Source organism: Enhydra lutris, unplaced genomic scaffold (genome assembly GCF_002288905.1).
Source record: "Enhydra lutris kenyoni isolate GAN:26980312 unplaced genomic scaffold, ASM228890v2 scaffoldscaffold86, whole genome shotgun sequence".
Classification (NCBI taxonomy): Eukaryota; Metazoa; Chordata; class Mammalia; order Carnivora; family Mustelidae; genus Enhydra; species Enhydra lutris.
In genome coordinates, this window is record NW_019154170.1 from 2,042,171 (window position 1) to 2,183,866 (window position 141,696).

The 141,696-nt window shown below is 51.4% G+C and overlaps 2 protein-coding genes across 10 annotated transcripts in view; both read left to right on the top strand.

Annotated features, from left to right (window-relative positions):
• The first annotated feature begins 17,401 nt into the window (after nucleotides 1–17,401).
• On the top strand, nucleotides 17,402–109,035 carry LOC111161680 (regulatory factor X2). Of its 2 annotated transcripts, none has more exons than XM_022525486.1 (17): nucleotides 17,402–17,525; nucleotides 67,601–67,713; nucleotides 69,243–69,332; nucleotides 71,337–71,416; nucleotides 73,372–73,633; nucleotides 91,161–91,342; nucleotides 93,575–93,694; nucleotides 97,017–97,132; nucleotides 98,014–98,132; nucleotides 98,456–98,568; nucleotides 98,976–99,130; nucleotides 100,308–100,405; nucleotides 101,170–101,319; nucleotides 101,937–102,145; nucleotides 103,837–103,990; nucleotides 105,034–105,076; nucleotides 105,580–109,035. In XM_022525486.1, exons 2-17 carry the CDS (start codon nucleotides 67,609–67,611, stop codon nucleotides 105,690–105,692), a joined length of 2,109 nt encoding a protein of 702 aa, XP_022381194.1. In that variant the 5' UTR covers nucleotides 17,402–17,525; nucleotides 67,601–67,608; the 3' UTR covers nucleotides 105,693–109,035. The 2 variants fall into 2 exon arrangements, with proteins under 2 accessions (XP_022381194.1, XP_022381193.1); XM_022525485.1 differs by lacking the exon at nucleotides 17,402–17,525 and adding an exon at nucleotides 84,998–85,072 and having other exon boundaries at nucleotides 67,609–67,713.
• A 10,183-nt stretch (nucleotides 109,036–119,218) lies between these two features.
• Nucleotides 119,219–141,696, top strand: part of LOC111161669 (RAN binding protein 3) — a 53,180-nt gene continuing 30,702 nt past the window's right edge. For 6 of the 8 annotated variants that reach the window (XM_022525452.1, XM_022525453.1, XM_022525457.1 and 3 more), the window contains exons 1-2: nucleotides 119,219–119,309; nucleotides 138,059–138,114. In XM_022525452.1, coding sequence (XP_022381160.1) covers nucleotides 119,288–119,309; nucleotides 138,059–138,114 — 78 coding nt within the window. In that variant the 5' untranslated portion in view covers nucleotides 119,219–119,287. The remainder of the gene's footprint in view (nucleotides 119,310–138,058; nucleotides 138,115–141,696) is intronic. The other 2 variants (XM_022525460.1, XM_022525461.1) reach the window with 1 other exon arrangement.

Genomic DNA, 141,696 nt, shown 5'->3' on the forward strand with positions numbered 1-141,696 from the left:
CTGATAGGCAAATTCACAGAGACAGAAAGTAGAATAGGGGTTGCAAGGTGCTGGGGAAGGGGGGTTGGGGAATGACTGCTAGCAGGTATAGAGTCTATCTTTGGGGGTGATGGAAATATCTCGGAACTCGATAGATGCGATGGGTGCACAACATCCTGAATGTACTAAATGTCACTGAGTTGTCTGCTTTAAACTGATTCATGGTTAATCTAATGTGAATTTATGTGAAATTTTCCTCAAAATTTTTAAAATAATTAGAGTATTCTGACCCTGTGACATGATTTAGTACTCAGAATGCACTGCATTAGAGCAACTAAAGATCAGAGAGGCCAAGCCACTTGGTTGAGGTCACACAGGAAGCCAGTGGCAAAGGGACGGAAGTCTTTCTTGGTTCTGTAACTGTGCTGTGTCGCAGCTCTTCACAGAACCTGGCTGTGTGACCATTCCAACCAACACAACATAAGGGCAAGTCAGCTTCTGGAAACATCTGGTTTGAAGGGCAAGCAGGAAAGGAACGATCGCCTAAGTTTCCCCTTCCCCCGTCTTCCTGCCTGGAATGGGGATGTCCTATGTGGAGCCATGGCAGCTGTTTTGCAATCATGAAGCAACAGTAAGGGACTCAAGAAGCCAGCAGCTTAGGACATTAAGATCCTGGGCCCTTGAGGGCAGCAGTGAGTAGCTGAATCAAAGCCAGCCTCTGTTCACATAGATTTCCCATCTGCTAAAATATAAACGCTTATTTTTTTAAAAAAAATATTTATTTTGGAGAGAGAGTGAGCATGTGCGTGAGTGTTGGGGGAGGGGCAGAGGGAAAGGGAGAGAGAATTCTCAAGCAGACTTCCTCCTGCATGTGGAGTTCAATGCACAGCCCAGTCCCAAGACCGTGAGATCATGACCCCAGCCGAAATGAAGAGTCTAGGCACTCAACTGACTGAGCCACCCAGGCACCCCCAGGCCCCAGTTTTTAAAAAATATTTTATTTTTAAGTAATCCCTATGCCTGATGCGGGGCTTGAACTCCTAACCCCGAGATCAAGTGGCATGCTCTGCCATCTGAGCCAGCCAGGTGCCCCAAGACCCTATTTCAAAACCCTGCTTTGGTTAGATTTTCTTTTAGATGTAGTCAAATGTTAACTGCTATAACCTTCAAGTGATATTTCCGGGCTGACCAGGAGTTAACAGTTTTTGGAGGACATAAGTTATCTAGCTAAGTAATCAGCCCCACATTTCTCAAGACAAAAGTCTTAAACTCACTCATTTGCTCCCATATTTTCGGCAGCAGTGCGTCAGTATAGCTCTGTTGAAGAACACCTTGGCTGTATTTGTCAGAAATTTAAAACCTATACCCTTTTCCTCCTGTCCCTGTATTGTGTTAATTCAATATTCTATGGGGCTGACCCATTACTTGTTTATGTTTAAATTAATTTCTAAAAATATTATGAACGTAATACACATATATAATTTTTTTAATCTCAAAATCCGACTAAAAAGTGGGCAGAGGATATGAAGAGACATTTTCCTAAGGGAGACATGCAAATGACCAGCAGGTACATGAAAGGCGCTCGACATCACTCATCATCAGGGAAATGCAAATGAAACTTACAATGACCTATCGCCTCACATCTGTTAGAATGGTCGTTGTCAAAAATATGAGAGAACAAGCACTGGCGAGGACGTGGAGAAAAGGGAACCCTTGCGCACTGTTGGTAAGAATGCAAATTGATTGGTGCAGCCACTGTGGGAAAGAGTATGGAGGATCCTCAAATTAAACCATTAAACCGTCTAATCCAGTGGTTTTTACTTTGGGGTATATACCCAAAGGAAGTGAGAATAGGACCTCAAATCATGTTCATCACAGTGTTTTGTTTTATTTTGTTTTTTAACAATAGTCGAGATACGGAAATGACCTACCGTTGGTCTGTAATTGGATGGATAAAGAAAATGTGAGATGCACGTACACACATACACACGGACGTGGGAATCCTGAATAGCCATAAAAAAAGAAGGAACTCCTGCCATCAGCAGCAACATAGATGGACTTTGAGGGCATTATGCTGAGTGAAATAAATTAGAGACTAATGCCGTATGGTCTCACTTATCTGTGGAACCTAAAAACAAGACGAAAGGAAAAAAACCGAACTCACAGATACAGAGAAGACTGCCAGTGGCCAGAGAGGGGGCAGTGGGCGTGGGCAAAATAAGTGAAGGGGGCCGAGGGCTACAAACTCGTTATAAAATGAGTTAGTCCTGGGGATACAATGTGTGTACAGCATCGTGGCTGCAGTTAAGGATACCGTAGTATTGTGTATTTGAAAGTTGCTAAGAGAGTCGATCTTAGAAGTTCTCATCACAAGAAGAACATTTTAAGTACATATGCTAACAATAACAAGATTTATTGCTATCATTTTGCAGTATACCCAAGTAGAATTATGGGGTGACCTCAAACTCCTATGTCGGTTATAGGTCAATAAAAAATAGTAATAAAATAAAATAAAATAAAATAACAAGGCCTCCCCACACCCCCACAGGTAGTGGCCCACAGAATGGTGGTTTGGCATTACCCGTGTAGACCAGCCCCAGTGATGTTCATTCAGTTTTTCTTTTCTAGAGAAAATCTGTACGTTTTCTCAGAGCTCCCCCTGCTGGGAGCTTCCATCTCTTACCCCTCCCCACCCCCAAACTCCCCCCCGCATCTGGGGTCTCTACCTCCACGCAGCAGAGATGGACAGCCAGGAAAGTAGGCTGCAGTGGGGTTTTTTTTTTTTTTTTCTTTTTAAAAATTTTTTTAAAGATTTTATTTATTTATTTATTTACTTGAGATAGAGTGAGAAAGCACAAGCAGGAGGTGGGGGTGGAGTGCAGAGGGAGAGGGAGAGGCAGACTCCGAGCAGGAAGCCAGATGCAGGGGCTCGATCCCAGGACCCTAGGATCATGACCTGAGCTGAAGGCAGATGCTTAAACGACTGAGCCGCGCGCCCCCCGCCCCCACCCTGCCACCAGGCGCCTTGACTGTTGTGTTTTCTAAGTTTGAATTTTTTATAGATACATTGTTTCACCCTTGTTTGGGTATCTAAAGGCTCAGAACGATTTGTAACAAAGTGACAGTTCCCTGTTCCACTTCTGCCTGCTCAAATCCCTTTCATTAGTCACCAACCATTTTCAACACCTGCTCTTTCCTCTTATATGAAACTCACTTTCAGGCATTCTCTTTTTTGACTTCCTGTTATGACCTTGCTCTCCGATGATGTCCTATGTGCTTTAATACCTTTTCCCATTACGTTTGCCTTAGGCTTACCAGTAGCTTTCTGTCTTTTTTTAAAAACTATTTTATGTATTTATTTGACAGAGACACAGGGAGAGAGGGAACACAAGCAGGGGCAGTGGGAGAGGGAGAAGCAGGCTTCCCGCTGAGCAGGGAGCCCAACGTGGGGCTCGATCCCACGACCCTGGGACTCTGACCTGAGCCAAAGGCAGACACTTCACGACTGAACCACCCAGGCATCCCAGCTGTCTTGTTTCGTCTTTTTTGTTTTGCCATGGGCCTAAACATTTAGGACAAAGATTGACAAACTACAACCCTTATACCAATACGGCCTTCTGCCTGTTCATATAAAGTTTTATTGGCACACAGCCATGCCCATTCATGTATTTCTTGTCTCTGGCTACTTTTGTGGTGTAACAGCAGAGCGGCGAAGTTGCGACAGAGACCATATGACCCACCAAGCCAAAAATGTTATCTGGCCCGGACAGAAAAAGGTTGCCAACCCCTGATATAGAATAATCCATCAGTCCTTTCTTTCCCCTCCTGGGAATCTTGGCCTCTGAGCCCACTCTCCCGTCTGTTCCAGCCTTCCAGTCTGGTTGTTTGTATGTGCGGTGAGGTCATGCAGGATTTGGGTGAGTCCTAAATTCAATGGCTAGTGTTTTTATAGGAAACACACACAGGGAGCCAGAAGGGGGCTCCCGGAGGAGACAGCTCCCAGCAGAGGTCCCAGTTCCCACATTCACGTGTATCACATTCTCCTTCAAATATAATTTCACTTATGGGGCGCCTGGGTGGCTCAGTGGGTTAAAGCCTCTGCCTTCGGCTCAGGTCATGATCCCAGGGTCCTGGAATTGAGCCCCGCATCGGGCTCTCTGCTCGGCGGGGAGCCTGCTTCCTCCTCTCTCTCTCTCTGCCTGCCTCTCTGCCTACTTGTGATCTCTGTCTGTCAAATAAATAAATAAAATCTTTAAAAAAAAAAAGATTTGCAAATATAATTTCACTTTTTGTAATTTGTGAATGGCTTGTAAAAAGTGGCTTGTAATTTCCTATCACCTGTTAACTCTAATTTCACCTGTTACACGATTTGCAGAAGTTTCTGATTTCTTATCAACTGTGCACCCCAAGTTTCTTGCCAGCTGTGCCTATCAAGAATTGGAGGAAACTGGAAACCAACCAAATGTCCGTCAAACTCCTCAACAATGTTTTCAAAAAGGTGAATGAATGATGGGCTCCATGATAACGATGAATCTCATAGACATAATTTTACACAAAGAGATCAGACCCAAGAGAGTACATTCCCAAAAGACTGAGATACCTAACGGATATCAGAAGGGAGTCCTTCTACAATTTAGAGTTTTTCAAGAGTTGCACATTTTCGTCTATATCTTCACATTTCTTAATATCGTTTTGGCCTGTGCTCACCACAAGCTAAGAAGAATATATCCTGATATGAATTGACAGAACAGCTTCTTTCCCCCGCTACCCAACATTCCATAAACCGAAAATGTTACAATGAAACCAGAATCCACCATAACTTCGACAACGTAAGGAGCTTTGTTCCATCGGTGTTTAAACCCCATTGCAGGAGGAATGGCAGGTAGGAGAAGCAGACTCCCCACTGAGCAAGGAGCCCGATGCAGGACTCTATCCCAGGACCCTGGGATCATGACCTGTGCTGAAGGCAGTGGCTTAATCAACTGAGCCACCCAGGCCTCCCCCTTATGTCATTTCTTAAAAGTCACTGATTTCTGTGCGTGGAAGCTAGACATGTCACCCATTGTCAGGATCACAACTGGTGAGGTCACAAGTAAGCCACGAGGCGGACATTCTTCTTTCCATATTTCCAAAGCAGGCGGTAAGAATTCTCAGCAGCTTTGGTCATTGAATTGTTTAAACTGCACCCTTTTTAAAAACCGCTCCCACGTCTTTTTCCCCCTCTCCCTGCCTTGCCCCTCTGATTGGCGGGCGACGTGGAACCTTGGCCAGGCATCCTATCCCCCTTCCTCCCCTGGTTGCCTAGAAGTGATTAAGACAGTTTGCTGAAAACAAATGGGATTGAAGAAAAAAAAAATGTGGTTGACGCGTATTCAGCCTGTCCTTTTCGAAGGCTGTTCCAGGTCACAGCAGTTTGCTATGGAAATGATTCAGTATCGCCGAGAAATGTGATGGCCGATGGCCAAAAAGTCATGAGAAAAAGATCTTGGTGGCGCACAGGTGCTTGCCACACAAAATCCCCTCTTCTGAGTCTGCATCGCTATGGAAATGGTCCCTTTAGGCCACCCTTGAAAGGATCCGATGCTCAGGCTCAGGTCTGTGTCAAAAAAAGTGGCTCTTAAAACCACCTCCCCCAATGCATAAATGGCCTTTAAAGTTCTAATGGCACTGGTTAATTAACAGTCATTAGTTAAATAAAAACAGTCAATTAGGAAGAAGCCCGTCTGGGAGGAAAAAAAAAAGTTTTAACAACCACCGAAGGGAAATCCTTTCAAGAAGATTTGGAGAGCTCCCAGAGGGATGTGTTTCGTACCATTCTTGCACTCAAGCTCATTTTTGTGGTCCTGTGGTTTTAGTGGCCGATTCTTTACTTGCAAACGTGAGTAAACCTTTTGTGTTGTTTGGTTTTTATTTTATATTTTAGCAGAAAATATCTTTTCATTTTATTACACCTTTGAGGGATTTTTACACGCCCTTCCCCCAAAAATCTGGCGGGACAAGTCATGTTTGGGCTTAGTAAATACGCATGCAGACATGCAGACAGAGAGACAGACAGACAGCCTCGATAGTATGACAGGATCTACAGAGAGAAGCTCAGCCTTTCTCCTGGTGTTTCTATTCCCAGTTTATGTTTACTCTGTTCCAAGAAAACTCTCTCAGTATGCAAGCGTGCTGCAGGGGAGCAGTGGGGAGGGGCGGTCATGGGTAGAGGTCAAGTGCGTGCTTGGTTCACACCGCAGCTCGGCAGCTCAGGAGCTCGCTCTGTGAGCCTCCTGCAAGGACCTTCTGGCTGGAGTCAGCAAGACTGTCGGTCTGCAAAGGCAGCAGGGACTCAATATCCATATGGGTCTGCAGCCCAACCCACGAGTTGCAGCCACTGGAGTGTTCGCTGGGACATGGAACTTTCAGGGTTAAAAAAAGGTTTTTTTAAAGATTATTTTTCAGATATAATTTCTGTAACATAAACTTCATCATATCAACGTGTATAATTTGGTGGTTTTAGTAGGTTTAAAGTGTTGTGGGCGGGGCGCCTGGGTGGCTCGGTTGGTTGAGTGTCTGCCTTAGCTCAGGTCATGATCCTGGGGTTTTGGGATCGAGTCCCGCATCAGGCTCCCTGCCAGGGAGCCTGCTTCCCCCCTCTCTGCCTGCTGCTTTGCCTGCCTGTGCTCCCTCTCTCTCCCTCTCTCAAATAGATAGATAGATGGGTGATAGGTAGGTAGGTAGGTAGGATCTTTTAAAAAAAATAAAGTGCGACCATCCCCATTATTTAATTCCAGAACATCTTCACTACCCCCAGAAGGAAACCTCAGCCTCTGTCCCCATTAAACAGGTCGCCCCTCCATTCTCCCTGCCCCAGCCCCCTGACAGCCAGCAATCCACTTCCCGTCTGTGGATTTCACTGTTCCAGACGTTCACAGACATGGAATCCCACACTGTGTGGCCTCTTGGGTCCGATTCCTCTCACTGAGCCTCATGCGTGCCAGGTTCTTCTGTGCAATGGCTGGTGCCCATGCTTCACTTTTTATGGCTGTGTAATAGTCCATTCTGTAACCATACCACGTTTCACTTACCCATTGGTCTGTTGATAGACAGCTGGGTCCTTGTCACATTTTGGTTATTGTGAGGAATGCTTCCCCAGACATTGATAGACAAGTTTTTTTTTTTAAAGATTTTATTCATTTGACAGAGAGAGATCACAAGTAGGCAGAGAGGCAGGCAGAGAGAGAGGAGGAAGCAGGCTCCCCGCTGAGGAGAGAGCCTGATGCAGGACTCAATCCCAGGACCCTGAGATCATGACCCGAGCGGAAGGCAGAGGCCTAACCCACTGAGCCACCCAGGCGCCCCCATGGACAAGTTTTTGTTACCTAGTTGGATTGCTGGGTCACAGGATAACTCTGTTTCACTTTCTGAGGAACTGGGGGTTTTCGGTTTACCCAAAGAAGTCCCAGGGAAGCCTGGATGCGTTGGCCACACCCTGTGAATGATCTTCCCGGAGCTTTAGTTAAGAGGACGAAACGAGCAGGATGTTGCCTTCCATATACCCCCTTCCCTCCATCACCGCCAACGTTTCTGCTTCTACGGCTTTGTGCACCACACTCTGGCCCTACCATTTTCCCTCTAAACTGTTGCCTGTGTGATATCCTTGAGAGCAGTGTGTGGTTCGAGTAGCTTCCTTAAGCAGGCAAAACGCTCTTTTGGGAACGGACTGTAAGCAGACGCACTAAGGGAAATGTCAGCCTCTCCACGGCCCACGGAGGAGCAGAGGTTCCTTCTTCTCCTCCCCGGCTCTCCCCCATGCCCAAGGTCAACAGGGACCTGGCGCTTCTTTGATGAGGGTTTACTTGGACCTGGACCTGCATTGGGATCCTGGGAAACAAAGAGTGATGGACAGAAGGTAAGTCCTGAGCTGAATTTTCCTGCAGGAAATTCGCCCCCATCCCCTGCCCTAACGTGATCTATAGCCACTCCTTGAGCTGGAGATGGCGGGATGGAGATGGAACGTTACGGACGATCCTGGAGCAATCTTGTCTGTCTCTTGTGGATTCTAGTCAGAGGCTTACAACCCTTCTGATAAGCACAGAATCACACTCTTTCCCTCCTCGTTCCCCTCGTGCAAAAGCTTTCTCAAAGCTTCTGCCCATCTAACCTTGAGGGATTTGAGCAACAAAAGAATTGAAGGCAGAGTCTCCGAGAGATGTTTGCACGTGCACTTTCCTAGCAGCATTATTCACAAGGGCGAAGAAGTGGGGCAACCCAAGGGTCCATCGATGGATGAATGGATAAAGGCAGGGCTGTCCATCCACGCGCTGGAACATGATCCAGCCTCAGGAAGGAAGGGACCCTGACACCTGCCACGACACGGAGCCCGAGGACACGGGGCTCAGCGAGAGCAGCCAGCCACAGAAGGACACATCCCACAGGACCCCGCTCCCAGGAGATCCCTAGAGGAATCCCGTCCACACAGACAGGAGAGGAGAGGGTGGGAGCTGGAGCTGGGTGGGGCAGGGGGTGGGGAGTCCATGCTTTGTGGGGACAGAGTCTCCATGTGGGGAGATGGAAAGTTCTGGAGACAGAGGGTGGGGGTGAGTGTGCTTCATGCTGCTGAACTTTATACAAAAATGGTGAAACCAGCAAATTTTACGTATATTTTATCTCAAATCTTAAAAATGTTTTAAAAAGATAGATTTGGGCAAGTTTGCACCTGCGTGGTTGGTGATCTAACATAATCATTCAACAGTGATTTACTGAGGAACACCTGTGCTCCAAGCTTGGTTCCGGCCAGGCCAAGGTTTCTTCGCCTTGGCTCTTGACTTTAGGGCTGGATTATTCTCTGGAGCGGAACCATCCTGTGCATGATAGCGTGTTGAGCAACATCTCTGGTCTCTTCCCACTCCGTGCCAGGAGCCCCTCTTAGTTGTGACAACCACAAATGTCCCCAGACATTGCCGGGTGTCCCCTGTGGGGCAGAATTGCTCTTGGTTAAGAACTTCTGCTGTGGGTGATGACGATCCTGGAGAGAAGGCAGCAAATGTCCCTGCCCTCATGGAACCTGCTAAGCCTGGACGGGGTTGGGGAGAGGCAGTCCTCGGAAAAGCAAATGGAAACAGGGTGCGGAACTGGAATTTCCACCAGTGACAAGACACGAAGATTATGAACTCCGGATTGCAGGTTTTCAGATGAAATCGCAGCAAAAGAAGGTCCCAGCCCTTGTCTGCGCACCTATGCTGAGAGTGCCGAAGGGTGACGGCAGGAGGGAACGTGTTCAAAGGATGTCTGGGCAGGGAGCTTCCGGGGTGCTGAGTGCTGGGTACAGGGAGAGCCTGGTGAGGGCATCCCAACGGCACACCTGGGCTCTGGGACCCTATAGGGTGGGGTCTGTGTGCTGTAGCCACTGCATGGAGGTGTGCCAGAAACGGAAGGGCCAGAGATGTCTGGGCAGCCGAGGGAGGCAGTTTGTGGCTAAATCAGGATGGGTCTGTTGGGGAAGAGGCCCTCGTGAACACAAAAAAGCTGGTGTGGAGACATCTTTGATGTTCTCCTTAAGCCTGTGCTGGCTTCCCTCCACAGAGGAGCCCACGGTGGTTCCCGAATTCCTAGGGACCAGGAAGAGAGTGAGATGGGCCAGGTAAAAGCAGTTGCCGGTGACAGTCCACCAAGGTAGTGGTTGGGGGTAGGGGGTTGTGTATCCAGGGCCAGCCCCACGAGAGCCCCTGCATTTCATTTCATGCTCTGCTGTCCCTGTCTTGAAGCCCCTAATAATTGTCAAACAAGGAGCCTTTCTCTCCACAGGCTGACACAGGCAGGTGCAGCTCAGTATTCCGTCTCCAGGGACTTTAGTTTTCTCCTTCTTTCGGGGGTGGGGGGTGAGGACGCAAGAAGGGGAATGTGTGGTAGCATTAGACACCAGCGAAGTGCAGACCTTTGCGTGGGAGAGCCATGACATTGCGGGTTGGCGCTCAACTTTCACTTGATCTTAGCCAAAAGGCCGAGAAGTGATTGCCGCTCAACTTCCAAGGATGTTTCCCTTCACTGAAGGGTCAAGGGCAATTAATTGGATTTTCTCGAAATGTGATGGGGCGGGGTCTCCACTTTGTCCCGTCTCTATGGATGACAATGGTTATTTGACAAGCCTAAAGCTCCTGCTTCCTCACATCAGACTGAAGTAACTTACTACCCGCAGACAGTTCTGCTATAAGGTGATATAGGCGTTCCTAAAAATCATTGCCCTGGGCAGAGCTGCACAATAAAAACCACAGATCTGTGGTAAAGTTGGATAAGGACAGCAATACCCAAAAATGTCACCATTGAGTTACAAGCTTAAAAAAAAAAAAGAACTAATTAATATGGTAGCCGAATTTTAAAATAACTTTATTGAGCTACAATTCATATACCATAAAATTCATCTTTTTAGGGCATAATTTGGTGGTTTGAGACTATGCACAGGGTTGTGCAGTGATCACCACAATCAATTTTAGAACGTTTTTGTCAATCAAAAAAAAGCATGTCCCCATTAGCATTTCCTCCCCATCCTCCTCCCCCAGCCCCTGACAACCTCTAATCCTGGTTTCTGTCTCTGTAGATTTGCTTATTCTGGAAATTTCATATAAATAGAAGCACACACTGTGTGGCCTTTAGTGTCTGACTTTTCTCACTGAGCATCACGTGTTCAAGGTTCATCCACGTGGTAGCGTGAGCCCGTGCTTCACTCCTTTTTATAGCAGATCAACGTTCCATTGGACGGATTTGCCATGTTTCATTTATTCGCCCGTTCATTGGGGGTTATTTGGATAATTTCTGCTTTTGCCTGTTTTGGATAATGGCACTACAAAAATCTGTCTACAAGTTTTTGTGTGGACATATGTTTTCATTTCTGTTGGGTATATATACTTAGGAGCGAAATTGCTGGCTCGTTCGGCAATTCTATGTTTAACTTTTTGAGGAATCAACATTCTGTTTTCCAGAGTGGCTGTACCATTTTACATTTCTGCTAGTGTTCCGTGAGTGTTGTGATTTCTCCACATACTTGCCAATACTTGTTATTATCTGTCTTTTTTATTATCGCCAAACCAAGGTCATGAAGATTTACTCCTATATTTTTTTTCCCAAGAGTTTTATAGTTTTACACTTAAGTCTATGATCTATTTTTTTTTTGAGCAATAGTACAAAGTTTATTGAGTAAAAGAATACAAAGTTCCTGAAGAGGGAGGGGACCCAAGAGGGCTGCCGAAGTCTATGATCTATTTTTTTTTTTAAGATTTTATTTATTTGACAGACAGAGAGATCACAAGTAGGCAGAGAGGCAGGCAGAGAGAGAGGAGGGGAAGCAGGCTCCCTGTTGAGAGCCTGATGCAGGGCTCGATCCCAGGACCCTGGGATCATGACCTGAGCTGAAGGCAGAGACTTTAACCCACTGAGCCACCCAGGTGCCCCGTCTCTGATCTATTTTAAGTTAATTTTGTATATGGTGTGAGGTAGGGGTCAAACTTTATCTTTTTGCATGTGGCTATCCAGTTGTCCCAGCACCGTTTGTTCAAGAGACTGTTTTTTCCTCATTGAGTGGTCTTGACACCCTTGGCAAAAATTGAGTGACTGTAAATGTGTGGGTTTATTTCTGGGTTCTTAATGCTATTCCATTTATCTGTCTAGCCTTATGCCAGTACCACAATATAGTTTTGCAGTATGTTTTAAAATCAGAAGTATGGGTCTTCCAATTTTGTTCTTCTTTTTCAGTATTATTTGGGCTATTCTGATTCATTGAGTTTCTGGTGAAGTTTACAGTCAACTTCTGTGAAATTATCAATTTCCATGGGAAAAAAAAAAACCCAGCTGGATTTTGATAGAGATAATCTGCAGATCAGTTTGAGGAGTATTACCATCTTAATAATGTTTTAAATCTGATCCATGAATATGGGATATCTTTTGATTTACTTGAGTCTTCTCTAATTTTTTTCTATGACGTTTTAAAGTTTTCATTCTACATATCTTGGCTTCTCTTATTAAATTCATTTTTCTGTCTTTTATTCTTTTTGGTGTTATTATAAATGGGATTCTTTTTTAAATTTCATTTTCAGATAGTTCGTGGTTAATATATAGAAAACCAGCTGAGTTTTATATATTGATCTTGTACTCTGCAACCTTGCTGAACTGATTTATTAGTTCTAGTAGCTTTTTAATGGGCTTCTTAGGATTTTCGACATAGAAGATCATGTCATCTGCAAACATAGTTTTCCTGCTTCCTTTCCAATCTGGGTGCTTTTTATTTATTTTGTATGCCTAATTGCCCTGGCTAGAACATCTAGTACAATGTTAAATAGAAGTGGCGAGAGCAGACATGTCTGCCTTGTCTATCTATACATCACATCTTCTTCATCCATTCATCTGTCTGTGGACAGCTGGGCTCTTTCCACAGTTTGGCTATTGTGGACATTGGGGTGCAGATGCCCCTTTGGATCACCACATTTGTATTTTGGGAGTAAACACCCAGTAGTGCAATTTCTGGGTCATGGAGTAGCTCTATTTTCAACTTCTTAGAAACTTCCATACTGGGGAAGCCGTATTCCCCCCTATGGAGATGGGGGAAAGCAGTCAGTTTTTCACCATTAAGTATCATTGTTTTTGGTGCATTTATAGATGTCCTTAATCAGGCTGGGGAAGTCCTCTATACCCAGTTTGTTGAGTGTTGTTGTTGTTGTTGTTTAAATCATGAAAGAGTGTTGGATTTTGTCAATTTTTTTAAAGATTTTATTTATTTATTTGACAGACAGAGATCACAAGTAGGCAGAGAGGCAGGCAGAGGGAGAGAGAGGGGGAAGCAGGCCCCGTACTGAGCAGAGAGCCTGATGCAGGGCTCAATCCCAGGACTCTGGGATCATGACCTGAGCCGAAGGCAGAGGCTTTAACTCACTGAGCCACCCAAATGCCCCTCAAATGTTTCTGTTTTTTCTGTTAAAATTATCATACAGTTTTTGTCCTCTATTCTATTAAAATGATTGAAATTTTTATGTCAAAACAACTAACTTTGCATTCCTAGGTAAATTTCACATGGTGGGTCAATCTTTTTATATATTGCTAGATTTGGTTTGCTACCATTTTGTTGGGAATTTTTGCATGTATGTTCATAAGGGGTAATGGTCTGTAGTTTTCTTTTTTTTGTGATGTCTTTGTCTGGCTTTGGCATCAGGATAGGATAATATTGGTCTCACAGAATGTTAGAATGGCCTTACAGAGTATTCCCTACTCTTCTGTCTCTAAGAACAGTCTGAAGGATTGGTGTTAATTCTTCTTTAAACATTTGGTAGAATTCACCAGTGATGCCATGTGGTCTTAGAATTTTCTTTGTGGGGGGAGCGCCTGGGTGTCTCAGTGGGTTAAAGCCTCTGCCTTCGGCTCAGGTCATGGTCCCAGGGTCCTGGGATCGAGCCCCGCATCGGGCTCTCTGCTCCTCAGGGAGCCTGCTTCCCCCTCTCTCCTTGCCTGCTTCTCTGCCTACTTGTGATCTCGCTGTCAAATAAATAAATAAATAAATAAAATATTTAAAAAAAAAAAAAAGAATTTTCTTTGTGGGAAGTTTTTGGATTACTAATGCAGTTTTTCTCCTTTCATAGGTTCACCCAGATTTTCTATTTCCTCTTCAGTCATTTTCTAGGAATTTGCCCATTTCATCGAGGATATCTGATTTATTGGCATACAATTATTCATAACACTGCCTTACCATCTTTTCTATTTATGTAAAGTTGGTTGTGATGTCCCCTCTTTGATTCTCAATTTGAGTAATTTGAGCCTTTTCTCTTTTTATCCTCATCAGTCTAGTTAACGATTTGTCAGCTTTGCTGACCTTTCAAGAAACTAACTTGTGATCTTCTTAAGTTCTCTTTGTTGATTTTCTTATCCCTATTTCATTTATTCCCACTCTGATCTTTATTATTTCCTTCCTTCTGCTAGCTCTGGGTTTGGTTTACTTTTACTTTCCAGATCTTAAGGTGGAAGAATTAAATTATTGAACTGCAGTCTACCTTTCCTTTTTAACACAGGTGATTACAGCTATAAATATTCCTCTACTTTAGCTGAATCCCACAAATTCTGGTATGTTGTGTTTCATTTTTATTCATCTCCAAATACTTTTTGATTTCTCTAATTTCTAATTTTCTTAGTTCCTTTAAAAAATATTTTATTTATGTATTTATTTATTTGAGGTGGGGGTAGGAGTGGAGGGAGAGGGATAAGCAGATTCTGCGCTGAGTGCAGAGCCCAACTCAGGGCTTGATCCCACGACCCTGAGATCATGACCTGAGCCGAAATCAAGAGTCAGATGCTTAGCTGACTGAGCCATGCAGGTGTCCCTCTAATTTTCTAATTTAAAATTTTCTTTTTAAAAAAATATTTAATTTATTTATTTGTCAGAGAGAGAGAGAGAGAGAGAGAGAGAGAGAGCACACAAGCAGGGAGAGCAGCAGGCAGAGGGAGAAGCAGGCTTCTTGCTGAGGAAAGATCCTGATGCAGGACTTGATCCCAGGATCCTGGGATCATGACCTAAGCCGAAGGCATATGCTTAACCGACTGAGCCAACCAGGTATACCTGATATTTCGAATATTCGAATATTTCTAATTCCAAAGTATTTTCTATTTTCTCACCATCTCTTCTTTGAGATAGCAGAGTTGTACATGTGTTCAGTGGTTAAGAAATACATAAATAGTATTGTAAATATGGATCAAGTTGGGACAAAGTTGCATTTTTGAAACAAAAGTTACAGCAGAATGGGCTGTACAACATGGTCACAAGGCACCTGCCATCACGCCCCAAAATGTTATCAGTCAGCTCCCCACATCCAGTGCATAGAATGTTCTCCAAAATGTACCTCCAGGCCACCTACTCATCCCCACCCCCAGGTCCTTAATCCAAGCCACCATACTTGTCAGTCTGGGAAAACTGTAACAGTCTCCTGAGTTCTCACTCTGTCTTTCTTGCCTCCTACAGTCTGTTCCCCATGCAGTGAGCTTTTTTAAAATGAGAAATCACCAATCTGATTATGTCTCCCTCCTGTTTAAAACCCTCCAATGGCTTCCCAATCTGATGAGAACCCTTTCCCATGGCCTATCAGATTTGAAATGAATTGATCCCCTCCATCTCCTGACTCACTACCCCTCACTGACTTATGACCTCCCCATTCTTTATGCTCCAGCCATATCCAGTGACCCTGCTATTTCTTTAAAATGAGTTTCCATCCCAGGGATTTTGAATTCTTGATATTTTCTTCCCTTTTCCCTCATTATTCCAACCTTGGCCCAAATGTCACCCTCTCAGAGAGACCTAGAGTGACCAGAGCTTCCTGCATGGTCCAGACACTTCCCGTATATAGTACTGAAAGCATCACGTCCTGGAAAACCTCATAATCTCAAGCCATCCAGGATTGTTGGTCACCCCTGAGTACTCCATCCGAAAACCCCCTACCCAGTCATTGCCTGAGATGCTATTATATCACTTTTCCTATAAGCATGAGAATTGTGTCCCTAGCACCTAGAATGGTGTCTGACAAATAGTAGGCACTCAATATTTTTGGCTAAATTAATAACTGAAGGAAAAAAAATAACTGAAGGAAAGGAACTGATTCCTGGAGTCCTAAGCTTAAGACTCCATCACATAAAAATCTGAAAGAAGCAACCTGTTAGAAAGCAGCTAAATCAATTCTTCAGGCAACCATCGGCATTTTCATTAAAATGAATAGACTAGGAAATATCAAGCATTCCCTAAAGTATCATGTTATGGAAATTTTTAGTTATTACGTGTTTGTTTGGACTGAGCATTTGGGTCAAATGCCTTTCTTGCTGTGGCCTTGTGGTCAAAAATGTTTGAAAACCACCCAACTACCAGCCAAATGCATGGGCTTTGGTACCAGACTGAGGGTCTGAAGCCCTTGCAAGCTGTTTGGCACTGTGCAAACTCACTCATTCCTTCCAGACCTCAGTTTCCTGATCTGTACTGTGGGGATAGTGCATGCACATTTCTTGGGATATGAGTGTGACATTAAACTGAGTTAGCATACCAAAAAAATGCTTAGATCAGTTTCTGGCACCTAAGAACAATTTAATCAGTGCTCACTAATATGATTACTCGTTGAGTGAATGAATGAATGGATGACTGAATGAATGAATAGGTCCGAGGTCTAATCTTCCTTGAAATTGCCCTGCCTGTTTCTTTCCAGAACGAGTTTTCTCTCCAGCCCCTTCTCCTGAATAACTATATATGTTTGTTTACTCTGTTTATTGTCAATGTCCCGGGATGAGAATAAAATCTCCAGGAGAGTGTGGGTTGTTTATCCTATGCAGGGCTGAACCTACCATCTGGGGCGGGGGGGAGGGAAGAGGGTTGGCAAACATTTTCTGTGAAAGGCTGGATAGTAAATATTCTAGGCTCCGCTTATGTCATTCCATCTTTGAGCAACGAATTAACTCTTCAGTGCTCAGCTCTGTCCGTGGATTGTGAAAACAGCCTCTCAAATTCTCTTAAAAGATGGGCCTGGCTGCGTTCCAATAAAACTTTATTCACAAACACAGGCAGACATAATTTGGCCCAAGGGTGTGGTCCGCCAACCCTTAAAGATACTAAAAATACTGGATTCAGTAATGCCCAGAATTTCACACATTTTTCACCTGCCACTGAAGATTCTTCTTTTGGTTGTTTAAAACCTCTTAAATCTTTTTTTTTTTAAGGTTTTATTTATTCATTTGACAGAGATCACAGGTAGGCAGAGGCAGGCGGGGGGTGGGTGGGCAGGCTCCCCGCTGAGCAGAGAGCCTGATGCGGGGCTCGATCCCAGAACCCTGAGACCCCTGACCTGAGCCGGTCAGAGGCTTTAACCCACTGAGCCACCCAGACGCCCCTGTTTAAAACCTCTTAAAACATATTTTAAAACTCCCAGCTTGTGGTCCATGAAAAACAGGCAGCGGGCAGAACTTGGCCCGCAGGTCGGAGTTTGCGGACCCCAGACTGAGACTATGCCGGGAAGTCCTGAATAATCGAAGGCCCCATTGGTGTCGCCGAAGTTTAGCCTTCCGGGAGCAGCGCCACCCACCGGGAGCCGCGCGCGCTTCCCGCTAGCCAACTCTCCGAGCCCCGCGCGCCTCCCGCCAAGCCACGCCCTCCCTCGCGGCTATTGGTCAAGCCTCGCCCTCATCCTCGCCAGGGGCACCCCCTCTGACGGACACTGCGGGCAACCAATGGGGTACCGCAGGGCCTCCTCGAGCCCGAGGGAGGCGGGCGTAGGCGGGCCGTTGAGGGGTGGGGCGTGGAGCCTGGTAACCGTTGCCGGTAACAACGCCCCGCCCCATCGCGGCGGGCGGGCTGGCGGGCGGACTGGCGGGCGGGCGCGCGGGCGCGCGAGGCAGGCCGGCGGGCGGCGGGAGCGGGAGGAGGAGCGGTCGCCGCCGCCACCGCCGCCGCCATAGAGACTGTAGCCGTGGAGACTGTTACTTACCAACGGGGACCAACACGCAGCCGCCGCTGCTACCGCCGCGGGAGCCGCTGCCCGAACTCCCGGCCCGAACTCCAGGTGACCGATGCGACCGCCCGGGGCCCGGCCCGACCGGGGAGTGCGGGGGGCGGCGGGGATCCGGATCGGGGGTCGGGACGTTCACCCCAAACGTCCGGGGTGGCGCGCCCGTGGGACCCGTCTCTTCAGCCCAGTTCCGCAGGCGCGGCGGAGTTTGGGAGAGTCTGGGAACCACCCCCCGACCTTTTACCCAAACTTGGGGGCAAGTGGGAACCGTCGCCTCACTTTTCAGAAAACTTCCTGAGTTGGGGGCCCCCGAGATCCCTCTCTCACTCTTACCCTCTCACTCTTACCAAATCCCCGACTTGGGTGTGCCCCTGGACCCCTCAAACTTTTATCTTCAAACTCCCTGAACTGGGGCTCCCGGGAACCTCTTCTTACTTTACCCTCAAATCCTTAAGTGGGGGCGCCCAGGGACCACTCTCTCACTTCCTCTCAACTTCTTGAAACATCTCAACTCCCTACCTTAAACTCCTGGAATTGGGGCTCCTGCAGCCCCTCTTATCTTTTACTCCCCAAATCTCTGAAATTGGGGTCCCCGGGGCCCCTCTTTCACTCCTAACCTCAGACTCCTGAATCGCGAGGGCCCGGAAGACTCGTTTTCACTTTTGCCCCCAATTTCCTGGATTTGGGGTGTCTTGGGGACCGTCTTCTCATTCTGACGCCTCCCTCCAGAATTGTGAGCTTGAGGGCTCCCGTGGAACCGGGTTCTCACTGTTTACCCAAAAGTCGATGAGCTTGTCTTGGGGAAAACGCCCCCCTCCCTTACTCGCCCCAGACTCACCGAGAATCAGACTCCCCTGGGACCCGTTTCTCACCTCTTTACCAAAAATCCTCGTGGTTAGGCTCTTCGGACCCTCCTCCCCTCTCTCCCTTTGAGCCCCACATTCCAGAGTTTGGGGGATCCTGTGTCCGCCAGGGCTTGCACCCCGCTCGGGAAGCCCCTTCGCGCGGCCGCCGCTCCCTATTTGGACTGATCTCCAAGCGAGGAGAGTTTCCCCAGAAGTTGTGTGTGCGTGTGCGCGTGTGCGTGTGTGCGTGTGTGTGTGTTTTAAAGTATTGACTTATTTTGTTTAAAGAGCCCAACCTGTGGCCCAAAACTGCTCGGTGACATTTTCTCCTGGGATTGTGTGAGTGCGTGTCTGTTTGTGAATTTGAACCCCACCCCTAACTCCCCCTTCCCCCCAAGCGCGCTGGGCACACAGAGACACACAGACACCCCCCCTCGGCCCCCAAATACGCTATTCCTTTCCCCTCCTGAGAGAAGCCAGGGGCTCCCTCCCCACCGGTCCCTGTGGGCTGTTTTCGTGGCTGCACTAGGAAAGTTCGGTTTCCCCGATCCTAGTGGCTATTTCAAGGGCCCCTGGGGCCGAGGTGCCCCTGCCATTCCAGCGGAGGCGGGGGTGGTTCACCGTCCTAATTTTAACCTCCTGGTTGCCCTGCAGGAATGAGGGAGAGAGTCCAGGTCGGCGTTCTCCATAGACCTCCTGCGGGCTTCTGGCTGTTTTCAGGGTGCAGCCCCCAGCACACAGGCACGCGCATAGCACAACTATTTCTTGCCCGGTGCGATTAACCGGCGGTGCAGACTTTCCTGAGTTTTTTTCCCCTCCCAGCCAGCTTTATCTCACAAATCCAAAATATCAAACCTTATGTAAGACTCTCGGTTTCAACTAAGACTCCCCCAACTAAATAATTATGCTAATAATAATGACCCAAAAAGCAACACCAAAACCTTTCTTTTTTTTCCTGCGCATGTTGTCAATACGTTTTTATCCCTTGTCTTCATGCTCTGAAACACTGTGTGCTTCTGTAAAGACCCTTACCCTCCATCCTGGGAGTATCAGGGCTGGCTACCGGTTCTTTCTCCCACTCGAGTTTAAAAATGTGAACCTGCTCCAGAATAATGTTAGAGACAGCTTATCACCTACCCTTGCCAGAGAGGTGAGAGTGTGGTGAGAGCCTCCCCTCCCTCTGCCTTCCCCTCCCACCCCCTTCTCCCTGCTCCGCCCCCCCCCAAACCAAGAATCCAGTCTCTTTAGTCACTGATCACTGCTATCTTGGCCAGCCAGTGAGCTTGGTAAATACCAGAGGGGACCGGGTAGTTTTCAAAAAAAGATTTCCGATACATGATGGACAAGCCGACTGCTTCTGTGGTCCTGTGCTATTCGGCTGGTTTAGGCTGGGAGTAAGTTCAGATACAGTTTGCTTCTGCAATAAAAGCAAAACTGAATTATTTAGCCTTTAGTACATTCCTCTTTTGTGCCAGATAAACTCCAAAGGAGCATCTGGGAGCAGGGGGACAGTTATTAATTACACTAAGCAACAGAATGAGTTCTTTGAAATTCCACTGATATTTGCACTCTGCGCTAAGGACATACATTACCTCTTTTTTCAAAGATTTTATTTATTTGAGAAGGAGTGCACGAGCAAGGCAGGGGCAGAGGGAGAGGGAGAAGCAGACTTTCTGCTGTTGGGCTCGATCCCAGGACCTTGAGATCATGACCTGAGCCATGGCTCCATCCCAAGACCCTGAGAGCATGACCTGAGCTGAAGGTGGCTGCTTAATCGACTGAGCACCCCCAGGCGCCCCAGGACATACATTATTACCTTAATATTCAGCTTTTAGCATGTTTCTCACTGAAGCATGGCCGGGTTGGGGCCAGTCACCAGAAATGCAGATGCTGGGAAATATCTCATTCCTTTGAGCTAATTTGTACTTTCAGAGTGAAGTTAAAATTAATTCTTATTCATCAATATTTAATTAATTGAACTTTGGTTAATGTTATAGCTGAGTCAAAATTTGGAATGTACCGCTGGGATTTTTATAGACATTTGCAGTTGTTTTCCTCGTAAAATTCCAGGGCCAGTAGGAACCGTATCTTATCACTTTGACTCTTTTTAATTAACTGCAAGGTGACCACTTATTTAAATAATGTGCCCCCCTCCCCTGACACCTGCTTATTTGTAAAATGTGAACTATTTGAAAGACAAGGAAAGCCTTGCCAGACTTGGGAGCCGAAGGTGTAAGCCCCGAGGCACCCCGCAAACACATCCGCATTTCTGCTCAAGGCATTTCCGCTCAAGGCTGTATGGACATTCCACCCAGTGGGCCCGTAAGGGCCAGAACCTGGATCCAGTTCGGGTCCGATTTTATCTGTGCCAAATTGACAAAAAATTTTCCAGTTTTCAGAGCCTTTTGGAGATCGGCATTGTTATAAGGGATTGTAGACTGATGTATTTAAAAAGCCTTTGGGCTCCCTCTCTGTTATTTGAAGGATGAGTCTCTACATCCCAGCCCAAGTTCTCTAGACACGTGCCTGGCACCGGGAGTGTCCTTCCTTTGCTGAATGAGTGAATGAATGGAGTATGCGCAGGGAATGACAGAGGATACTGACAACCACTGACATGCTTCTTGGAGACCTCAAGAGCAGCAAGGGAATTCTTACAGGGGGTGAGGGGGCGAGGGGAGAAGGGAAGGAAGACCCAGGCTCTTCCTTGAAGAGAATCAGGGGTGCGTGGGGTAAGAAGTAGGTGACAGAGGATGGGGAGAAGAGCCAGGGAGAGAGCCCGACAGGTCTGGGGATCATCTGGGCCTGGGAGACATGGTCTGCCTAGGAGAACGAGGAAGATCTTTCTGGTAGATGGATTTCTGACTGCCCACCTAAGCGCAAGATGGCCAAACCGAGCTCCCCATGGGCCCCTCAATCTGCTCGTCTGCCCTGCACCCCGTTAGTGAAGACCCGCAGGCTTCTCCTGGCGGATGAAGCCAGCTTGGGCGTCCGCCTCTTTTCTCGCGAACCATCAGCAAATGGTCCAACCGCACCCGATCAGTGGCGATCTGCAACCTGACCGTGCCTCACCACCTCCACTCTCAGTCCCCGCTCCAGGCCACCAGCCCCTCCTGGCCGGATGGATGAATGGATGGCCCCGGCCTGTTTGTTAGCCAGGTGGGGGTGGAGGAGGGGGTCATATTACCTTCCTTGTGTTTCCCTCAGCTCAGAACCCTCCCATGGCTCCCGTCTCACAGTCTCACCGAGCAAAGGCCAAAGTCTCTTCCCACCCCGGGCCTCTCCACCCCAGTCCTCTGTGGCCTGCCTCATCCCTGACACTGAACTTGCTCCTTGCTCAGCTTCAACCCCGCAGGCCTCTTGGGAGTTCCTCAAGCTTTCTGCCTAGAAAGCTCTTCACCCAAGTAAAGGTGGGGGGGTTGCTGCTCCCACCCTGTCTTCAGGCCTTTTCTCCAGTGTCACCTCCCCAGGCCACCCACTCAAAAGCGACACCCACTTAGTCTCCTCCCCCGCTGTCTTTTTCCTTAGCCTTTATCACTCACGAGCGGGACGTGATGACATAACGCACATTTATTTTTATTATCGCCATCTGGCCCCCATTAGAAGGGCAGCCCCTTAAGGGGAGGAAGCTGTGCGCGATTTATTAACTTCTCTTTCCTCCGGGCAGAGCACGATTCTGACGCCGAGTAGGTTCTCAGTCAGTATTGGTTAAATGAATAAATAAACGGTCTCCTGCCCACCCGTGGGGGAGGCTCACCTAGAAATGGACAGTCGCTCCTTACCTTCCATATGTCGCTGCCCCTGCATCTCGGAACAGCCTGGATAGGACCGAGAAGGGCTCGAGTGCGGTGTCTCTGCTGCTTAGCCCAGGGGGCTGGGGTGCCGGGCGCTCCAGGAAACACGCGGCGCCTGTGAACGAGGTAATCACACCAGCAGGGCTGCTGGATGAGAAGTACTGTCTGTCACCCGGTATCACCGGGCCTGGTCGCAAGTCAGTGGTCCGCAAAGACTGGCCGTTTGCTCTTTTCTCACCGTTGTTACTATTCCGGAGCAAACGAGCTGTTGCGGCCTGGGGATGGTGTTCTCGGGTTTTCTGACCCATGCGAGTGCCCACGGGGCATTAGGAAACTGTGTTTTGCCTGATGGAGCTGATGAGCCTCCCCTTTCATTCCCGGGGGCAGGGAAGGGGGTTCAGTGTCCTTCTGTGAGTGTAGAAGTTCCCTGGGACAAAGATATCGTTCCGCAAGCATTAGCGCTCAGCAGAACCACCACCAACAAAGGCCAGTGGCTGGGAGTCCCCCGGGCTTGGTTGTGGCCAAGGCCCCTTGGCACCCTGTCCCCCCACGTCACCCCCTCGGGGGGGGCCCTGGCAAGTGGCCAACTCTGCCAGCAGAACTGACACCCGAGGACGCCTAGAAACTGGTCTCCCTTCTCTGTTACCGCTGGCTCGTGGGTGCATCCTGGTCGGAGCCTGGAAACCCGCCACTCAGAGGTGAGACCCAGCCCACTGTTCGTGCCAGGACTCGAGTCAGGCCCTCAGGAGCCGCCCGGCTCCTGGCTGAGCTCCCCTTCGCGCTCCCCAAAACGCATTCCTGCCTTATGATTCGAGAACCCTGCTGTGCGCCGTGGCGGCTCCTGTTTCTTATTTTCAATTTTCTTGATTCCCTTGACTTTATGAGAAATAGAGCTGACTCCCCAAACCTGTAGGTGGTACATTAGAGCAAGGGGTTATCAGACACTGTGAGTCAGACCACACCTGCCGTAGTCCGTGTTTGTAAAAATGGGGAAAAATTCATACAGCCATTAAAAATGCATCGTACTTCATGGAAGCCCTGGTACAGTGGTTGTTCTCACTTCCGGTGTCCGGCAGCCCAGGCATGCTATGGGCAGTAAGCCTGTAAGACCGAGGCCTCTGCAGTTACTTTGAGCGTGTGCATGTGTGTGTAAGAACTAGGCCACTGGGCCCAGGGTTGCTATTCTGGAGGTGACAGTTGAGTTGAGACTGAAATGAGGAGGAGGAACAGCCATGTGGAGGTCAGAGGGAAGAGCCTTCCAGGCCTGGGGTGGGGGTCGGGTGCAAAGGCCCTGTGGCTGGAGGACACAGCGGGACCCTGTCGCGGCAGACAAAGGCAGCCATGAGGTTGATGCCTGGTGAGCAAAAGGAGGAAGGCAGAGGTCCCCAAAGGCCATGGGGGAAGAGTCTGGATGCTATTCTGAGTACAAATTAGATGGTCTAAGTCCAGGGCTGCCAGGCGGTGGCCAGCTGTTTACTGGAAGAGCTGCTTTCTGGACCTCTGACATCTGTTCGTTCATTCATTCTTCAGGGTCAGGCACCAGCCTCAGAAGCTACAAAGACCAAGAGCAACTAGGAGAGGGAGGCGGTCTCAGAAGTGGTGGTGCTGGACTTCGCCGTGGGGCAGGCCGTTGGGTGGGGACAGTGGGTGGGGACAGTGGGGCGATTGGGCTGGGTTCAGGGTACAAGGGAGATGAGCGGGGAGAGAAGAGTAGGTGTCAGAAAACTATGGCCCCCAGGTCCATTCCAGCCTGCAGCTGGTGCCCGTGGGTAAAGCTTTCTTGGGACTCAGCCCCGACTGTTCATTTACACACCACCTCCGGCTGCTTCTGCAAGGGAACTGCAGAGTATTTGTGACAGAAGCACAAGGTGACCAGCAAAACCCAAAGTATTTACTGTCTGGGCCTTTATAGAAAAAGTGTGCTGAGCCCAGGCTGGATGAGTGGGGCTTGTCTCTGGCACTGGGCCGAGACAGTGGCGACGTGGCTTTGTGACTGGGTACGGTTTTGGAGGGTGCACCCAAAGGCTTAGAGTCTGGAATCTGGAGTCATAGTCCAGGTGACGGCGACAGGGGCCTGCCTGACAGCACGGGCCGGGGGCACCGGGGGAGACCGCAGCCAGGTTCTCAGGGGCTCTGGGACTTAGGGACTCACTGGGCCAAGGGTCCGGGAGGGTGATTCCCAGGCGCCCAGCGTTGGGGATCCAGCACATTGTGTCACTGTGATGAGTCAGGGACCACGGGAGAAGCTGGTGTCCGGCAGGGAAAGTAATGAGTTCCCGCCAGGGCTTGGCCGGCTTGAGGCGTCTCAAGGGGACATCCGGGTGGGGACAGCTTTCCAGTAGGCAGCTGGGTTGCAGGGTCTGGAGCTGCCTAGGCCAGTGTGGGCTTGGGGTTAGCTCCTAGGAGCCGTCAGAATACAGGTGGTCCTCTCAGCCATCCAAGGAGCGGGTGCGCAGTGAGAACAGAAGCAGGAACCAACGAAGAGTCAGCAGAGGAAAGTGGTTTGTTTTTTTTTTTTTTAATTGTGGCAAAATACACGGGAGGGCCAATTTGCCGTTTTACCCATAGTCAGGTGTGCAGTTTGGCGGTACTGAGTGCATTCGCGACGGCCTGTGGTCACTCGTTCCAAAATGTCTTCGTCACCCAACTAGAAGTTCAGGTCCCAGGAGCAGAAACTCCCAGTTCCGTCACCACCCTCCCTGGTAATCTTTAATCTACTTTCCCGTCCCGCTGAATTTACCTTTTCTAAATGTTCCTAGAACATTTCTAGAACGTGTGCAATCATAGAACGTGTGTCCTTTGGTGTCTGGCTTTTCTCGCTGCGCACAAAGGCCTCCAGGTTCATCCACCTTGCCGCGTGTGCCAGAATGGCTTTCCTCTTTGTGGCTGAATGAAAGCCCAGGGTGTGGATGGGCCACACCGTGTCCGCCCACTCATCCGCTAGTGGACACGTGGGTTGTTGCCACCATTTGGCTACTATGACAAATGCCGGACGGAGGAGATCTTGAAGGGATTTTGAGGCGGAAAGGGGAGCAAGGCAAGGACCAAGCCCCGGGGGGAGAGAGGTCTGTAGAGACCAGGAGGATTAGACGAGGCCTGCCCGTGGGAAGAAAGGAGAGGGCCAGACCCCAGCCACAGACAGAAGGCCCGGCTCACGAGCGCCTGTCTCCACCGCACACTGTTGAGATTGTACTAGTGATAGACAGTCCGCTGCTAGAGTTGCAGTCACACCTAATTATGTTTTTATTTTTACAATGCAAGCTGTTTATCTTCTAGAAACAGTGCCGTGTTTCTAGGCTACGTTTCTGTCTGAAAGGTGACCCGCGGAGGAAGGCCTGGGAAGCAGCAACCCCTGACATTACCAGCCCCCAGATAGGTGCTCCTGCTCCTGCCTAGCCGGTGAGAACCCAAGGGAAGGGCCAGGCAGTGCTCCCCACCACCCCCATCCTCAGAACATGGGCGGATGTAGCCTGTTTCCAGGACAAAATAGATTTAGAACCCCAGACCCACGGAAGATCGCCTCAAGTATGTGCTTCTGATTTTTATTATTTATTTATTTATTTATTTTAAAGATTTTATTTATTTATTTGACAGACAGAGATCACAAGGAGGCAGAGAGGCAGGCAGAGAAGGGGGGGGGAAGCAGGCTCCCTGCTGAGCAGAGAGCCCGATGAGGGGCTCGATCCCAGAACCCCAGGATCATGAGCTGAGCTGAAGACAGAGGCTTAACCCACTGAGCCACCCAGGCACCCATGCTTCTGATTTTTAAAAGAATTTTTCATTTTCTAGAAGAATTCACCTTCGTGGGGACTTCTGTGTGTGAGTTGCTCTCTGGGAGTCTCTGTCCTATGTGAGCCGCCGCCCCACCCCCTCGCCCCCAGCAAGCTTCTGAGGAGCTCATGCCCCGTCGAGTACTTAGTGTGTCATGTAGCCTCATGGGCCGAGTGAGGACAGTGGAAGATGCCGCAGAAATCGGAAATGGTCGGCGGCCAGTGGCAGCTGAGCTGTGGCAGAAGCACGAACGGGAGCTCTTTCAGCAGCTTCTCTGTTGTGCGAATTATGACCTGGTTGTCCCAGCAGCTCTTGAAATGGCCCACAGGAGGACATAGAAAGTATTTCTGGAAGCCCCGTGTGACTAGGCTGCTTGCTCATCCCACTTTGTACCTGGGCATGCATCTTTCGGCCAGACAGTGCCCTCTGGGGACACTGCGGGGTGGCGGGGGGGCCAGAAGCAAAGGTTCCTGGATTGGGGGTGATTTAATGTCACAGACTGCAGGGTGGGGGCGGGGGTCAGAGGTGCCGCAGGGCAGCGACAGGGCAGCGACATGGTGTCCCCACTTCCCCCCTAGGGTGGCGGGCTCCCACCTTCCTCCCGCCTGGGTGGTCTGTCCAAGCCTGGTGTCTGTCCTCATTCTAGCCACAGGGGTGACCGGAGTCTTCATCCCTCCCCATGCTGTGGGCAGGCCCCCCGGCCACTCCCAGCTCTGGTAGCAGTACTTAATGCTTGGGTGCCAAAGAGCAAGGAGCGTGCCCTGCTGACCCCCTGTCCATGCACAGAGCCCGGCTGCCTGGCCTCCGATGATGCTTCCTGCCCGGTCTCTCCTCCCTCCCGCCTTCTGGGCTGCGGCGGAGGGTCACACGGGCACATTCTGCTCCCAGAGGCCAAACCCCAGGCCTTTGCTGTAACCTTAGCGTGGTGCTCAGCTCAGCGTTCAAGGCCGTTTTGGGCCTCAGATCCTTTTCCTCGTCAGTCAGTCCTCCAGATGGATTCACCACGCCTTACACGGGTCTCCCGCTTTTGTCTGCCCTCTCTCTGAACTGTCACATCTACTCAGCAAAATCTTTTCTCTCAGGACCCTTGTCTGGGGCTCTCTTCCCAGGGAAGCCTGAGACCCAATGTAGCGAGCCGGGCAGACAAATGTTAGGACTAGGGCCGCGTTTCTCCAGCGCCTTCAGGATGCTGACCTTCCACTGGCCTCCGTCGGCCAGGGGCGCCCACCCCTTCCCCTCAGGTTGTGACAGCACCTGTGTCTTCAGGCATGTCCGAATGTCCCCTGTGGGGGGAGAGTTAACCCTAGTTGGGGACCTTAGGATTCTTCAGTCAGAAGGGGTGTGACTGCCGCGTTGCTGCCGCCCGAGGCTCCTTGTATATGTGGTAGTGATTCATGGAATGTTCTTGGTCGTAAGTTCCTGGAGGACAGGGGCAGCGGGGCCTGCCACACTTTCCACAGGGCTTCGTGTTTGTCTCAGACACCGGAGCCCAGAGCATTCTTCTGAGAGTGAGGCGCGCGTCGGGTGGCGGCAGCCTTTGGTTTTAGCAAAAATCAGACATCGTGAAACCCTTGCCTGAGCTCCAGTAGCCCTAAAAATGCCATGTTTTTGATTCAGTTGAGATTAACATTCCAGTCCTTTCGACATGTAGTGTTCCTTTACCAAATCCCCAAAGAAATCTTCATCGAAGGCCCTTACCATTCATTGACTCCCCTTTTTGCTCTGCTAAAATCGCAAGTCACATTCTTTTCCAGAAAGTGCAGGGAACTTAGCTGGTGGGGGGGGGCGGTGATGGAGCCTTAGAACCCAACCACAGCTGGGTTCTCCGAAGGAGCCGTGTATACAGTGGAGAATAATAAATGTCTCATTCTGTGTCTAAGCCAATTGCAGCTTCTCAATTCGTGCTTGTTCTGCTTTGGAACTTTTCAAAGATTTCACTTGGTCAGAAAGTTGATGTGAAATAAATCCCGGTCATCAACAGGTGGCCCTCGCATTTGGGGCAGGTTTGAAAGGCTGCCCTGCTGGGCTGGAGGAAGTAGTTACTGAGGACCCCTCAAGGTTGTGGGTAAATATTTCTAACCCTGGCTCGCTTCCTGAAAGATCCATTTCCCCAGCGCTGTTCCCCAGCTCGGGAGCTGTTCCCATTGGCAGGTGCTGGTTCGAGGTCATGGGCCCCAGTGGTGACGGTGGATGTGTGTGGGGTGAGTGTGGACGGAAGCTCATCTGATTAAAGGCACTCCCCCTCCCGTGGCCCCTTTTTCTTTTTATCTTTGAAAGCGCGAATAAGAGCCAAGTACCCACCCAGGCTGGGGCGAGCCCCCACTTCTGAACTTTCTGCCACGGAGTTCCAGATTCTAGTTAGACCATCACGTTTCTCTCTGGGAAGAGAAGTAACTGTTAACGCCGGTCAAAGTAGAAACCAGTTAACAGGCTGGGATGCCCTTCACAGAGAGCAAGGCCCCCCCTTGTCGTTTGCCGGTAGAGACCCTCAGATAACTGTACATTCATTTGTCCGTTTCTGAAGTTCTTAGCTAAAATGACACATCCATCCTTCAGCGTGCCATAGACCTTCTCTGAGACCTTCCAGTGCCGTAGGGATTGTCGTCCAAGGGAGCTAGAGACATCTGGATGCAGGAACATATTTTCAAGCAGCCGTGGTTCGTGTTTCCCCGTGAAACCTGCTTCCCTGGATCCCGGGCGTTTCCAGCGGAGACTGCCTTCTGCAGCGGGGTGGGGGTGGGGGAGGGAAGCTGCCTGGCAGCCCAGCACTTCTGACAAATCCTTGTGCTTAGACCCAGGAAGGAGGGTTTTTCAAGAAAGGCAGAGAGTGGCCTGAAGATGGGGCAGGGAAGAAAAAGCAGCAAGCCCTTAGCAGTCATAACCGTTAGGTCCCAAGGTTGTGTTTTAAAAAATAAAGGGTTGCCACGGCCTCCTACCCTGAGCACCTACCATACGCTTGGTGTTTTACACACATTCCTTCTAACCCTGGCACGGCCCCAGCAGGGTCAGTCGGATCAGCAGGCCCGGACTGGGGGGAAAAATGCCTCCCGTGCTTCCCGGCCCCTTGGTTGGGGAGCAGAGGAGTCCTTCCTCCTGCGGGACCCAGCTCCGCTTGCTTTTCGGCCGCAGCGTCACGCTCGGTCAGCGCTCGCCTTCTCTTCCCTGTAGCTTTAGAGCAGGTGGGCCCAGGGTCGGTGAGGACAGCAGCGCTGCGAGCGAAGGGGAGACGATTATCCTGCTACCGTCACCTCAGTGGTCAGCTTTGAAGGCGGGGGTCCCCCTGCCTTCTCCCCTTCCCCCCCCATCCCTCCACTGCCTGCGTGTCCCCTTCGGAGCCTGTCCTTCCCATTCCTGCTCGTGCCGTTCTAGTTCAGAGACTCTAGCTGAACTAACGACCGCTGCCCTCGGGAGGACGTGCGCCGGCCCTCCGGTCCGCCTTCTTCTGACCCTTTGATGCTCCCACTACCCTCAACAGTGGCCTAAAGTGGCTGCTGGTGGGGTGGGGGGGGTTGCACAATGCATGACGTCTTTGTGTGACACTATGGAATATCGCTGCATTGAATGACATGCACCCGCAGGGTTTTTAGTAAATAAAACAGGATTAAATTACGAAATAGGATAGTGGAGTGCAGTAGCCACTGACAGCACACGCCTTTTAAAACCTCTGCCGTCTAATCTGGCGCAACAGGCTGGCCCAGGGTTTCCCAGCGATGGGGGACTTGTAGAGTGCGTTGTGTTGTGTTGTGTACTGCTGGTCGCTAGCAGAGAAGAGGAAACCTGTACCAAGGGCTTAAGAAATATTTGTAGGGTAAATCGGCTTTAACTGGAGAAAAATATCCATGACGTGTTTTTCTGCAAATCAGCAAAAGTGCCGTTACTTCATTTGAGCAGAGAGAGCCCACAGAATCTTTTAGTATTCCAAGCGAAGTGGGGCAGAGGGGGTTTCTGCAAACGTTCTGTAGCAAGACCGGAGAGTAAATATTTTAGGCTTTGGGGGCTAACCGGGTCTCTATCTACAACCACGCACTCTGCCCTCCACGACATATAAACGAGTGGGTGTGGCCGCATGCCAATCAAACTTCATTTGCGGGCACTGAAATGTGAATTTCATATCATTTTCGTATATCACAAAATATTGTGACTCTGATTTTCTTTTAATAGCCATTGACGAATATAAAGACCATCCTTAGCTTCCGGGCCGTGCAAAACAAGGCGCTGGACTGGGCGGGGCTTGGCTGGGCTCGGGCCCTGGTCTGCTGACCTCTGCCCCGTGGGACGGAGTCCAGGAGCTCCACCCGACATTCCCAGCCTTTCTCCGGGTGGCCCAGCCTGTTTTCCCCAAGAACCCCCGCCTGTGCCCTCTGCTCCAACCCGCTCAGTGTCTTTGCCCTTCTCCCGTCCAGGCCACTGCACACACCCTGCTGTGCCCAGTCCTGCTCTTGAACTAGTCCCTCCTCCCTGTTTGCCCTACCCAACGCGACCTTGGTAGATCCTGCCCCTCCACATGGTCCAGGATAGGACCGTTCCAGATTTTCGGCCCCAGGTTTATGGTGCCCGGTCCCACCTGGAGTCTCTACCTGTCACCTGTGCCACATAGTCACTGACGCAGCTCCTTTTCTCTCCCAAGGTGAAAGGACAGAGACCATGTCTCACTGGCTTTGTGGCACATCAAGTAGAGGAGTTACTTGTTGAACTGACTCAGAGTTCTTACCAGGTGCACATCTTACCAGGCTCTAGCAATCATTTCGCGTACTTTCTAGGAGAATAGGGCCTCATAAGATATTTGTGAATTCACAGTTCAGTGATTCCTTCTAGAAGTGTCCTAGATCACAGCTGTCTGGTAGAAGCGTAATGCAAGGTGCCTGTGTGATTTAAAATTTCCCAGTACCCACAGTGAAAAAGTAAGAACAGGTGAAGTTAATTTGAATAACATATTTTATTCAGTCCAATATGTCCAACAAAATAGTTATTTGAACATGCGATCCATGCAAACACATTTTCATCGAGACGTTTTGCAGTCTCGTGCACGAAGTCTTTGAAATCCGGTGCCTATGTTGCACTCACAGCACATCCCAGTTTGGACGAGCTATGTGCCAGGGGCCCAGTAGCCACAGATGGCCCGAGGTGTCAAAACAAAGACAGGCAGGACACTTGGGTCCTCACTGTTCTTTTTAAAAGGCGACCGCTGTCTGAGCTACGAACCAGCCGCTCACACCCTTCCCAGTGCCCGCGGTCTTGGGTCAGTCCCAAGGCGTGAGGAGCCCCGCCCACCTGACTCTAGGGTTTTCTATTTTGTGAAGTGGTTGTGGTTGGGCTTTGCACGCGGATGTCCCCTCCGGGCCATTGAGCAGTTTGACCCAGAATTCTGTAGTGACCCTTTCAGGACTTTGGGATCCTTCTGGGCAGGCCCCAATAAGTCTGTTTCCTTCCTCTTTTACGTCAGGGAAATCATTTCATTGTAAAACCTCCAAAGAGGGCCCAAAATATAAAGGAAAAAAAGAGCCCCTGGCTTCCTTCTCCCTCTTCCTCTGCCCCTCCAACCACTAACACAGTTCGGTGTGGATCCTCTCAGGTATTTTGTATGCCTATAAAACGAACACACTAATGCGTTATTATTTTTTAATTGAGTTGTAATTCATATGCCATAAAACTCCCCCTTTTTTAGTATGTTCATGAGGTTATACAGTCATTACCACTGTCTAGTTCCAGGACATTCCATGATCCCCAAAAGAAACACTTTCTCTGTTGGCAGTCCTCGCCCACCCCTCCCCAGCTTCCAGCACCCATGAGCCCCCTTCCTGTCCATGGTGGGCCTGTTCTGGGCATGTCACCCACGTGGTCTCACACCCCATGTGGCCTTCTGTGTCTGGTTCCCTCCCTGAGCATCATGGGCTCGGAGTCCCTCCACGGGGCTGTGAGTGTCAGCATCTTGCTCCTTTTATAGCTAATATTTTTTCTTTATTAAAAAAAGGATCACAGGGCGCCTGGGTGGCTCAGTGGGTTAAAGCCTCTGCCTTCGGCTCAGGTCATGATCTCAGGGTCCTGGGATCCAGCCCCACATCAGGCTCTCTGCTCCGTGGGAAGCCTGCTTCCTCCTCTTTCTCTCTCTCTGCCTGCCTCTCTGCCTACTTGTGATCTCTGTCTGTCAAATAAATAAAATCTTAAAAAAATTTTTTTTAAAGGATCACATTTGCCCGCTTTTCTGCACCTTCGCTCTCATCTAATACTTAGGCTGTATCTTTCCTCATCCCTCTCTGTGTTGGCTTCGTTCCTTCTCATAACTGCATGAGATCCCACTGAACCGCTCGCTGTGCCCCCCGGTACTAAATTAGCACCTTATCGAGGGGCCTTGGGTTTATCCTTTTTCACTTTACCAACAATGCTGCAGTAAACATACTTGTCCAACGTATTTGTGCACATGTGTGGGATGTTTGCAAATTCCCGGAAGGAGAATATCTGGGTGGAAGGGACTTCCTTCCCTTTGCATTAAATCTTTTTCACGGATGTCCACGCGCCAACCCTGCAGGGAAAGTTCCTTTGCACTGTGTCCTTGCCTGTGTGACACCGTCCCCAGCGTGTCCACCGCACCGCTGCCTCCCGCCCCCACCCACTCCGTGGTCACCTTGATGAGATGCCTGTCCTTTCCCCTCAACTCCCCATCCCACCCGGAGCAGAGCGGCTCACTGACCTTGGGGCAATCCGGTGAAAACGCGTGCCCCCCCCCCCCACCCAGGATATGCACAGTGAACCCATCCATCGGATTCTGTCTGCCATTCCAGAGGTCCTCAGACCCCTTGTCACCCCTCTCCGGACCAGCTCCTGCTTCCGAAACTTGTTCCCCGTCCACTCTGCTCTGCCCAGTTCCGAGCCCACAGGTGGCTGACTCAGCCCCAGCCTGTCACCACGAGCAGCACCCAGGCCCGCGTGTGCCTCTGGGAGAGGCCCAGCCACCCAGCCGGTTTGTGCCCACACAAGTTCACGCTTGTTGCCCTGGCTCTGAGCTGACTCTCCCCAGCAATGGTATTTTCCCGCCCCTCTGAGTTCCCTGCTGATGCTTGGTTCCAACTCCTTGCCACCTTGGTCCTCGAGCAAAGCGTTCATTCTGCTGCCCTCCCAGCACACCTGTCCCCGCAGTCCCACGGGTCACCCCCGGGCCACCCTCCATCCATAACCTGCACCCCGGGTCCTGCCCTCCGCATGCCAGCCAGGACCCGGCCCTGCTGCTGCATCTGCTCTTCCAGCTCAAGGCGGAAGCTCGCTTGGGCAGCCCGCAGAGCCTGTGCTCCAACCTCGGTCTTTCTGCTGTAGTGTAGATGCGTCCACCTTGACACTGTGCGGTTTGAAACCAGAAACCCAACGCCCTGATCACGGAGAAGGTTATCCGTCCTTCATCTGAGCCTTCTTCTCACTTTAAAGGCAATGGGTCATAGTTTTCTGTTTACCTACCTTCCTTCCTGCCTACCTACCTGCCTTAATTATTTTTTAAGTAGGCTCCACACCCAGTGTGGAGCCCAATGTGGGGCTTGAACTCACAACCCGAGATCAAGACCTGAGCTGAAACCCAGAGTCGGAGACCTAACCAACTGACCCACCCAGGTGCCCCATCTTTTTAACATCCTTTAAGATTTCCGAGACACCAACCTAATCTGGTGTCTCTTTCTTTGTGTTTCATGAGTGTAGAATATTCTAGAAACCACCTGCCCTTTCTCCAGTGGTAATGTTCACATAGGGCTGTAATTTTCTCGGCTCCAAAACTGGGCTCAATTCGAGTCATGGTGAAGTGCCCTCCTCCAGCTGCCCTTTTCTCCCTGGTGCCCCTCCACTGATTCTGTGGACCCGACCCATCTAAGCAAATGTTTCGGCGCTTCTAAAACTGACTTCCTTACATCTTAGGCTCCCTGTCACTGGAGGTTTCTAGACAGAAAGTCTCTTAGGGACTGTGTGCAAAGGGAGTTGTGCTTGTTAACAAAGTTTGTTTCTGGAAATCTTAAGAAGGATTTTGACCCTGGGACCCCTGGCTGGCTCAGTCTTGATCTTGGGGTCGTGAGTTTGAGTTTTCCCATTAGGTGTAGAGATTACTTAAAAATAAAAACTTTAATTAAAGAATGGGATTTTGAACTTACAAGTTCTCAGGCCTAATTTTCTTGTTTTGAGTGGTATCACGTTTCATTTCTTCTGAAGTAAAGAACATAGGGACAGTTTTAGTTTATATATCCTCTGTTTTTCTGCTTGTCTGGCATTTTCCAACACATTTGCTATGTCACCTTCCTTTAAAAATTGAGATTAAATTCACAGAACATAAAGTCAACCTTTCTTGGGGGGACCTGGGTGGCTCAGTCGCTTAAGTGTCTGACTCTTGGTTTCAGTTTAGGTCATGATCTCAGGGTGGTGAGATCGAGCCCCACATTCAGGCTCCACACTCAGCAAAGAGTCTGCTTGAGATTCTCTCTCTCTCTCTGTCTCCCTCTGCCCCTCCCCCTGGCTTGTGTGCTCATTCCCTCTAAAATAAATAAATCTTTTTTAAAAATGGATCTTTTTAAAAGGACAATTTAGTGGTTTTTAGGATATCTGAAATGTTACACAACCATCATCACACCACCATCTAACTCTAGAACATTTCCATGACCCTCAAAAGAAACCCTATTCCATTAAGCAGTCTCCCCCACATCCCCGACACCCACGAGCCCCCTTCCTGTCCACGGATATGCCTGTTCTGGACATCTCCCACATGTGGACTCACACCACATGTGGCCTTCTGTGTCTGGTTACCTCACAGAGCATCGTGGGTTCAGGGTCTGTCCCCAGAGCAGCGCGTGTGAGTGCCTCGCCCCTGTTCGCGGCTGAGCAATCTTCCAGCGTATGGATTGGCCACAGTCATCTGTTGATGAACATTTGGGTGGCTTCTACTTTCTGGCTGTTGCCAGTAATGCTGTTATGAACACGTGTGGACAGGCTTTTGTGTGCAGATAGATTTTCATTTCTCTTGGGTAGATACGCAGGAGTGGAGTTGCTGGATCATATGGTCACTTGTGTTCAACTTCTTGGGGGAACTGCCAAGTGTTTTCCATAGAGCTGCACCATATTGCGTTCCCACCAGCCACATAGGAGGGCTCTAGTTCCTCCTCGCCGACACGCTGCTTTCGCTAGCTTTTGTCATAGCCGACCCAGTTGGTGTGTGGTGGTACTTGTTTGGTTTTTACTCTCATCTTCCAGATGGCTAATGGTGTTGAGCATCTTCTCAACATGTGCTCATGTGGCCATTTGTATACCTTCTTTGGAGAAATGGCTATTTAAAGATGTCATCTCTCACAGTTGTCTTACATTCATGCGTTTCTCTTCCTCTGTGAAATGCCCAAAGACCCTGAATCGTGAAAGTGCAAGACACACGTCAGAACTACGGCAAGGTTGGGGCACCCGGGTGGCTCAGCGGGTTAAACCTCTGCCTTTGGCTCAGGTCATGATCTCAGGGTCCTGGGATCGAGCCCCACATCGGGCTCTCTGCTCAGCGGGGAGTCTGCTTCCTCCTCTCTCTCTGCCTGCCTCTCTGCCTACTTGTGATCTCTCTCTCTGTGTCAGATAAATAAATAAAATCTTAAAAAAAAAAAGAACTATGGCAAGGCAGTGGAACGGTGGCAGGGTCAGAATCAACAGGACATAGGGGCTGTCCTCCTTTACAGGAGTGTCCCTGACCATATGGGCACAGCAATTTCCAGAATGCTATTTGTAAATGAAATGTGCTGTTTGGTTCCTGTCTCTTTATCCAGAACTATTTTAGGCTGTCTTTTAGAGACACAAGTCCAAACATTTGAATCTAGTACAGGTTCAGAAAACCAGCTCCTGGGCTAAATCCAACCTGCTACCTGATTCTGGATGGCCAAGAGCTCATAAATAACTTTTTATGTTCAAATGGTTGAAAAAAAATAAACGGAATGATAATATATTTGGGAACATATGACATCATGTGAAATTTACATTTCAGTATCCATAAATGGAATTTTGTGGGCAGATGGCCATGCTCATTAGTGTACATCTTGGTGGTGGTGGTCTTTGCCCTCCAACAGAGGCGTTGAGTAAGTGTCAACAGGGACCATCTGACCCGCAAATATTTGCTATTGGGCCCTTTACCGAAAAAGTTGACCAAGAGCTTGTCTAACAAACAGTCCAGGTTATATTCGACTAGAGCTAGTGCTAGTGTAACAGCACGCGTATATAAAGACGATGCTGATTCAGAGAGTCACGAACACCTTAGACTCTCCACTAGTGATTAACATTACTATATGTATATATTTTTTGCTTCTTCCAATGGCAAGAGGAATGATACTTATTTTATTAGCTTCTCCTGTTGGCTGTAATTAAGGAGAGTCTCTGTCTGACCACATCCATCTTGCCGGCTGAGCCCCCTTTGCCTTTTTATATCTCTGAGACTGTGCCTTTTTTTTTTTTTTTTTTTTTAAAATTCCGCAGCACCCTGGCTTTTTTCTCCATGACATTCCTCCTCGTCTTTCAGGCCCCTGAGAGCCAGGGTCAGGTTTAGACCAACACTCTAGGATGGGAAGTTGCTCAGCGGCCGGGAAGCATGTTTCTCTTCTTTCTGGTCTCTGGCTCTCCAGTACTCGAACGCTTTCTTTCGGCAAGTTGCCTCAGCGCTGGGGGGATTCGGTGTGCAAATCACAGCACCCGGGAGTGATTTCTGAGATGAGTTACTGCTGCAGGTGCAAGGAGGTGGGCTCCCGTGTGGGAGAAACCGACGTCTCCAACCACTGGTCTTCTTATTGCAACACACTTGTAACAGTGACTCAGAAGAAGCAAAAATGTGTGATGGCTCATCAGTAAGGAGGAAAGCCAGTGTTTAGAGATCAAAAAAAGCTGACTGTTTCCACATTTCAGCCATTTCAGATTGCGCTAAAATCCCACTTAAAATGAATTCTGCATGATCTCAAAATCTTCTGTTGTAGCCCAGTTTTTTTAGAATTAAGACATTCCTAAGAATCACTGCTTGAGCCAGGACTGGTGTCAGGCTTCTCTGGGATAAGCGTGGGGGAGCTGGGTGGCTCAGTCAGTTGGGCATCTGCTTTCTGCTCCAGTTGTGGTCTCGTGGTCCTGGGATTGAACCCCATGTCGGGCTCCCCACTGGGTGGGGAGTCTGCTTCTTCCTCTCCCTTTGCCCCTCTCCCTTCTCATGGTCACTCTCTCTCTCTCTCTCCCTCTCTAATAAAAAAAAAAAAAGTCAGTGGGGCCTTCCCTTAATCTCCTGTTGCTAGCAAAGATGGCAAATTAGGTATGTTTTCTTGGTTCAGCTGGGGTGGACCTTATAAAAAACTGTGACTTCTTCCTTCTCCTCTCTATTTCCCACTGGCAGATGTTTCTTTCTCAGGTTGCAAATCTGTTGTAGTCCTGGGCTTGGTGGCATGTGGGTTAATTATTGCCGAGTTGGTCATTGAAGGTATAGCTACTTCTTAGCACAACCCATTCCTGGACTGCTTGAATTCCTAACAGTGAGCTGGTGGGGTAGAAGCCTAGCTGCCTTCAGACTGTGGCTTCCCGCTAGAGATGGGGTGTGTGACTCACTCGCCTCCTGTGGTGGTCACTGGCCCAGTGTTTCTGCTGTCTGTGACTGGGGCCCAGGGCTGCCATCGCACCCCTCCTTCCAGGAAGAGAATTGTGTCACTTTCTCCTTAATACCACCGACTGCCTGGGTCATACAACAAGGATTGTCTAAACTAGAGTCCTTGAGTTTATCAGCTTAAGTTTAAAAAAAGACAAATGCACAGTGTCTTGGCACAATGTCAAGACAAAAAGACAAGTAGCCCAGGGCTTCCTAACCTTTCCTCAGTCTGGACCTCTTTGGGAGACTGCCGAAAGTTGGGAATTTCTCCTTAGAAGAACGGGTGTAAACACATGGGACCTGCACTTAGACTTCACGTTCAAGTTCAGGTTCATAGACTCTCTGAAGTGTGACCCCTGTGAATTCACAGACTGAGTTGTAGGATCCTGCTTTAGCTACATGAATGGGCATGTGGCAGAGTTTAAACCACTTCCAGACATTCTCTGGATTTTTTAGAAGGGCTAGAAATCAGATGGAAATCTAGCACTTTGATAATAAACAGAAAAGGTGAGGGTCCTCATGTGCTGTGGGTATCTCTGTGGAGATGTGCGGTCAGCTATGCAAAAATTCCATTTGAAAATAATCATGAGAAAGTCTCCATGGAAGACAGAAAGCGTGCACAGACATACCCCTCACTATTGCAAGGGGAAAGTAGTAATTCACCTCATTTATGTCAGGTTCTTTCACAAATTCATGTTTTGAGTGCCCTTTCTGGCAAGATTAGATCTTCACGTATTGTTACTTTAATGACTTCTTTATAATCTCTTATTCCAACGAGGGTGCCAGGACCATTCAGTAGGGAAGGGACAGTCTTTCCCACCAATCATATTGGGAAACTGGATATCTGCCTGCAAACGAAGGAAGCTGGACCCTTACCTCACACAAGATTAACTCAAAGTGAATCAAAGACCTAAATGTCAGGGCTAAAAACCTAAAACACATAGGGGGAAATCTGTATGACATTGGATTCAGCAGTGATCCCTTGAATATGACACCAAAGGCAAGGTCCCAAAAGGGAAAAAATAGATAAATAGGGGTTTATGAAACTTAAAAGCTTTTGTGCATCAGAGAGCACTATTAACAGAGTGAAAAGGCAACCCAAAGAACAAGAAAAAATATTTGTAAATCATGTATCTGATAAGGGGTTAATATTCAGAATATATAAAGAACTCCTACAATTTCACAACAACAAAGAAACAACCCAATCAAAAAGTGGACCTAGGACTTGAGTAGACATTTCTCCAAAGAAGGTGTGGAAATGGCCAAAAATCACATGAAAGGATGCTCTGCCTGACTCGTCATTAGGGAAACACAAATCAAAACACAAGACTGCTTTGCACCCTCAGGTTGGCTATCAGTTAAAAAACCCCAAACAAACAGAAAAGTACAAGTGTCGGCAAAGCTTTGGAGAAATCGCAAGCCTTGGAACTGCTAGCAGGAACGTAAACTATATGACTGCTGTGGAAAACAGTAAGGCGGGTCCTCAAAAAAATTACACATAGTATCACCATGTAAGCCAGCAATTCCACTCCTGGGTGTAGACCCAAGGGACTGAAAACAGAGACTCGGACACCCACGTTCACAGCAGCATGCTTCCCGATTAGCCGAGAGGTGGAACCCTCGCAGGCATCCATCCACAGGTAAATGGATAAACACAGCGTGGTTCGGAGGAGACTATTCTGCGTGAAAAGGAAGGAAATCTGACACCTGCTACAACGTGTTTGGACCTGGTGGACATTATGCTCAGTGAATTAAGCCAGACACAAAAACACTGTATGGTTCTCCCCTTGTGGGGGCCCAAGAGAAGCCAGATCCACAGAGACAGAAAGTTGATAGTGGGAGCCAGGGGGACAAATTGTGGGTGGGGGGGCTACGGTTTAATGGGGACAGAGTCTCAGTTTTGGCAAGACGGACAGTGGGGGTGTTTGCCCAACAACGGAAATGAGCTGGTGCGCTCACCGAACAGTTCCAGTGATAAACCCTGTTCTGTATGTTACCACAATCCAAAAGAATAATAATAGACTCTCCAGTTGTATCTTCTAGGATTATGTTATATTCCTCCATAGTTCCTATTTTGGGAGTCCCGTCACACCGGCTGAAACCTAGGATCATAGCTTTAGTAAAGACCCTACGAATTTATTCTGTGCTCGTATACTCATTGGTTGATGCCTACGTTGTTAACTCCGTTGACTTGCACACTGTCGCTGGGGAGAATTATACTTCAGAGTCAGTGGTCCTTACTAGAAGGGAAAGCACGAGGCAGACCGAGGACCGATTCCGCAGCAAGTTCAGATGTGTTCTGCCCCAAATACAGATGTCTGGTGTTCTGGGTCTGGGTGTTGTTATAAGTCCTGCAAGCTGAGAATATCTTCTGCATTTTCAAACGGTTGGAAAAAAAAAAATCAAAAAAGGCTATTGTGTGACACATGACAGTTATATGAAACTCCAATTTTCAATGTCCAAAAGGAAAGTTTTATTGGACCAGACCCCAGGCCAGGACTAGAGTAAGGCAAGTGAGGCACTCACCGTGGGCACACAATTTAAGGCACCCCAAAAACTCAGTTGTCAACATAAGTACTATTTTAATGCAGTATTTTAAACATCAAAAGAAATGTCACCAAAAAATCCAGGATGAGCAAAATATCAACATTTAAAAAAAAGATTTTATTTATTTATTTGACAGACAGAGATCACAAGTAGGCAGAGAGGCAGGCAGAGACAGAGAGGGGTAGGCAGGCTCCCTGCTGAGCAGAGAGCCCGACACGAGGCTCGATTCTAGGACCCTGGGATCATGACCTGAGCCAAAGGCAGAGCCTTTAACCCACTGAGCCACCCAGGCGCCCCAAAATGTCAACATTTTAAAGGCAGGTCAGGATTGCTGATTTCCTTTGCCCCAGGCTCCAGTGGGGCCTCTGAAGGCAGCCGTGCTCATTCCTTACTTAAAGACTTGGGCTGCTTTCTAGAAACAGTGAGAGCTGAGTAGTTTCGACAGAGACCTTACGGCCTGTGAAGCCAAAAAGGTTCTCTGGCCCTTTAATGAAAAAGTTGGCCAACCCTGATTGAAATCAGCATGCTGTATTAATTCCCACCAGTGCGTAACTATAACCAAACTATAGATTCAATGCCTTGTCCGGGTCCTCCATCTATTTTTTTATGTGCCTTTTTAAAAAATGAGTGTACACTTGTAAATTATTTAATTTTTAGATAATGGCATCTATAAGTCAATAGGGAAAATTAACACTGAATTAATAAGCAAGCTGATGCTTGTGGGCTGTGGTGATTGAGTAAGTGTATAATTACCTGCATTAAAATTGTAGAGGCCATCATTTATTTTCATGGTGACTAAATACTTAATTAGTTAACCCTTCGTTTACTGGGCTTATAATGTTACTTGGCTTCTTTATAAAATGACGTTTTTCCTGTCCACCTTCCATATATAGGTCTTAATAAGCTCAATTTAGAACTTAAGCATTAATTATTATTAAAATCTTGAAATAGTAAGTGCCATGGGAGCTTCCTGTCTGGTTTTCCTGCTTTTATTCTTCCTCCCAGTAGTCTAAGAAGAGCGCTCTTTTAAGAACGTAAACCAGAATATCTTGTTCTGGGGCTTCTCTCGGGAACGGGAATAAAATCTAGACTTTTTTTAAAAATAAAGATCTTATTTATTTATTTGACAGACAGAGATCACAAGTAGGCAGAGAGGCAGGCAGAGAGAGAGGGGGAAGCAGGATTCCCGCTGAGCAGAGAGCCTGATGCAGGGCTCGATCCCAGGACCCTGGGATCATGATCTGAGCTGAAGGCAGAGGCTTTAACCCACTGAGCCACCCAGGCACCCCTAAAATCCAGACTTTTGACTAGGCCCTCGGGGTCTCTGTTGCTGTCTCCAGCTCCCTGCCCTCTCCTGCCACAGGGCCTTTACACCTACTATTCCCTGTACTGAGAATGCTGTCTTCCAGTTTCCCATGTCTGGCCAGATCTCAGCTCAGTGCCATCCTTCATGACACCCTTAGCTGACCCGGCAAAAGCTTGGGCACCCCTTTCCATCATCTCTCCCTGCCAGCTCTGTCCCTCTGCTGTGTCCTTTTGTCCTGGCCCAGATCTATAACCTTGTATATCTTGTGACTGGTTTCCTGTCTGACTCCCCTGCATGAGGATGTCAGCACCCCAAGATCTGGCTTGTTCACAGAGCCTGGACTAGTGCCTGGTACTCAAAACAGTCAGTTTGTTCCTTTTTGTTTATTTATACCTCACATTTACATACAGTCATGTTTACCTTTCGGGGTATACCGCTCTGTGAGTTTTCACACACACAAAAATCCTTGGAACCAGCACCTACTAAGAGGGTGCAGAGCTCCAACACCCCAGTGAATTCTCTTGAACTGACCCTCTGCAGAAGGACCCTAATACCACCCTTGACCCCTAGCCGCCATCCTCTGCTTCCAGTGCCGTCACTCAGCATGATACCTTTGACGTTCGTCGTTGCATGCCTCAGTGGCTTGTTCTTTGTCTCTCTGAGCTGTAGTCCCTTGTACGAATGCACCACTGTTGGTCTGTCCAGGAAATGTCCTCTTGATGTTCAGTGTTGAGTTCCTATTAAACCTCTGATCACAAGAGTGGCAGCATAGTGTAGATCAAGTGAGTTGAACCCTAGTGGTGTTCCCTGTGCACACCGCATTCACTAGGCACGGTGTGCAAAGTTACAAGAACTGATGTGCTTTCCAGTGCTTACAGATGTTATCCCAGCTGTTAAAATGATACATAAGTAATACAAGAGTCGTGTTCCTATAAAGGACCATCATTCATGGAAGTCAATTAAGAAATGAAAGTTTCTCTTTCTCTCTCTCTTTTAAGATTATATTTCTTTCTTTCCTTGAGAGAGAGAGAGAGCGAGAGAGAGTGAGCAGGGAGAGGGGCAGAGGGAGAGGCCGAAGCAGTTTCCCCCATCAGTGTGGAGCCCTGTGCAGGCTTGATGGCGGGGCTCAGCCTCACGACCCTGAGATCATGACCTGAGCCCAAAATCAAGAGTCAGACGCTTAACTGACTGAGCCCCCCAGGCGCCCCAAAAGTTTCTTTCATTTTCCTGTCTCCCTCACCTCCCATGAGGAAAGCCCAGTTAGTAATACGATTTGTGTCCTTCTAGACCTTTTTAATGAATTCACCTGTTTTAGAACCCATACAGCTGCATCATTTTTACGTGAATTTATTCTTGAAATAGTTGCGAGCCTGCCTTGTGCCAGGCAGAGCTACTTTAGAGAACACACTGCGTTTTTTTCTGATGACCTCATAGCCTCATAGCAAGGATGTGCCATAATTTAACGACTTCACTATGGAGGAACATTTAAGTGGTTTGTAATTTTTTGCGACTTCAAGTAATGCCATCAGGGATATGTTACCCTTATATCTTATTTTTGTAGCTTTTTGGGGGTATATTTTATTTATCACAAAGTTGGCCCATCTAGAGTGTATACGTCAGTGGGTTCTAATACAGCCTCAAGGTTATGTGGCCATCACCACCGTCTAACTCCAGAACATTGCCCTCACCCCAAAAAGAAGCCCCATCCCCAGCAGCGGTCACCCCACGGCCCCCGCCCCCAGGCCCTGGCACCCACTAGCCCACTCTCTGCAGATTCGCCCGTTCTGGACATTTCACACGAACGGAGACCTACGATTCGTGGCCTTCTGCGTCCAGTTCTCTCTCTGAGCATCGTGTTTTCAAGGTCCCCGCGCTATGGCGTGGGTCAGAACTTCAGTCCTCATGGCCGAGTAACGTTCTGTCGTATGGCTAGACCGCGTTTTGTTTCATCAGCGGACGGACAGTTGCGTTGTTCCTACTTTGGGGTTACCGTGAACCTGCGGTTACGAACATTGGCCTGTGGTGCTTGGCCATTTGCCTCTTTGGACCTGTGTGTTTCTGCAGGGTAAAATCTGAGGGAGAAACGAAACCCGGCTTCTGGCCAGCTCCTCCCCGTCTGACTACACGGGCTCAGACACGTCCTTGGCTTTGAGGGGTGCTCGGAGGCCGACCCTGCTTTGGGCCCGGAACCCTCTGCTTCCCCCGCAGCTGGCCTGAGGTCTGCACGGCAGGATGCGGTTCCTGAGAAGGGAACGGGAACGATGATCAAATGTAATTGTTGTAACTGCAAGGCCGCGATATTAACTTGGAAGGAGAGCCGCTGCATTGGCCCGATGCTGGGACAGAAAGGAGTACGAAGTATCGGCCGAAACAACGAGCGCCACAGATATGCCCGGGAACGAACGCTGAAATCACAAATAGCAAAGCGCATCCCGCTTTTAGAGTTTCAGATATTTAAATAGGCACAAATCGGCAGACGCTCTTGGCCACCCTAATGGAGGGAATCACAGCAACGGCATTTACTGACATTTATCGAGCACTTACTGCGGTTGCGGCTAGCGAGGAAACCCCACGCCTCGTAGGCTTCGTTTTCTTTAGCACAGTGACCCACAGAGGTAGGCAGACTTGATTTTCTCCATTCACCAATGAAGAAATGGAAGCTCTGGAAGCCTTGAGTCACTGGCTGCCTGTGGCCAGCTAGAAGGGTCTTATTTGTCTGCTGTCCTCGCTTTCCTCGTGCTTGTCAAGGGGAAGACATGCAGGTCCTGGACGCTTTCCTCTGTTGCGCACTGACCGGGAGGAAGGTGCTGGTCCCGGAGGAGAGGAGGAGTGAGGGGAAATGATACAGGGAGGGCACTGGCCCCTTGATGCGTCTCTCTCTCTCTCTCAGCGAGCACCCTTTCCCTAGGTATACCTTGCCCTGCCCCTAGCCCCACAGCTGCCCCCAACCTGGGCCCAACAGTCCTCATTTTGGGGGGCTGCTTTGGGTGGGCTGTCTTCTGGCTGCTGGAGTGTTGACCTTGACTGGGGCGCTGCCCAGAGCCCCCACAGCCTGGGGAAGCCTGTCTCACAGCCACAGGAAGTCTTTTCGTGGTTGGCCATGGTCACACACAAGAGAGGACAAGATGCACAGTTGGCGTCTGCTAGAGAGGGAAGCGTCTGGCAGCTTCCTGCTGGTGTCCTGCATCCCGCCGGACGCTCCCCTCATTAGCTGACTGAGAGGCTGGGTAGATGCCGCAGATCCCCAGAGAGGGCCAGTCGGCCCACAGCACTGAGGTCGGCCAGCCACATTTAATTGCATCTGAAGCATGAAATTTGCATCAGGAGAGAGATTTGACTTTCCCAGGATGCCATCGTGTCTCCGTTCTTCCCGTTAGTAGTAAGCCTTGGAGGGCTTTTTATTGATTCAACCTTTCTTTCTTTATCTCAATAGTCTCAAATCTTACCTGTATGAAAATCTCTCAAATATTTATCTTTTTAAAAATCATGCAGCAGTAGTAAGTGACTGCTTCTCAAAAGCGACGATGGTCAGGATCACCCAGCAGCTAGGGCTGACCTTAACCCCCGAGACTTGTGGAAGAAGCAAGGAGGACTGGAAGCAGTGTTGGACCTGGGGGGGACTTGACAGGGGCTGGGGGGCGGGCGGTGGTGGTCAGGGGAGGCCACTCATCCTCACTCGAGTTCTGTTTCCGGGGACTCCTCTTGTGGCTCTTGCCACCTTCCAAGCAGAGCCAGAACATTTTATTCCAGTTTTTTCCAAAATTATCTTTTGCTCTGCCTCGGGAGCTGACTTAATATGGAGCTGGGAACGGAGTTCCAAGCCAGCAGCTCACAAAGCTGGGTGTTTGTGGGGACAATGCAAATAGCTCCCTGGTCCCCTGCCTGCTAGTCCTGCCCACCCATGTGCCAGCCAAGAGCATCTCCCAAGGAAGACGAGGGCACATCGCAAATCTTTGTGCAATAGGAAACCCAGTTAAAATATCTTCAAGGTTTTATGGCACCTTTTTAAATTTAAAAAAAAAAAAAACATTTTCCCCCAACCTTATCATTAGAATGCCTTTCTAAAATGGAATCAATTTTAGTGTATCTTCTTAGAATTAATTAGGTTTGTTTAAAAAACTAAAATATCTCCAATATTTCTCTCTTTGGATTTAATTAGAATAATGAGTTTAACATTTTTTTTTAAACTGGTTTTGCACTGGGGTTGGTACTTTCATGGGGACAGAAATAGAATGTCCTTTTGTTCTCGTAGGATTGGACAGCGGAGACCAGACAAGGAGGGAGACGACAGGTTGGATAAACATTTCCAATTCTGCCCTTCGTGGCTTCATTTTCATTTCCTCAGTGATCCCTGGGTCCTGCTGTTGGGTCCCGGGCCCCTCGAGGCAGCTGTACCCTGGAGACTTAAGGCCCCTGCCGCCAACAGGTGGTGCCCCCAGCAGGCCAGAGCGCACTGTGTCGCTGGCCCTGGGCTGCGTGCGCTCGTGACCCCCACCGCAGGCCTCTACTTCTGCAACTCCCACAGCGGACAGCGGCTTCCTGGCCATGCTTGTTTATCTTACATTAAATTTTTGGGTAGTCTCACATAGTTCTAGCATGACTTAGCAAGAAATACACTTCTGTTTTTCAGTGCGACTCTAGGACTTTTTCTTATTTGAGCTTGCGCATTTGTACGTTGACACGGCAGAAGAATTTGGCGGATTCGAACTAACCTCTGGTAACAGTGGGGCGTGGAAAGATCGGACGTTTTGGTGGATTTGAAAAGAGGTGTTGGCTCATCCTAGAGGAGGCAATGAAAAGAGCCAATCGTGTGTGGGTTTTGTAAGGCTGTTTGTGGGGGAGACCGCGGGGTGGGGGGCGAGTGTGGGGCTGGCTCAGGTCATTGGAACCATACAGACAGGCTGGCTTCTAAACCACAGGAACGTATGATTCCCAGTTGGGAGGTGAGGTGCCGCCGTGATCACGAGGACCCTCTTCTGGGTCACAGACTTCTCGCTGTGGCTTCACGGGGCAGAAGGGTTGAGGGAGCTCCCCGGGACCTCTCACCCCATTCAGGAGGGCTCCACCCTCATGACCTCACCCCTCCCCATAACCCCCCCAACACCTTGGGCATTGGATGTTCCCACGTATGAATTTGGGGGAAACACAGACTTTCAGGCCTGTGCTTGGTCAGATGGGCTCGTCCCCAGCTCCAGCTCGCCCTTCTCCGCCTGGCTCTGCGGGAGACTCTGACGGGAGAGCTGTAGACCCGAGGCGTCTTGCATGATGTCCCGTTCCCACTCCAAGGCTTCCAGCCTTCCTCCTCACTGAGGGTAGAGGCCTCCCAACAGCCTCGCAGGGGCCGGCCGTCTGGCTCTCCCGGGCTTAAGAAGACTTCGGAGGGCGCTGGAATCATCACAGGGGGATCCCCTGGCTGAGATATGTATTGGGGGACTGAGAGCCCCCAAAGATGACTTGGGGGCACCCCCACCTCCCTGCATCTGGGTTGAGGCTCTGCCTTCTGTCCTGGGCTGGTGGACGAATGTCCGTGGTCAGGTTCCAGCCAGCCCCTCACTCCTGCAAGATCTCTCTGTCCCATCGCGTCCATGCACTGACATGCCACCAGCCATTCCCCGCTCTCTCACGGGTACCCGTTCCCTCCCACTGGGTTCTGCCCATCCCAGTGCACACCTGCTGTTACTTCTTCCATGTCAGAAATCCTTTCTTGCCTGGACTTCCCCTACCAGTGGCCATGCCTTTCCCTTCCCTTTCTTTCCAGCAGAGATGTCCCGAGAGCTGTGTGTGCCTGGGATCTCCATTTCTACAGCTCTTGGCCACTCTTGAATCCATATCAACATTTGTGGACTTTGCCTCCAGGGTTCCCCTGGACTGCTCTGTCATGTCACAGCGATCGGTCCGGTGGTCAGTTCTCACCGTCCCCTGCCCCCCAATTCGATCAGTGCTCAGGACACCCTTGCTCGTACTTCTTTTCAGTCTCGTTTGCAGGATTTCCTTCTCTTTAGGATCTCTAAGTGGTGGAGAGCCAAAGAGCCCAGCCCTGGGTCTCTTCTCTGCTCTCCTTTGAGGAGCTCAGCCAGACTCATGGCCTTAAATAGGCCATCTGTACACTGCTGGTTTCAATCCACATCCTGAGACACTCCACATCTCTACATCTATATAGTGATACTCCAGCCCAGGTCATCTGTACACTGATGGCTCCAGCCCGTGTCACCTACATACTCTGCTGGCTTCAATCCACATCCTGAGACACTCCACATCTCTATATCTATATAGTGATACTCCAGCCCAGGTCATCTGTACACTGATGGCTCCAGCCAACCTCTTGCCCCTCAGGCCCTCACATATATATATTCCGCTGGCTTTTTCAGCATCCCAACGTAGAGTCTTAAGAGCCTCTCACACCTCACACCTTTAAAACTCCTCTTCTGGGTGCTCCCCAGGCCTACTTCTCCTGCAGTTTTCCTGCTCTCATCCTTTCACTTGCCAAAAATCTTTGAGCTACTCTTGACTCCTTTCTCTCATGCTCCACATCCAACCCATTAGCAAATCCTCCTGACTCCACCTCGAGGACTTACCCACATTCTGAGTGCTCTGTCCTGCTCCGCAGCTGTCATTCCAGTATGGCCATGTCACCATCTCTCACCTGATCATCACACTGCCCTCTTAACTGCTCTATTTCCATCCTTTTCCTTCTTTCCTCTTCTCAGCCTAGCAGCTGGAGGGACCTGGTTAAAACCAAGTCAGGTCAGGTCATCCCCGGGCTGAAACCCTGTGATCACTTCCACTTCACCCCAAGCAAAAGCTAAAACCTGTACGATTGTCTATGTGGACCCTTTTCCCTCCTTCTTGTCTCCCGGCTCACTCGGCTCAGGTCACCAGCCTCAGGGCCTTTGCACTGGCTGTTCCCTCCACAGGAATGCTCTTCCCCCAGGTATCTGAATAGCTCGTCCCTCACTTTCCTTGTGTCCTTCGGAGTCTTCTCAGGGAGGCATCAGCAATCCTGTAAAGATTACAACCCCAGCTCACCCCAGTGCTCCCTGCCTCTGCTTCATCCCCCACCCCATCCCCGGCATCTAGCGCCTTCTGACATACTATAGATTTTCTTATCTCATTCACGGTTTCTATCCCCCCCTCCCCATCCCCACCACCTACTAGAATGTAAGCTCCGTAAGGGAAGGGAATTTTGTCTGTTTTGATTACTGGGCAATGCCCGGCCCATGCTAGGCACTCAGTATGTTTTATTGAGATCAATGAATAAGGCACATAGGACCGCCTCCACGTCAGTCCTCTTTCCAGAGATGGGGTTTGGGACGCTCACAGCTGTGTGCCAGAGCCTCCCTTCAGATAGGGTGTCCAGGCCGAATTGGCAGTGTCCCCTTGGCGGCAGGAGCGGGGCTGCTGGTGGTCTCTCCTCCATCCTGGGGATCAGCATTACTGCTTTGCCACACATTAACGGCCTAAGAGTCTGGCTTCACATCCTCCATCTTCCTGGAGCCCAGGTTCAGATTTTAACAGTGTGGCATCTGCCTCCCCTTATTCTCAAGGGGACATGTCCATTCCAACCTGTTTATTTTAAGAACATCTCCCGGATGTTCTCTAATGAAAACAAGGTTTCTCTGTGTCATCGTGTCTGTCTCAAAGGCCAGGTTTTGTCAGCCGAACCTGGGCTGAGAGTTACCGGGTTATGCCTTAATCACACACAGATCTGTTAGTGCCTGGTGCCTTTAGACCCTGAAATGCGGACCCACTATGGCTAGAGTCACAAGCTTCCCATTCTGCCAACAGGTTTTAAGATCCTTGGCCACACTCACCCCACCCCCACCAAAATAAGGTGAAGGCCTTATTTTATATCCCTTGGAACTCTGCCCTCCCCTTGTAAGACAGGGTGCTGTCCTCTTCTGTTCCAAGTTCCAAAGCCCAAACTACTCTGGTCAGAGCCAAGACTAGGTTGGCTTTGAGGTTAGCCTCGGTTTTTTGGCTTTTTTTCCTCTCTGTGGGTCAAGATTGGCCAACTCTAGGGACCTCCCTGTAACCTCTTTCCGGGGCTATGTGTCCCTGTGCTTCCCAGGCCTGGCTTCCTCTTCCTCTTCCTCTTGCTGAGTGGGGCAGGAAAAGCAGACTCAGGGATGCCAGATGCTCTGGGTTCCTTCCCGCAAAGTCCCAGGAGGCATTTCTAATGCTGAGTCAATGATCTGTTTGCAACCTATTTATCTGCACACATGACATTTTCAAAAGTTCTTTAAACTAGGTATCTACTCCTCTGTTCTTACATCTTTTTCAAAGAGCTCAATCCTCAGTTTGTTTTAGTTTGTATGACCCCTGCCCAGAAAACCCGTGTGCAGCTATGAATATCCCACATTGTTTGCCCGATGATAAATAAGTTCTTTCCTCTTGGAGAAAAAGGCACTTTCTCCTCCCGGCACCAGGAGGGACTTTAGAAGTCCCTGCTCTGATGCTGACTGTGGGGAAGCTGGTCCTTCTTGGGTTTTGTTATTTCAGAACAAATATGGTAAACTGTTTCCCCCTGGGTTGCTATGGAGAAGAGATTATTTGCCTTTCTCTTAGGGCTTCTGAAAATAATAGATTACATATTTGGGAGGGTGGTTTTTTTTTAAGATCTGGTTAATGTGAGATAGAGGGGATTGCTCCGGGGATGACATTGTTTGGTTTGGGAAGTATTCTTGCTGTTGCCCAGCAACAGGCTCTTAGAGACGGGAGTGGACTGCGTTGTCCCTAGCAACCGTTGTTACTCAGCAAACAATGAGAGCGCCAGGACTGCGGGCAGCAGGTTTTAATTGAACATCTGCATATATTTTTCTCTGATGAAATTATGTTTGCGTTTGATTTGCCATGACAGGTAAACCGGGGTCCACCTGGGGTCTCCTGGGCAGAAAGCGTGCTGTCATTTTGATATTTCATCCTGTATAAAGCCGGAGGACCTAATGGAAGGGGGAAAAAAACCCAACTTCTAGCCATTTGTGCTGTAGACTGCTCGCCGCTGGAGACTTAAGTCTTTAGTGGAATTTCTTTTTTGATCAGATTCCTCGTGTTTATAAAATCATTACCTGACCAACCTTCTCGAGTGCTTTCCAGCATGATGTTTTCCTTGCGGCTGCTGGGGAATATCAGAAAAGCCAGGACTTGAACCCAGTGGGCCACACGTGTCAGCATCCACACATGAGCATGGCTGGCGACGGGAACCAGACCCAGAGCCTTCTGGTTCTTTAATGTTCCTTGCTATTCCTGCTAAAAAGTTGGGAACGCAGGTGACCCTCCGGAGAATGGGCATATTCCTCTTCTTGGGGAAGCAGGTGTGTCCCCGCTACCAGGAGCGGGACACCCTCCCCCTGACGACGGGCGCTTTGCGGCCACTGGGAGGATTCTGACCAAAACAGTGTCACTCCCCCACCTCCTCCTCAGCAGAGCCAGAGATAGCGAATGTTTACCAGGGCTCGTTGCTTGGGTAAACACTGCCCCTGAACTTCATTCAAAGCCGGTGACACATTTCTTCCCCCCCCCAGCCCCCCTGCACCGCCCTCTGCACCCCGCCCACCCGCCAGAGCTATAAATGGGGCAGTGTTAGTCAGTGCCGGTTTTCGGTGGGGGCTCCATCCTGCCGTGCTCGTCTCTCCCAGGCGATCTGTCTGACTAAGGCCGCAGCAGCCGCACCCGACCCGCCTGTATCAGAACCCCGTGCCCGCGGTCAGTCAAACAGCTCCGTGGTGAGATCCGCTTTAGTTGTACCGATCGGCTTTTTTTTTTTTTTTTTCCGGGCAGTTCAGTCTGTAGCTGAATGCCCCGAGCAAATGTCCGTGGCGCTTGCGTGCCCGCGCTCCAGCTGATGGCTCGGTACGATGTAAAGCATCTGAGCAAAGCTTCCCAACTTGCCTTTGCAGCCAAAACGTGTTATGGGATGTCATTTGTGTCCCAGGACAAATAAAAGCAGGTCACATATATATATATATACGGCAAGCTTATTAGCCGCCGGCCTGAGGGGTGGGAATTAAGCTCCAGTTACATCAAGTGTTCGTGGATCAAAATGAGTAAGTTCTGCCTTACACAGAGATCCCCCAGGAGATTAAGGAGAACACAGGGTGCTTCCTGTCACCTGGGGCAGCAGGACGGCTGGAGGTCAGTTGTGTACCGAGAAAGCTCCGTCCTTCCAAAGAAGTGCTCCTCCGCATTCCAGGGAATGAGCTGCGACCCAGTGCCAGGTTAGGCAAGTCATTGTTCAGGAACCGTAGCCTCATTTAAACATTCTCTTTTAAGGGGATCATTTCAAAACTGTCCCCAGAGCTCCCGCCCCCCATATCAGGCCTTGCAGCTTGGGCAAAGGGCTTAAGGTGTCTGGGCAGGGACCCCTCCGGGGGTCCCAGGGGAGGTGGAGCTCCTGATTTTCAGCTCGGCCCTTTCTCTGCTTTGAAACTCCTGAGTGAGGGCTGACCGGAGAGGAGAACGGGGAGGGGCGGGGGGTACTTGGAAAGGTCCCGGGCGTGATGTTGGCAGCAGGAGAAAAGCCAGCCTTTCTGCCTGAGTCCATCGTGGAGGTCCTGCCCATCGCTCTGGCTTATTGGCCATTCCTGGGAACAGGAAGTTCCCTTGTCACCAGGCAGTGCCGTCCAGTGTGCGCTGGGGTCACCAGGCTCAAAATCCCGGCAGATGGCCTGGAGGAGGGAGCTCCCGGCTGGCCCCTGGTCCCTGCCTCGCTCCTTCTCCCTCAGGCTGTAGGGGGCGCTCTGAAGGCTTGGTTTTTCTGGCCGACTGGCGGGTCCAGTATAACTGGGCGATAGGAAGCAGAATCCGGAGCAGCAAGCCTGGAGAATGGCTTGGTTAGTCTAGAAATACCAGGTTTAGCGAGGCGGCAGCATTAGACCAGTGGTTCTCAAAGGGGGTGACTCGACCCTCGGGGAACACTGGGTCGTACCATGTTTGGTTGTTGTGACAGCTGGGCGAATGCTGCTCCTGCCTCCCCACTGTGCCCCGGACACCCCACTGAGAACAGTCTGGCCCCCAGATGTCCCGCGTGGGGAAGGCGAGAAATGGTGGTTCAGAGCAGGGCGTCTCAAACGTTAAGGCGCAAACAAATCTCCTGGCAATTCGGCTTGAAATGCAGGTTACAGTTTATGAGCAGTTCCAGAAAAGGCAAAGCAGTGCCTCTCCCCCACAGCTGACCTTGTCTCCTCGGGGGCATTCGGTTTTCATGACTGGGGGTGCTCCCGGCATCAGGCGGGTGGGAGCCAGGATGCTGCTGAGCCCCCCGGAGCCAAAACGGGTCCAGCTCCGGCGACCGCAGCGCCGAGGCCGGGGAGCCCACACGAGATGACGGGGGACTGGGTGGCAGGTTTCAGTCATTGTGCACAGTGCTGCCAGGGTCCGGTCTGAAGTGGCTGGTGGCGGCTCTCTGCTTCTGCTCTAGCTGTCATGGCTGGGGCTGTGGGGGGCATTCTTTGAGGGCCTGGGTCCTGCTCTGCAGGGTCACATCCACCGCATCCTGACAGGCACTGTCCTCACCATCGCTGGGACCCCAGTCCCAGCCTCCAGTGGCCCTCCACACCGGAATGGCCGCCAGCCCCCTTCTCACTGCCAGCCGGGACCGCCGTAGCCTCGCCAGCCACTCTCGATTCTGATGAGACGTGTGTTTGGCGGTGGCAGCACAGCACTGTGACCCGTCGTCCTGCGGGCCTGGGCTCATATGGGGACGGGGCGGGGTGAGGGGCCGGGTAAGGATCCCATTTAAACTCTGCACTGAAAGTGAGAGGAGCCCTGGTTTTCTCCACGGAGCACCCGCAGAAGCGGTAGCAAAGCAGAGGCAGGGTGGGGGGGCTGCGGGGGCGGAGGGCCAAGAGGGACACGGACAACAAGAGGGACGGCAGGTGGCTTCGGTCTCCAGGGGCAGGGAGTGTGCCCAGCTGGGCGGGGGTGGGGGGCACCACGGGATGCTCGTGGGGCCAGATGGAGGGAAGAGTGTCATCAGGGCCATTATCGACGGGTCCCTTCCAGTTACCAAGTGGCCTGAACTTTGACCTGACTGAGCCTCAGTCTGTCTGTTGTGATTTTTAAAATGAGGATGATCGGCTCGGTCGATGGAGCGTGTGACTCTTGATCTCAGGTTGTGAGTTCGAGCCCCCCGCGTTGGGGGTAGAGAGGCTTAAATAACAAAACAATTTAAAAGTAAAATGAGGATGTTAATGGAGTGGCTTCCTGAAGGGTTAAGAAAGATCCCACGTGTGGCCTGCTTGGCCCCGAGTCTGGGGCACGGCTGATGCTGACTGGCGTTGCCCGCTTCTGCGCATCAGATGTCCTGGGCTGCTCGCTCCTCTCACTCCTTCCCACTAGGTCGTATTTTATTTATCGGGCACCGCCTGGGGTCCAACCCGTCTCTGCACTTCATCCTCCCACCCCTTTGTCAGATTAGGAAACTGAGGCCACAGCCAAGGGCACAGAGTGTAATGGAACTAAGATCTGAACATGTGTCTGAGTCGAGTCTGTGCCGTCCGGTGTTCGGGCCACCTTAGCGTTTGCTCCGAGCTTGTGCCTGTCGTGGTTATGGGATCAAGGCTGCTGGGTCTTTCCTGTGATGGAGCTGAGACGCAGGAAGTAGGAAGGGAGCCGGGTGTCCATTGTGGGGGTGCCACGCAGAGCCAGGCTCTCATCAGGCTCGGTCTGAGCAGGCGGTCCTCGTGTCAGAAGGTCTGCCACGTCCAGAGCGGCCTGGGCCGCCTCCGGAGTGTGAAGGGGGCACGCCTGGCACCAGCCAGTGCATGACACTCAACCTTCTCAGGAACCCTGGATGCTTGACACCAGAACGTTCTGGACACCACCCACCCCTCAGTAGTGAGACTCTGTAGTCCTTGATTTAGAACACCCAGTGCTCTGCAGACCGACCCAGAACCTCCAACATGCCAGACTGGGGTCGCCCTCGGTCCCTGGGAGGTGGTCCCCAGAGGAGACCTCAGGGCTGGGTCACCACTTAGACGTGGCCCGGTGGCCAAGGGAGACACCTGGTGACTCAATCTAGTCCGGTGGCTTAGGAAACACAGAAGAAGTGGCAAGTTTGAGGGAAGGATGTTGCCTTTTGGGTTTCTTAGAGACCAAGTCTGGTGGCGTTTCTGTGATTACGGCTGAGCGGTGGAATGGGGTTGCGGCCGAAAGCCTGTCTGCTGGGTGAAGACATCGGTGAAGGCTGGGTGGTTTCATTCACTTTTCCCTCCTCGAATCCATGACATTGCAAGTGGCAACTAAAATCAGACCACACGTGAGCTGAGGCAAGCATAGCTTCGTTTGGGCTGTTTTTAAATTAATAGTCATATCATGTCTCTAAGAGGAAAGTAAATGGGTGTTGCCCTGTTACCATGGGGGGAGAAGCCCCTGTCCTTGGAGATCAGAGTAGCCTGTCCCCCCAAGAAGGACAGGAGCCTTTGGCTTCAGGGAACCCCAGCCCCCATGTCCTGCCGGGAGCCCTGAGGACGGCCAACTTCCAGGGCTCGGGCCCCCTCCTCTGCTGGAGAGCGAGCGAACGTTTGGCCACGGAGAAGAAAACAGGAACAGAAGCCCAGTTCTTACCAACAGAAAAAGGAATTTGAATTCTGTAGATACTTTATTCCAGAGTAGCTCGGAGCCAGCTCCGGGGCCCTTCCAAGTCCACTGCTGCGAAAGGAAAAGAAAAGTGAAAAGTTAAGGCATGACAGGGCACCCAGACAGCTTAGGCAAGGAGAGAATAATGAGCCGCCTTGCTGGAAGTTGAGGCTCGATGCTTCTAGAAATGGTGGGCGTTCTTTCCCAGGCCCAGCCTTTTCAGCCTCTCCATCTGGCTCCATGGGGCCGAGCGCGGTGCCCTCTGTTATGCTTCCTGCTCTTTGCTGCCTGCTCGTCCCTTCCACTCAGGCCCGTCTGTCCAGCTCGTGTCTCAGACCCTGCACCTCCCCTAGAGCGTGGGCTCTCCATCGGGGCAATCCTGTCCCCTGGGGGGACATTCACTGGTGTCTGGAGACTCCGGGCGGAGGGAGGTTCCTGGCGTGCGGCCGCTGGGGGCCAGGGGTGGCTGATCAGCACCCCACAGTGTCCCAGATGCTCCCCCCCCACCAGCAGAGAACAACCTGGCCCGATGTCAGCAGTGCCCAGGCTGGGAGCCCTGCCTCGTGCCCACTAGTGGGCGCCTTGGCAGTGACCCCAGAGCAGGAAAGGATGTGGTTTCTACCATCGTGCAGGGTCAATGAAGACACTTTTCAGCCAGGAGGAGATGGACGTGAAGTTGTCCAAACATACGTGTCTCCTCTCAAAGCCCGGAGCCGAGCCGGGCTGTCCTGAGGGCCGAGCCCCAGCCCCAGGCCCGCGGGCACAGCGGGGACAGAATGTGAAGCTCGCGCCCCCTGCTGCTTGGACCCTGCCCTCACACGGAAGGGATCCAAGAGAAGCCAAAGGACACGATTTTTCTCATAATGCCACTTGGAACGTCAACACAGGCATCCGGGCAGACACCGGGGTTTGAGACAACTGGTGCTCTCGGAGAACATTCTGGACTTGTCACTTCTTGTTCATGGGGAAAATAGGGATCGCTCTCTCGGGGGCCAAGGGAGCCTGGTGCCATCCAGATGTCACCACGCCCCAGGAGAGCATGGCCCCGTGTCTCTCCCCAAAGGCAAAGGAGAAGGCCGTGTGTCTCCCCAGAGCGGAAGCTAACGGGCCAATCAGAAGGAAGGTAACAAAACCCGGTGCTTGCTCTTTGCTCTTTACCCGCAGATGACAAGCTGTTTTTGGAATACCATGAGACCTATGCAAGGCAGGTGACCCCTCCACTTGGCATATGTAGGAACAGGAATAGAAATGAGATGGCTTCAGGTCGCAGTGAGTCAGCGCCGGCCAGGAGCAGGGCCCAGAACTGCCCTCAGCTTTTTCTGCGTTTCCTTTCCTGTCATTACTGGTTACTAGGCAACCGGAGTATTTTCCTGTAAACAGAAACCTCTTCCCTTTGTGCCCAGGGGCAGCTCCATTCATCAGGCGTAATCCCGGGCAGCAGCCCGCCATCCCCGTCCTGGTTGCCCCTCATTTAAACACTGGGGGAACCTCACACAGGCTCCCCCTGCTGAGCGTCCCGGGCAGCGTCCCCAGGTTAGCTGTGCTTCCTCCGCCATCCAGCGAGGCCACACTGGCCCACTTCATTCCTCAAGTGTGTCTTCATCGGGGACCAGATGGCCAATGAAATGTGCTAGGCTTACAAACAACACGCTGGGTGTGTTTGTGAGCCACGGGGAGCTTCGGGCCAACCTCACCAAGCTGGGCAATGGCTCGTATTCGAGGCCTCTGTAGACCTTTTTATTGGCCATCCTGAGGCTCCTGGGACCCAGTGGAGAGCGGGTGAGGGAGTCAGGAAAGACTGCTCGGGCCCCGGCCTTGGGCAGAGGAACAGGAGAGAGGACAAATGAAGCTGATTGAGCAGACCGGGAAGACCGTCCAGGGTTCCCACCCAGTTCCTGTTGCAAGTTCAAGTTCAAGTTCTGAGCAGAAGTGCAGACCCGCACATGGACCTGCGAGAGTGTGTCTAGGGGTCTTAGGTGACTACTGTCGCTGAGGAGCCCGACCAGCAGAATTTAGAGATTCCCAAATTTCGTGCAGAATGTGGCTGGTCGGTGCCGTTGTCTTTGGGGCCAGCCCTTTCCCTGCGTCCCCTGTCCTGCCAGGTGGAAAGGTCAGTAGATCCAGCCTCACATCTTCTAGAAGAACCACCTGACCTACTGCCCTCATCTCCAAGGACCGCTAGTGTAGCAAACCAGAGCTTGTGGAGAAAGGCCTTGACAAAATGTGCTGGCACTTACTCTTTGGGGCTGAAAACTGATTGCCAGGTGGGTTTTTTATTTAACTTGTTGGTACGGAAAATTCGAACATCTATAAAATGAACACAAGAGTATAATGAAGCGGGCGCCGTGATTCCCAGCTGCACACTTACCGTCACTCCGCCACCTCGTGCCATTTACGACTCCACTGTCCCCCCATCCTCCTCTCCGTGATTATATTTTTACACTGTCTTTCAGGTTAAAATTTACATATTGTAAATGCACAAATCTTGACTGTCTGATATTGACAAATGGGGATTCCACGTAATACACACCCTGTTCTCATGGAGAACGTGTCTGTCCACCTCCCCGGAAAGTCCCCGCCTATCCCTTCCCCCTTGGTTCCTGCTTCCTCTACACCAATCTGATTTTTCTTTTCTTTTCTTTTTTTTATTAAAGATTTTATTTATTTATTTGACAGAGAGACAGCGAGAGAGAGAACACAAGCAGGGGGAGTGGGAGAGGGAGAAGGAGGCTTCCCGCTGAGTAGGAGCCTGATGTGGGGCTCGATCCCAGGACCCTGGGATCACGACCCGATCCGAAGACAGACGCTTAATGACTGAACCACCAGGCGCCCCTGATTTTTCTTTTAAACCTTCGGTTCATTTTGTCTGTTCCACATCACGTACTCTTTTGGATACAGTTTTTTGGACTCAGCGTAATGACTTTGAGACTGACCCGGGTGTTGTGTATGCCTGCGTTCGTCCGTTTGTGTTAATCAGAGATAACCCAGGAGTACTCCTCTACCAGCTTTCTCGCCACATCTCTTGTATTTTTTTTAAATGGTTGCTTTAGTGATTACAGTCTTCATCTTTTACTTCACACAATCTACAGTCTCTCATCTCCTGACCTGGTGATGGGCATTAGAGCTATTGTGCTGTTTTGGCTGTTGTGAATAAAATTGCTGTAAATTTGTGCGTACGGGGACTTTTTGTAGACGTGTTTCCATATTTCCTGGATGAACACCTCGGAAAGGAATTCTGGGCTAACGGGAGGGCTTAACTTTCCAGAAAACTGTCAAACATTTTTTTTTTCTGATCCGATTCTATCATTTTACATTCCTACAAGTGTGTGAGAGATACGATTTCTCCCGGTGCCCACAACATTGGTTATTGTGAGACTTATTTTAGCCATTCTGGCAACGGTTTACTGGTATCTCATTGTGGCTTTAATATGCATTTCCCTAGCGACTAACACTGTTGAGCACCATTTTATATACTTGTTGGGCATCTGGAGATCTTTGTGAAGAGCCTGTTAGAGTCTTCTGCCCATTAGGTTGTCTTCTTCTTATTAAACTGTAGGAGCTTTTTACATAGTGTGGATAAAACCTTCTATTAGATACATGCTTTGCAAATATTTTTTGTAAAGCCCAGACTGTGGCTTAAATGATTTGTGTGTGTTTTAAGAAGTTTATTTATTTAGGGCACCTGGATGGCTTGGTCGGTTAAGTGTCTACTTTTGGCTCAGGTTGTGATCCCAGAGTCCTGGGATGGAGCCTGGAGTCTGACTCCTACACAGCAGGGAGTCTGCTTCTCCCTCTCCCTCTGCTCCTCCCCGCTGCTCTTGCCCTCTTTCTCGCTCTGCTCCCTCTCTCAAATAAATAAAATCTTATCTTTTAAAGTTTATTTATTTATTTTTAAAGTAATCTATGTACCTGACATGGGGCTCAAAGTAATGACCCCGAGATCAAGAGTTGCGTGCTATTCCAACTGAGTCAGCCAGGTGCCCCGATTTGTGTTCTTGAAGTCTTTTAATGGACAAATTTTTCAGTTTTCACAAATCTAATTTATCGAGTTCTTTGGTCATACATACTACTTTCTGCATTCTGTCTAAGAAAATTTGCCTACGCCTCTGTGTTTTCTTGTAGACGTTTTACAGTTTTAGCTTTCAAGCATAAGTCTAGGATCTAATTTAAAATCATTTTTGTGTGTGGGACAGGATAGGAATTGAAATTCATTTGTTTTCTTCTTCCCATATGGATATACCATTTGTTTAAACAACCTTCCTCTCTCTGTTGAATTGCCTTGACACCTTTGTCAAAAATCATTTGAGGAGGGAAGGAGTTGGGGCTTCGTTAAGGAAAAAGAAGCAGTTGGAAATGTAAGTATGGGTTATTATTTTTATATTGCTATGTTTGGTTTATTAATATTTCGTGTCATTTTTGCATAGGTGTTCAGGAGCGACATTGGTCTAAATACTTCTCTTGTAATATCTTTATCAAGTTTTGGCACCAGGCTTTTGATGACCTCCTAAAATGAGTGAGGTATTCCTTTCTGTATTTTCTGATGAAATTTGTGCATTAACTCCTTTTTCAGTGTTTTATAGCATTTAACAGCCAAAGGCTCTGTGCCTAAAGTTTTCTTTGTAAGGCTTTCAATAACATATTCAGTCTGTTTGCTAGATATGACCTTCACATTTTCTGTTTCATCTTGTGTCAGTTTTGGTATGTTGTGTTTTTCCTCCAAAAATGTTCATTTGATCAAGGTTGGTGAATTTATTGGCTAAAGCTGTTCATAAGTGTTCCTTATGATTTTAGTTTCTCTAAGATTTGTAACGGTATATCTCATTTCATTTTTCGTATTGGCAGTTTGGGGTTTTTTCTTTTCTCTTTTTTATCAATCTTTAACAGAGAGTTGTCCATCTTTTTTTTTTTTTGGACTTTCTTTTTTAGAGAAGTTTTAGGTTCACAGCAAAGTAAAAGGAAGGTGCAGAGATTTTTTTCCATGTACTCTCTGCCCTCACACATGCCTAGCCTCCCCTTTTATCAACATACCCCCACCAGAGTGGTGCATTTGTAGACGAGACTTGCACTGACATGACATGTTGTCATCACCCAAAGTCCATAAGGGACATCAGGGTTCATGCCTGACGTTGTACATTTGTGGGTTTGGATGGATGTATGATGACATGTATCCACCATTACAGTATCACACCAAGTAGTTTCTCTGCCCTAAAAATCCTCTGTGCTCCACTGATTCATCCTTCCTTCCCCTTAAACCTCTGGCAACCAGTGATCTTTTTACCCTCTCCATAGTTTGTCCTTTTCCAGAACTGTCATATAGTTGGAATCATACAACACACATGGACTTACTTTTACTTAATAGTATGAATTTATGTTTCCTCCATCTTTACATGGCTTTTATAGTTCATTTCTTTTTCAAAGAAATTTCAGTTTGGGGAACATTTTGGTTCTGTCATTTTCTACACAGTTTGTGGAGTTTTATTTCATTTTTTTCCTTTATTATTTCCTTTTTCTGCTTCAGTTCAGTGTGCTTGTCTTTTTATGGCTTCCTAAGGCTGAAAAGTTAAATGATTGATTTTTGAGCCATTTTTTCTAATTTGTTTATAAAACTAAACATTTCCTTCTAGGCACTTCTTAGCTACATCCCTAAATTTTGATATATGGTGTTTTCATTATTAATCAGTTCAAAGTATCTTCTAATTTCCTTTATACTTTATTCTTTGCCTATGGGTTATTTTAGAGGTGTTTTTTAAATTTTCTAAATATTTAGCATTTTTCTAGACATCTTACTGACCTCTAATTTTTTCTCTTATTGTCAAAATGTGTATATGCTCTGTATAATTCAATCTTTTGAAACATATTGAGACTTGTTTTGTGGCCCAGAATATGACCTATCTTAGTATATATTCCTTGTAACATTTGAAAAGAACGTGCAGGTTTGGTTGATTGTGCGCTATAAACGTCAGATCTCTGAGGTTGATGGTGTCGCCCAGATAAACCCTTATTGCTGTTTTTGTTTAGTTTCTGTCAAGATCACTGAGAGAAGAATGTGTAAAATCTCCAACTGTGACTCTTTATCTATTTTTTCCTTTAATTCTGTTAATTTTTTCTTTGTGTATTTTGAAGCTATAGTACTAGGTGCTTACACTAATACAGTGATTATGTCATTATCAGTTTATGAGGATGAAATGTCCCTCCCTCATTATCTCTAGCAATATTCCTTGTCTTGAAGGAATTTTGTCTCAGTATTATAGCCACTCCAGCTTAATTAGAGTTTGCATGCTCTATCTTTTCCCATTCTATTACTTTCCACCCATGTGTGCCTTTGTATTTAGTAAGTGTTTCAGGGGGCCTTGGTGGCTCAGTTGGTTGAGCGTCCAACTCTTGGTTTCACTTCAGATCATGATTTCAGGGTCATGGGATTGAGCCCCACATGGGGCTCTGTGCTCAGTGTGGAGTCTGCTTGGGGTTCTACCTTTCCCTCTCCCTCTGCCCTTTTCCCCACCCCCCATTTGCATGCACTCCCTCTCTCTTTCAAATAAATTAATAAATAAAATCTTTTAAAAATTTAAAAATAAAAGAAGGTTTCTTTTAAAAAGGCAGCATATCAGGGGATATTTTTTTTTTTTAATTGAGGCGACCATTTCTGTCTTTTCATTCAAATTTTAATCTATTTATACTTAGTGTAATAACATATCTGAATTTAGGAAAGCCATTTTGCTATTTGTTTCATCTTTTTTTTTCCCCTATGTTCTTCATTAGCTACCTTTTTTTGAGGACAGATATGTTTAACATTTCATTTGCTTCTTCATTATTTTTTAAGCTACATGTTTTGGGGTGTTTTTTTGTTAGAGATTACCTTAGGGATATCTTAATGTATAATGTAAAGATACATCTCAATGTATCTTTAATTTATCACAAATAAGACTACTACATGTAAAATGCAAGAACCTTGCATGTCTAATCCTATTTACCCCTCCTCAGTCCTGTGCTATTATTGTTGTATAAATCACTGCTGCATTTGTTACAAAAACACACAATAGAGTGTTATAATTTTTTGTTAAATAGATGTATTTTAAAGAAATTAAGAGAAGAAAAGGAAAAAAATACACTCCTTTGTAATTACCCACATAGTTATAATTTCAGGTGATCTTTATTCCTTCTTGAACACGCAAGTTTACCATTTGGTGTTATTTCCTTCCACCCTAAAGAACTTGCTTTTGTGTTTCTCATAGTGTAGGCAACAAAATTTCTCAGGTTTTGTTTATCATAAAATGTCTTTAACCCACCTTTCTTTTAAGAGTAGTTTTGCTGGGTATAGAATTTTAGGTTGATAGCTTTCCCCCACCACTTTAAATATGTCATCCCATTGTCTTCTGGTCACCGTTGTCACTGATGTGAAGTTGGTTATCATCCATACTATTATTCCTTTTCATAAGAGATGTAGTTTTTCTCTGGCTGCTTTCAAAATTTTCTTTTTCTTTTTTTTTTTTTTTTTTTTTTAATTTTAGCGGTTTAACCATGATATGGCTAATTTGGTTTTCTTTGTATTTATCATTCTTGGGTTGATGTCTTTCGCCAAATTTAAGAGATGTTTGGCCATTCTTCGAATATATCTTTTTCCTCTCCATTCTCCTTTTCTTCTGGGACTTCAGTTACATATATGTTAGATTGCATGTTCTGTTCATTTTCCTCAATTTTTTCCTCCTTTTGGTTCTTGAGTTTGCATTCCATTGATTTCTCTTCGAGTTCACTAACTCTTCCTTCTGCCATCTTTAATCAGCTGTTAAGTGTATCAGTGAAATTTCCCTTTGAATTATTGTACTTTTCAGCTCCAGAATTTCTACTTTTTTTTTAACAGTTTGTCTTCCAATGACATTCCTCTATGTTCCTATATTGTACATATAACTTCCTTTAAGTTCTTGGACTTATTTTTAGTAGCTGCTTTATCTGTACCACCTGAATTGTCTTGGTCTGGTTATAATTCACTCCTCCTCTCTTTTTCTTTGGTATGAGTCATAGCTGTTTCTTCTCATCATCCATGGTCTGTATCGGACCCTGGATATCATGAATGCTGTGTTGTGGAATTTATGGATTCTGCTGTGCTCCCCCTGCTAGTGCTTATCTTGGCTGGACTCAAACCCTGTCCCTCATGCGAATATCTTTTTCAGCAGCAGCTGAAATCTCCTCTTAGTTTGTTCATCTTTGAGCTGCTGGGTTTCCCCCCAAACCCCTGGGGTCTTCCCCACACAGTGTGGTTTAGTCAGTTGGCTGAAGATTTGGATGGACTCTAGGCAGATCTGGGGGCATGCCCCCTCTGTGGCTCTCTCTCTTTCAGGATTTCCCCTTAATATTCGGAACTCTCTCCTCTCACACTCAAGACAACCAGACTGTTGCCTTCTGCACTGAAGCATTCATGGACTGGGGCGTGCCCCTGGCAAAAATTCAGAATCACTGGTCTGATGTGGCAGAGTTCTCTCAAGGGTGGACTCCCTGGCAGGCTCTGCCTACCTCGGCCACCCTTGACCCACTGTGTCTTTAAATTGTGTGTGTGTGTCTATGTGTGTGTTGTGCGTTTTAATATTTTGTTCAGATTTTTTAAAAAGATTTTTATTTCTTTTTTTGACAGAGAGAGATCACAAGTAGACAGAGAGGCAGGCAGAGAGAGAGGAGGAAGCAGGCTCCCTGCTGAACAGAGAGCCTGATGCGGGACTTGATCCCAGGACTCTGGGATCATGACCTGAGCCAAAGGCAGAGGCTTAACCCACTGAGCCACCCAGGCACCCTTGTTCAGATTTTTTAACTGTTATCTACAGGAGGGTTAGTCCCACCAATGCTCTACGGTTACTGAAAGCCAGTGCTGTTGGATGCCTCTTAATAAGCAATTAAAAAAAAAACAAAACACCTTAACTTTGATGTGTTAAGAGCCCTTGATTAATGGACCCAAATTAAGAAAAATTCAGAGAACTACAACTTAGGAAACCGGATCAGCTTATAGGCAATTTATGACCTTGGTTATCCTAGATGGGTAGGGAAGGATTTCATGCCCTCAACATATGGGAGCAGCCAGGCTGGCCCACGTGGCATCTGTCAGTCTGTCTGTCTGATGCTAACATTAGGGATGTGTTCAGGGGGAGTAGAACAGTCAGTCTCAAAAGGTCATTACATTTCCCAGGAGATTCCTACACAGCCTTAAAATAACCGGGTAGGTTGTAAATGACACCTTTTTTTTTTTTTACATTTGGTTTTTTTTAGATTTTATTTATTTGACAGAGAGAGAGAGAGAGAGCACAAGTAGGCAGAGAGGCAGGCAGAGAGAGAGGGGGAAACAGGCTCCCCACTGAGCAGAGAGCCCGATGTGGGGCTCGGTCCCAGAACCCTGAGACCATGACCTGAGCCAAAGGCAGAGGCTCAACCCACTGAGCCACCCAGGCACCCCTGTAAGTGACACTTTACATAGACTCTATCTGCAACACCACATACCATTCGGTATACTGCGGTATGGGCTGTGCTACTAAGGAGACACGGAGGGATTTATTCATCTGGTAAATATTTACCGACTGCCCGGGTCATGCACGGCCCTGAAGCACTACCCAGAAGCCATTGCATGGGATGCTTTTGTCCCAGCTGTGCTCCTCATAATATAGGTCCCTGCCTGAGATTCCCGGAGCTGTCATTCGAAGTACCCCAGTCTGGGGGGCTTGAACCCTCACAGTTCCAGAGACCCGAAGGTGTCAGCGAGCTGTGTTCTCTCTAGGGAAGGATCCTTCCTGCCTTCTCTGGTTTGTGGTGGCCCAAGCCATCCCTGGCTTCCCTGTCATGTTGCCGCATCCCGCCCTCTCCGCCTCCACTGTCACGTGGGCTTCTTCCCCACGTGTCCTAGTCTTTCTGTCACAAGAACACCGTCCTTGGATTTCAGGCCCGCCCTACTCCGTATGACCTCTTCTCGATCCTTACCTTGATGATATCTGCGAAGACACTCTCTCCAGATGAGCTCACATTCAGAGATTAGGAACAGCCCTGAGTTTCGGGCGTCACTGTTTAACCCACTGCAACTCCCCAGAGTGACTTGTCCCTTGTGCCCAAACTCCTATCTTCAGTTTCAAGGGCTGTAACCTGGCTCCTGAGTTTCCAGGATTTGGGGATTTTCTTCGTGACTTTATAGGCTTCAGGCGCACAGCTGTCGTTTCCCACCAGACGCTAATGCATTTGTCTTTACGGGCTTCATCCTCCTAACAATGTGAGTCATCCCTTGTGGCCCCTCCAATTCTGTCATGTTGGGGAGATGGGGCCGCAGGGACTCCGCCCTGGACCCAGGGGCCATGGACCCCAAGGTTTTGAATCAAGACAGTGCCATTTTTCTACCCATGCTCCAAACACACATCACTTCACCAAACCCAAATTATACGAACCAAGGACCAGCAGCTATGGTCTGTAGCCCAAACCTGGCCTATCGCCCTTTTTTCCTAAATGATGTCTTATTAGAACACAACCGGGATGTGTGTGTGTGTGTGTGTGTGTGTGTGTGTGTGTGTGTGCGTGCGCGCGCGCGTGCAGTGACCACTCTTGTGCCAGGACAAAGTTTAGTAGTTGTAACAGGACCAGATGTGCCTAAAGTCTTTGGACCTTGGCAGAAAAGCTTTGGCGACCCTTGGCCTGAATACCATACACTAAACAGTGTGACAGACAGCACGGGGCAAACAGCGTGTTAAACTAGGAAATACACTTGTGTGAAAACCTGGCATGATCTTGAATAACTTGTATTCTGGAAGGTGCGTTCTGGCCCCAGTGAGCCGAGCATGGGCTCGCTCTCAAGCCTCATGCTCTCACGGGCTCCCCTGATTTTAACAAGACTTTGGAGCACAGTGATTTCTGCCTGTGAACAAGGATCTGTCCTCTGAGTCAGCTTTCTCCCTCTGTCACCAGTGGATTCTCTCCACAGAGAGCCCAAGTCCAGCGATTTCCTCCCACTGCTGCTGAAGGGACCCACTTTCTGGCTTCAGATTGGAACAAAGTGATGTGGGGGTGGGGCAGGTGACTGGTTCCGACCTTGGGGAGATCTGTAAATAAGACCTTGACTAAGCAGCTTCCTACAGAATGATTCCAAAGGTCAGTTCTGTTGGGAAGGTGCGGAGAGTGGGAGACCCAGGAAATACACATTGGAAATTCTCCATCTCCTCCTTCCCTGGAAGAGAAGAAAGCAGGGAGTGCCAGTCACCACGTGGCTCTGGGGACATCTAGTGGTAAGGACTGAGTCAGGGAACCAGGAACCCGCCACAGGCACAGGCCACACCTCCACGGATCCATCCAGTGGCTCTTGTGGTACCAAAGGCTTTGAGGGGGGAATGGGCGGAGTCCTAGAATCTTCCTCATCGGGGAAGCCAACACTCAGAGATTAAACACCTGCACCCGGCTCTCTGCTTTCTTCTGTCATCAGCAGAGGTGGGAGTTCTTGCCGGGCTGGGAAAGCTTATGTGAACTTCTGGTGTCCGTCCTGGGCCCGCGGTGTGCGCCGTGTGCTGCTCTCAGGCCTCCCCATGAGGCAGAAGTGGGGAGACTCCACTTGATAACTGCGGGGGACGGGGCTGCACCTGCCCACAAAGCCACGCCCTCTCCACAGCTTCTCGAGGGCAGCTGGTTCTTAAAAAGCCAAGACCGGGGGTGCCTGGGTGGCTCAGTGGGTTAAGCCTCTGCCTTCAGCTCAGGTCATGATCTCAGGGTCCTGGGATCGAGTCCCACATTGGGCTCTCTGCTGAGCAGGGAGACTGCCTCCTCCTCTATCTCTCTCTGCCTGCTTCTCTGCCTACTTGTGATCTCTATCTGTGAAATAAATAAATAAAATCTTAAAAAAAAAAAAAAGCCAAGACCGTTTGCCTGTGAGCATTTTCATGGACTGATTGTTTTGTATCCTCTGCCACATTGTCTTGGTATGAAATGAGTCTTTCGGGATGCCTGAGTGGCTCAGTTGGTGAAGCCTCTGCCTTCGGCTCAGATCATGATCCCAGGGTCCTGGGATCGAGCCCCTGAGTCAGGCTCTCTGCTCAGCGGGGGAGCCTGCTTTTGCTCTCTCAGTCTCTCTTTCTCAAATAAATAAATAAAATATTTTTTAAAAATGAAATGAGTCTTTTTGTATAGAATTTTTAAACTACCTCCTTGAAAGACGTATGCATCTGGCTGCAAAGAAACACCGTTTTATGCTTTCTCATGGGTGAGGATCTCTAGGAACAGAAGGCAGGACTTCTCTCTAGCCCAGGATAAAGTGCTTCTTTTTTTTTTTTTTTTTTTTTAATTCATTTAAGACAGAGCATGAGCAGGGGAGAGGGACAGAAGGAAAGAGAGGGAGAAGCAGACCCCCCACTGAGCAGGGAGCCCAATGCGGGGGCTCCGTCCCAGGACCCCGAGATCATGACCTGAGCCAAAGGCAGATGCTTAACCATCTGAGCCACCGGGGCGCCCCAGATAAAATGCTTCTTTACTCCCACTATGTATCGCCTTTTTCCCCCCTTGGACAATGTCTGGAGATAGCTGGGGCTGTCACGATGGGGTGGGGCAGGGCGGGGAGAGCAGCGCTCTGGGCATCTAAGGAAGGAAGGTCAAGGGTGCCCGGGTCCGTGTGTAGGAACCACCCAGCGCCACTTAGGGCTTCGTGACGGCAACCCCGCTCCACTCAGTCTCTCTCCGCCTTTCTTTAGAACTGAGCATGCAGAATGCGGAGGGTGGATCCGATTCGCCGGCTTCTGTGACCCTGTGTCCGTCGGCGGCAGCGCAGGCCCCCGTGGCCCAGCCGGTACCAGCCTCCCCGCAGGTAACAGAGCAGCCGCTTGCTGCCTGGGGCTCGGGCTGTTCCGGGGAAACCAGTGTGGCCGGGGAGGGGGATCGCATCCTCTTCGGTTCTGAAAAGCACCCGAGTCAGCAGAGAGAGGAATCTATATTTTCCCAAATTAGTGTGTCCGTCGCTATTTGTTGAAAAGGTCCCACCAAGGACTCAAGGATATAAACATGAAAAGAAACCAACTTAGTCTGTTCCTATCCTTGAATGGAATTTTTCTCGTACCTGGGAAATGTCCCTTTTACCCAGGAAGACTTTATGGATAAGGCTAAAGATTGCTTAGAGTTCTAGCATTCGAATGGATATGGGCTTGAAATTTTGCAAGGAGAGACCTGCCACGTGAAGGCTCCTGACTTCCAGGTTCCTGCCGTGGGTGGAAATAGACCACAGACCCAAACACAGAGCTGACAGAAGACCACACAAAGCCGAGGGCAGTGGAACAGACTGGAAGCTTGGATATGTGTGCAGAGGTCCACTGGAGCCATGTGACTCCTCACGAGCACGATTCCAGAAGTTAGAAGCATGACACTTGATGAAGCTAGAAAAGCCCCATTGTTCCTAACTCCAAGTGGTTGTTCTTTTTAGAATGGCTAATCAGACTTGTTTAGCTTTTATTTCTTGCAAATACAGCAGTCCCCCCACCCCGCCCTGCACCTCGCCCCATGGGCCTCGCAAGCCCAGGGTGCCAAGGGGCTGTGATCTTTCCCTGCCCACTTGAACCCGACCCATCAGCCCTCCACCCCTGGCTGCCTCGGCAGGCCTTGGACTCCTGCGGGCCGGGACCTGGCTGGCTGGTGCCAGGGGCCCACACAGCATCCCCTCCCCAGTGCTAGGCCTTCCAGCCCGCTAGAGATGCTTCCAGTCTCCGCAGAGGCCCACATGCCTGTCCCCTGCCCCGCCCCCCAGGCACCGCCTCCACTCCCCATGCGGAGACTTCCTGCTGCCTAGTTGGGGCACTCCCTTTCTGGAAAGCTCTAAGCACTCATGCTCTTGGGCAGCCCTGCCTTCCCTCAGCAGTAGGAGCCTCTCTCCTTGCCAGAGAGAGGAATTCCTGCTGCCTCGCCTCCCCAGGTGCACCCCTCATGCTTCATGTCCCAGCCCTGTGCTGTCCTGCCCAGTTTCCCACCACGGCAGCCGCTTTCCGTCACCAGCCCCAGCTTGGGGCCAGGGCCGGGGAAGGTGATGTGGACAGCTGTCTGGGGGGGTCCTTCTTATCACCGGATCTCTCAGCTTGGTGCCAGCAACAGCCCACGTCACCTTGAGGAACAGACAGACCCCAGGGAGGGAGAGCGCTGGGGGCAGGTGGAGGTGCGCGTGCTCGTGCTCGTGCATGTGAACGTGTGTGTGTGCGCGCGCGCACACGCGCACACACACATATCATCCTGTCCTCCTGTCAGGCCTGCTCGTGTTCCTGGAAGGTGGCGGTGCTCCAGCTGTAATCTGTGTTTGCGATAAGGACCAAACTTTGACTAAAGTCTAAATGTCCTTCTCTCCTTCCCTTTTAGAGGGTGTTGGTCCAGGCAGCGGGCTCGGCTCCCAAAGGGGCCCAGATGCAGCCAATCTCCCTCCCCAGGGTCCAGCAGGTGCCACAGCAGGTAACCACGGCACTGGGGGCACGGGACATGTTAACCCTTAGCGATCCGGAGCCCTCTCTGAACGAGGCATCCTTTCCTGTTGTCGCTGCCCTTTTGTCTTTGATGTCTTCAGTGCTTTGCCAGAAAGTTCTTTCAGAAGCTGTGTTTAAAAAAAAAATCTTTTACTGCAGATAGTTCGCCACAGGCCAAGAAAGCTGACGGTCTTTCATCCATTCAGAGCTCCAGCATTCGGGGTCCAAGCCAGCACCTCGATAGAGCACTGGGGTACCGAGGTAGACACGCAGACAGAGAAGCCACGTTTCGGGACTGAAGGAACATGGAACTCGCTGGGGAAGGAAGCGCGGTGCCCTCAGACCAGTGCCGAGACCCAGGATGTGCTTCTGGTGAAACCCAGGGACCCGGGAACAGAGCTGCAGGCCCTGGGCCCCCAGCCACACAGCTGCACAGAGCAGCAGCTCAGACAGAGCCCAGCTGGTCCAGAGCAGTGGAGGGCAGACCTTTTCTAGAAAAGGCCAAAAGCTCATGCTTCGGCTTAGCGGTCGGCCGCCCCGCCACCCTGCCGAGCACGGCCTCTGTGCGCCAGAGTGGCTGTGGACCGAAGCACAGGGGCGCGGCTGTGGGGGCAACTTCATGCACAAGGAGAGGCAGGCCAGACTCCACCAAGGGCTGGAGGTCGCCGGTTTGAGCTCGATGACGTGCTGAATCCCAATCAGTGCGGGCCCTGGGAACTGGGCGCATTAGCCTGGTGACCACGGAGACCAGACAGCACGCCCCTGTCCCTAGGGGGCTCTGGCTTCGATCGCTGGCATGTTCAGAGGCACTGGTCTGAAGGCAACTGGGGCAGGTTTTGGGGTCGTGGGACAGAAGCAGAGGCTTCCAGGAGGCCCACAGGGAACCAGCGGCTCTGTCTCAGCTCTGTGAGGGAGACATGAGCGGTGTCGTGATGCCAGAAGCTTCCTGTGGGGCTGGGCCTGCCCCAGCCTTTCTCTCTGGGCCGCTTGGACTTGCAGGGTGACTTCTGCGCCTCCCCCCATCCCGAGGCACAGCCCAGCCCCAGCACATCAGTCCCTGGAACCTTCTCGGGGATGCTCCCTATTCCAGGGGCTGGGGTGCCTCCTGCACCACACTGGCTGGTCCTAGGAGGTGGGGATCAGCCCCAGCCTGCCGCACCACAGAAGGACTTAGAGGCCACCGTGAAACCCAGCCCCTGGTTCTCTCACCCCAAAAGGAGGTTGGATGGAGCATTCATTAAGGTTCCCTCTGTGGGGAGGGTGTACGCTTCTGCGCACAGAGCTCGGGTATCCCTCCCTACCTGCACCCCCCCCACCCCGGCCAGCATCCCTGTCTGCCGAGATGCTGAACTGACGTGGCCACAGGTGAGGGCAGGGGCGCGGCAGAATGGGGCTGGGGGCTTCCTGGGGCTCCTCTCCGCCTCCCACTGCATTCTGCTCAGACTGAAGGTCTCCCCAGTGTGGTTCCCAGGACCCCCGCCCCTCAGGAGAGGGGTGCCAGGGCCACCCAAAGGGGACATCAGAGAGACTGTGTAGAGTATGAACAGCTCGAGCCCTCTGCCCTGCCAGGGGTGAGGGTGTCTGACCCTCCCCCCACCAAGGTCAAGTTCTGTCCACAGCTCTGGCTTCCATCCAGCGGGACCTGCCCCTCTGCCCAGCGGCTGGCAGGCGGCAGGGACCTACCATCCCAGCTCCGCTCTGCAGTACTGGGCTCCCGCACCCCGGCCTGCCACAGAATGGGGGCTACCTGCCTCACTCCCCTCGGGAATGAGCCGCCACGACCAGAGAATGCGGCAGAGCCATAGGTCGGAGCAGCTCCACACCCGTGGGGCCTCTTGGGGACCAGCTCTCCTAGTTTCTTGGTCAAAGGGACGGCTGGGGCAGGATATCGGAAATGTAGGAGTCAGTGTTCACAAAAGGCGAGGACAGATGTGCCCAGGGGCCCCCCCCAGGAGCCCGCGTGCATAACGCCAGGTCCCCAATGTCGTTCCAGGTGCAGCCCCTGCAGCACGTGTACCCCCCGCAGGTGCAGTACGTGGAGGGCGGAGACGCCGTCTACACGAATGGAGCCTTGTACGTGGGTCTCCCCTCCCCTCGCAGACAAGCGTGGGCCACATCCAGAACTTTCCCTCACGACTCCCCCACCTCTTCCCATTTGGGCCTGTGTGTGCAGGAACTTCTCCTCCTCCTCTGGGTGATGTTGGACCTGGTACAACGGTCCTAGGACAGGAGAGCCCTGCGGAGACTTCAGAAATCACAGGCTTTTCTGGTTCTCACTTCCAGAAAAGGCAGGCTTTCCACAAAACAAAACAAAATACTCCCCAGTCCAGCCTTTTAAGCCTGAAGATTCCGTGTTCACAGTCCAGACACCATTGCTCTCTCCACCTTCTCATCCATGCCTGGGTTCACCTCTGGCTCTTTGCAATGTTGATAAAACTTGATTTTCTGTTTGTCAAAGACTTCTAGAGAGTTCTGCCCTTGAACTATGGGGTTCTTAGGGCAGAAAATGATACATTTTTCCATGAAGGTCATTGCGCTCCAGACGTGAGCCCTTTGGTTTGTTTGATTCCCACACCTCCTTCCAGAAGTTCAGGGGTCGGGTGTGAGGGTTGGCTGCGGTGATGGCCAGAGTTGTGTGCGTCTCTGCCGCACAGCACCGAGACCTGCTGTGCACACGCGGACCACATCCATGCCTGGATGGCCCGGGAAATCTGCGTGAGGTCTGTAGGTCGTCCCAGCATCAACTTCCTGAGCTTGACCTTGTGCTCCGGTTAGATTGGCTGTCACCTCGGGAGGCGGGACAGAGGTGCAGGCCTCCTGGACACTAGTCAGTGGGGCCTCGCTGCCACCCAGAGGTGACTAGACATGTCACTAAGCCTCAGCACCACCTTTTCCTGGGGCCAGCTCTACATGAGCAAGCAGAACCTAAAAATTTGAGTCTCAAACCGCAGGGTATATCACTTCATCCAAATGGGGAAGGAATAGCAGACAAATTCTTGGTATCACTTAGAAATTCTTTTTATTCGGGGACGCCTGGGTGGCTCAGTTGGTTAAGCAGCTGCCTTCGGCTCAGGTCATGATCCCAGCGTCCTGGGATCGAGTCCCACATCGGGCTCCTTGCTCGGCGGGAAGCCTGCTTCTCCCTCTGCCTCTGCCTGCCTTTCTGTCTGCCTGTGCTCGCTCTCTCCCCCTCTCTCTCTGACAAATAAATAATAAAATCTTTAAAAAAAAAAAAAAAAGAAATTCTTTTTATTCGGCAATTTCATTTGGCGAACACTTCTGTTTTGCAAGAATCACAGACTCTTTTTTTTCTTTTAAGATTTTATTTATTTATTTGACAGAGATCACAAGTAGGCAGAGAGGCAGGTGGGGGGGTGGGGGCAGGCTCCCCGCAGAGCAGAGAGCCCGATGCGGGGCTCTATCCCAGGACCCTGGGACCATGACCCGAGCTGAAGGCAGAGGCCCCAACCCACTGAGCCATCCAGGCGCCCCAAGAATCACAGACTCTTGAGGCAGTTGCTGACTTAGGATCGAGTCCTGTGTGCCCTTGGTCCCGCCTCCCCGAGTGGTGACATCTGTGACCAGAGCACGATCCCAGGAGACTGGCACTGGGATGGGCTGTCAGCTAGCCCCCGGGCCTCGTTCACACGTAGCAGCCTACACAGCATTGCGTGCGTACGTGCGTGCGCGTGCGTGAACATGTGTGAACGTGCATGCCGTCGAGGCCGTCCTACCCCGGGTGCAGATGGCACCTCACCGCAGTAAGATACGGAATTGTTCCGTCTCCACGGAGGGGCTCCCCCTGCAACCCCATTACACGCTCAGAACTTTTCGGCGATAGTTTCGATGAGTCATCCCGTGATCCTTAATATTTCCAGAAATGATCACTTTGAACTTTGTTTGCACCGCCCTGACATTTCGTGTCTGAGTGACCTCGCGTGCTTGGTCTCGAGGGGCTCCAGCTGTAATGGGAAGTCTTGCCGGAGCCCCGTGGAGACTCAAAGGACGCCCTTCTCTCTCCCCGACAGACGGACGGCCTATGCCTACAACCCCGAGCCTCAGATGTACGCCCCCAGCAGCGCAGCTTCTTACTTCGAGGCCCCGGGCAGCGCCCAGGTGACCGTGGCAGGCTCCTCCCCGCCAGCGGTCCCCTCCCACAGCATGGTGGGCATCACCATGGATGTCGGGGGGAGCCCTCTTGTCTCCAGCGCGGGAGCCTATCTCATCCACGGGGGGATGGACAGCACCAGACACTCCCTCGCCCACACCTCCCGGTCATCGCCAGCTACGGTATGTACGAGGCTCGCGGGGGCAGCAGGGTAGCCCCTGAGTAGGCCCCCCTCCGCGGCAGGGATGGTGCATGGAAGGCAGCCCGGGGTGCTGGAGCCGGAGCTCTGGCACCTGGAAGGGTGTGTGATCCGAGGCAAGTCTCCACCCCCTGGGAACCAGGTACTCTGTGGCAAATAGAGAGGGCCAAAGCCCCCCACCCCCACTCTGGGCACTGTGGAAATGGCGTCTGAGCCCAGCCTCACCGTGCGAGGGGGACCGCCATCGCTGGCGTCGCTCTCCCGGAGGCCCGGGGCCTATCCATCCATGTGACCGCTGGAGCAGACTAGGCTCAGGGCTGTCCCCCTTGGGAACTGCACCCACTCACTACCGCCACACTCCTGCCCCAGGCAGTTCCTGACCTGCCTTAAAAGTCTGTCTGCTCTTAGAGTCTGTTTTCCATGCTTACTTTTATCATTCAGAAAACTAACACCGAGTAAACGTGACCCATTTTGGTGTGCAGCCCTGAGGTTTGACACAACAGCTTGGTCCCACCACCATACCCCTGGCAGTGCTGATCCGCTGTCTGTCACTCTCGCTCTGTCTTTCCGGGAGTGTCGCATACATAGAACATATAGTCAGTGACCTTCAGAGGCCACCTCTCTCACTCGCTGGGTCTCTTTAGAGACTCAGTCACGTCGTCTCGTGAATCAGTGCTCACTTCTTCACCCCTAGGTAGGGTTCCGTTGCCCCGCAGCTCGTCCATCCAGTCACCACTTGAGGGCCATTTGGGCAGTTTCCAGTTTGGGGTGATTGTGAAGAAAGCCTCGCTATGCGCTCACATACAGGTGTTGGTATGGACATATGTTTTCCTTTCTTTTGGATCGATACCTACAAGCAGGATTGCTGGTTAACACGGTAAGTGTAAGTTGAACGTTACTGGAAACCACCAACAGTTTTCCCAAGTGGTTGTACCATTTTACGTGTCCCCCTAGCCCAGTGATGTATCATCACCAGCACTTGGTGTTGTCAACCATTCTTCACTTTCCACGTTCTGATGGGTGCGTAGCGGTGTCTCACTGTGGTTGATCGGTATTTTCTTGATTGCTAACTGTGGTAAGCAGCTTTTCACGTGCTTGTTTGCCTTTCATTATATACCCTTTGGTGACCTCTTGGTTCAAGTCATTTGCCTGTTTTTTACCTGGATTGTTTGTTTGCTTACTGTTGAGTTTTGAGAGTTCTTTATGTATCCTGGGTACAAGTCCCCCATCAGATAAGTGATTGGCAGATATGTTTTTGTGTCCTTTAGAGTGTCCTTTCATCCAATTGTATCAAGTGTTTCCTCTCACTTCACTGTTGTGTTGGCTATTTAACATAATTTTAGAATTTTCTACAGAAATTTTAGGTCGTCCAATCTATATCTACAAAAAAATTCATCGCGAGATTTTGGTTAAGCAGCATTAGACCTGTAGATCACTTTGGGGAGAACTGACATCTTTCCCATGTCAGGTCTTCCCATCCATGAACATAGTATATTTTTTTTCCATTTACTTAGATCTTCTTTGATTTCTATCATCAGCATTTTGTAATTTTTTGCACAAAAATTCCATACATATTCTGTTAGATTTATGCCTTAATATTTTATGTTTCTGGAGCTATCATATGTGGTGTTGATTTTTAACTTTGTTTCCAGCTGTTGATTTTTGGCTGTTGGCCTTCCATCCTTCAGCCTTGCTGAACTTACTTGTAAAAGCTACAAGACTTTTTTGTTGTCTGCAAATAGGAACAATTTTGTTTCTCCCTTTCCAATCAGGATGACTCTCATTCCTCTTTCTCATCGTTTTGCACTAGCAGGACTTCCTGCTGGTCCAGGAAGTGGCTGGACAGGAGTGGCAAGAGCGGACATCCGTGCTTCGTTCCCAGTCTTAGGGGCAAGTCTTCAGTATTTCTCTGCTAGATGTGATGTTGGCTCAGGTTTCCATGAATGCCCTTTTTCGGGTTGAGGAAATTCCCCTCTATCCCTCGTTTTCTGCAAGTCTTTATCATAAATGAATATTAATTTTTGTCAAATGCTTTTTCTTCATTTATATGATCATGAGTTTTATCTTCTGTACATTGTTACTGTGATGGATTACATTGATTGGTTGTCAACTTAGAAAATAACTTCATCTTTTGGAGTGGGGCTAATAATCTCCTGAAACAGAAGATGATGCTCCTGTCACCTCCCTGTCCTTTTGGTCCTCATGTGCTTTGGGGTCACCTGACATCAGAGAGCCCTCCTCCAACCCCGGTGTCTCTGTCCTCTATGTCCAGAGTGCTCCCCAGGACCCGGTTCTGTGGGCAGGGTGGAGAGAAGTCACTTGCTCTCCAGAGGCCTTAACGTGTGGGGCGGGCCCTGGTACATCAGCTTGCCCCTCGCCTCACTCAGTCCCTGTAGCCCACCAGGGCCTGGGCAGCCACAGGCAACCACACATGGCCTCCCTTGGAGGGCTGGCTGAATATACGTGAGTTTCGAGCTGGTATCAATGAGAAAGCATTCCTTACAGACCACGTTAACTACCACGGACACGACAGGTTCGATGTCAACGAGTCAAATCAGTGTGTAATACCAGAATATCCTAAGATCACGGGTCACAGATTTCCTGAGAAACTACAGCGTTCTCCACGGTCAACACTATCCTGTTGCAAAGAAGTGTGCAGCCCAGAGCCCGGGCAACCCGGCTACTGTGGTTTCTCATCTGAGTTGCTTCAGAAGATCCATGTTTTTAAATCCTTTGGGAATCCGTGAATGGGCTGTGTTTGACACCCCTCTCCATGCGAGCCCCGAGAGCGATCATCTCAGAAGGCAGTCCGATTCCTGACCCTGCCCTCGCTGTGCTCTCTCGACTTGCTGTGGCATGGGAACATCTCACACACGTGCCGCAGGGATCTGAGGGGCTTTCCAGGAGCGGAGAACAAGAACAGTCTTGAGATTGCAACAGAATTGCAATACGTCTCCGCCATCCAACACTTGAGTCCTGCCAGCTTTATCCATCAAGAGTTTTGGGACCTTATATCATTTCTGGAAACAGCGTGAAGACCAGAGGGAATCGCCTGTCCAGCCTCAATGAGAGATCGCAGACTCTGGGGGGTGCAGATTTTCTTGAGTCTTTATTTCATCAGTGTTACATAAATCTTAAAACCGAATGGTCCACATGAGGAGTGCTGGATAAAACCGTCTGCTGTGGCACTTAGATGAACCACACGGAGCCTGGGTCTAAACCCAGAGGCTTGCTCTCGCTGTTTCTGCCCAGGAGTTGCCCTTTGGGTCGTGTCAAGGGGACACTGGGGGCTCTCGGGCTGCACGAGGTAGAGACCCTGCCATCCTGGGCTGCAGGAGGCCAGGCCATGCAAACACGGGGCCCCCCATGGGCCACACAGCGCGGACCGATGGAGACAACGTTCTAACCAATTCTTACAATAATAAATATACAGCCTTCCTGCCCATGGCGGGGATCGTGCTGCTGCAATGGTTCATTAGCGTCTCTAGGTCTGGCCCTCAGGAAGGATATGCTGACCCAGGGGTCACATTCCCCATCTGAGTGGCGTCTTTGTAAACTCTTCGTTTCCAGGAAATCGGAGTCCTAGGTCACCAGTAGCGGTGGCCCTGGGTATTCAGATCACACAGAGATCGGGATGGTGTCCGCCCTGACGACTCCGCTCGGGATTGCCACGCACTGGGTCCATCAGCACGTGCCACGCCGAAGCCAGAAGGGTGAGGAGTGAGGTCACTTCTGAGAACAGCGGCAGGCGGGTCCTGAGCTTTCTCGGGCTGCGTTGTGCTACCTAAAGAGCTTGCATCCGCTTCGTGGCACCGGAGGTGACTTTCAGATGTGCCCAGGACCGCACCGCCAATTTCTTCCTCCCCCAGATGAAGGGCAACCCGCACGTGCTGACTCTGAGAAGCCGGGGTATCAGCAGCCCGGCCCCCCGGGACACTTGGAGTCTTCAAAAATCCTGAGATCTTGTTCCCGATATTAAAAGACACACTGTTTAGGGCCCTGAACTGACAGATTCGAGTTCTATGACATATAGCCCGGAGATACGCCACTTGAAATCACAGGAATTTCTTTTCTGGCATCATCAGAAACTCAGCTCCTCCTTTCCAACACACAAGGAGCGTCTCACCCCTGACCACCCGCGCGTGGGTTCAGAAAAGTCAAATCTCGTAATCTCTCTCCAGCTCACCAGCACGGAGTCCAGGCTGGGGAGACTGTGAAGGGACCGTTGCGGCTCCCTGGGTGCAGCGCGGCTCCCCACACGTGCCCCTCCAGTCTCGCGGCCACTCTTCCATGTGGCCCGCGGGGCAGGCATGCCCCCACACTTCCCAGAGTTCACGATGGATTATCAATCGCCAAACGTGTCTTCTCTGCAGCCTGCATTTCCAGTGAAGACACGAATATCACCCATGCATTTGCTAGAAGCTTCCTCATTCTCTGCACATCAGAGCTTCTGTCCAACTGTCAGAGCAACAACTTTGCAGGCAAACGCACACTGTTTGAGAAAGGGAGTTTGCCAAGAGCACATCTGCTTTGCTCTGGGACTCAAGTATTTCTCATCACTTTTTTCTTTAATTTAATAGACTCCTTTTTTTTTTTTTTTTTTAAATTTTAAGCACCACTTTAGGTTCACAGAAAAATCAAGCGGGAAGTCAGAGAATCCCCATAGCCCCCCTCCACCCCCCCACTCCCACGGTTGCCCTCATTAGCCTTTCACAGAAGTTCGGTACCTTTGTCACCCTCCATCTCGACCCACGGTTACTACTAACTAAAGCTCGCGGTTCCCATTAGGGTTCGTGCTTGGTGCTACACATGCTGTGGGTTTTGACACATATTCAATGAGATCATCACTTCGGAAGCTGGTTTTGCACGTTTCTTCGTGGAGGTGGGAGCAGTACCTGGGTTTACTCAGGAGGGTTGCTTTGAAGAGAGATCTGAGGTTTTCATCTCTCTTCTGCCTCCGGTGACAAAGTTAAAGAAGGAGAATGTCATCCTGGAAAGAAAGCAAGAAAGCACGCTGTGGCGCTTATTCGGAAACTTCGCATATAATTTACCAGGGACGTCGTTCCTGTTCCAGAGCGATACAGACCCACTTAGAATGTCAAGAGCGACTGTGGACAAATGGGCTGTTCATTGATCTGATAAAATCCTCTTCCATTCTTCGCCCATTTCTCATTTTCTGGTATTTTCTCTCATGGCTGTGGATGCGAAAGGACCACAGTGTGTATGGCTCTGGATGGGATCCCAGACCCGAAAAAGGACATCAACACAGTGGTCATCACATTCTAATGAGGTCTTTCATTGACTCATCGCAGTGAATGGGGTTTGGTTTCTGGGCCTTGATCTTTGTGCTGAGATCATGCGAGATGCTAACAGATGGGAGGGCTGGCCGAAGAGTACAAAATTCTTAGTGCTACTTTTGCTACGTTTTTGTAAGTCTGGAGTTATTTCCAAATGAAAAGTTTAAAAATTCTTTAATTCAGTAGACCTTTATTGCTTAAAGTTCTAAGAATTGCGAGAACTAAACATGTCAGCTGCTGAAAACGATTACCAATAGTCCATCGGGCGCTCACAATATTGTGCAGCTATCCCCTCTATGCCCACGTCATTTTTTAAAAGTCAGTTTAACAATAAGGTCTAATACATCCGTAACGTGTAATTCTTGGTAGAACTATGGGGCAGCGGGAGCAGCAGACTACAGCTGCACAGCCAGATCCAGCCAGCTGGCTGACTTTGTAAATAAAGTTTTATTGGCACACGGTCATGCCCATTCCTTCACTTGTTGTCTGTGGCTGCTTCCCAGTCCCACGGACAGAGTGGAGTAGTTGTGGACAGAGACTGTCTGGCTCACAGAACCCAAAATATTTACTCTCCGGCCCTTTACAGAAAAAGTTGGCCAACCCTTGATCTCTAAGAACTGGCTCAGAAAGATAATCACAGAAGATTCCATGATAGCAGAACTGAATATGTAGCACAATGCTGCTGTTGCTCCAGTAGTGGTCACTGTGGCCCTTGGCAGAGGGGACCCCTATCCAGTGGCCCCTCTTAATGAGATTATTATGTTATAAATGGAATGGCCACTTGGGTATACGCTCATGACCTCAGAGAAGTAACCTCCACCCTCCCTCAGGAGCCCCAGGACAGTCCTTACAGCAGGTGGCATCTTGCTAGGGTTATACATGAAAGGAGGGGAATTTTCTAAATAGTTGGCTTATTTGAATATACTTGGGAGCTATTAAAACGCGTCTGCTATTTGCTATTACGTTAGGGTTCTTGAGACGCTGTATCTCTGATCAGGAGTCCTTGGGTGTTCTCTGCCCTCCTTCCTTCCGGACAAGCCCTTAACGCGTGACATGTGTCCTTCCCCTCCGCCCTTATTCTGTTCACAATTCATGTAGCAGAAACTAGTATTAAGTGGCCAGTGAAAAGGAATATTGCTGCATTGCATTGAGTGAAAAATAAAAATGAAGGTCCTGATAAGTTAAGAAACGGAAGCATAAGCACACGCACAACACAAGAGGGAAGGAAACTGCGCAAGTTTAGAAACCGGAAGTGACTTTCAGGAAAACTGCCCGGGGGTGGGGGTGGGGCGGCAGGGGGCACCACTGTGTCCATCCCTGGCTCCTCCTTACTGTTCCATCCGCGGGCCTGTGCAAATAGCATCTTGATAAGTATTTTTAAATAGCAAAATGTTGAACTCCAGTCAAATATAAAATTAGTTTTTATTTTAAGCATATTTAAACACTAACCTCTCCAGCCACCTAGAGGATTGAGCCAGGCAGTGCGAGTCACTCTGGCAGGTGTGTAAGGAAGACCCCACTTCAAGTGCAAGATGCTCCTTGTTCTTGGAAGCAGGACCCGCCTCTTGCGCGGGGCTGGGCGGTGGCACTACAGCGCCCTCTGCTGGAAAGACGTGCACACTGCGCCGTCAGGGCTGACTCCAGAGCGTTAACCTCCCCGTCCAGCCTTGGGCGCGGTGCTGGGTGGTTTCCTGACCTTCACCACCTACTGACTTTTACACGAAGATTTAATTTTAAACACAGTGAGGGGCGTCTGGGTGGCTCAGTGGGTTAAGCTTCTGTCTTAGGCTCAGGTCATGATCTCAGGGTCCTGAGATGGAGCCCTGCGTCAGGCTCTCTGCTCAGCAGGGAGCCTGCTTCCTTCTCCCCCTCTCTCTGCCTGCCTCTCTGCCTACTCATGATCTCTCTCTGTCAAATAAATATATATTTTTTAATCTTAAAAAAAAAAAAAAGACACAGTGAACACCTTGGGAGTTTCCACTTTGCATTAAATTAATTTCTGGCATCCGGGGACTTGATCAGACCCTACTTAATAGCTGTGGGTTCTTCAGGATGATCTTAGGCAGCAAGCCTTAATTTGTGTTCTTTTCCACAATAGGGTCAGTCAGTCCTAAATATGTCTGGCACTCCTCTGGGGTCCCCAGGATCCTCCCAGGGGCCCTACGGGGTCAACACTGTTTTCATAATAATGCTGAGCCATCAGCGACCACTTTCCCTCTGCTGGCATTTGTACTGATTGTGCAAAACCAACATCGATGAGCCCCCTGGGGCACAAATGCAGGTACAGAGCAAGGCAGAGGCGTTGAAGTCTCCCAGAAGTCACTGTGGTCTTCACCACCCTGCACTCACAGTGAAAAGGAAAAGAGAACAGCAGATGGCGTCCTGCGATTTCCAGTTAAGGGTAACCCATGGTCCTTGGTGGGGCTGTTAATTGCTGTTAATTGTATTAAATCTCAGTCCTAGAACTGACATCTTTCCAATAGTCTGTGTGACAAAAGGCACTTCTGCTGCCAAAGGATGATGACGCCCCAAGGAATAGCCGCCGGACAAGTGACTATGAGCCAAACCAGCCATTTCTGTCAAGAAACACTGCTTGAAGGAACAACGGACAAATGACGATTATTCAGACTTGGGGAACTGGCAGGCATTTTCTCAAAAATGATCGGCGCGAGATGGATGTATCCAGGAAAACAGCTGACTGATGTGGTTGCCAATACATTTTCAACCAAAGAAGAATTACAGTTTTGAGCTTAGTGGTGATATTAACCAGTGTGATTTTTCAATACTGTGTCATGAAGCATGTCCACATTTGGAATATCTGCCACGTCAGTGGACCAGTATTTTCCAAGTGACAAAGCCACGCATGTAGGGAACAGATCCATTCAAATGGCCAGGGAGAACAGTGGTTTTTTTAATTAGTTGTGTATTTTTTATCAAGGTCAAATTCACGTAACATAAAACTCATCATTTTAACCACTTAAAAGTATATGATTCAACAGCACTTAGTACATTCTCAATGTTGTACAATCCTTACCTTCTTTAGTTCTAGAACATTCTCATCAGCCTGTAAACTGGTAACCCTGATGGGTTAGCAGTCACCCCTCCCCTCCATTCCCTCCTCCTTCAACCTCTGGTAACTACTCTGCTTCCTGTCTGGATTTTCCTGTTCAGGACATTTCATGTAAACGGCATCATGCACGGTGTGGTCTTTCGTGCCTGGTTTCTTTCACTGAGCATCATGCTTTCGAGGCTCACGCACGTGGTAACATGTACCACTACTTCCTTTTTGTGGATGCATAGTGTTCCATTGTATAGATAGACCATGTTGTGTTTATCCAGTCATCTGACCGACCTTAGTATTTTTCCAGGGTTTTGCCGTGGTGAATCATGCTGCTGTGAACATTCGTGTACACATTTTTCTGAACACACCCAGGCGCGGAATTGCTCGGATGTAATAGTTTAACTGAGTTTATGTGTCACATTTCGAGGAACTGTCGGACTGTTTCCCACAGCAGCTATGCCATTTTACATCCCACCAGCCATGTGTAAGAGTTCGAGTGTCTCCGTATCCACACCGACACTGTTTTTTTCTTTCCTTTCTTTCTTTTTTAATAGCCACACTAGTGTGTGTGAAGTGGTATCTCCCTGTGCTTTTCGTTTGTATTTCCCTAGTGACCAAGGATGCCGAACTTCTTCTCGTGTGCTGCTTGCAGACGTGTCTGTTCAAGTTCTTTGCCCATTTTTTTAAGTGGGTCTTGGTCATTTGGTTGTTGAGTTGTGAGAGGTCGCTATATATTCTGGATACAAGACCCTTATCAGATATACAGTTTGGAAATATGTTCTCCCATGCTGTGTCTTGTCTTTTCACTTTCTTGACAGTGTCCTTTGCTGTACAGAAGTTTTTAGTTCTGGTGAAGTCCCATTTTTTTTTTTTTAATCTTTTGTTGTTTGTGCTTTTGGTGTCATGTAAAGAATCCATTGCCAAATCCAAGGTCATGAAGATAAACTTATTGTACAGGACTGCCTTATGTCTTCTAATCGTTTTATGGTTGCTGCTCTTACATTGAGTTCATTGATTCCTTTTGAGTTGATTTTTGCATATATTGTGAGGTAAACAACTCCATTTGTTTGCATGTGGAAACCCATCTGTCCTGGCACCGTTCGTTAGAAAGTTTACTCTTTCTCTGTTCAGTGGTCTTAACACCCTTGTCGAAAATCCATTGACCATAGACATACGGGATTATTCCTGGATGTTTAATCCCATTCCATTGACCTATGTACATCTATATGTCTGTCATTATCCCAGTAATGTTTCATTTTCTGTAGCTTTATAGTAAGTTTTGATTGAAATCAGGAAATGTGAGCCTTCCAAATGTGTTCTTTTTCAAGATCATTTTGGCAATTCAGGTTCCCTTTAATGCCATACAAATTAGGATCAACTTGTCCATTTCTGAAAAAGCAGCTGGAAATTTAATAGAGAATTTGGATAAGCATTGTGTTGATCAGCTTGGAGAGTATCACCATCTAAATATTAAGTCTTCTGATCCATGAACTTAGGATGTCTTCTCTTTATGTGGGTCTTCTTTAATTTCGATCAGCAATGTTACAGGTTTCAATGTACAAGTATTTTACCTCATTGGCTAAATTTATTCCTAGGTATCTTATTTTCTTTGATGCTGTTGCAAATGGGATTGTTTTCTTTATTTCATTTTCCTATCATTCATTGTTGAGAAATGTAACTGATTGTTGTATGTTGATCTTGTATCCTACGACTCTGCCGGGTTTGTTTATGCATTCGTAGTTTTTTTGTGGCCCCTTCTGGATTTTCTATGTCTAAGATCATGTTGTTTGCAAACAGAGATAGTTCTACTTCTTCTTTTCCAATATGGATGTCTTCTATTTCTCACTGTTGCCAGACTGCCCTGGCTAGAACTTCCAGTAGAGTGTTGAGCAAAAGTGGCGACTGGACACACACACGGTGGCGGTCGGAAGAGGTGACGGGCAGAGCAGGATCCCTCTCTTTCCTGCGCTCAGCCCCAGGAGCCCTGTCCAGCTGCTCTTTCCAAAATACGTGTTCCACCTGCTTTTGCACATGCATCACTGAATGAAGTCTGCCTTCCCGGCGTGTTTGAGGACGGTCATGGTGTGCCTTGGGTTTATTTCCTTTCATTGCAGTTCTCTGCCTGTCGTGGTGGGCTCCAGCAGATTCCCCACTTCCACTTAACATGTACAAGGGGACGTCAGATTCAGCACACACAAATGTGGCAGGGGCCGCACACAGCCAGGTGTTTCCTCCTGTCCAGCGGCCTGCTGGACCACCTCAGCTCCCTGCTTCCATGAGGTCCTCAGAACCCAGATCAGAAGCCCCTTCCCCAGGAAGACCTCCCTATTAGTTCCCCGTGACTGTCCCTGGGACTTGTTCTCATTCCTACGTAAGCTTCTCTGCCCAGCCGTGCTTTGTAAACCTTCAGGAGCATATCTCCAGGATGCCTCCAGTGGTCCCAGGGTTTGACACCTCTCAGTGGCAGGGCCAGGGTCTTTGGCCGCGTTGGTATCTTCCTGGAGCACCCAAGAGGGAGACCCTGGGCTCTGGGCCAGGACAGGCCAGCCGGGAAGTCAGCATTGCCACTAGCTGTCCTTGGGTGGACAGCAGATTCTCCACAACAAACGGCGATGGGTCCGGGGGAGCAGCGGGGTGGTCGTTCTGCTGGCTTTGCTTCTACCTGGACTCCCGCCTCTGCTCGGGGTTCACGCAGACATGCTGAGCTGCAGCAGCCCGTGTTTGCAGACCGCTTCCTTGCGCTGTTGGCGCCCCCGCCCCGGCTCCTGCACTCAGCCGCATGTCAGGAGTCGCGCCCCGCTCCCCGCAGCTTCCCCCACAACCCCGCACCTAACCACACCCCCGCACCCGCGTTAAGCCTTGTTTTTATCTTGTAGGTGCTTGAATCATTATTTGGATATTAATAAATACCGATCTTGGCTGATGCTAACCATCTGATTTCCTTTTTTTTTTTTCTGTTTTGTTTTGTTTCTGCACACATTTTCTTTAGCTTGAAATGGCGATTGAAAACCTCCAAAAAAGCGAAGGGATCACTTCACACAAAAGCGGTTTACTCAACAGCCATGTAAGTGTGTGTCCACCTGGTGGCCTGCCCCGCCACTCTCGTAACCTTCGTAGGCATTTTAAAAAGCAAGCGAAGGCCATGAAATGACCCCTCTCGGATGCTGAGAGGAAGGGGAAAAGCCCACCTAGCATGCTTCATCCAGCCAAAAAAAAAAAACAAAAAACAAAAACCTTTCAGCAGCGTGAGGGAAAGGGTCCTGCTTCCGAGCAGGTGGCCGGTAACAGCACGTACCCTCCCGGCGCTGACGGAGGGAAGCATGAGAGCGGGCAGGCGACAGGCGTCATAAATAACGTGACACTAAGAACAGGCAGGAACCACAACAGAGAAGGTGGGACTCGGAGCGCCTTAATGACTCTTAGCTGCGTTTCCAGTCCGTGAACAGCTCTTTGGGGAAAAAAATAATAACACTAGGAGAAAAGTGCAAAGCAACACGCTTCTACTGATTTTAACTGTATGGCATCTTTCTCCTTCACTCTCCTCCTGGGGAGACTGCTGGTAGCTTCTGTGCCAGGAGGCAGCGAACATCCCTGTCTCTGGCATGCCCTGTCTCTGGCAACTTCATGAGGCAGGACGGGACTGTAAGAGTATTCCCTAACTAAGACCCTTCAAGACTTTGGGACTGCCCAACGCGCCAAGTGAGGCGTTGGCTCAAAGGGCCATGATGTTGGGGCAGAAACCCAGCTAGGGAAGGTGCAGAAACTTCTAGGTTTCTGGATTGGCACAGATGTGCTGGGCTGCTCCAGGTAGACATGACGAGAGCGAGAGCCCTGCACTCCTGGGCCTCAGAGGCCGGGTCACTGGAAGGGAGAGCAGTCTCACACCCATTGTTGCAAAGCAATAAATATATAAGGAAATAAAAGTGTCAGGCCCCTGCTGAGTGCCCTCCCTCCCCCCTCACCCCGGACTAGGTGGCTCATGGCCACCCTGTCGCCAGTTACTGCTGGCCAGTGTCAGCCCTGTGGCCAGATCTGGGGAGGGAGCAATTGCCAATGTGTGCTTGCTCAGTCTTAAACTCGGGCCACCGTGTGGGCAAGTCTGCACAAGGGCCTGTTCAGCAGGGCCCTGAAGCAGACACACGTGGCCTCGACATGGCCCATGGGCTCCAGCACCCAGTCAGCCCTGAGGAAGGCAGAACGGGGTGCAGACCCCAGGCAGGTAGGGCTCTGCAGGAAGTGTAAAATGTCTGCGGGGAAACGCATGAGCCACTTGTCTCTCGCTGCAGGGGCGCTTCTGGCTTCTAACACATTTCCTTTAGAAGGAGACTCCTCTGACTGCTTCCCTGCCGGTTCGGTTTCCGAGCAGGAAAGGCTCCCTGTGTCTGTTTCCCCCTGGCCATGTGTCATGTGTTGTGGAGCCGCGAGCAGCAGGGCCTGGGCATGGCGGCTTAGAATCCGAGAAGAGAAATAAGATCTTTGTGAAAGCCACCTGGAGCTCGTCCCGCTCCTGTGAGAGCCAGGAGGGGAGGGAGAGAATGGGTCCTGGCCCCTAGGAGGGCCCCATGGCCCTGCGGCCGCTGGCCACACTCACTTATGATGCTTGTCACCCTGGCTGCTCGCAGCCCGCAGTCTGAGTGCGGGGCGATGCTGGCCGAGCCCCGGCTCCTTTGCCAGCCCCGCCCTAGGGCTGACAAGCCGGGCTGGGGGCCGCACCCCACGGACCCGTGTTCCTGGTGGCCTCCCAGCCGACCCTTCTCAGAGAGCCGGGCGGCAGCTCCCCCCGCACGCGCGCTGGGCATGCGCGGGCAGTAGGCAAGTGGGGCTGAGAAAGTGCCCCCAGGCCACACCAAAGCGCACAGACACCAGCTGTGGGGGGTTCCTGCTGGAGCTGGTTCCCGTGCTCTGCGCAGTCTGCTTGCTTCCCAAGGATGATGACGACGACACACTAGCATGGGGGCAGGGGCCAGGGGTAGCCCCGAGCCTGGGAGACGAGACAGCGCCTTTCAGACCCAGCCAAGGTCGGGGTCTCCAGGAATCTCCCCGGCCCCTCGAGGGGCTGAGTGAAACCCAGGGGGTCTGCCGGTGGAAGAAACCTAGCCTGGGGTTGGAAGCCCCACAGGAGGAAGTGGGCCTCGAGCGGTCTCAAAGATGGGGATGGGCAGATTTGGGGGCCTGAAAGCCAGGGAGAGCTGTGTGTAGTCAGAGCTGTGTGCACTTGCCCTGGGCACGAAAACACCTTCCCCACCGCCGCCGGATGCCTGGCCTGGGGGCAGGGGGGGACTTCAGTCAAGGTCCCCCGCCTTGAGTAGGGGAGGGGCCTGAGCGCCTCCCAAGGCTGCCCTTCAGCCATCGCCCAGATCCCTGCTCAGAACAAACCACCCACCACGGACGGACCCCCCACAGGCACACCGGCTCACAGTCGCTGTCACATGGGGAAGGCGTGATCTATATAATAAACTCCTGTTACTTCCAGACCCCAGGAGGAAGACTGGCTTGTAGATTAATTGTATTTAGATTCTGTGACTTTTCTTTTTCTAATCGAGGGGTACAAGTTGCCGAAGATCACATGGTCTTCAGTTGGTGGCAGACCGCGGGCCTACGTGATGACAAAGAGTGCCGGGCAGACCAGGGTTGGGGTTTGGCTTGAATCGGCAGCTTCCCGGGCTGAGTCCCTTGTCCAGAACTTGCTCCAAATTATCATGGCAAAGGCCTCCAGCAGTTGTCTCGTTCAGACTGCTGGTTTCTCTCCCGAAGCCCCTCACCGTCTTGCTGACCACACGCCGGCTCCCAGTGGAACGGCTGTTTCCCAGGGGGCATCGCCGCCAGGCCTCTCCGACCTGCCGGCTTGGAGCTGTGGCTCAACACCGGCACGTCCAAAGCCGAGCCCTGACTGACCCTCCAGCCCCCGCGCCTCCCACCGTCCTCTGCTGCTCACCCCCGCTTCCCATCCTTCTCCCAGTCCCGCCACCTCCAGATGCTCTTGACCTCACCCTCAGAACCATCCCGAATCAGACCACTTCTCCTTCCCCCACCAACTCTCCTGTGGAGTCTCATGGCCACCACCTAGTGATCCCTTGGCTGCTGCCCTCCCCGAGCTTCCAGGCCCTTCTCACAGCAGTGGCCAGAGTGATTCTACTGAAACCAAAGTCAGATCATGGCACCTCTCTGTTTAGAAGCCTCCAGGTCCCCCATCACACTCCAAGTAGAAGCCAGCATCCTCCAAACAGCCTCCAGGGCCCTGCCCCTGCCCCTGTCCCCTCCTTCCCCTCCCCTCCTCCTTCTCTCACAGGCCCTCTTACTGTTCCTCCAACATACCAGGCCCAGTGCTACCCCAGGGCCTTTGCACAGGCTGTACCCTCTGCCTAGAATGCTTCCCCATGGCTCCCTCCCTCAGCTCCATCATGATGTGACATTGGTCACCTGAATCAGCTTCCTCTCTGTTGCAAAAGGGGGAGAAAGTGTAACTGATTGTTCTGGGGGCTGCTAGAGGTGTCTGCTCTCCCCAGAGTTCCTTTTGCTTGGGAGATAACCGCGCATCATTGATGTCAATGCCAGCATAATTCCCCAAGTGAAGAGATCCATTTTTTATTTCAACAACATGGGGCTGGGGGATGGTGATAAGCCGAAGTGATCGTTCTTCCCCAACACTTCCTCATACCTGTGAGCCGGTCCTGTTGAGGGTCCCTTCCAGCACACGACCCACGGAATCTGACCTCACCCTTCTCGCCTGAAAGTCCATATTCCTCTCCCGCTCCCAGAGGATTCCCTAAGAAGCGGCGCTCTGTGCTCCCTGGGGGGTTAGGGAGGCAGAGAGAGAAAGACTCCAGCTTCTGCACCCTGACCGTGGTCTTCCTGCGTGCTGGGGGCCCCTCGGTGCTTCAGGACCCCTTCTCTTGGTCCGTTGCACTTCCTGGGGGTGCAAACCTGGGCAGACCCAGTTCCATTGCTACCTGCGTGGGGTTCTTATTCTGGTAGGGGAGACAAGCAATAAATTTATCTCTGAAGAAAAACCCTGGGGCTCAAAGGACCGCCTCAAATACCAGCCCTTCCTCAGCTGGATCCCAACCTGCCAATAAGAGAGGTGGCAGCCAGGGAGCCCAGTTACCCCTGTGCCTTGTTGCTGGGGGGGCAGCTTCCTGGCACCGATGGGGCTGTGCTCACCCCTCCACACCCTCCAGATGCCCCCCCCCGTCCTACTGTCCCGCAGCCTCCCAGAGCCCAGTGGGCAGGGGTGCTCAGGGAGGGGAGGAAGGGGCACCCCGAGAGTCCGAGGGCAATGCCACGCTGATGTCACAGCGAAGGCTTCAGCTTCCAGCAGCGAGGGGAGAGCGGTCAGGGGCCAGGGAGGACCAAGGAGGCGGCTCCGGGGCCCGGGCGAGACTTTGGAGAGGAAGGGGCGGCAGAAGGAGCACACTCCTGGAGCACCTTGTGGCTCCCTATCCTAACTGCCCGCAGGGGCCCCCCACACCCGCCTCTCGCTCGGCCTGCGCTGGAGCAGGAAGGCCCGGGGCTGAAATGAAGGGATGCCAGGCCTTCGCCTGAAGATAGCCCGAGACGGCCAGGAGGCGCCAGGTGGGGCTTAGAGGAACCAAACTTGGCCCTGAGCTGTCAACTGTAGACACAGGCATCCCTTACTCTGCTCTTGCCACCTCTGTGCCTATTAGAACCTTCCCGTAGTAAAACTATCCTTTAAAGGGGAGACTCCAGCCCAGCCCCCAGCGTGTGTGCTGGGTCTGGACAGGGCCAGTGGCCCAAGGTCGGCTGGGGCTAAGCTGTCCCTGGACTGATGCTCACTTTAGAGGTCTAGAAGGGCGTGGAACGTGTGCGACGTGCCGCCCCCCCCCCCGGGTCGACAGAGGACAGGGAGCCCCTCGCAGCTCGTGGCTTAGGCAGCCCTCCCCACCCCTGACCAACCTTCCCGCACAGGATCGGGCCTCAGGCCTAGGGCCTACGCACGTGGCTCCCGCCGTTCTCCAAATCCCCAGCACGGGTCGGGGCTTTGGTGTTCACACCTCAGACATCCCCTGATCAGGGAACAGACACACACTGCTCTGGGGGGGTCCGGGCAGGTGGGCCTCCTCTGTGCCGCTGCCCGGTGTGGGGGCTTGACTGTATGGACGGCTCCTGCCCTTCTGACCCGATGCTGAGCTCTGGGGGGGGGAGTGGGGGAGGGTGGGCAGCGGCTTGGCTGCCTTCCAGCCTGGGCACAGAACCTGACACAGAAGCCTCTTCAGTCCTGTGTCCCGTTTCTGCTTCCAGCCTCTCTCTGCGTCAGGGACATGAGGATAGGTCAGTCCACCTCTGTCTGCCGCCCTGTCTTTTGTTGTTTCAGAAGGAAAAAGAAAAAGCTTTCCTGAGAGAAAACACACCACACATTCCAGAATGTATGGTCCGGGCCACTCAGTCACCCCACCAGCCGTGGGAACACAGACCTCTCAGCCGGCACACATGTCCTACCTCAGGGAGGAAGGGCAGCCGCTCACATCGGGTCTGAGAGCGCTAGGAAGAAGGGCAGGAGGAAGGGGTGTCTAGGAATTCTCAGCCTGTTCTAGTAGAATCCGGCTGCCGCAGAGTGCAGAATTCCTGGTTGGGGCCAAAGATAGTATCACAAGCAATAGGGCAAGAATTCAACCAGGACTTTCATATTCAGTGACCAGCGATGAAACAGGTGGCCGAGCTCCAGCCATCTTAATCTTTAGATGAATGATTTGTCCCTCAATCACAAGATATTAGAAGGTGGACACACTCCAAAGGCCCACGTCGCCCCCTTCAGTGCCGGGGGCAGTGCTCATGGGTCCGCGGAACTTTCTTCAATCCTCCTCTCTGTCTTGACATTCCTGTAAGTTTAAGAGACATGTTGTATCTAAATGATTAGGAAACACACCCAAGAGGTCTCAGTCCCTTGCAGGTTTTTATAAATTAAGTCAAGGAATCTGAAAATCAGGCTGAACATTGAAGGAATAAATACAGGAGCGGAGAGAAGCTATTAACTCATGTGCCCAGAATCTCTCCTATCCAGATTGGTGACAGTGGCTGTGAATTTCCTCTTCATGTTAATGGAGAGAAAGTATGCGCTTCTCTTAATGAGTCCACGTTAGCCTTTCAGCATTTGGGGGATCCTGACGAATGGGAGCATATCTTTCTTTGTCCAGCTCCAGTGGCTGTTGGATAACTATGAAACCGCAGAAGGCGTGAGTCTCCCCAGAAGCTCACTCTACAACCATTACCTTCGGCACTGCCAGGAGCACAAGCTGGACCCTGTGAATGCCGCCTCCTTCGGGAAGCTGATCCGCTCCGTGTTCATGGGCCTGCGGACGCGGCGGCTGGGCACCAGGTGGGTACATGGGGGTGCCCGGGAGCCCACGCCCACCCATTCTCCTGTGTCCTCTATGCAGATATAGAGCTTTTGGAGAAGGTGGTCCTTCTCCTTCTGTCCACATGCCTCTGGGTGGACTTGGAGTTGTTCTGAATTGGCGGCAGCACGGGCCTGACCGGTCCAAGGCGTTGGCTGTGGGCCATCTCTCTCCTGGTGACTTTGCTTCAGCACTCTCTCTTTGTTTAAAATTCTCCATGATAACAGGTTTTCTTAAAAAGCAGCCTCTGGATTATCACGTAGAGTTGGATTTATGATTTTTTGATGCTTTCTGCTCTGCCTAGACCAATCCACCACAGCCCACCCTTGGTCTGCAGCAGCCAGGGACTGTCACATACCACAGACCTAATCCCAGGCAGGAAGCAAATGCTCCTCCCATTAGAAAACAGCAGCCATACTCCATTCAAAGTGGGTGGGCTAAAGCACACAGAAGGCACTTCCTGCATGGCTGCTGTCTGTGAGGTCACACGTGGGGGTGGGGGGTCACTCACACACCCTCAGAAACTGGTGTGGGGCCAACAGAATGTTCTCTGCCACCCTCTGATCCTTTACAGAGAGCATCAATGGATAGAGGAGAGAAGGATGGGGAGCCCCTGGTCTCCGGGGCCATAGCCACCACTCCTTTGAGGCCTCTCCAGAAGGCTCATGCATGGCCCACACTGTCAGAGTGTCCCAGGTGCTGGCCTCAGGATTGGGGCTTTTCTGCCCCCTGCTTTTCCTCCTCCTGGCACCAGCCAAGCTTCTACCTCATCCAGATAGGACCCATGCTCACCCACTTGTCCCTATTGTCAGACACGTCTGTCCTTCAGTACTTCTCTCCTAAGGAGCCCTTCTGACCTACTTCTTAACCAAATTGTCTAAAGCCCTTTGATCATTCATTTCTCCCACAATAAGCTGATAGTGTTTCCCAAAGTTTGCCATTTTCCAGATCATGTTGTTAGACGGATTGGGGGCAGGAGATGATGATGATGATGATGGTGGTGGTGGTGACAGTGGTGATGGTGAAGATGGTGATGATGGGATAGTGGTGACAGTGAATGGCGATGATGGTGATGGCGATGATGGTGATGGCAATGGTGAAGATGGTGATGATGGGATAGTGGTGACAGTGACGATGGTGATGTTGGTGATGGCGATGATGGTGATGGCGATGATGGTGATGGCGATGATGGTGATGGCGATGATGGCGATGGCGATGATGGTGATGGCGATGATGGTGATGGCGATGATGGTGATGGCGATGATGGTGATGGCTATGGTGGAGATGGTGATGATGGGATAGTGGTGACAGTGACGATGGTGATGTTTGGTGATGGCGATGATGGTGATGGCTATGGTGGAGATGGTGATGATGGGATAGTGGTGACAGTGACGATGGTGATGTTGGTGATGGTGATGATGGTGATGGCAATGGTGAAGATGGCGATGATGGCGATGGCGATGATGGTGATGGCGATGGTGAAGATGGTGATGATGATGGTGATTGTGTCAACGGTGGTGGTGATGGTGATGGTATAATGATGATGATAACGAAGGTGGTGATGGTGACGGTGATGATAATGGTGAAGATGGTGATGATGGGACAGTGATGACGGTGATGATGGCGCTGTTGGTGATGGTGGTGGTGGTAGTAACGGTGGTGATGGCAGTGATGATGGTGATGTGATGGCAATGACGGGATGGTGATGGCAGTGATGATGGTGGTGGTGATACGACCGTGATGACGGGAGAGTGATGATGGTGATGACTGGCGATGGTGATGGTGGTAACAGTGATGACGGTGATGCTGCCAATGGTGATGATGGTGGTGATGGCGATGGTGAAGATGGGGATGATCTGGCGATTGTGTGAGTGGTGGGCCGTGATGGTAATGGTATGATGACGATAATGACGGCGACGATGGTGATGATGCTGGTGGTGAGGCCGTGCCCGATTACAAACCGGACCGCTTTTCCCATTGCAAGACTTCCCAGAGCCTTTATAGTACTGAAATCCAAGGGGCAGTCTCCAAGAGGGGGTGCCAAGTACAGAATCTCCTAACCTCTCTGATCATGGAACAGCCCGTGAACATTTCCCGCATGGTCCAGGGAACACTGAACCTGAGCACCCAAAAGGAAGGGCCAAGACAGAGCCCTTGTCTTGTCATTCAGAACATCTGCAAAGAGAGCTGACCCTGAGATGCTTGGTTTCTAGGGGCAACTCCAAGTATCATTACTATGGGATCCGCCTGAAGCCAGACTCGCCCTTGAACCGGCTGCAGGAGGACACCCAGTACATGGCCATGCGGCAGCAGCCCATGCATCAAAAGCCAAGGTGGGTGACCTGGGCCCAAAGGCAGCCTGAGAACCAGCTTTCCTGCCCAAGCAAGGGTCAGGTCTGAGTTTCACTTGGGAGAACATACAGAGAAGTGTCTCTCAAACATTAAATACACGGGTAGGAGGGGACTCTCCAAATTGTGATGGAAAAAATAGATTCATATGAGCCTGTCTCCAATGTCCTGGGAGAGCCAAGCCAAAGGAGGCTGGGGACACAACCTCGTCCAGCTAACAGAGCCTTCAGATCTTTCTCTTTAAAAAAAAAAAAAATACGGGACGCCTGGGTGGCTCAGTTGGTTAAGCAGCTGCCTTCGGCTCAGGTCATGATCCCAGGGTCCTGGGATCGAGTCCCACATCGGGCTCCTTGCTCATCAGGGAGCCTGCTTCTCCCTCTGCCTCTGCCTGCCATTCTGTCTGCCTGTGCTTGCTCTCTCTCCCTCTCTCTCTCTGACAAATAAAAAAAAAAAAAAAAAAAAAAATGTCTATTTTTGGGGGGCGCCTGGGTGGCTCAGTGGGTTGGGCCTCTGCCTTCGGCTCGGGTCATGATCTCGGGGTCCTGGGATGGAGTCCCACGTTGAGCTCTCTGCTCAGCGGGGAGCCTGCTTCCCGCCCCCCGCCTGCCTCTCTGCCTACTTGTGACCTCTCTCTGTGTCAAATAAACAAATAAAATCTTTAAAAAAATAATGTATTTTTTTTTAAAGATTTTATTTAATTATTTGTCAGAGAGAGAGAGGGAGAGAGAGCAAGCACAGGCAGACAGAATGGCAGGCAGAGGCAGAGGGAGAAGCAGGCTCCCTGATGAGCAAGGAGCCCGATGTGGGACTCGATCCCAGGACCCTGGGATCATGACCTGAGCCGAAGGCAGCTGCTTAACCAACTGAGCCACCCAGGCGTCCCTCTAGACATTTTTTAGAATGGTTTTAGGTTGCCAGCAAAATTGGGTAGAAAGTGCAGTTTTCCATATACCCACTGTGCTCACATGCGCAGTGCACCCGCCATCAACGTGGCACCAAAGCTGTGCATTGGTTACAGCTGGCAAGCTGACATCGACACTCCATTATCACCTCAAGTCCGAACTTGACATTAGGGGTCAGTCTGGGAGCTCCGTTCCAGTGGGTTTGTACAAACGTAGAATGACATGTCTCCGGGATTACAGATCACACAGAGTAGTTCCGCTGCCCTGAAAATGCTCCGTGTCCTGCCCATTCATCCTTCTCTCCTCCCCTCGACCTCCGGCAGCCACTGACCTTTCTGCTGCCCCCAGAGTTTTGCCTTTTCCAGAATACCATAGAGCTGGAATCCTGGATCTTCAATTTTCAACTATGGTGGGGGGCAGGGGGTGGGGAAGAGGTAACACTGAAACCAACCCAAGAAGCCTGGAGAAGGAAGCTTATCTACTTAAGTTGCTGCTCCTTCCTGACATTTGGATCCAATGGCTGAAAAGTCCTGGTCATTTTCTGGAATGTTCTCTCCTCTATCCATCGCACACTGACTCATCTTTTTTTTTTTTTTTTTTTTAAAGATTTTATTTATTTATTTGACAGACAGAGATCACAGGCAGGCAGAGAGGCAGGCAGAGAGGCAGGCAGAGAGAGGAAGGGAAGCAGGCTCCCTGCTGAGCAGAGAGCCTGATGTGGGGCTCGATCCCAGGACCCTGGGACCATGACCTGAGCCGAAGGCAGAGGCTTTAACCCGCTGAGCCACCCAGGCACCCCCTGACTCATCTTTTAAGGCAGGGCTCAGCAAACCTTTCTGTAAAGGGCCAGAGAGCAAATATCTTAGGCTTTGCAGGCCAGACATTCTGTCCAGACTACTCAGCCCTGCCGTCGTAGCATGAAGCCAGCACAGGTGATACAGAGACCAGTGGGCATGGCTGTGTGCCAATAAAACTTTATGCACAAAACAAGGAGCAGCACCAGCCCTCCACAGCTGTGGTCTGCAGGCCCCTGGTTCAGGGCCCCCCTCAAACGCCACGTCCCTGGCCGTCCTGCAGCCACGCCTCCTTCCCTGCTTCCCTCTGTCCCTTGCTCCTCTCTGGAGTCCAGACTGTTCCATGCGGCCCCTTCGTAACTTGGCCCATCCGTGTGTGGCTCAGACCCCATTTTAGCCGCTCTAAGGCCATCCCAGTGACTCCAAACCTCATATCCAATCGCGGGAGTTGGAGGTCACAGAAGACAGTCTCCAGAACATTCTCCAGTAGCCAACACGAGAGTGGAACCAACAGGCCATCCTGAAGCTGCTGGTGCACAGACGTGGTCCCTGTAGCGGCTGCTTGGTGTTAGCGTCAGGCCCCCCCCAAACACCGCGACTCAGCGCACCAGCAGAGCGCTACCTCGGGAGCAGCGATACGTCTCACGGCGACGGGCTTGTGCCCTTTACACTTGTAACCCCCACCCGTGTCTGGCGCTCCACACCTGTCTGAGAGACTTCTGTCCGTCCTCATGGGAAGCCTGGCCCCACTTTCCACAAGGAAGGGCGCTCCCCGCCGGAGTCGGGCGCCCCTGCTCTCCCCACCACACGCCGTCACCACCCCGCAGCCGTCCGCTGGGCTCAAGGCACCCCGGGCCCCCAGGGAGCCCTTTTCTGTGAGTGTCGCCCGTTTGCTGCGAGGACAGCGGTTTTCTGGCTCTGCTTTTGCTCAGGGCAAAATGAAAATCCCAGAATTTCCTTTGAGACCATCGAATAGTAAGATACTTGTGAAGTTCACTTACCTTCTGAGGGAGAAGTATTAGGGGAAAAAGGATACACACACCCCCACACACAAGCAACCCCGAGTATCCGTCAGCGGCTGGTTGGATAAGCAAATGTGTCCGTCCATCCAGACAATGGAATGTTACTCAGTTTTAAAAAGGAAGGACCTCTGACATCTGCCACCACACGAAGGGACCCCAAGGACACCGGGCTTGTCAAGAGGAGCCAGACCCAGAAGGACCCATCCCGCAGGACCCCACTCCCAGGAGGGCCCCAAAGGAGTCCCGTCCCCAGAGATAGGAGAGGGCGGGAGCTGGGGGTGGGGTGGGGGGAGTCCATGCTTCATGGGGACAGAGTCTCCATTTAGGGAGATGGAAAGTTCTGGAGATGGAGGCTGGGGGTGACTGCAGGACAGTTGTGAGCGTGCTTCATGCCACAGAGCTGTGCGCTTAGAGACGGTTACGATGGTGAATTTCATGTTGTGTGTATTTTAGCACAAGTTTTTAAACACTACACACACACACACATGCACACACAGCCCAAACTGAACCCCGCTCGGCTCTCTGCTCCTTAAGCCCCTTAGGGCTGCACAGCCGGGGCCTCATGGTGGCACCGTGTCCCTTGCCCAGGTACCGGCCAGCCCAGAAGACGGACGGCCTTGGGGACAGCGGCTCGCACGGCAGCCCGCACGGCACGCCAGAGCAGGCCATGGCCGCGCAGAGCCTGCACCACCAGCAGTACCTCGGTGAGTGCCCCCCACCCCGTGGACGGGGCCGGCCGGGAAAGCGGGGTCCGCTCAGCTCTGGCGGCGCCAGCCACCTCTGCAGGGCTGCTCTGAACGACCAGCCTGCAGAATCTCTCTCTAATTACGCAGACGTGTTCTAGGTCAACCTTCAGGGCATTCCCCAAGATTGCAGAAGAGTCAGCAGGTGCCCCCAGAATGAGTGTGTACAAAATGACCATCAGAAAAAGAAGCAAAGAAAAGGAAATGCCCATTGGAAAGAAGACTAGATGTATTTTAAAACCTGTTGCCTGGGGACTTGGCTGCCCCCCTCGGTTCTCTTCCCGAGGTCCCTGGAGCATTTAGGGTGCTCAGGATTCCTTACAACTGGCTCTGCGTCCTGGTGGCCTGACCCACAGCTGCCTGGCCCTTCCCTGCGAGACCCCCTCCCCTGCCGGCCCCACACCTGACTCTCAGCTCGTGCCCAGGGAGGCTTGCTGAGGCCTTGATCACAGACACACACACCGAAGGTGGCTGTGGTCTTTGGGTATATTTAGTGAGTTTTTCGAGCCCAGAGAGAGCCCCTAAGGGAAGCAACTTGAGACAGCCACAGCCGGCCCCTCCCCAGACTCGCTGCCCTGGGTGGCCCCCAGGCTGGGGTGATGGGAGCGCCCGTGGAGTGCGGGACCTGGGCTCAGGGCTCATCTGTGTCAGTGTATTCACTGTCCCCGGGAGATGACAGTGTTGTCCCCTATTCTGTCCCTGAAAAAAAACCAAAGCTTCAAAGTTGTCAGACCCAGGGCTGGGGTGGTGGGGATCACTGGCAACCCCGACCCGAATCCCCCAGCACCTGCGCCCGCTGCCTGTGGCCCTTCTGCAGCTCTGCGACCCCATTTTCCTCCCAGATGTGTCTCACGTCTTCCCGGAGTTCCCGGCGCCCGACCTGGGCGGCATCCTGCTGCAGGAAAGCATCTCGCCGCACGACGTCAAGGCCCTGCAGCTGCTCTACCGGCGGCACTGCGAGGTGACCACCGGGGGGACCCTGAGCCTGGGCCCCGGGGTGGGGGTAGGGCCGGGTGGAGCGCAGAGCGAGCCTCCCACCCCGCCCCAGTGGGGCGCATCAGCCTCCCACGTCGCCAGCACCGCCAAACTCTCAGACCATCAGGTGTCCCTGGGTGACCCCAAGGAGGTGGGAGCGGCCCCCTGCTTCTTCTTATGGAGTCGCTCCTGACTTCAAAGCACCCCACTGCTCCTGTCATAGCTGCCTGCTTGGCATGTCCCGACGACACGTGATGGGCCACTTTAACACGCACATCCGTGAGGTCGACGGGCTGTGTTTATTCACAGGCAACGTTGGACGTCGTGGTGAACCTCCAGTTTCACTACATTGAGAAGCTGTGGCTTTCCTTCTGGAACTCGAAAGCCTCCTCAGGTGATGGCCCTGCCTCTCTACCTGCCAGGTAACAACCTTCGTCGCCCCCCCTGCCCCCCTCCCCCGTCCCCAGGGAGCGCTCTGCCTCCTTTCCCAGGACCCCAGGGCTAACCTGCAGGCTGGGGACACCCACATGGTGACCCACAGACACATGGGTCCCTTTCCCAGAACTGGCGCTCAGAACCCCCCCGCCCCCATGTGTGTGGGGGGGGGGGGTTCCATGCTATGTGTTCCCCATCCCCTTGCTTCCGCATGAGGGACCATAGAGGGAACCCCGTGCCGTCCCAAACAGAGGACGTGTCATCCTCTGGCCACAAGCAGGGAGGTGGGCAGCGCGGGCCCACCAGGGAATTGGAGGCGGGGAGGGGGTCCATCCCGGGGGCCCTCTGCCACCCTGCAGGCTGCGGCTCACCCCGGCTCTCCCATTCCCCACAGCGATGGGGAGCCCGAAGGCGCCGTCCTCCCAAAGGACAAGCTGGTGTCTCTGTGTAAATGCGAGCCCATTCTCAAGTGGATGAGGGACTGCGACCACATCCTGTACCAGGCCCTGGTGGAGATCCTCATCCCCGACGTGCTGCGGCCGGTGCCCAGTAAGCAGGGCTGCTGCTCTCTCCGCTGCCCCTGTGCTTTCCTTGCCCCCCACCCCCGGGAATGAGGCTGCAGGGAGGCCTGCCACCCTCGGGTTGCCGCCCGCCCGTGCTGGCTCGGTGCTGCGGGGCTCCCAGTGACATGCCAGCCTCTGAGTGCCTCTGGGGCCCGGGATGCCCTGCAGGAGATCCCTAGAGGGTGGGCGGAGGTCACAGAATAGCCCTACCCCTGTCGGCAGGGTTGCTGAAAGCCCTGGAGAAGGTCTCGATCCACTGTGCCCCTCTGCCCCCCAGGACCACCTGTGGGCCCCTCCCCCAGCAGTGACACGCACCCCCTTCCCCCCATGGGGCACACCCTGCCAGCCCCTTACAGGCTTTCCCTTGGGCCCCCAGGCTCCTGAGGAACCTAGGCCCTGAGGCCTCGCTCTTGATGAAAGACTGAGGGGTGGGGAGTGGCCCGTGGGTACACGCGGTGGGGCCCTGTCGATATTTGCGCCCGTGGGCACGACAGAAACTTCGGACTTTCTTGATGAACCGGTGTGCTGCTTTTGGAACAGAAAATGGGAAACAGCCAAACAATCGCGTTTCTCCTTCGGGCTTGCCTGCCGGACACTGCTGACGGCGGCGCTTGTTAGAGTCTCTGTGTTAACGTTTGAGTCGGGGTAGATTTATTTTCACATTTTTGAAGTTTTTTTCTTTTTAAACAGTCCGATTTGTTTCTTATTTGCAAGCCGCCTCACAGTAAATTTGGAAGTTGGTGGAGGATATGTATGTGCATGTGTGTGGATCGGGGCTTCCCTGGAATGGGGGGGCGTCCTGGGCACTCTGGGGGTTTGAGCCTGGCCCGCTCCATGCCGGGAGCTCCCCGCATTGTTGTGCCGGCCACAGATGTCTGCGCACATCCCCCAGCATCCCCTGGGGGCAGAGTCACGCTGGGTGAGGAAATCACGAAGGCAGGAGGGAGAGGAACGGAGATGAAGGCCCCAGGCGGCCCCCAGTCCTTACCCAGCGCCTCCCTCAGTAAATGCCCGAAGTTCTGCCGGGTCCTGCGTCCGTCCCTCGTCCCTCTTCTTCCCTTGCTCTAACGGCTTCACTGCACCTGCACCTCTTATGTTCCCACTGATCCTGACCAGGATCAAGACCCTTTCCCACTGTAACTATCGCGGCTTGTGTCTCCCAGGTACCTTGACACAGGCCATCCGTAATTTTGCCAAGAGCTTGGAAGGCTGGCTGACGAACGCCATGAGAGACTTCCCGCAGCAGGTCATCCAGACCAAGGTAACCGCTGGGCTCTGCCCAGGGGCTGGGAAGGGCTCCAGGAGGGGCTCTGCCCCAGGCAAAGCAGGCCGCCCCCGAGGGTCCTGAGGCCCATGAGTCCCCCCCCCCACCCCGCCCAGGAAGCCTCCTGGATGCTGGTGCTGTGGGACGGACACCAGCAGGGAGGGGCACGACGGAAGCTGTCATTTGCTGTGACGCATTTGGGTGGACACATGGAATGTCCCTGTGCGCCTCATAGGAGGGAGGGCTTAACCTCGCTGGCGCCCTTCCTGCAACAGTCGTGCCACAAAGCAGAATTTAAAATGTGCAGAGTGGGCCTCCATGCACGGGAGAGCGTGACCACTGCTCATGCACGGGAGAGCATGACCGCTGCTCTCGCACGCGTCTCTTAGAGACCTGTGTACAGGTGAGGCCACGTTCCGAGCATCGGGTCTCCCTGACCGCAGTCTGGAAGGGTCTGTTAGTCCACTGACTCTCAAGAGAGCCGAAGGAATTCTAGGAATAGCAGCATAAGCACCCTGTCCTGAGGGCCACCTCACTGAGGCTATGGCATCTGCTCTAGATGCCGAGACGCCTCGGTGAGGTTCGTATCCTCCGTTTAGTCTCACTCTTGGGTCCTGAGACTGTGGGAAGGGTGGGTCCCTCTGCTCCCTCCCCTCCACACTGTCCTGGAGCCCAGGCGCCCTCCTGAGGGAAGAGAGAACCGGAGCTCTCACCACCCCCCCACCTCACCTCTGCACCTCCTGCCCCTCCCCCGGCCACAGGTGGGCGTGGTCAGCGCCTTCGCCCAGACCCTGCGCAGGTACACGTCCCTCAACCACCTGGCGCAGGCGGCGCGCGCTGTGCTGCAGAACACCTCCCAGATCAACCAGATGCTCAGCGACCTCAACCGCGTGGACTTCGCCAACGTGCAGGTGACTTTCTCCAACACCATCCCCCACCGCCTGGGATGGAGCCCGGGGACCCAGCTGTCGATCAGCGACGCCGTGTGTGTGTGTGTGTGTGTGTGTGTGTGTGTGTGTGTGTGTGTGTGTCTCTCTCTCTCTCTCTCTCTCTCTCCCATCCCGCTGGCCTCGCCTTCCAGCCTCCAGAAAAATGCTCAAAACCATAAAACGCAACCAGCAGCAAAACCTGGTGGGTGTGAGAACAGGGTCAGGGCGGAAGCCCCCTGCAGCCCACCCAGGGGCCCCGGGCCTCCAGGAGCTAGGACCCACACCCTGGTCCGCCCTCTTTAAGAATCTACCTTCCTGCTGCCGTCTTCACAGCTGTCTCGTCTGGGCTCTGAAAGTACAGGCTGTGCTCGTGCGCGTCCTGCCACAGCGATCCTGGCGCCGAGTTCACCCACTAAATAAACACATACACTTTTAGAAAAAGGAGCATTCAAAGTAAAACACCGCAAACGCACCGTGTGTAATCTGAGCTCTGGCCCCGGGAAGCCTGGGTTTACACGCTGAGAACCAGGGCGGGCTCCGTCTCTGGCCGCCGGTTGGGTGCGGGGGGCCCACCCTGACCTGCCGTCCACGCCCCGCAGGAGCAGGCCTCGTGGGTGTGCCAGTGTGAGGAGAGCGTGGTGCAGCGGCTGGAGCAGGACTTCAAGCTCACCCTGCAGCAGCAGAGCTCCCTGGACCAGTGGGCCACCTGGCTAGACAGTGTGGTCACCCAGGTCCTGAAGGAGCATGCCGGCAGCCCCAGCTTCCCCAAGGCTGCCCGCCAGTTCCTTCTGAAATGGTCCTTTTACAGGTAAGTCCGCCTCGGTTTCCAGGAGAACTCGGGGAAGGCACAGTGAGCGGACGGATGCGCATCCGGCCTGCGACTTTTCCTTCCAAACCTGCGCTCTCCCCTGGCTGATGTGAGGCGTCAGGAGAAGGGGGCTGACGTGGCCTTAATCACCAGGCCATAGCTCCCAGGGCCAGGGAGGGGAGCAGGCGGAAAGACCACCGCCCCCCCCCCGGGGACCCCAAATCCAAGTTGGCTTGTTTACCTTCAGGGGGCTTGGCCATACAAAGCCAAGAAGCTTCTGAGCAGAAAACATCCCAAATCCCAAGCCGTTCCGCCCTGTCCACTGACTCGGCCTCTGGGTCTGCACCCGTTCAAGCAACCTTTGCCCCCCACGTGCTGGGCTGTCCACGGCCTTGGCTAAGCCGTCCCAGATCCACAGCCCGCTGAAGCCACCCGTCTCGCCCCGCTGCCAGAGTGCCGTCAGAGCGCCCGTGCACGCGGGCCCGGGGAGGCGTGCAAAGCCCTCAGTGGGACGGCCCCACCGCTCGCTCTTGTACACCGTGTCGTGCCCACACAAGCACAAAGCTTCAGGCCGTTAAAAAAAACAGGACAGGGCATGCTAACATTTTCAAAGTTGATTGGAGCAGACCCCAGGCTGCAGGTGGTCAGTGAGCGAGGGGAGAGGTGTTTGCAGAGAATTTGCAGGAGAAAAGCAAGGAACTGAGGTCACTGCCTTTAGCTTAAGCGCCACCGCAGCAGCGGGGGGAGCCTGGCCCTTCGCGGCTGGGGCTCGACAGCCACTCTCAGGAGCCCGCATGTCGGTCCCGGTTTGCTTGGGCCCCAGGGCATCGGGAGCCCCTGCTGTGCGGACCCCCTGCACAGAGGGCTCACACGTCTCCTCCCGGCCTTGTCCTCTCCTGGTTCTTTTGCTACCACGGCGACGAGTGGGGAAGCTCTGAGGGGGGCCGTCGGGAGTTGGGGTCGGGTGCCAAGGGATCTCATCCATCCCTTTAGATCAGGGGTTGCTTTTTCTGTGGAGAATCAGAGAGTACGTATTTCCAAGAAAGAAAGAAACTCGTCAGCACATGACATGTAAATGAACAGGCGTGGCCCATGTGCCAATAAAACTTTATTTCCAGAAACAAAGCTGTGGATTTCAGGCACTTTTCACGGGTCACGAAACATAAATCTGCGTTGGACTGTGTTTCCAACCATTTGAAACTGTAAAGCGCATTCATAGCTCACAGGCTGTAGAGGAATGGGCAGTGGGCTGGAGCCGGGCTGGATTTGGGGCCACAGCTTGCCAGCCTGGTTGCAGATGAAAGAGGTGAAAGTTCCCTGAAGTTCTGTCTTGTTTGGCACCTACACCCCTGACTGAGGAGTGAGGCTGGATGGGAGGGAATCTCAGGAGGGAAGGCCGGGAAGGGCTGCCTGCTGTGGGCAAGTCGTAAGGGCACCACGACTGACCACAGGCCATTGGCTAAAGCTTGTGTCAGAGACACGATGTCATGTGTCCACGGCCTCTCGCTGACAGCTGCTGCCCCACCTGCCTTTCCCACCCCCACGTGTCCCCACCGCAGTCACAAGGGACACGGGGTGGTCTGGGTGGCTCGTGAGTCCCGGGGGCCTCCTGAAAAGCCTGGCTCATCTGCCTGCCTATAACCCCGTGCTCCCCGGAAGGCCCCCCCAGCCTCTGTCTGCCCATCCCCCAGCTCCATGGTGATCCGTGACCTCACGCTGCGCAGCGCCGCCAGCTTCGGCTCCTTCCACCTGATCCGCCTGCTCTACGACGAGTACATGTTCTACCTGGTGGAGCACCGCGTCGCAGAGGCCACCGGAGAGACACCCATTGCCGTGATGGGAGAGGTGAGGGCCCTCCCGCCCTGGGGATCCCGGGACAGTATGGGCAGTGTGTGTGACACAGCGGACAGCCCAAAGAGAAGACCCTTGCCAGAGGCCCGTGGGTGGGAAAGAGCTCGCATGCTGGAGCCAACCGACCTGGGTTCGGACCTGTCCTATGCCACCGAGGGCGCTCCTGCTCCTGAAATGAGGCCTGGAACACCTGGCCCGTGGCGGGGGATCTCCTGTTGGAAAGTACATAGAAAGTGTACCATTCCGACCATTTTGAAGTGAATGATTCAGTGGCATTTAGTACATTCAGAGTTGTGCAACCACCACTTCTAATTCCAGAACATTCCATCACCCCAGAGGCAAACCCCACGCCTGTCAGTGGCCACCACCATCCCACGCCCCAGACGCTGGCACCCGCTACCTTCCTTCCTGCCAGGATCTGTCTATCGTGGGCATCCCACAGGGGTGGAGTCCCACATAGCATGGCCTTTCGTGCCTGGCATCTCTCACTCAACACAATCCTGTCACGGTGCAGCCGGCCGCGCTGTAGCGCGTATCTTTGCCTCACTCCTTCTGTGGCCCGCGAGGTTTCCTTGGGCGGCTGATCAGCATTTTGCTCTGCCCGTTCATATGCTGGTGAGCACACGGGCCGTTTACGGCTTTGGGCTGCTGTGACATTCTGGGCACACGTTCTTGTTTGAACACCTGTTTTCATCTCTTTCGGGCACATTCCTAGGAGTGGAATTGCTGGGTCGTGTGGGGTTGTTTTGAGGAAGAAATGAGGTGATGCTTAGAGAGCTTTTAGTGCGCAATAAGCCTGTCACCATGCAGAGGTCACAGTCCCTGTCCTCTTGGTGGCCTGCTTAGTGGGCACCACTCAACCCTCCAGCAGCTCCCAGGCAAGATCCAGAAGGTGCCAAGGGGGATACACTAGCCTCAGCGCCCCTTCTCCCGGGGGAAGCGAAGCCTGTGTTAACTGTGGATAAAGGACAGTGCTAACATTCACCAGGCCCAGGCCCCTTCGTGGAGGCCCCTGACTCCGGGCTTCTCTCTTTCAGTTCAATGATCTCGCCTCCCTATCGCTGACGCTGCTCGATAAAGGTGGGTGTGTCGTAGCTTTTCCAAGAGGCTCTCCCAGGGGCTCTTCTTCCCACCCTGGGCCTAGTTGAGATCAAGGCAGCTCCCGGGGTGGGTTGAGGGCCGTTAAGAGCTGCAGGTGAGGCCTCCCAGTGATGCTCATGCAGGCCTGGACCCTACTGGGGCTCAGAGGAGCCACCCTGTACCTCGCCCTCAGGTGGCTGCTTTGGGCCACCATCTAACCCTGCTCCCCAGGCACCCCCACTTCAGGCCCTGGGCTGCCTGCGTCCACCTGCCCCTACCCCAGCCCATTCCCTGCCCCACGCCGTAGGGGGCGCCAACTGCTGAGGGGGACCCTGCCAGGAGTGTGACCAGCAGACACACACTGGTCAAGGTTGGTCTCTGGGAAGAAGGCCTCCCTGGGCACTGCAGGGCAGCATCCATGCCTGTGCACCTGTCCGAGCACGTGCTTCTCTCTCCCTCCCTCCTGCGCCCCACACCCCTCATCCCCAACACCGATCCTGCAGATGACCTCAGCGAGGATCGCGGCAGTGAGGCCGACTCCGACGCCCGCAGCCTGGGCGAGCCCCTGGTAAAGCGGGAGCGCAGCGACCCAAACCACTCCCTGCAGGGCATCTAGGTCCGGGGTGCCTCCCGCAGGCTCCAGCCCGGGCCTCTGGGCTCTACTGTAATAGTGCCTCTTAGATGGTGGGACCTTTGCTCTGACTCACGGGGGCTCCAGTTCACGCTCAAGGGACATGCCATTCCTCCGAAGAAAATCGTCGTTACCCACAACAGAAGGTCACATCGGGCTCCTGAGTGCCTGAGCTGCTCACCTCGTGCCTCCTGGGTCATCTTTTCCTTCTGAGTGTTCTTACCCTCTCCTCTGCCTGGCCGTGAACTTCGGTCCAAGTCTCCACATCCCGCCTGAGACCTGGAAGGGGCCGTGCTGGGCGAGCCGGCACCTCCACATTGGGCTTCTCAGTTCAGCCTCTTCCAGTTTCCACCATTCTTTTTAAAAATTTGGATCCCAGGAGGGAAGGGGTGTCCTGCAGCTGCTGGGCAGTACTGAGCGGACTGGTATCCACAGAGGCCCCTGCCCTGGTGCCCCGTGGTGGGAAGGGACCACCTCCATGCTGTGCCCAGGGCCTCCTGCCCTGCCGGCTGGGCCGAGGCGTGGAAGCCGGCCCCCAGGAGCCCCATCTGCAGACACCAGAGGTCCCCAGAAGCAGCTGTCAATCACCATGGCCCCATGTGGCCCGAAGAACAAGTCATGGAAGTGGCCCGCCCATGCCAAGACATAGTGGTGTCTTCAAGAATCAAAACCAGAAGTTTTATCGGCAACTGGGAGGATCTGGGTTCTGTCCAAGTTCACGCCAACATCAAGCCAAACTGCTGGGTCTGGAATGAGTTTGTTCCGAGGGGGCTGGATGGTCGATGTTTCAGTGGTGCCTTCAGAGGGCAGCCATCGGGCCAAGTCTGCCTGGCTCCCGCTCCAGAATCTTCTGGAATGCCTGCTCTGGAATTAGCAATCCTGGAGCACTTCGACCCAGCATGAGTCCCATCTTGAACTGCTCAAAGTCGAAACTCTTCGCTGGGTGACATGAACCCCGAGGACTCGCACAGCCCTTGAGCTGTGAACACTCCGGATCTGTATCCGCCATAACACATTGCACTTGGTTAGCTCCGCGCAAGAGTCCCGCCCCCAAACCAACTGCAAAAAAGAAAGACAAACCTCTGGTCTGGGAAGCACCATCGTATGAAATGCAATAGTTCTCTTTTTGGAAATATGTTTATATCAATAGTTTTGTGCTCTAATTGTTACTAGAATGTTTCTTATGAACATGTATATTGCGGTATATTCGGTCCCCCATATTTTTTTTTCATTCATGCAGAAGGTACTAATGTAAACTCACGTGGCCTTGAGAAAAACCTTACTTCCCGACAAGCCGCGCACTCCTAGGTCCACCCCAGGTGTGCAGAGCGGTGTGGAGGGCAAAGACAGGAAAGGCTAGGCGCTTGTTTTAGAAACCAAGTCTATCATAATCACAATGTTTGTCTGGTTTTACAGTTTGAGACTTAGATGAAATCAGACAGAAAGAATGTCTTTAAAATATATATCTCCCCTCCCGGGAGACATTTAAGCTCACGATTTGTGGGTTGTGATGGCCTGTCTTCTTCCATGTGGGGTGAGCAGTACAAACTGGGTTCCCGCCTTATGCTCCTGCCTTTGCAGGATTCCACGAGGAACAACACAAGTGACGGTAAAGACATGCGTCTTCCAAGACCGTTGTCGTTTTTCGGCGATCCACATTCCAGCCCTTCCCCGCCATACACGGGTGCACGCGCGCATACACACACACGCGTGCACGCGTGCGTGCACACACAGTGGCCCTGGAGAATACAGGCCTCCCTCCAGGCCCGTCCCCTGCCCTGGACTGCCAACCTGTCCGGGCTCCTGCCATGCGAGGCTCCGAGGAGAAGCAGCGGCCTCCAGCACTTTCTTCTTGGCTCTCTGGGGAGTGTTCCAGAAGGAGCGGATTCCCTGAGTTTCGTTTAGCAAGGCCAGCTCTGGGCCAGAGATGGCAAGAAAGCAATGGTCAGCCCTGGAAGATCAGGACTATTTGGGAGTGGACTAGACTTACCCAGATACAGCAGAACAAAGCCCCGGCCCCAGGCACCGATGAAACCCTCTGGTTGTCCCCAGGACTTACTCGGCAGAGGGTTGGGGGCCAAACTTGGGAATCCCCTAAGAATCACTACATGAGCTTGTGTGAACGTGGCCAGTGCCTGGTGGGATTATCATGGGGGCTGGAAATCCGCGTTGTCTGGACCACCCCTGGCAGAGGGGAGGGGATCCGACACAGAGTTATAGGACTTTGAAGAACCCCTGCAGAGGAGACCCAGCAGGCTCGGGAACGAGGGAAGGCCCACCGATGGGAAGATGTTCCAGAAACACGGGACACCATTCCTGGTCAGTCACCCCTAAAAGTTGCTCTTCTGTGCCAGGCAGGTGTCCCACGTCCCGCAGAGATGCTCAGCCTTGGCCCCCGCCCAGGCCCATCTATCCCCAATAGAGGTCCTGGGACCCCTGGGTGGCGCTAAAATCATCTGCCTCCCTGGGCTGGGACCTCCGGGGACCTGCACGTGGCTCAATGCTCTGCCGTCACCATCTTAAGATTCTCAATAGTTTTTGAAGAAAGGGCCCACGCTTTCGTTCTGCGCTGGGCCCCAGGACAAATTTTGCGGCCAGTCTTGGGAAACTCCCAGGACATGACCATGCAGACTCCCCTTCAGCTGGGCGGCTGGGCCCTGTCCCTGTGGTGAGTCTCTACCAGGCTCTCAGAACCCAGCAGAACCCCGACTCGCCCCATCCTCTTGTCGTTCATGACCGCAGTCCCTCTGCAGCCTGACATCCCTGAGCACGGCCAGCCCTTGCACCAAGCAGCAGCCACCCCCAGCCCTCCCTGTCTGAGAGCCAGGCCCGGTGCTGGGGTGGCAGGGTGCCTGGAGGAGGAGAGCCAGGCCCTGCTTCTGGGCCTGCGTAGCTGGTGACAGAATGAGCCCAGGTGATGTCTCCATGACCACTGCCCCAGGAACGAGAGAGGAGATGAGCAGGGGAGACTGCCGAAGGCCCACAGTCTATCAAGTCCCCTAGAAAGCCCACAGAGTAGGGACCCAGAGCACAGAGCCAAACAACAAAGGGAACCTAGTCCTACCAAGAGCCTCTGGGAGGTTCTAACTAATCACAACAACTCCATACTAGACGCTTCTATCCAATCTCCTCTTTTTGACAGTAGGTGTTCCCTCATTGTACACATGGGAAAATTGAAGCTGCTGGCTGGAATGCAGATAGGATGGCTGGAGCATCAGCAGCCATTTTTAGACCTTGAGGTGGGTCTCCTACAATAAGGCAGGCAAAGCAATGAGACAGAAGGAACCTGGATCCCTGGTGATCGTGGAGCTGCATTACAATCCTGACAACCCACAGCCAAGAGTTCCATAAGCTGCACTGGGGAGGGGGGAGAGGGGGGCAGGGGAACCCACAGCTGTTCCTGCCTCTGGGAACTCTCTGGAAGCAAGCACTCTGAAGCAAGCTGTGAGGTGCACCCCCTGCCCATACACACACGCTCCAGCTGTGGGTGTGCTAAGAAGGGAGAGACTCTCCCTGGCTGAGGACATCATCCCCTCCACCACTTTTCCTCCTACAGCTCTGGCTGCTGCCCGTCTTCTCCCGGGTCCCATTCCAGAAGTTCATCCTTCCACACCTTCTGTGACCTTGTCCAAACCCAAATGAAAATGCTCCACCACGTGCTGCTGACTTGCCCCCCAGCAGCCCAGCCCGCCACTGCTCAGAGGTGTGTGGCAAAACGGGAGCTCAGCGTCCGACCTTTCAGGCCGCCTCCTCTTGTCTCCTCTTGTCTCTTGTCTCCATCACGGCGCTGCCCACCATCCATCCAACCATCCAGACCAGAAACCCAGGGCCACCTGCATTGCCCCCACCCTTCCTAACCTCCCCAAAATGCCCATAACATGGTCACTCTCTCCTTCCTCCTTTCCACTCCCCAACTCCTGGCCGGGAAGGCAGCATGGCGGGGGAAATAGGGCTAGGCTATGCGAATTTGAGTGCCAACTCCATGGTCCCGGGCTATGCCCTCAGGTAAATTACAACTGACCCTTGAACAACATGGGGTTAAAGGCACCAACCCTCCTTGCAGCCAAAAATTGCACATATAACTTTTGACCCCCCAAAAAACTTAATAGCCTACTGTTGACTGGAAACCTTACCAATAAATAGTCAATTAACCCCTGTTTGTTTTGTTGTATGTATTATCTACGGTATCCTCTAAGCAAGCCAGAGAAAAGAAAATACTAAGGAAATCGTAAGGAAGAGAAAGGGCATTTACAGCACTATACTGTATTTATTGATATAAATCTGCATATAAGTGGACCCATGCAGCCTGAACCCATCGTGTTCAAGGGTCAGCTGTACTTTTTTTTTTTTTTTAACTAAACAAATCTTTTATTTACTACTTTAGTGGGGAGGGTGCACCCTTCCTGGAGGTACTGCAATACCAGGTCTATGCGTGGAGTGGACGGAGCAAGCTCCTATTCCAACTCCCTCCTCCAAAAATCTATTTAATATATTGTCCTCGGATAGATGACATATCAGATATTAAACTGATAAGAACAGATACTGGGTCAGTTGTACTTAAATCAGATTCTCCACCTCTACCTCACAGCCTTGTGAGCTTTAAATAAGTTAATACTTAGCACTGGAGTAAGTACTCAGTTGTGTCTCAGCCTCAGCACTGTGGACACTTGGGACCAGACCATTCTTACTGGTGGGGCATCCTGTGCACTGTGGAATGTGTGGCTGCCTCCCCGGCCTCACCCCTCCCTGCCAAGCACCTCCCCCCTCCAGTCACGACAACCACAGATGTCTCCAGACAGCACCCAGTGGCCCCTGGAGGGGGTGGGGCAGCAGAAGGGACCCCGGGTGAGAACCACTGGGTGAGAGCACTGTCATGATGACCAGTTCCCTGCATCTTTTGAACCTTGGCAACCACATCAGTTATCACCTTTCTTCCCCCCTCAATGCTCTTATTTCTCGCTCCTGGAACTCAGGAGCAGTCTTATCTGGGGCTCTTTCCCCTTCCCTGGACTTCCCACCTAACCCCCATGCCTTCACACACACACGCCTGCCTCTTTAGCACGTCTCTTGACGCCTCCTCCAGGAAGCCTTCCTGGAAGCTCTTCCACTAGATTAGGATCCTTTATATGCCACCTTTCCCATAAGCACTGTGGGTGCATAGCTCTTGTCTGCCTTGCTCGATACCGTATTTCCCCAAATCTAACACAGTGTATATGTAGGCTCAGCAAACATTTAGTGACTGAGTAAAGGTTTCTGGGAGAAGGTGCTATTCATGGTAATCATGGGAATGTACGGGAAAGGAGAAGAGAAAACGTATGGAGGAACACCCAGGCATGGCCAAAGGAAAGAAAAATCCATTCAGGAGGGCACCACAAGAATTATTTTTTTCTAATCAGAACTGGGCTTTAGAAGAATTTTTCTGGTACAGTGGATTATACATAAGCCAGAAGCAAGGCCAGTTAGGTACTTGATAAGATGGTGTAAGTGAGGGGTAGGGAGTGGGGGTAGTGGAGATGGGGTAGGGGAGACAGAGCTGGGGAGGGGAGCAGGCAGGAGCAAGAGGTCCACTACAGCCCCGTGCCCAACAGCAGATTGAGTGGGTTATGAAATCAAGTTGGTGGGTTATGACCAGTTCAGTTTTTTGTTTTGTTTTAAGATTTTGTTTATTTGAGAGAGAGAGACACAGCTAGAGAGGGAACACAGCAGACAGAGTGGGAGAGGGAGAAGCAGGCCTACTGCGGAGCAGGGAGCCCGATGCGAGGCTTACTCCCAGGACCCTGGGATCATGACCTGAGCTGAAGGCAGACGTTTAACGACTGAGCAACCCAGGCACCCCAGGTTCAGTTGTTTTTTTTTTTTTTTTTTTTTAATGGACCACAATAAAAGTAGAAAACATGAGAAGTATGGATGAGATAAACTTAACTTTGTAAAGTTGTTTCAGTATAATAGGTGCACATACATACACAAGAGGGCATCAGGCTGCCATGTGAGCCTAATGTACAATGTACTGGATATAGGAAATGGACTGACTACATGTACGTATCAAAAGCTGCGAGTACTAACCGGTAATTCTCAGCCTATTTTGAGGTCATGGGTCTCTTCCAGACTCCTCTGTGATAGATGTTGGTGGGGTTTTGCCATCCAGCATCCATTCCACCTTCTTTTGGAATAACACCCTGATTCCCTTTTGAGGAATGACTTTTCTTCCATGGATTTAAATACCACCTCTACGTGGGCACTGGAAGGAATGGGCTTGGCACAGTGGGGAGTGATAAGGTGAGTAAAGGAGGGAGGGAGGGAGACTGGAGGGCTTTCTAGGTTCTAGCCAGCACTTAGGGCTTCATTCCAGGAGTGAGAGGCCCATGACCTCAAAATAGGTTGAGATCTCCCCTCCATCGGCTCTCAGATGTATGACTGCCCACCCAACACCTCCACTTGGATATCTCGAGTGACAAATGGCATCTCAGCCCAGCAGCTGCACCTGGAGGCATTCGCTCAAGGGTTGATGATAAGTAGTTGGAGGCATGAGCTGGCTAGAGTCATAAACTGGATGGATGGGGAAAGCAGCGTGGGGGGCGCTGGGTAGCAGTGCCCCACCATGCTGGACCCAACCAACACTTTCTCCTAGAAGTCTGAATTGTGAGCTGAATGTGAGACTGAAAGCAACAGAAGTGTGGGGGCTCTCCGAGAGGTGTCCCACCCGTTCTGCTGAACTGGCTGCCAAGACCCCCGGCGCCCATGCAGTTTCTTCTTTTCCCCTTGACCTTAGGAGCATCTTTATAACTTTCCAGCAACTTCTCCCATTGCTTACATTTGCCAGAACTGTTCTGGGGGTTTTGCAACCTGTGTCCAAATCAACACACCCTCAGTACCCAGGAATTTTGCAGGCGGACTCAGGAGGGATTCTCCGACCTCCCTAGGTCCTCCCAGATGGAGGGGCGCCGTGTAAGAGGCGGCTGGGAGTGTAATCCGCAGATCGCAAGCACAGCGCAACCAAGACAGGATCTGTCTCTGCTGGTGCAGGCAGCACCTACCTGACCTGGTTCATGGAAGATGCCAGACCCCCAGTTGAGACCCCTCCCCAACTGACACAGAGCCTTTGAGTGCCCAACATGTTCAGTTACTTGGAAGGAATTGAATGGCTTCCCAATCCTCTGCCGCCCCCCAGTGGTCACTGTGTGACATGGCCGCTTCCTTTTCCCCAGGGGGACACAGAGAGCTGGATTTTTGCCCAGACAGGAGGCAGGTTTTTTTTTTTTTTTACTAAATTGCAACAGTGCGAGATAGGAAAGGCCACAAGCAACAGATTGAATGAGCTAGCTTCCTTCTTTCCCTCCTCTGCCTCCCCTTCTCTTCCTCAAATAGTCCTATTTATTTACATAGATTCAGAGTATCTCCCCATGAGATACTCAGTAATTACACTGGGCAAAGTAGGAACCTGGCAGAGGCTATATCTAAACCAAGTGATCCGAATTGTCATCACACATGGTACAAATCGACACCATATGCCTCCTGATGGGACGCACCTAGCTTGACACATCACTCCTGCATTATTCCTGCCAAAAATTGGTAACCTGAGTTTAATCATGAGGAAACGTGAGTCAAACCCAAAATTAAGGGACATTCTTCCATATACCAGGGTGATGGTCAAGAAAAAATTAAGACCAAGAAGCTGATCCAGACCGAAGGAGACTAAGGAGAAATGACATCTGAGAGCAACGTGGGATCCTGCACTGGATCCTGGGACAGGGAAAGAAATCAATAGTGAGGAATGGTTGGATTTTTTTTTTTTTTTAAGATTTTGTTTATTTGACAGAGATCACAAGTAGACAGGCAGGCACGGGGGTGAAGGGAAGCAGGCTCCCGGCTGAGCAGAGAGCCTGATGCGGGGCTTGATTCCAGGACCCTGAGATCATGACCTGAGCGAAGGCAGAGGCTTAACCCACTGAGCCACCCAGGCGCCCCTGGAATGGTTGAAATTTAGATAAGATCTGTGTATTAATGAATGGTATTACATCAATGTGAATTTCTTAGTTTTGGTCATTGCACTGTGGTTTTATGTAAGATGTAATATTTAGGGAAGCTTGATGAAGACTCACATAGGAAAGATGTTAGGGTTTGAAGCCGATGGCCAAGAAAGAACTCTTGAGATGTCTTTAGTGCAAAAAAGGTGGTTTTATTAAAGCACAGGGGCAGGACCCAAGGGCAGAAAGAGCTGCACTGGGGTCATGAATGACTCATTATAACTTCCAAGCTGGGAGATGGTTAGGGATAGCCTAAGTCTCTAAGGAATTCTGGAAGCAAGGTTTTCAGGACCTTGAGGGGGTACCTTTGTTAGGAAAAGATCATGAACCTTAGTCATGAGACCCTTCACATGTATATCGATGGGTCATATGCTTGGGGGGGGGGTGATTGCCAATGTATATCTGGGCAGAGGGGAGGGGAGTAGAGAGAAAGGCAGTTTTCAAAGGAATTTTTATATGTTAAAGTAGACTTACAGGATCCTGGGGGTCGGGCTAAGATTGCCTTTTGCTCTTAGCAAAGTAATGTAATAAGGCAGTTGAATGCCTGTTTCAAGGCCTGGTCAATAGGCTGGAAGTGGTAAGGAATTTAATAATTTTCTTTTGCCTGTTTCCCACATCAAAGATTATATAGAATTCTTTGCGCTATTTTTGCAACTTTCATTTAAGTGTATTTTAAATTGAAAAGTTAAAAATCACAAGTAAAATATAGTATTTCTTCCCAATTCCATACTATATTTAGCTGCTGCAGAATATGGGAGTGAGGGAAGCTGATGCACCCAGCTTGGGTCAGGACCCACCCCACCCCCCATCAACATTAGCATCAGCCACATGGGAAATCCTGCTGTCAGGAACCCTCAATGTGGGCTGAGGGAGGACAGGGAAGGGTGCTGAGTGGAGGAGGCAACCCAGGATGACCCCCTTACCCTCACCTGACTCTGAGCTCCTTGAGGGTGGGGAACTGTGTAGCTGATTAATCTGTGGGGCCTCAGTCTCAGTGTGGGGCTGGGCACAGAGCAAACACCTGCCCATGATGGGAAGATGAGAACCTAATTGCTGCTGTGAAGGCCCTTTTCACTGGAGCCCAACTACAGAAGCCATTTAGAACATGGCTGTGAAGGAAGTTCACAGTTCTCAGAGCACCGCCAGGGCTTGGGGGTTCCTCACACTTGTCTCCTGGTGATGCAAGGAGGAAGCAGGCAGCTGGGAAGCCAGCCGGTCAGCAGTTCATGGTAGATTCTTTGGGTCCTTCCATATCCCACTTCCAACCTCTGTATTAGGAAAAACTCCAAACTCATTGCTGTGGTTTACGAGGTCCCGCATGCACCCTCCTCCCTGACCTCATCTCCTCATTCTGTTCTAGCCGCACTGAACTCCTCTTGGCTCCTCCAGCTCACCAAACTGGTTCCTGCCTCAGGACCTTTGCACTCACAGATCTTCTACTAAATGTCACCTCTTCAGAGGGGACTTCCCTGACCAGCCAATCTGAAGTATCCCCTTTTTCTTTCTTTCCTCCCTGTCTCCCTTTCTTTTTGAGTAGACTCCTCGTCCAGCATAGAGCCCAATCTGGGGCTTGAACTCCTGACCCTGAGCTCAAGACCTGAGCTGAGATCAAGGGTGAGATACTTAACCAACTGAGCCACCCAGGCACCCCAATTTCCCTTTTTCTCTCACTGTCACAATATGCTGTTTTACTTATTTATTTATTTATTTTTTGGTAGTACTGGTCACTATCTCATACGTTTGCCAGTCTATTGTATATCTCCTTACAAAAGAATGCAAAACTCCACAAAGGGAGGGTGTTAAGTTCCTGGAAGCCAGGATCTGTCTTGTCCATCCTGGGTCCCAACATGCAGAACAGTGCCTGACGTACAGCAGAGCCACGGACACACACTGCTGTGTAACACCCGTCTCCTAGACTTACAGGCTCGTAATAGCAGTCGTCATTTACTTGGTCTCTCATAGTTCGTGTGTGTGAGGAACGGGAGGCGGGGGCTAGCTGGGCAGTGCTCTCAGGGCTCTGCTGTGTGGTGTCTGTGTCTCAGCTTCCTCACAGCATGGCAGCCTCAGGGCAGATGGGACTGTTTACACGGAGACTGAAGGTTATAGGTTTGCTGTTCCAGCAAAGCAGATGAACGTTGCAACCTCTGTCCCTGTCATGACCTAGCCTCACAGGTCGGTGTCACCGTCGCGGTACTCTACTCATCCACCACTAACAAGGGCACCTCCACTCAAGGGAAAGGAACGGGGACCTCACTTTTTTGATGGAAAGAGGGTCAAAGAATTTGGGACCTTGTTTTCCAACTACCACCAGTAAGTGATAAACAATTATTTATTGAATAAATAAATAAATGTTGACTAAGTTAATTTGTTAGAGGAGACCAGATAAAGCAAGAACAGGCCTGAGGGGCAACTGCTGGCAGCCACTGGCACTTCGGAGACAATCGTGAAACCAGCGGAAACTTAATTGGCTCGTCAGGCTGATAGGTCCAGCATCTCTCTAGGTCCCTTGAAAAACAGCAACTGGGTTATATTTAGCAAGTGATGACGTGTTGCTGGGAGGTGCCCAACGTGTGGGATGAATGTGCTATATGAAATGACTTTAGGAGACATACAGATATTGCATTAGATGACACCGAATCACGTGATTTAGCTATCCCGTTTTCAGTCCTCCTTTAGTACTTCTCATCGTGTCAAGGAGAGTCTCCGCTGAGTGACAATATGCCTTTAATAATCCTCTAATACTGTGCTAATAATATCTCTTTACACCAAAGAAAAAGCAGGCTTGGGGCTTAGCACCTTGGCATTCAATAATGTCTACCCAGAATTTTTAAATTTTCATGTTTATTTTTACAATTATCTCCTACTCATGGCTTAGTGGTTTTCTATTCAGATGGTAATATACGCTATTTAGTGTAAATGTAAACCAATAAAAGGCCTGTAAAGAAAAGTATTAAGCTCATTAAGGGTCAGAGTCAGACACGCGGCAAAAGCCAAAAAGATCTACCCAAGAGAAAAATATACCTAAAATGAAATATAATGAATATAATGAAGCCAACAAACTAAAAACGAGAAAACCTGAGCCTACACACTGCTGGAGACCTGATGGACTTAATGACCACCAGGGTCCTTTCGAGCACTGACATTCCGGCTCTTCCTAGAGAATTTCTAACTCAAGGTCTGTGGCCTGGGCTTCTATTTTGGTGGCAAAATGTAGGGTAGGAAAATCAAGGCGTTTATTAAAGTTAGTGCAATTCTTAATAGTATTAACCATTCCTCACCCCCCAAAATAAGTGAAAGTTTCTGAGCAGTGCTTCTCAAGGTCGGACATGCATAGGAAGCCCCCGGGGAATCTTGTTAAAAATGGGGCTTCTGATTAAGGTCTGGTTTAGGACCTGGGGTTATGTATTTTGAAGAAACTTCCAGGTGGTGCTGATGTTGTTGATTTGGGGACCACACTGGAGAAACAGCAAGCTCTAGGAACAAATACAGCGTTTTCTGAGCATCTCTCCCCAGCTCTGAAATTAGTGATGTTCGCATTAGTAGACTGAAATCAGCCATGGTTGAAGAATTTACACCAAGAAAATCAGCACTACAAACCAGGGTTCAATGTCATTGTTTTATTAATTAAGTTCTAGGCTAAAAAAAAGTGATAGGAAATATATAAATAAAATTTACAATAAACTATAGCACCCAAGCACACATATAAATACATATACGTACACACAGACTGATACCCACGTTCTCCTCCAGAGAAGCAGCCCTTAACCATCTGTGGGGCCCCACAGGTCCTACAGATGCATACAGGACAACCGTGTAGATTAGGGGCTGGCAAAATCTTCCGTAAAGACCCAAATAGCAAATATTTTTTTAAAAGATTTTCTTTATTTACTTATTTGGCGGGGGTGGGGGGGAACACGAATGAGAGGAGAGGCAGAGGGAGAGGCAAACTCCCTACCGAGAAGGGAACCTGAGGCAGACTCAATCAACCCCAGGCCCTTGGGATCGTGACCTGAGCCGCAGACAGACGCTTAGCCGACTGAGCCACCCAGGCTCTTTCCAAATGGCAAATATTTTACGTTTTGTTAGTCTGTCGCCGTCAAAAAGGAGACAGCACCGCTGCTGCAGCTTGAAAAGCAGCCACAAACAACATGTAAACTAGTAAGTGTGGCTCTTTTCAAAGAAAATGTTATTTGTGAACACTGAAATATCCAATTTTCACATGTCGTGGGATCTTCTTCTCCTTCTTCTTCCGACGTCTTCCAACCACGGCAAGTGCGGAACCATTCCTAGCTCACAGGCCACAGGCGGCCAGCCCGCCGCAGGACCCCCTTGTCGAGATCACAATGGAAGAGAGCGGAGCGGCGCTCACGGCGCGTTGGACCCGGGACACAGAGCCCCGGCAGAGGGCTCAGCAGGCGCACAGACCCGAGGGCTGGAAGGAGTTCGGCAAGCTCCGAGGCCCGGGGGACCCCTGTGGCTAAACTGCCCCGAGCAAGAGGGGAGCATGAGAGCCGGGCGCGGGGAACTTCCTTGAGCCTTAACGAGAAGCTTAGAATTTACTCCACACTCGGGAGAGAGCTCTCCGGGCGCGCGGAGCAAGGATGGGCCCTTGATCTAGTTTGTATTTAAGGACTCCTCCGCCTGCCGCTGGGCGCGACCGGAGCGCGGGGCCCGACAGGAGGCGGCGCGGTGTCCCCGGGGGAGAGGCGAGGCTGGCCTGGCCCCGCGGGGCCCGTGTCCCGGCGACAGAGCAGAGCCAGGAATGCGTTCAGACGGACTTCCGGCAGGTGAGCCGAGGCGGCCAGGAGGCGCGGCGGGCCCGACACCTTCCCTCCAGCCCGGCTCCCAGACCCAGACGCTCGAGGCCCCGCCCGCGCCAGGCGCCGTCCCGGGACCCCATCCCGGTGCCCACTCCCCCCCCCCCGAGGGCCCTCCCCTCCTGATCCCTCCTCCCGCCGGCACTCTCCGACCTCCGACCCCTCCCCAGCTTCCTCCACCGCCCCACGTGGCCTGAAGAAAACGCTGGTCTGAATAACTGGGCCCTCGGAAGGGAAAACTGAGGCGCCCCGGGGCCCTCCTGTCAGGCCTGCGCTCGTGGAAAACTACCCCCCCCCCCCCCCCACAGATCCAGAGATTCACCTCGGGGAAGTCCTCGGTCGCGGCTCCCTCGGCGGCTCACGGTTCCACCGCAAAGGAACTTGGAAACGAGCAGAAAGCTGGGGCGTCGAGACACAGCCCCCTCCGCGCCGCCTCACAGAACGTCGGCTCCCCAATGCGCGCGAGGCTCACTACGCATGCGCCCTGCTCTGCCCCCGCCCCCTTAGTCGGCGGGAAAAGGAGGCGGGGGGCAGTTAGTGCGCAGGCGCGTGCTCGGAGCGCGGCCGGGCCGGGACCGCCCGCCGGAGCGCGAGTCCGCGCCGGTCTCAGCGCGCAGGCGCGAGCTGCTGGCTTCGGTCGGAGTCAGATCGCCGAAGTGCGCACGCGCGGGAGTTTCTGGCAGAAAGCAGAAGAGCCCGGGCCGGCGCGGGGCCTTGTGGGAGGGCTTAAGGAAGTAAAATGGCGGACCTGGCGAACGAAGGTAGGGGAGGCTCCGTCGGGGGCCAGCTGGCGGCCAGGGAACGGGCGGCGGGAGGCTGAGGGGCCATAAGCCCGAGGGTTGAGCACCCCAGAGTGCGGGGGACTGTGTGCTCCGGGACAGCGGCCCAGCGGACCCCACAGCCGTCCCCCATTGCTTCCCCTCAGGCCGGGCTCACCGGCCCGGCCCATCACTCCCGGCAGCCTCGGCCCTGCTACCGTCCGGCCAGAGGGCTTTGAGAGGCTGCTGGAGCCATAGCTCTGAGACCCTTCTGCTCCCCGGGCCAGGTCTGGGCCCGAAAGGGGCGGTAGGCGCGGCCTCAGCGCCTTGGCCTCAGATGTAAATAGACCTCTGGGCCTGGTCGTCGCCCAGCGCGCCACGCTCCCTCCCGCGCCCCCTCGTTCCCGGGGACCGGCTTGTCCCTTTCCCCGGCCTGGCGCCGAGGAAGCCCACCCCCGAATCCGGTGGGCTTCTCATCCTACGCGGGCCCGCTCCATGCCCAGGATGGAGTACACCTGATCTGTTCCCCACCCCCTCCCCGAACTCGGCCCCCAGTTCCCGCCAGTTCCCCCAGATCCTTAGTGGCGACTTGAGAGTCGCGCCTGGGCTCCCTGCATTTAGGCCTGGCCACAGGATGTGGAGCCCTGAAAGCCGCGGCTGCTTTTTAGCCCTTATTCGCAGCACTTCCAGAGAGGGGGAGAGAGAGAGAGAGAGACAGACTGTGCGAATTCCTTCTTCTCTGGAGCGCTGACATCCCACCCGAGCGTTTTTGACAAGGTTACGGTTCCAAAACCTCTCGAGAAAGCACTCCATAAGCTGGTGTCTGCTCGAATCAATAGTGGTGTCGGTATCGCAGCAGCCTGAGGACTTCCGAGGCCTATTTTTAGCTCCCTCCGTTTCTAGGTGCACGACTGTAGTTCTGGCAAGCTGTCTACCTGCTTGGCCCTCTTCCCCCATACCTTGCTCCCTGCTACGGGAGGGTGTCCCGAGGTTTCCATACTGACCTGTAAGAATGCATGGATGAAAGAGTTAACTGCCCACCCTGGCGGAGCATTTGGGGGTGGTACCCTGCACCTTTTAAAGCCTGAATCCTGTCGTCTTGAAATACTCCTCACTTAAAAAAGATCCGTGAAGTAGGTATTGTCAGCTGGTCCTCTTGGTTAGGAAACCGAGTTAGAGCGCTGAAGTTACTTGTCCGAGGCAGGTCACAGAGCTTGTGAGCGGCAGGAATGTGTGAATCAGGAAGTCTGGCTGCAGAGCCCAGCCCCCCATACACGCCCCCACACCCCCTGCCACCTTGCGCTGTAACTCTTCTACAAGACGGAGGAGCCCACAGAGGGCTGAGGCATCCCAGTTCATAAGATCCAGTTAAAGGTAGGAGAGGGAGTGAAGACAGGGGAATCAATATGACATGCTGTATGTATAGGTTTGGCCCATTCAGTTTCTTGAACTTGTCGATCTTAACAATAATATTGTCAGAGATTTTACTAGCAAGGTGGGCTTATTCAGGGGTAGCAGAGAATGGCAGGGTAAGACAAGCAAGCACGACAGAACCATAGGAGAGTCTCGCAATGAAGGACAGGAACAGGATTTTAGGGAGAAGGGGAAAGTTGTGAACACTTGTTTGAACCGGAAGTCTTTCGGAGAAAAGCAGCAGTTCGGGGTGATGACAGTTTCTCATTGGCTGAGTTACAGGGGTGGATGGTTTCCTACAGAAGACTCAGGGTACCTCCTCTGTCAGGGCCTGTAATTGACATTTCTTTCCTTTTGATGTTTCTTCTGTGGGGGGCTGTAACTGACCGTTCTCCCCTGATTTCTTTTGCATGGTAAGGCAACCCCTTTTGGCCTCCCTTTTACCCCCCTCAAGTTTGCTTTAGTGAGGTTTTTCTCATTATTAATTTTCGCAAACTCAAGACTCAACATATCCAACATCATAGTCGACATCTGCATGTAAGTGTCTCATCGAACAAAATCCCTATCTTTACCCCCAACACCTACCTGCCCACTCCACAGTCTTCCTTCTATTTGTAGTAATTAGCAAGTCCTTCCTTTAATTGCCCAGGCCAAAAACCTTGAAGTCACCTCTTAATTCCTCTCATATGCCGCAGCAAATCCTGTCAGTCTATCTAAAATATTTCCAGAAGGTGACCACTTCTCACCACCAGCGCTGCTTTTCACCACTTGGGCCTCCCTTCCAACTGTACCCATCTAACGGCTCAGCCCAGAAGCTAGAGTGGCCCCATTATACCTCCCTTTCCTCCCATCGCACTTGCTCTTCTTGAACCACTCTGGTTTCCTCAGTGTCCCTTGAATGGACTCTACACTCACCGCCTTTATGCCTTTGGACCTTCCAGTTCCCCTGCCTGAACCAGTCTTCCCCTAAATGCCCCTATGGCTCACTCTTTTGCCTCATTCAGGTTTTTACTCAAATATTATGGAGAACTTCTCTGGCCGCCTATTTTAAATTGGATCCACATTTCCTATCTCCTATATACCACTTTATTTTACTCCCCAGCACATAGCAATCTCTGACATATGAAGTTTACTTGTTTGTTTGACTACCCGAATATAAGCTTTAGAATATAAGCTCCGTAAGGGCAAGGATTTCTGTCATGATCACAGATGGATCTCCTACATCTTGAACAGTGCCTGGAACAACGTAGGTATCCAAGAGAGGTTTGTTGAATAAATGAATGAATTCATCACTGAGGACCCATATTGTAAGGTGTACTTTTGAGCACAAAGGGGAAATTGTGGATTCCTTTTTCCATGGATACCATTTCTAGTATATGGGCTAACATGTGAGCTTTTGATTGCTTAATTGAACAGTAAGTATAAAACAGAGGAATAGAATGCTTTATATTTAAAGTTTTTGCCTATTAAATGCTACCCTCACTCAGTACTTTGTGTCTGACACTAGTTCTGGCGTAGTTGTCCTCAGGACATAAATCTTAGTGGCTTTTTGGCTTGTACAGTCTGCTGAGATGTTTAATGTATTATCTGCTGTGTAAACGAGGCCTTTCTTGCCTATGCACTTTGAAGTTTTAGGGACTGCCCCCTGTGTGTGTTTTTCCTCCTGCTGTTTGAGCTCCACTCAAATGCGCTCTTAGCTTCCATTTTTCCAGAGTGCTCTTCCAAGCTGGTCCATCTTCACACCCAACCCTTCTGTCGCTCTTTCCTGGGCCATTGCTACCCATGCGCCTGGGCTGGGGCATCAGAGTCACCAGGCGAGCTTTCTTAAAACCACAAGGGCTCAATCCCCACACCCCACCCATTCCAATTCTGCGAGATGTCGAGTGGGCCCTGGGCATCTGTACAGAGAGAAATCAGCATGGGTGAGTCCGGTGTGCAGCCAGGGTTGAGAACCACAGGCTTGAGTGGTGCAGATTAGGTGTGCTGTGCTTGTTCGGAAAGAAACGTTTCCAACTGTGTATTTAATACAGCATCTTGTTGGCCTTCGTTGCCATGGTGATCTCTTCAGGGATGGTGACAGCAACTCCCACAGCCCTTTCTTGGTACTCCTATAGTCTGACTTTTAAAGTCCAGTTGGAATGCTTCTCCTCTAGGAGACAGAGAGAAAGTGTGCGTGTGTGGGTCTGTGTATGTGTTTTACACTTGTGTCCAGGGATACTCTCTTCTGCTTGGCATTTTGCTGTTGATCTATCCCAAACACACTAATTATTCTATCCCCTGCATCATAGATGGATGTCAGGATTTGAATGCTGAGTTTTGTGTCTTTAAAAGGTAAAGAATGGGCAGAGGGTGAGTAAAGTGTATTTAACCTATAGAATATCTTGGATTCCAGATCCCAGTGTCTAAAGATAGCACATACACCCACATCCTTGCTGGCCTGTGGACATGGTATAAAGCAGCGTTCTTACCTTTGGCCCTACTAACATCTGGAGCCAGATAATTCTGTTGTGAGCGCTGTCCTATGCGTCGTAGGGTGTTAGCAGCATCGCACTGTCCCTAACCCTATCCACTGTATGCCAGTAGCGCGCACCCTCCCCGTACCCCTACCCCAGCGGTGGCAACCACTAACAATGTCCTCAGGCGTTGCAGAATGTCCTGGGGCAGGGGTGAGGAGAACCACACCTGGGGTAAGACCCGCTGGTGTGACGTAATGGCAGGGCGCAAGCTTTGCCTTGCTGAGAGCTGGCTTTGTGTTTAGACTCTGCCGTGTACTCTCCGGGTGACTTTGAGCAAATTTCTTAACCCCTTTGAACCTCGGTTTCCTCACCAGATGGGAATCATGATAATCGTGGGTATTTCATGGCTGCTGTGAGCATTGGGTGAATCAATGCATATGAATTATTTAATACCTATCTGCACACACAGTAATAAACAGTAAATGGTAGCTGTTTTTTACTACAGAGGGCTCATCCTGTGGAATGGTTTGGTGTGAAGTCTTCAGGAGAGAGAGAGAAAGAGAGCAAAGTATGAGTGTGCCTAGGGAGGCTGGCCCTGGGGTGCGCCGTGATGGGACCCCAGCTGGAGCTGAACTGTCAGCCCTTCTGGGTTCTGTCTTGCCTTCCGCATGATCCCCTGCCCAGGGTTCTCAGCTTCAACACCATAGACGTCTGTGGCCGGCTAATTCTTCAGCACGTGCAATGCCCTGTGCCTTGTAGGATGTTGATGAGCTTCTCTGATCTCTTCCCACTAGATGCCAACAGCACCCTCCTCCCTCCCCCCATCATGACAGCCAAGAATGTGTTAAACATTGCCCATGTCCTGGTGTGGGGGGGGGTACAAAGCGGCCCGCAGTTGAAAACGTCTGATCTAGCCTGACCAAATGTCACTCTAGAGATTTTCACGGTGGCTTGGCTTTTCTCAGTTTTCACCTTACTTGATGACTTAGAACTTAACGCCTGAGAGAATGAGCTACAAGTGAACTGGTCGGAATCCTCATATCACTAAATTCTCACCGTCTCCTGCCATAAACTTAACTTTTAGGATGAGTGAGAGACAACCGCTTTAAAACTTGTCATGAAGTTATGATAAACATTAACTGGGATCTGTTCTGAGATCAGAGTGTGTATGTGTGACTGTGTGGTGCCTCTTCTGTCTGTAGCATGTGGGGCTGGTGGTAGCTGGGTGGTGTCATGCTACCTCTGAGGCTGCAGAATTTTTATACATTTTGAAGAAAATTTATGTTTTGGTTCCATTATATAGACCAAAAAGGTCAAAGTTCTGCAAAACTTTTGAACCGTGTCTTCAGCCTGCCTCTCACTTAACTGAAAAGTGGGATGACCCCAGCAGTCCTGTTATGTCGCACATTCATTCGGTGTCAGGGCTAGTCGGGGTCTGGTTTGTTCATACTCGGGGAGTTAGAGCGAGTGGAAGCAAAAGGAAGGAATGGAGGTTAGAGCAGGCGAGCTCAGATGGCATTTGGAAGAGTGGCAGTGTGTGGGAGTGGCAAAGGGGGCATTTTTGGTACTAGTTCAGTTCGGCCTAGTTACTGTGTTCAGGCACGGAGAATAGGCCGGGGTAGCGTGGAAGGTGAGGACCATCTGGGGGGTCTGAGAAGGGCCTTTCTTCTGTTGCGAAAACCCTGAGACAGGCAGGCCACAGAGGTGGCTGGTGTTAACTTGGCCCTGCCTTGGTAGCTCTCCATGGTACTTTGAAGCAGTCCAGAGGCAGGTGGGTTCTCGCCGTTACCCCGCTCAGGATCTCGTGGAGCTGATGGAGGTGGCGGCAGGAGTTCTTTGTTTTGTTTGAAAGGGATTTGTTTTTGCCGCCTGTGCACAGTACCCTTCCCGGTCCCGTGGAGTCTTTCTCGTGGTCGGTGTGATTTTGTGCTCCTTGGGAGAAAACCATAGAGCTAGGGCCTCAGAGAAGAGCCCCCTGGCTGTCCACAGTTGGCTTCATCCTTGGCATTCTTGACACTCGGTGCTGTTGCCCAGTACTTGCCGTGAGTCTTAGCCCTGAGTGCACCCCATACTTGTTCAAGAAGCCTCTAGAGGAAAATAAAAAAGTGATGCGTGGGCCACCCCATCAGTGACAGTGGCAGGAGGTCCAGAGTGTCGGTAGTTTTAAAAAGCTCCGCAGATGTTTTACAACACGAAGCCAGAGTCAAAAACCACAGGCAGAAGTTGCAAACTTGCTTCAGGGGCAAGCAGATGTGTTTAATTTGGCCCGTTTAGGAACTTTGGTTTGTTTTTAATTAGGAACCAACATTTAAGAGTTTTGAGATTTCAAGGGGAGGGAAATAGTCTAGGTTTCTCGTTTCTCTTGAAAAGCAGGAACCAGGCTGTTCCAGGGCTCTTGTGCAGTAGCAGGTCGCCAGGACGGAGGAGCAGCTGCCGCCCTTAAGATAAGACTGTGTGCCCCAAATTATAATGTCGAAGGTACAGCAAACACATGACATGCAGAGGAGAGAACATTAGATGAAAATCGTAGATGCACTGATCGCAGATATGGAGGACGTGTCTGCAAATAAAGAAAAAGGCTTGGAATGCTCAGAATAAAAAGATCGATTGTGTGCCCCCCAGGACACCGCAGTCCCCACCAAGTAGTTTGGGATCTGGCCCACTTCCTTCTTTTCCCATGCCTGCCTGACCTTGGTTGGCATTTGGGTTTCAGCCCTATTGTACTGCCTCAGAGATGCAGCTGTCTCTGCACGTTAGCAGAGACCCTCAGCGCAAAGCTCTTGACGGTCTGTAATGAATTCAGGATTCACTACCCCCCGACTGTTAGCGCTCGGAGAGCAGCATATGGCAGCACTTCGCCAAGATGGTCCGCGGGCCCCTGGGAGTCCCCAAGACCTTTCAAGGAGACTGCAGGTCTAAAACTGTTTTCATAACAATACAAAGACATTGTTTGCCCTTTTCACTCCCATTCTCTTGTGAGCGGACAGTGAAGTTTTACCTGAAGGCGCTAACAGCGTCCTACAGCAGCAGACGGACTGCAGAAGCAGGTAAGGGACTCTCGCCGCCTTCTCTTAAGGCGGACATTGAAGAGATTTGTCAAAATGCAAGACAATGCCAATTTTCTCACTAACTTTTTTGTTTTAAGAATTACTTTTCATAAAATTTATTGTTTAGCTAAGCCCTTACTACCATTATCCTAAAGAAGTTAACGTTTTAATATTTTTTTACCTTTACTTTCTAACCTGGGAAGTATCAACAGCTGTCGCCAACAGTTAAAAAAGCTCGTAGAGAGTCTCAATAATTTACAAGCATGGAAAGCTGTCTTGAGACCAAGCAGTTTGAGAACTGCTGGCATGTGATCGCGCAACCCCATTGTAAAGAGCCTGAGTGGAGCCTGTTGTGAGCTCGGCGCAGGTTTCGGCCCCATCTCTCCAGTCCAGGACAGTTTTAACTTGGGACTGACTGGCAGGCCCCGAGTGACTTGCTCGTGGCACCATTGGAAATACCTGGATTGCCTGTCCTTGATTTGCATCTTACCTCTGCCACGTACTTGCCCAGGATCTTGGGCAGGATGTCTGACCTCTGTTCCTGCATCTGTAGCCTCGGGATGACGCTGATCAAGTCTGAGGGTCATTGTTCCCAGAGAATGTTTGTCGGGTAACTGACCCACTGGCACGTGCGGACGTGCTCTCAGTTACTAGTGGATGTTGCTCTAGGATTAGAGGTCTGGATGGAGAAAAACCTCCTTTTGGATTGTGTTTCTCCACCTCAGTCTTACTGACATGGGGGCTGGCGGGGGCTGACCTGTGCCTCGCAGGGTTTAGAAGCATCCCTGGCCTCTACCCACAAGATACCAGTGGCACCCCGCCCCCCAAGTCATGACACGGAAAAATGTCTTCAGACATTGCCAGATGTGCCCTCCTGGGCAGAATTGCCTGGATTTAACCCCTGGCTTAAGGTAGCCCATTGACCCCCAAGAGACTACAGTCCCTAATCATTTGACCTACTGCGGTCCGAGGATGTTGCACACATTTAAATGCACAAAGTATGGGGAGGGAGAAAAAAGGGGACTCCCAGAAGCTAGGGGGTCACCACAGTGTGTACTGTCTGACCCACTGGGAACTTACTTTGGTGTATAATGTGAGTAAGGGATCTAACTCCATCTTTTTCCGAGTAATCAATGCAGAGTTTCTCACCTGCAGCATCGTTAACATTTCGGGGTGGTTTGGGGACCCTCGTGTGCACTATAGGGTGTTGACCAGCATCTCTGGTCTCCATCCACTAGATGCCATTAGCAGTTCCCCCACATCGTAATAACCAAAAATGTCTCTAGACACTGCATAATGTCCCCAAGGGACAAAGTCATCCCTGGGGGAGAAGCACTGGGTTATGAGATTAACTGTCCAGGAATAGATTATTCGCCAACTGGAATTTAGGGCTCACCCTCCCAGCCTCCGTTTCCACTGTGGCCTTTTGGCAGATACAGAGGCATTGTGGACTCCATATCCCTGTGATGGAGGAACAGTGTTTTCCATGACCTTCAGCACTGTCTCGGGTTCAACAGAAGGACCTCCAGAGAAGCTCTGGATCTAGGCCATTCTATGTCACAGAGACTGAAACCAGAGGCCACATAAGCAGGGCGAGTCAGCTGGTGCAGTGCACCTGCTTCCAGTAGCTTCCAGCCCATGCTCATCCTTTCTAGTGGATCAGTAGCATTGACTTCACGAGCACTCGTTCTCTTCCAGAAAACTTATCCGTGCAGGGCTCTGTCCTTGGCTGTCACTCTCAAAAAGAAATAGGAATTTGCAGAGACAGTAGTAGTTCCTCCGTGTGCACGTTTAGAAGGCAGGCCTTGCTTTGTACAGTAAGTTTAAAATGCTCTTGCTTTAGCTAAACTCCCCCAGGTTTGCCGCACAGAATCTCGGGAATTTGCTGACCCAGAATGAATGCCTGTGTCACATTTGTAATAGCAGAGCAGGAGTGGGGCGCACGGTTCTTGAGAGTTTGGCTTTCTCAGGTCGGGAGTGGGGGGAACAGGCTACTCTTTGCACAGAAGGGAAATGATGTAGCATTGATGGTGGTGGCCGCTGGGGGTCTGAGAGTCCAGGGCCTGGATCAGTCATTAGCACCATTGGAGGTCCCCCCCGTTATGGGCTCTTATTGCCAGACGAGTGGGGCTTGATTTAGCTGACCACGTCTGCCCCTGAGAGAGCAAGGGGGACTTCCCCCACCGCATTAAGATCCTCTCAGTCTTCGCACAGCTGGGGCTGCAGCAGGCTCAGTCTCCGGAATCCGCCCAAATACCCGCTTTGCCCGGCTCCATGGCCCGGGACTAGCCCAGGCTGCCATTATCACCGCCACTTGTCACCTGGATGACGCCTGAGGCTTTCACGCGGCCCTCACATGTGCTGCCTCTGTGAGACCTGTCTTCCCCAGCAGCCCCAGGGAGGTCTTCCCCAGAATTTTTTTTTTTAAAGATTTTATTTATTTATTTGACAGGCAGAGATCACAAGCATGCAGAGAGGCAGGCAGAGAGAGAAGGGGAAGCAGGCTCCCCGCTGAGCAGAGAGCCCGATGCGGGGCTCGATCCCAGGACCCTGAGATCATGACCTGAGATCATGACCTGAGCCGAAGGCCGAGGCTTTAACCCACTGAGCCACCCAGGCGCCCCTTCCCCAGAATTTTACACGAAACCTTCCTCACACAAAAATGGGAAGAATTGCGTGAGGACCGCTCACTGACGGTGCGACCCTTTAAAAATATAAACCAGGTCCTATCGTGACTCCTCTGGCTTCCCTTTAAACTGGATAAATCCGGACTCCTCACCGTGGCCCCCTCCCCAACCTCACCTCCTGCTTTCCCCCATGTTAGCCTCTAGGTTCTTTCTGTCCGTAGGACTTTCGTACCTGGGATTCTCTCTACACACTATACTCTGCCTTCACCTGCCTTACCCCGTTATGTCCAAGGTTCAGATGACACCTTAGGGCGGCCATACCCAGCCATGCACCCTAGAGTGCCCTCCTCCCCGTGCTCTTCCCGCTACCCTTCTTTACCTTCCTTATAGCATCTCTCTCTCTCTTCCATCCTGTCTCCAGTGCCAGACACAGTGCCTGGCATGTGGTAGGTGCTCAGGAAATCGTGCGGCCGCAAGCTGGGCTTGTCTGGTCGGCTTTCCATCGATCAGGCGTGAGGGATTCTGAGCAAATGAGCATGTGAGTTGTCCCAGCATCTGGGCAGCTTTGAGACGGGGCCAGATTTTGAGGCATTTATCAGTGTTGGGGACCTAGGAGTTGGAGACAGTCCTTGGATCCAAGACTGGTGCTTTTAGGTGGCGTCAGTGTTCTTGCAGTCTTCTGGGTAAAATTGTAATAATGAGCATAATGCCCAGGTGGTGTTCCTGCTGCGTGCTGGCCACTTCCAAACATTTTGTCTGCATCATTTCAGCTAAGCCTCCCTAGAACTGCCCGGGGTGTGGCACCGTCCCTCTTGGACTACTGGGGACCAGGGAAGGTCTTTTGGGTCGCCTAGGATCCCAGCCGTAAGTGCTTGAGACCTATTTGAATGCCCGCAAAAACCAGAGCCTGTGTGTCATCAGTTTCGGTCTGCTGCCTCAGCAGGAGTTCTGTGGTCCTGGGATTTGCTTCCGGTGGGGGGATTTCCGTTGTCTTCCCTGGAGCTTTCCCCCAGGCTTCAGCCCCTTTGATTTCACCTCTCGGCTCTGCCCATGTCGTGCCACCTAGTGTCAAAACAGAAAAATGCTGCAAAGTTGGGTCTCTGAATTTCTTTCTTTCAGGTGAAATTGCTGACTTTGTAGGACTTATTTAACACGTTTGTGGGGTTTCTCTTGGATTCAAGGCACAAGAGTGCCCAGAGCACAGGTTCTGTCACAGCCGCTTACAGTCTGGGCGAGTGGGGGGTGGGGCAGGGATTGGATGGTTTGACTGTAGGGCCGGTTTGTGTAGAAGGAAAGAAGGCAGAATGGGGCTTGGCCTTCGGTGGGACCTCAGGGGACCTGAGGCACCACCAGCTTGGAAGTCAGACTTGGGCTCCTGGTTCCAGCTCTGCCACTCACCAGCTTTGTGACTTCAAGCAAAGCACTGTCTGTCCGAGGCCTCTCCATCTCATTTCATGATTTACAGATAAGAGATGATAAATAACATGTATGTCACAGGAATGTGGTGATGTTAAATGAGACAGGGTGTCCCAAGCACGTACCTCTAGGTCTAGTAAAGACCGTTCAGCAAATGTGACTTCCTTATTGCTCCTGATGTTGTCTGAGGTATAGGGACGCAGCAGTCAGAGCACTGAAAAGTGGCTCGAATTTCAGGAGATGAAGGTAAGGGCACGACAAAGAGCATTCCAGAAAGAAGTGCATAAAATAAAAGATACCATCATCTCCAAAACGGCCCCCTATAATCTCCCTGAGACCACTGTAGAGTTGCCTGGGGAAAAACATACTCAAGTACCGAAAAAGGAATTAAGGGACCCACCGCCCTCTGCTAGCTGGGCTGGGTGGCCACTGAGCGTTCAGGACACTAAGATCAAGAGAGGCATCCCCTAGCAACAGCATGTTTGAGCTCACTTCCATTCTTCACTAGAGAATTAGTGTGCAAATACAGCTGACACATCAGTGACAGATTCACCTTCATGTTGCTGCTCAGAACTGTTTATAATAATTCCCGAGAAAAGAAATGACTTGATGGGTTGAGATAGTGAGTGTTGTAGGATTAAAGGAGTTGTCACGTCTTAACAGACTGCTGGTTGTGTTGCCAAGATGCGTTCCATATTTTTTGCACAGATAAGAAGATTAAGACACATCAGCCCAGGATTAAAGCTCATTTTACACAAGTACTTTGCTGACATTTTGGTCAAGAATTCCAAGTGGCTTTCCAGATGGGGGCCGTTTCCTGGCAGGTGTTTGAGACATCATTTAGGAGGGGAATAAACAGAACAGGCCAAGATATCCCAGATTTGCCTCTCTGTGTGTTTTCCTGGGCCTCCATAGTTTCTTCTGTTTGGTTTAACGGGCAGTCCTTGGAGACGAAGGTTGGAGGCAGCTGCTGGGGGTGACCGGACTTGTTGCAGGGCTTGTCCGTGGTCCTGTGCACTTGACCGCTTCCACAGCGTGGACAGAACGTGTGTGTGTGTGTGTGTTCAGCCTAGATTCTGCGTATGTTCTGCAGGGCACTGTGTGGTTAAGCCTTTGAAAGATGGAGACGACACGTCTTGTTTCACCATAGAACGTCCATATCTCCGGATGTGTCTTCGTTCTGTCCCTGACGATCCTAAGGATCTGCTGTTGGCCTGATGGCACCCTTCTCTGAGGCAGAGGGTCACGTGACTTGAAAGCTTCAGGCCCACCCCAAAACTCATCGTTCACCCTCTAGTTTCCTTTGTGCTTTCCTGGAACGATAACTGACCGCTGCTTTCTTCCCGATGTTACTTCTCAGAAGAAAAGAACACCTGTGTCGTAGCTCCAAGGCCCAGCTGGGCAGAAAATAGGGAAGGAAGCAAACCGGAGTCCTAAGTTCTCCCTCTGGCCCTTGCACCTGGATGGCAGGGTAGCTCAGATGTAGTTAGAGACCTGGCCCCACCTTGGACGAGTCACTCAATCTCTGAGTCTCCTGTTTCCTTTCCCTTAAAGTAAGGACACCGGTACGACCTCTCCCCAAAAGTGATTGCCAAGAGTCAGGGCGATGGGTGAACAAAGCGTGGAGTGCCTGCCTGACCCGTAAATACACACGCGCCGCCTTCCGGCCCGCATACGAAACTACCCACAGTTTGGGGAAAACCCGCTGGGGAATGTCCTTGCTGTCAGTCACACACACAGGCTGGGAGGAGTCTGGAGCTGGGATCCCGAGACCTCTGTTATCCTGGAGGTGGAGAAGCATTCTCTTCTATCCCAGGGCCCCCTCTGGGGTCCAGGCCAGTTCTTTGCTTCCCTTCCTTTGCCTGTATTGGGCAGTAGACGCTCCACCTCCTGACCTCACATCTGGGCAGCTGCCATCACCCCCCCTGCCCCCAAGAGGTTCTTCTACGCTGGCTTCCGTGTGAAACATCCTTGCAGTGCCCTTTCCTTTCCCCATGCTTGCTGCCTGGGAGATAGACACACATGTCCTTTGCGTTTTAGGATTTTGTCTATCAGTCTCAGCACAAAAAAGACACAAAACCCTGAGTCTTGGTCCCTGGCATACTTACAGGGGTGGTCTGGGAAGCTTAGTGTTTCAATTCTCTCAAGTGTGGGACTGTTTAAAACTCTCGTCCTCCTTTTGAGGTTCTTTATCACTATTTGAAGAGGTATTTTATGGGCCCTCCCCCTAACACAGACAGCATACAGCAGATTATGGACGTTCCTTTCAGGTGAGGCCTTTTCGGGCCTTCCCACACCTGTACCCAAGGCATCTGAGGATTTTCTCTTATGTCCCGGGGCCCCGGCTCAGTTCTGCTTTAGGAGAAGGGCCCGCCTCCTTGGAGCCCCTTCCTTCTGCCCAGAGACTTCTCCCTCCCTTCCCTGTAGGGAGAATGGTCTGCGGTCCCTCGGGTCGGGAAGGAGCCTGCATATCAGGGACCCCTGCCTTCTTTGGAGCCGTCTTCAACTCTTTTCCTCAAGAAAGGACCTGCCTGAGTGGTGCTCCCCTTCCAGGAGCTTCTCCAGTAGACCTTGCAGTGTAAATGCAGACCTCGGATCCAGCGAAGGGAGGGGCGCACCCTGCTCCTATGGCTCTGGGCCTGGGTGGTCTGTTCTGTGTCTGTCTCAAGGGTCTGGAGTCAGCCGGTGTGTTCAAGTGCTAGTAAAGCAGCAGGCGCCCGCAGGCACCACCTTGACCTTGGAGTTCTTTCAGCGCACTTGGCTTTCTGCTGTCTTAGCCTCCCCCGTTCCTGCTCACCTGGCTAACTGCTGCCGGCTTCGCTTGGATGGTGCTTCCCTCGAGAAGCCTTCCTGGGCGCACTCCTTCTCCACAGCCTGACCAGAGCCTCTGCTCTGCACTCTGAGTCCCTCTTACACTTCTCCCGAGTTGCAGCGTTCAGCTAGAGACTAATGGCAGCTCTTGGCCGGCAGGGGACATGTCTCTCCATGTCACCACCATACCCGAGAGGCCAGCATGAGGCCTGGCACACAGCGGGCGCTGGGGTGTGTGGCGTGGCAGAAAGTTGCAGTTGCTGAATGAGTGTTAGGACTGAGTCCATGCGCGTAGCAAGCTGTGCATCGTGGTGGGGGGGGTGGTTCCCAGGCTCCGCTGCATGGGGCGGGGTGCCCTGCCAGTCGGGGCTGTGTCAGCGGTGCCTTCCGGAGCAGGGCCCGCGTGAGGATGGGTGAGGGGTGCGTGTGGAGAAATCCCAGCCATCTGGTGGAGGTATGAAACAAGAGCCGAAATCTTTTTCTTTTTTTTTTTTTGACAGGGAGAGAGAGACCGCGAGAGAGGAAACACAAGCAGCGGGAGTGGGAGTGGGAGAAGCAGGCTTCCCGCTGAGCAGGGAGCCTGATGCGGGGCTCAATCCCAGGACCCCGGGGTTGATGACCTGAGCCGCCCCCCTCCCCCTGCCAGTGCCTCAAGAGCCCAAATCTGTAGCCTTTCTGCGACTGGGCTCGCCTATCCATGTTATTACCAGGACTGCAGAGACCAGATCCAGGACAGTCCCTGGCCTTAGGGAATACAGCTAGACTGTCCCATTTTGCATCTTTACCTCACAGTTGGGTGGAGGGTGGCAGGGGACAGGAGAGCAGGCCCTGTGGGTCAGATGTCAGGGGGGGCTCGCCCCTTTCCGATTCTGGCGTGTCCCCACCCCTGTTGTTAGCCTGGGGGTTCGGGGGCCTTTCCCAACTGGGGCCTGATCGGCGCCTGGGATCACACCGGGGCTCCGGCTGGGTGTGGGCCGGCATGCGTGAGCTGCGCAGGGGCACACGGAGGAGGGTGAGGCGGGGTGTGGATGTAGCAGCAGCCACCTTGGACTTGCACGCAGCGCCCTGGAGAGCTGGGATGAGGGCAGAGCATCTCCCACGTGCCACCCAGAGGCGGGGTCCTAGTTTGAGGCCACTTGTGCTCTGAGTCTCAGCCCACTTCACACACCAGTTTTGGCCACAGTCATCCACAGAATACAGTTCTCAGGCCTCATGTCAGGGGAGGGATGAGGAAAGAGGGGTTCCCTAATCAAATAACTTTGGAGAACATTTGGTTACACAGATTGCTTTATTGTTGATTTTCTTAACCCTTACTATGCGGGTGTCTTGAGCCAGTGCCCCAGGGAGGACGGCTTTTTCACAAACTCATTCAAAGAATTGATTTTACAGGAACGAAACACCTGGTTGAGAGAATCTGGATCAAATAGTTGGCATTTGATTAACATTTTAGTACTTTAGGTCTTCACGTGGCTGGGTCTCTAGAAGTCTCTGGTGGTAGTTTTCCCTTCGCTTGTGACAGGCTGGGCTGGGCTGCACTTCAGGCAAGTCACAGAAGCTTCCTTCACTGCTCTGTTCCCTGTCCGTTCCCCAGACGTGGGTTTCTGGCTGAGCAAAGGCTGCTTGTCCGGGTACACAACCAGAAGCAGTTCGATGGGAGCCGCTTAAGAACACAGGCGGAGGCCGCCGGCGTGAGCGTGGGGCAGGCGTACTCGGAGTGGGGTGCACTCGAGTTGGCCTTCTGTAATGTCAGTGCTGATTTGCAGCTCACGAACTTCGGCCCTCCTGGAGCCCACTGGGAGTTAAATCTGTGTGACTGGTGCTGTCTGTCTTTGGTGGAGAACCACGGACGCTCGTTGCTACGGTTTAGTTAGTGGGGCGGGGGTTCGTCGTGACCGCCAAACCATCCGTCAGTGAGGGTCGTGGTGGGTCCTGACCTCGCCAGTCCTGGCGACATTTCATCGGCTCCAACTTCCTGCTCAGCATCTGTTACGTGTGCGGCTCTGAAGGTACCGTGGTCCACATAACAGAGGCCTCGCTCCTCTGGGGCTCCTCATCCGGGGGTAGATGCGGCCAGTGAGGAGATGGACAAGTCACCCCTGGCGAGCTCCCGGCCCTGTGCGCAGACACGCCCATCGGTTTGCATCAGGCATTTGCCCCCGAGGTTTTCTGCCCCTGGCTTCCTGTTGACCATTTTTCCTGTAGGGCCTTGCACAGAGTCAGAGCTTAGTAAATGTTTGCGCGAGGGCACAGCAGCTGGTGTTACAGGTGTGTGGACCTGCAGAGGAGTCTAGTTCAAAGACTTAGTGGGCGACGCTTCATGGAGCACACTGGCTGCTGGCACAGAGCTGTTTTGGATGCCGGATCCGTGGTCCCTCAGCCTCCCTGACAGGTAGCCTCAGTGTGACCCGTGGTGGGGTAGAAGCCAAGAACATGCCCTGGGGGCACAGGGAGCAGCTCAAAACTGGGAGCTTCCTGCCAGGTACAGCGTCCAGACCTGAATGAGTGTTGGCCCCGGAAGAGAAGATGAGAGTGTGTTCAGGGCAGAAGACCAGACGTATAGTGGAAGCACGGGGCGTGCAGGGGGCAGCGGGCCCTTCAGTGCCCCCGTAGGGGTCCGGCCAGGGTGGCCTGTTGGAAGGAGGTCCGCGCCTAGTCTGGGGGGCTGTGCTGAGTTTTAAGTCAGTGTCTCACACCAGTGGTCTGGCTGCTCTGCGAAGGGGGACTAAAGGGAATGGGAGAGCAGAGGCGGAAAAAGGAAGCTTTTCACCGCAGTAGCGGCGGCTGCAGCCAGGAGTTAGTGGGGGCCTCCGCGTGGGCCTCGCCGGGGTTCCAGTTCTCCGGGAAGCCGCTTTCAGAGCTCCCGCCCCATGGCCCTCCCACGGCCCCTGTCCACCCCCGGCTGAGCACCGTGCCCGCTTGCAGTGCAGTTTTATTCCAGCACACGGACCTCCCAGCTCCTGCTTGGACCCTGCCCTGTGGCTTTGTCCTGCACCAGAGACCAGAGGCAGCCCAGGCCTCTCACGTTTGCCCAAATCTCTGCAGCCCCTTCGGGGTGCACGCAGCGCAGTCGACACAAGAAAGTGCTTCCCTACCGTCCGCATGGTTCTCCCTCTGTTCTCGTCCTTCCTCGGTAGCCTTCCATCCATTTCTCCAGTTTATCAATGCCGAGTGCTGCTGTTAGACCACAGGGCCGCCAAGGGAACAAGGCGCGCTCCGATCCCCTGGATTTGATGTCGTAGTAGGGGAGACAGAGCGTAAATCCATAACTACTAGTCTGTCGGGTGGTGTTACCTCCTGTGAGAGAAAGTGTCTCTGCTTCACTGTGAGGCCGGGCAAGGTTTCTTCTGTGGAGTATCGTGTGTTGAAGTCTGCAGCGGCTAGGCCTCGCCTCTCGGGCTGGAGGTTGTTAGAGGACAGCAACAGTTAAGACAGGCTTGAGCAAAAATCAGCGTTTTTTGGCTTAACTGCAAAGTCAGCGGGGGTGGGGTTAGCTTTAAGCTGTGCTGGCCCCAGGCCTTCCAGCGGTGTCCCCAGGATTCCGGTTCCTCCTCTGTCTGCGGCTCTGCTTCCCGCTGGATTGACTCTGGTCCAACGTCCCTTTGGTGACGTGAGACCGCTCACAATCCCGGGGTTACCTCCTACCAGCCCTGCGGCCCCAGCAGAAACAGCACCCCCTTCCCTGGTAGCTCCAGTAAAAGTCCCCTTCACTGTCAGCGGCCTGGCCTTACATGCCATGGTGTCCCCTGGGGCCGGAGTACCAAGTACTCTCCTCCCCGGACCTAGAGCCAGGGGCGAAGGAGGGGTGGTTCCCTGAAGAAATGGGGGACTGGAGGGATGCTGGGCTGGGAGTTCCTTCCCGTGTGCCTTCACTCTTTGCCGCTGGCTGGAGTCAAACACAGGAGTGAGCTGGAGGCTGGCTTGTGGGCTGAAGGACAGTGCCGGGAGCTCGCCGGGCTGCCCTGCGGTGGAACTGATGTGGACGTGCCGCTGCTGTCCAGAGCGCCTCCCGCATCCCTTTGCTGTCATTCACTGTCTGGCACAGGCACCTTCATTCCCTCCTTCGTCGGGGTTTGTCAGGCAGCACCAGCCCCTGTACTGGGAGAGGGCTGCTTAGGGAATCACGGCAGTGGGGCAGGCGGCGTCCGGGCCTTCCCCATGGGTGAAGGTCGTCCTCCTGCACAATCCCCCAGCTGGCGGCAGGGGCAGGTGGCAGAGGCCTGCAGATGCGGCTGCCCCCTGGACGGGAGGCCGAAGGGGTTGCCTGACAACAGCAGGTGGCGCCACCCTGGGCTCGTCACGTGACCGAACATTTCAAGGGTTTCTTCCTTCAACAGCTGGGCAAGATGGACTCGGGTTTTTTCCAACTCCTTAAATTCTTTTTTTTGGCAGGTGATCTCACTTAGAGATCCAAGTGGAATGTCAGGTGCCTCAACCAGGGTGCGCTCGCCGAACGGCACGAGCTGTGTGGCCAAGAGGCGGCCGTCGGTCCGGTTATCTCCAGGCCCCCCTCTGGCCTTGAAATTGGAAAAACCTAAACTAGTCTCCAGCATTTGAAATTGGGGAGGTGCCACATAAGATCTGACCCCTCTGTGCCTCGTTCCTGCAAGGCCACCGCTGGCGGCGCTGGGTGGCAGCAGTGCCCTGGGTGCCCAGCAGCCTGCCGCCCTGCCCACAGCTCTCCCCACAGCTTTCCCCCAGCCCCGGGCGGGGCTGTTCTCAGTGCGTCTTGAAACCTTTTTCTTGGTGTATGATAGGCACGCAGAAAAGCGCACATACCCTAACATTAGGTGTCGGGTTTTCACAAACTACATGCCCACGCAGCCGCTTCAAGAAACCGTTTTCTGAGTGATTTGATGTTCTTCGGAGTTACCAGTTTTATTTTGGGTTTGTTTTTTGTTTTTAACTTATTACAAACAAATGTAGCTTTGTTTACTGTACGACTGTAGTGTTGGGGGGAAAAAAACCAATTTTTCTTTTTGCAGAAAAACCTGCCATTGCTCCGCCCGTCTTTGTGTTTCAGAAGGATAAAGGACAAAAGGTAAGGGGCCGGTATGTTCTCTCTTCACATGATTACTCTGATTTGTTTTATCCCAGAGGGCTCTCCCAGGTTACACGGCCAAGGGGGCCAAGGGCGCTTCTGTCTTTCAAGCCACCACACGGAGCTTGAAGGGAAAAGGTCCTGTGGCTTCAAGTTACCATGTGAGAGGTTAAGACGGGCGTGTGTGGAAAGGGCTCAGATTTCTTGCTTTTAACAGTGGCAGAAAGATAGTTTCTAATCTCTAATGCTTTGTTTTAGAAAGAGTGTACATTAGGAAGAGTAGGAGAGAAAAGGTAGACAGAAGAGGGGAGGGAAGGAGGGAGAGTAATGGTGGTTAAGGGGGAAGACATCACCTTTAAAGATTTTAGGGAGATATTCTGACCCCCAACCAACTTGGCAGAAACGCACTTCGAGGACTTAATAGTTGGCTTGCGTTATGTATTTACCGTCCATCTTTGTTACACATTGCTTCCCCCTCTTGGATTTTAAATGTCTTGGTTGCCCTGACGTTGGGAATACTTTGCCCAGTTCGTAGCAGTGAGCTAATAGCTTCTTAAAGTCCTGCTCCGTGCGGCCGTAGCGTTCCGACGTCACGTGCGCTGTTTATCTAGATGTCGTTGACGTTTTGGCAAATCAGTGTGGAAGGTCGGGGTTGTGTCCAAAGTTAGTTGGTGTTCTGCGGTCGATGCTTCCCAAGCTTTTAAGAAGGACTCTGTCCAGCAAATGGATGGTCCCTCCCACCCCTGCCCCAGGACAGCAGATGTGATGTAATACCCATTACCAGATTTCAGAGCGAGGGACCAACGTGCTGCGCTGGGTTCTGTGTGTTTTGAAATCTGTTTGCATCTTGTTGATAGAACAGCATTTTGAGAGAATGCTCTGGTGGATCCCCAGTCCCCTGGCAGGGTGGCCAGCTCTGAGGTTGGGGGCTGCTGGTCTGTCGCTTTGGGACTCCTAGAAGCTCAGCTGCGGCTCCTAGATCCCATCCCTCAGCCTGAGAAGAAAAACCAGACTTCTGTGTGGCCCACATTGTCCTGGACTGCATTCAAGTACTGTGCCAGGAAGAGAGCATGTGTGTGTGCAGGGGGGCAGGAGGGAGAAGTGGCTGTCCAACCACCCCCACAAAAAGGACCCCCTTTCAGCATACCTTCCGTGTGAGCCAGGGCTGATCTGCTAGGGTTGCTCTCACATTAAACTTTCCCATTGTTCATTCTTTTGCTAAAGAAAGAATCATAACACCTGAGGAAACATTCTTCCTGTTCTGTTTCGGTTTTCCAGGTGGTAATTTCAAGACACTTCAGCCTCTGCGGTCTCCTCTCCCATGGGCCCTGACCAAGACATATCACTTAATTTCATGTATTTTTATCATTTGTCTTTTGGAGCTTCAGTCACTGTGAGGGGGCTGCTGCGTTTCTGCTAGCTTTTAGAAAAGCCCGTGTTCAATTTCTGTTTTAGATATGAAAGTTGCTTCTCTCAGGATTTTGTAGAATTTTGAATTTTATTATGATCTTTTGAACCACTTTTAAACGGGTCAGCAAACGAATAAGACCTGCCATCATAGCCTGTTTTTATAAATAAAGTTTTATTGGCACACAGCCATACTCATCTGTTCCCCATAGCCGAGGCTGCTTTCCCTCTGTGACAGCAGAGTGAAGTAATTTGGATGGAGACATACGACCCACAGAGTCAAAAATAGTTAGTAGCTGACCCTTTCTTTATAGAAAAAGTTTGCCAACCCCAGACTTAAAACAAGCAGTAGGAATTAATAATTCTTTAAACCTGAAACTTTTGGACAACCAGCAGGACAAAACTCTAAAATGTAATATTTGGCTGAATATAAAATATTTTTTAAATTACTTATTTCCACATCAGTACTACTTTCACAGCTGAGGCGGTCCTTGTCTGTGGCCTTGTAATTCAGAGGCTGACTTGTATGTGTTACGTGCGGAAGGTTGGGGCGAAGTTGCATCCGAAGAGTAGCTGGGAAACTGCTCGTGGTCATCTTAAAATGTGCAGATGTAGTTCTTATCAAAATACTGACTCAGAGCCAACTCTGAACGGGCTTGTAAACATAACTGCTCTCCGGCTCTTCGGGGTTCAGCCCTCCGCTCCTGTCGTGCCTCTGGGACAGCACCGCAAGCAGGACACGGGGAACCCTCCGCATGTTTACAAAAGAGGAGCCTCCCGAGCACTGTCCGCCGGGGCGGCTCTCTGAGCTGCTGGGTGGAGAGTGGCCAGGCAGAGACGGAATCTTCCTTTCTTTCTCTGCTGCTTAGGACAGCTCAGAAGTAAGAGAGCAAGCCGCGTTTGTTTCTCCTCGGCTTCCCGTTTCCAGGGAGATGGGCAGGCAGAGCTGCAGGCAGCAGCCGTGGCACTTCGGACAGAAATGGGGGTTTGAGCCTCTTTCAGGTCCTGTGTCTCTCGCCGACCTCCAGCCCGTCTGCCCCTCAGCCTGCAGAGGCAGAGCAGGGAGCAGGCTGCACGGGCTGCCGTGGCTCGTTGCCCCTTTTCTCTTCCATTTCGTATTTCGAAAATATTCAGGTCCTCAGAGAAGTTGAATGAATGGTATTGTGGACACTTCGGTGTCCCTCATCAGGCCTCACCAGTGACATCTTTGTCGTAAGTGCCAGAAGCGCACGACTCCAAGTGGCCCCCATCTGCTGTTTCTCCCCTAACTCCTCCTGTCGGCGGCTCCCGGGATGAAGACCGCTGCTCTCTGCGGCCCCAGTGCTCCTGTCACTCCTAAGAAAATGATCGTGAAGTCAGACATGTCCTTTAGTGTATATAGTCCATTACCGTGTTGTCCTGTCACCAAAATGTTCTTTACAGCTGTGTCTTGAGCCATTTCTTGATCCACAGTGATCAGGAAGTCCGGCCGTCAGCTGTGGGACCACCGGCTTCCCTTTCAGCGAGCGGTCTCTCAACCCGCCAGTGGGCTGCCCTTCAGAGCTCGTGGCCCCCCTGCCCAGGAGACACTTCACAGGCCCCAGTGTTATTACTGAGTCCTACTGAGGTAAAAGATTTGAAATCGGAAAAAAAATGAAGCTGTTAGCCCAGGTGTTTTGTTTTTGTTTTTTTGTTCAGTAGCAAAGCCACGTGGCGTTTTCTGTCCTTCCCACCCAAGGCCCAAGTTGCGTTTATAGCAGGCTACGGATTGGTGGCGGCGGCCCACCGCTGGTATCGCGTGACAGGTTGTCAGTTCCCCCGTTCCCTGTTCCCGGTTAGAGAAAACGATTCACGGTTTGAACTCCAGTCCTGAAGCCTAAAATCCCGTCCCAGAGCCCTGCTGACAGTGCGCCATTTCCCGTCCTTCCTTCCATGTTCTCACGCTTCCTCAAGGGGGCGCTCTTCGTGATCCGCTTGCATTTATGCATTTCTGGTTTTAGTGGCAAAAATGAAACTTTTTTTTTTCCTCCTTAACTGCCTTGCATGGAGACGGTTTTGAGTTTTGTTTTGTTTTTTTCTTTTCTTTTTGATGTGAAGAGACTTCGAATCTTAGAAGGTGGTAGTTTCATTAACTGTGACGACTGTTTCTTCCGGATACTTTATCTTTCAAAAGCTTACTCTTCTGAACAGGTGAGG

Bases quoted from the DNA above. Each gene is read 5' to 3' on its own strand.
- LOC111161680 (XM_022525485.1), top strand. From the start codon at position 67,609: ATGCAGAATGCGGAGGGTGGATCCGATTCGCCGGCTTCTGTGACCCTG. The intron at 93,695-97,016 runs GTGGGTGACCTG...TCCCTTGCCCAG, and splicing joins CCCATGCATCAAAAGCCAAG to GTACCGGCCAGCCCAGAAGA. The intron at 98,133-98,455 runs GTGACCACCGGG...GTTTATTCACAG, and splicing joins TCTACCGGCGGCACTGCGAG to GCAACGTTGGACGTCGTGGT.